Source organism: Barbatula barbatula (assembly GCF_947034865.1).
Source record: "Barbatula barbatula genome assembly, chromosome: 3".
Lineage (NCBI taxonomy): Eukaryota > Metazoa > Chordata > Actinopteri > Cypriniformes > Nemacheilidae > Barbatula > Barbatula barbatula.
Window position 1 is genome coordinate 10,711,146 of NC_136764.1, and position 121,515 is coordinate 10,832,660.

The following is a 121,515-nucleotide window of genomic DNA, read 5'->3' on the forward strand; positions in this document are numbered from 1 at the left end:
TTGGGAAGAGTTTCTACAACTCAACCCGTATCACAATTCACAAATTTATGGTTATCTTTTAGGTCTAAGTGACTGTTCTATTGACAGAATTAAAAGAGCGTTGGGGGGGGGAGTTGGGAGAAAGTTTTGAAGAGGACTGGTGGGCAGGCGCACTGGACAGAATACGTTCTAGTACAATTTGTGCACGTCTTGGCCTCATACAATTTAAAGTATTATACAGAATTCATTATTCTAAGGCCATGCTATATGAAATATTTCCTAATGTTAAGACAGATGTGACAGATGTCATGCACCTTTGTGCAATTTGAGTCATATGTTTTTTTTACTTTGGGTCAGTTATTTTACAACTATGTCTAAAGTGTTAAAAATTAGAATTGATGTTTGCCCCACCATAGCAACCTTTGGTGTAACAAAATCTGGTATCAGTTTAATTCCAAACAACTGGATGTTATATCCTTTACCTACTTGTTAGCTAGGCGCCGTATTTTGCTCCACTGGAAATCTAATAAGACTCCAACAACCTCCCAATGGTTAGTGGATACCATGTTTTTTCTTAGAAAAAGTTCTCAGAGAAGTTCTCTAGCTTACTTTAATTCTCTTAAAACCCTACCTCCTGGTTAATACATGATTTAATGTGTATATGTATACATATATATGTATATGTGTATATGTATGTGTACGTATGTATGTATGGCATACTATTTACCTGTATCACTAATCTTTTTTTAATTTGTATTTCCCATTTTTATTATTTTTTATCATTTTCTTTTTTTTCTCTCTTTTAGTTGTATTTTCTTGGTTTAATTTCACTGTAAAAAAGAAAAGTATCAATAATTTGCAATCTATTGTGTTGTAATATCATTTGGTTTAATAAAAAAAGTTAACATAAGATGTGTATTTGCTGATGTCCAGGCTGAGGCCGTGCTGAATGAGTTCTTGAATGAGAGAGCAGCTGAGGCAAACAGCATCCTTTACACTGATAAGAAACTCACTGAGAATGAAAGAGAGATCAAAGGTAAAGTTCTGCAGAATAAAGTCATAAAGGTTTGAGGGTGAGTAAATCACTTTTTCTGTCTCGGCTTAGAGTGGAAGGAGAATGAAGGTCTTCTGCAACAGAAGTGTAAAGAGGAAGAAGAGAAACGAATTGAGAGCGAGCGAATGATGGAGGTGGAGCAAGAGCGCCAGAAGGACACAATAAAGCAGATAAATGAGAAATTCAACAAGGAGATGGAGCAACGGCGAGAGGAGATGGACAGAGCTATGGAGAGCAAACTGAAGGAACAAGAAGAGCTGCTGAGCAAAGGGTTTAAACAGAAAGCTGATGAGCTCAATGAAGAGATCAAAAGTTTCAAAGAAAAAAAAGACGCCATAAGTGTTGGTGGCATTTTTAAAGATTATGTGATGCCGCTTCTTGGAACCGGTGCAGACCTGCTTTCTAACATTTTCATGCACAGATCATTATTGAAAGGCCTGAAAGCATTAAAATGAAATTAGCTTTGGATATGTGACATAGGAGAAAGAACACAGGTTTGGTCCCATCTCATTTATTCCCGCTCACTTTCCTGTGGACTTTTCTGTTGTTTATGATGTTTACTATTTTATATATCCTTATATAACAGTGGAATATGTGAATATTAATTCCCAATTGTTGTTGAAGTGCATGCCTCACTGGTCTCAGAGCAAATTTGTTTATCGTGTTAATCCTCTATTATGGCAAATCACAGGTTTCAGACTGGTTGTAGTGATCTTTGGCCGTATACTAACATAAATAAATAAGCTTGCCCTGAGATTTACAGCTGATGAACAAAATTATAAATTTGTATTTAAGTGGGGCGAATCATTTTTCAATTTTTTCCACTTACATTGAATAGAGATCTGGAATTTTCATCGTAGGTACACCTCAATTGTGAGACTCCAGAAAATCACATTGTATGACTTTTAAATTAATTTCCATTCTACTTACTAGTAACAACTGAATAAGAGCGCTCTCTAGTTTAATTCTAACTAGTCAGAATTATAATTACAGAGCTCCACAATTGAATTTTTACTAGTAAAAACTTGAATTAATTAGATACAAAACACTTTGCTATTTCCTGACCAAACCCTGCCTGTGCTGGAATATGATTCAAGACATGTCTTGTAGGGTCTAAGTTAGGTATTTGCGTGACAATTTACTAATACATTTATCATTATCATTTATTTGCATCCCGATTACTGAAATATTGAAATGAAGAATCCAATGTTATCGAAGTATTACATTTAATCATTAACAAGGTTTCTGTATACTCTTGAAAACAAACTAGCACTAGAGATATAAAATGTAAAACTGTCATGACACTGGGACGAGAAAGGAGACTTGGAGACTCAGATGCAGAGCAAAACAAGATATCTTTATTTGAACCTGGGCAGGATCCACAATATGAAAAAAACGCGTAAGCCCGGCGGAGAAGGATCTTGATCCGTCGGGACTACGGGAGAGCAGTCACACTTAGGCAGATCAGGAACGGAGGAATCCTCTACACCACGGGAGTCCGCGGGGAGGCGGGGAGACGGCTCGACGCGGGGAGAACCTCCACCGGACCGCAGTGTCCAACGAGAGAGGCAGACCACTAGGTGGAGAAGAGTCAGCAGAGTGCAGTGCACGAGGATCCAGATCGCCAGCGCAAAAACAAAAAACTTGTTCTTTGGGATATTGGGAGCCAGTGAAGTTGAATGAGGATCGGTGTAATCTGTTCTATTGATTTTGTGCGGGTAATAATTGTTGCAGCAGAGTTTTGAACATTTTGGAGTCGTTGGAGAAGCTTTTGGGGTAAACCGGAAAGAAGGGCATTACAATAGTCAAGGCGTGAGGTGACAAGGGCATGAACAAGAACTTGGGTTGAGTGCTGAGTGAGTGATGGACGGAGTCTAGAAATATTGCGTAAGTGGAAAAAAGCAATGCGGACTATATTGTTAATATGTGAAGAAAAAGAAAGAGTAGAGTCCAGTATTACACCTAAACTTTTGACCTGAGAGGAGATGGGTACCATACAGTCTTCAATGCATATACTGATCGATGGGGATTTGGAGAGTGCAGATTTGGAACCAATGAGAAGTACTTCTCTTTTATTACTTAAGTTTGTTATTTGTCATCCAAGATGTAATGGCCTGTAGACAGTCAGTAAGTGCAGTGGGGCATGATGAAATATTGGGTTTTGTGGAAATGTATAGTTGTGTCGTCAGCGTAGCAGTGAAAGAAGATACCAAAAAGTGCCGAAAAAGGCGGATGATGTAAATGATGACTAAAAGGGGACCGAAAACTGAGCCTTGGGGAACTCCATGGTGTAATGGGGATGAAAATGACTTTGTTTTTCATTTGTACAAATTGTTTTCTGTCAGTGAGATAAGAGTTGAACCATTTTAGAGCATTACCAGTGACCCCAGTGCCAGCCAAACGCTTGATTAAGACTGGATGTGAGATGGTATCAAAGGTGGCACTACGGTCAAGGAGAATATGAATGGAGAGAAGGCCAGAATCAGCTGCACGAAGAGATCATTGGTGATTTTCACTAGGGCTGTTTCAGTGCTATGTTTAGAATGAAAACCAGATTGGAACGGCTCAAACAGATTGTTATTTTGAAGATGATCCTGGAGCTGTGTTGTTACGATACGTTCAAGAATGGAACAAGTAGATGGGCGAGCTGACATGATGATGTTACTGTTTGGTTGATGGTAAAATGAAGTCAGAGAGTGTGGTAGGTGATGTTGCATGCAAGTTATTAGTCCAACTACAATCAAGGTGTGTTGAAAAAGATGTAGTCAGATGCTTATGGATTATCAATTTTGTTGTGTAAAAATTCCAGAAAATCTTGACATTGCGATTCAGTAGTGAAGTGGAAGATAGTTTCTGATGGCTTAGTGAGACCTTGGACAGTGGAGAAAAGTGCTCTGGTATTGAGCTCCTGATTATTAATTACATGTGTGCAATATTCAGATTTAGCAGAGTTAAGAGCATTTTTAAAGTTGGTAACATGGTCAGAATACATTTATTGATGGAAAGTAGTTCTAGTTTTAATAGAGAGACGTTCCAAGCGTCGGCATTCTTGTTTCAGTAAACGGAGGGCAGGAGTGAACAAGGGGGAAGATTTTGTAAAGGTGACAGTGCGGGTTTGAAGAAGTGCCAGGGTATCCAATACAGAGAGTAGAGTGGTGTTCTATTGATTAATCAGGTCAGCAGGGAAGGGGGGTAAACAATTTTTAAATATAGAATTCCATTGTAACAGCAAGTTACCTTTAGATTGCACAAATGAACGTAAGAAAATATTATTTCATTTCAAACTTGTAAAATCTATGCCCTGTAACAAGAAGTAAATTATTTTATTGTTTACAAACAATAATTATTACCTCCAAATTGTTTCAGAAATTCCTTGGGGATAGCATGTAAAACCAAAAAATATTGAATAGGATCAACAGAAAAAGTCATGAACATGAAAGAGTCCATAATACTTGTTTATGGAAGTTTGCTATTTTAATGGATATTTTACTAATATCATAATTACATTTGAACAAAAATTCTATACCACCTAATTTTTTAAATACCTGCAAACACTTAATTGCCTTTTCAACTTAGAAAAGGGTTGTATCATCAGCCAATTGTATGCACTTTATTTTAGTCAAGTCAAGTCAAGTCAGCTTTATTTATATAGCGCTTTTTACAATTTTCATTGTTACAAAGCAGCTGTACAAGAAAAAATGACTAAGTAAAACATAAAAGGTTATGGAATTCAAAACACAGGTCAAATATCAGACACACAATAAATTCCTATATGCAGTGTTAATTAAATAAGACTACCAAATTCTAGCAGCCCCCCCGGCTAGGCAAAACAGTGCAAAACAGTATGCAAACGGTGGCGAGGAACCCAAAACTCCATTTTAGTATCTTGTATTTTAATACCCCCCTAAAATTAAATAATTAATTATTATTTTTTAATATGAAATACCTCTGTAACCAGCTTAAAAAGCAATGGGCTAATAGGAGAGCCCTGTCGAATCCCTCTTTTGATCTCAAACCTATAGAAAGTTCCAGTTTCACAGAGCTATGACGTCATGTGCAAGCTGACTTCTGACTGCCAGTGTCCCCACACCACGACACTAAAACTGTATGGATACAGTGGTACGCGGCTAAACTTCATCCTTTTTCAGGAAATTTGGCACCATTTTCAGTTAGAAAATAGGTTGTTTACTGATAAAATTGCTATTGTATGATGTTCGTGTTCTCAACTGACCAGCATTGTGTGAGCATCTGCTAATGTAGGCTACTATAATTGCAGGTAGCAAGTGGCGGTATGTGATTCTGTCAATGGTTCGCTCCTGCTTAAGTGAAAAGATTGACCGTCTGCCCTCAATGAAATAGCTCTCACAACACATTGGATTCGTGGGTGACGAAAATCAAATAAATGTGGGCATCACAAGAGCACAGGATGGCCTGTGCATTCTGGGTAATTACAAAACAACTTTACATTGGCATTTTTTCTCAAAAGGTCTCAAAAGGTTAAAGGTTATTTGAGGAACCATTTGGGGTTCTTCACATTGAAACAATTTTCCCTTCAAATTTGTCCCTGTTGAAAACTTATTTTTGGATTATTCAACATATTCAAACACAATCTGTGTTAAATGTAGTTACTGGTCCTTTGTGGCATGAACGCATGTGAATTCCAAGCAAAATGCAATTACAGCCAATGGCCACAAGATGGTGCATGATGACTCAGTTTTTGTGTGGGTCGTGTTATTTACATTATGGGAATGTAAATGTCAAATGCAAAACCTAACATTTGATACTAGGACATTGCGCTATCTCCAACAATCTATACCTTAAAATGTAAAAATTACAACAGGTACGTTTTTCTAAATATAAGAGTCAGAAGTGTTACGTTTTCATTTCCATCCATCATGTTAATGTGCAATATGTTGCCGTCATCCATTCATTAAAGACTCGTTCAGGTATAACTTCTTCGTGTTATTTATTTGTTAACTTACATCTCAACGCACTGGTATAACATCAGCACACGAGGGAACATCAGCGCTCACATACGAGCAGCAGGAAACACACTTTGTAGAGAGCTTCGCTCCCACTTAACTCAAGTCAAAATAAAGGGCCCGTTTGTTCACACATGGGCACAATAGGATACATCAAAAAACAAAACACAACAAAAGTAAGTTACATAAATAATATGATTAATGAGAACATATAACTCAACAAGAAGCTTTATCATTTATTGGGAAAGAAATGGCTTTGTAATGACAGAAATACCTAAATTTGTCTAGACTATGTATTATACTGTAAAGATATATTACACTTGGTCAATTGGCTAAATTAGGATAAATTATTGGCCAAAAGGTATTTGTGCATTCATGTCAGTATGTGTTAACAGAACTGTCAGAACTGGAGACATGATGGCACGGGCGCCATGATTATTTTCTCCTTAGGGTATCATATCTGATTTTCATTATTGAAAAGATATTTCTGTTGTGATGTGACACACAAATGACATCTAAGCGATTGGTACACTGATAATGACCAAAATTAAAGTGTTTGTTTGCTGGCAGTCGATACGGTTTCCTCATCGGGTCTGATCAGCACAAACCACATAAACACAATAATAGCAACATTCATAAAGCCTGTTTCTCTGCTAATTGAATCCTAGCTGTGAAATCTGTTTAACGCCATACAACAAGAATAAGCAACTTTAAAGCCAATGCCAATATTATGCAACCTTGGAACAGGTGCTAGCTCCAGGGAACTCATTTTACTGTTTAACATTCTCAGCAGGAGATACACAATCGTACAACATAAAGGCACACCAAAATGTGACAGATCAACACCATTTTGTCCTGTATTATGGATCCTACAAACACCGGCGAATTATCTTAATCCAGTCTGTTGATGTGCCTGAGCCCTTGGTCTCCATTGATGCTAATCTCTTAGTCCCTCTTAACTCTCGCTCTCAGCCAAACAGCTCAGACGCAAAATATGTTTTCATTTTAAGTTGTTGCCTTTTTAAGGCTTACGCGAATTAAGTTTTCACTCAGGATTGTGAAAATACACGGAAGAATGAGAACAGTCCCACACACTTGATAAACAGACTCATTGTGCTGTTTACAGAAGAATTCTAACCTCATTATATCACAATCCACATGGTAACTAAAGCTGCTAACTGAATCCTGCAGTATGTAAACTGTGAGGTTTTTAAACTATAATTATGGGCTGGATAAAAAAAGCTTCAAAATGCTATTGAGGGAAACTGCGGCCTTTACATGCTTGTTAAGGGATCCTGCTTCCCGCTGTGAAGTTGTCATCATGAGCATGTAATGTTCAACTGCTTTGTGGTCAGACAGAAAAGGAAACAAAACGGAAAAATGGACATGACCAAAACACCAACTTTATAAATTAGTTTTTCTCCCTAATAAAAAATATTACATTTAGCTTATTTTAATGCTTCCGCCCACTTGGTTGAGAAACAAGAGATTGCAACGCAACTCAAGAGGAAGATACAAATATTATTGTGAACTACTGTAGTCACATGGACAATTTTAACGTCCTTACTACCTTTTGGGTCTTAAAAGTGGTAGCTGCTTTGCTCCCTGGGGCCAGAAAGCTCTGTGATTTAAAAAAAAAGATCATTTCAAAGATGAATGAAGGTCTTACAAGTGTGGAACGATATGAGAGCGAATATTTTTTTGGTGAACAAAACCTTTTAACTGCTGTTGCCACCAAATTACAAAAACTGTTCACTTCACAACAAGTCCTCTTACTGTGGTGAAAATCACTCACACAGCCTCTATTGACTTTATTTACCGTAAGTGTGTCTGACTTGTGGACACTCAAGTTTGAACTTAAAACCGCAAACTAAAATGAAAGGTACGTTGTTTTCAAATGTATTTACTATAACTAATGATTAACAAAACTCCACAACAGAACTTGAACCTCTAAGCTTCAGTATAGTGACTGCACACATACTCATAATCCTCTCTTATATAAAACACAGCTTCTTCTGACTTTTTCTAGGTTCAAACACAAAAATTTGTTTGATGTATATTTTTGGAGCTCTGGTCATCACAGCGACAGCCTTTAGCCAAGACATGACAACTTTAACAGCAAAAAACAATTCTGTTCAAGGTAAGCTTTATTTGTCCAAAAAACACACATTCTCTCTCTCATGCGCAGACTTTACACACACACACACACGCACACACACACACGCACACACACACACAAACACACACCCACACACACACACACACACACACAAACACACAGACAGACAGACTTGTTGGATCTGTTCAAGCCTGTCTCTTTTTCTTCTCACCTCGCTCAATAGATCTGTTTGTAGCAGTGGGTTCATCTGTTCAGATACCATGCATTGACGGAGAGCAAAAGGGGGTGGAGTGGAAATTTAACAACTCTGTGCTTTTCTCAAACCCTGTTCTTTCCAAAAGAACATCAGCCTGCAGGACCAAGGCATCTACACCTGCCACCAACCAAATGGGGACCCAATACAAAGAATCTTTCTACACCTGGGCTGTAGGTTCATGATGTTTTTGTCTTTATCTAGCGCCGTGTGTGTATGTACACAATCATATAGTGGAAATCGGGTGACTAGGACAAAAGCAATCTGCCTATGATGTGGAAAGCTTAAAGTGAAATTTCACACTGTGTAATGTTTGTTTTATTCAGATTCACCTCCTTCTCCAGATGTGCATTGTTGGTCTCCAAGTTACCCTAAATGGGCACTATGCTCCTGGACACTGAATCCAAATCCTATACTTCCAACACATTACATTGCTACATATAGGTATTGCATATAAGGCTGTATTAAAATGAATTTGTTGAAAATTGTAAATGGTATGACAACTAGCTATTCTGTTTTATTTCGTTTTTCGGTCTACTTAAAAGGCGGGGTGTCCGATTTCCGAATTACGCTTGTTTAGACGAAGTCAGGCCGAATACCAAAACAACCTTGCAGCCAATCAGCAGTAAGGTGCAAAGTGCACAGGACTGACATTAGTCGAGCCGAGCGCTGACGAAAGCGAAAGATGGGGGTAAGGGTGTGTTTGTTTTGGTGATTTGAACATCAATGGCTAAGAAAAATCGGACACATCGCCTTTAAGTTCTCATTTATTTGATTAACTGCTGTGTCTGATTATTGTACTTTATATATATATATATATATATATATATATACATACAGATTTTTATATATATATATATATATATATGTATATTTATCATTTATCATATATAATATGACAATAAAGAGAGAGACTTACAGTGTAATAGTTTAGAATATTTGTTAACTACAAAATATATTTAAATATAGGAGCTATTCGGACCCACTTTCCAGTGCCCATCAATGCCAAAAATGGGGAAAGGAAGAGAGGCAATGTGTGCTACAAGAACTGAAGATATTTGAAAGCGAAGAAACTCTTTTCAACATCACAGCTATTAATGCTTTGGGTAGCGCAACACGAATATGGCCATTTATTTTTGAGGAAATAGGTAATATTTTCATCACATTTAATACATATTGAAAAACATTTATGCATCTTCCATAAACTCATGCTGACTGTTACAATTCCTATACTGTAAATTCAGTGAGACCAGATTCTCCAGTAAACGTGACGTTGATGGTAATGCCAGGGAAGAAGCTTTCTGTGCAATGGGGTCCACCACCCAGCTGGCCGGATTCTGTCAACTTTCCCCTTAAATACACAGTGAAATTCCACTGGGGCAAACCTGACACAGGCAGAACTGTGAGTTTGCTCTATAATCTACAATCCTGAAAGTCACTTGAAAAAATGAGTTTGTAAATCAAAGTGAAATTCCTACCTAGTGAATTTTGAACAGATATCTTTAACATTCAATAAACGTCTTTGTGGAACCTGAGGCCGACTAAGGGTTTGACTGGAAGAGTTACAGCTTCCTCCACTGGGCATGCGCAATTCAATGCTGTCACTCAATGTCACATTGAAAACAGTTGATTTATATATTTTTCTTATTAATTTCTCACCTTTTTATTCTACGATTTCAGTCGTTTCTGGCATTCGTGCAGGCGATACTGTCATAAAATAAAACAAAAGATTTATGTTGTCAAATTATTTGTACGAATTATGGATATTAGTATGTTAATAAAAAATGATTCATCTTATTTCTTCAGTTAATCATTTGTTACAACAAAAAGCCACCCTCATTTTAGTCTCTTTTGTTTCCAGCTGGGCCCTTATGAGTCTAATAACATGATTCTCCGTGGACTAGTAGCTGGACGGACCTATCACATCCAAATATCTGAAAAGGACTTTCTGGACAATGGACAGAGCAGTGACTGGAGTTCACCTATAAGTGCCACTATACCTAGTATTTAAAATGCATAATGTTTGCTTTATGTCAAATACTGTATAGATATAGACATATTCAAGCTTGAATATACAGATTATCATCATAAACATAAGCGAGCATAGTTCCATCGCACATATAATCACAGTCGTGTAAGCATTTTGAAAATCTCATTGCTGTTTTAATTTGTTTTTGAATTTAAAAAAACAGTGCAAGATAATGTTTTCAGTCTTTTATATTGTCTGATATGAAATATAAGGAATATTTAAAATATTTACCACAAAATAGGTTACATCCCTTTCACAACATTTATGTGATAATGAAGACTGAGAAAATTTGATTAAATTCTTTAACTGTCCTTTTTTGCCAATTCGATACATTACTGTAAGGAATTTATAAAAGCGAGATACGGATGTACGATTAGTTCTGGAAAAACATGAGTTGCTAGAGGTGGGAGTATAGGGGAGAGTAGGATGTACATACAGCACAAGCAAGCAACACATCATCACATCATCCCTTTGTGTTTTGTAAATTATGCAAGTACACACCGCTGGCCAACAAAACACAGACGCATGACTTGATCAGTTTCAAACGATCTCCAAGTCAAGTGAACTTTATATATATATAGTGTTTTTTTAATTTTCATTGTTAGAAAACAGGTGTACATGAAATATATTAGCTATAAGCAAAACATTTAAATTTATACTAGTTAAAACAAAAAAGGTGAAGACACACCCACATACAAAACACGGACTCCACACATGCTCGCACAGTGGTTATCAGTGAAGCACACATTTAAGATAAAGGAGAGAGAAACACTCCTTTAGGTCAAATATTAAACAGACTATAAATTCCTATATGTAATATTAATTAAGTTAAGTAAAACTTTAAAGTTCTCATTTTAACTCCAAAGTTAACAAGTAGTCAAAGTATTGGTGCTTGGGCAGAAGAGAATGGCATAAAAGAGAGTTTAACCAAGATCAACACCAAACAATGTTTAACCAAGTTAAACAAGAATAAGATTGTGAAGGATTTTTCAAGAAAGGTGTCTTAAGTTGTCTGGTGATTCTTTTTTTAATGTAAATTGTTGTTGTGATGTTGACATTGTAACATACGAATCCTTACCTTTATAGAGTAACCCCTTTATAAAGATGTGTGATTTCAAGTGTAACCAGATGTCTCTTCCAGGCTAATTGCTCCTCATGCTGGTCAGTGTCAGTGCAGTTTGACCAACCTTGTGTTTGTGATGGAGGATAAAGGAGAGATGATGTATAAAATCGTGCCCTAGCTGGGACCTTGTACAAGATGAACTGTTTTGAAGGTTCAATCTCATATCTGCAGCTTCCACAATGTGAAATTCTCGCTGGTATGTTCATTACATTTAACAAATAGACCTCTGTATTGAAGCTGAAAAGCGATTGGTTTACATGTAAGTGATCTGAAACTAAAGCTCAAATCCTCACCTTTGTCTCACTTGTAAACATGTTTTGCATAGGAAAATAAAGACATTTGGCAGTGGCAAATCTCACTGGTGATAAATTAGAAATGTCGCAGCCGCTCAAAGTGACAGAAACTCATGTGATTATTGACATCACAAAGCTCTCCCTGTTTGGACTTCTAAAAAGGGGAATTTTTCTAGTTCTGTTCATGTCCCAAGTGTTCCTCTTTTTCAGACCAATAACTATCAAGCACGCAGAGAAAAATCTATCTGAGACAATTCTGGGTGTGACTGCCAGTGAACGTTCCAGTTTCAGTGGTACAGTGACTTTCTAAATTTCTTGTTAGTTAATAACAAATAAACATGTAACTATTATTATTTCTGATTAATTTTTGACTCATTATCATACGAGACATACTGGCTTTTTAATAAAATGTTTTGCACTGCAGTCAGCATTTGTAATGGCATTACACACACACACACACACACACACACACACACACACACACACACAATGAAAATATGTTTATTAAAACCACTTCCACGTGTAACCTGATTCGTTGGAATACATGTTGTTTAGTGTCATCCAGGTAAGCTGCACAGCAAAAACACGAGAAAAGCGTTTTAAAGCACGTGCAAAACAATAAGCATTTTATGTGAATAACATAAACAGTGTACATCTAAACGGGGTATATGACCATTCGGCTGTATTGCCATAACGACAAATATCATCCAAAAAGGAGTTGAAGAACAAATGACAACATTCCAAATCATTCTCTTTGTCCATAGTGCAAAAGGCCACGCCCACCACGGAATTAATTTTCACACTAACCCCGCCCACTGGAACAGTTTTCATCGGAAATGAATACCAAATAAAAATGAACTTTTGCATTTTGTGCAGTTGAAATCCGAGGTCACGTAGAGGCCAGCTCTTAGAGGTGAGTTGAACGTTAAATGTAATAAGTTATAAAAATGGTAGTTGCCGTTGTAGGCTAATCTGTTTCGGATGTCCGCCTTAGTTTTTCATTACTTCTTGTAAATGTCTGCATTGTAACACTTTTTTATCATTTTTATTTATTTATTTTAAACCCAATTATCATTATCGTATCGCATCATTATGTTGCAGTTTATCAGCTGAATTTATTTAAACAGACGACTGAAGGCAATAACTTTACTGATAACATTGCGTGTCATAATTCATAATTTAGTCGTTCTTATTGACAGTAGCCGGTTGTAAACATGTTTTTGTCTCTATGTATTTGATGTTTAAAAGCAGCGCAATAACTACTGCATGTTCGTACGTTTGTAATGTCAAATGCTTCATTTCAAAATATCTACTTTTCCGATAAATGCTGTTTAACTATTTACCTAAAATGTAATGGCTTTTCTTTTCATAAAACAAATACAATAAGGGCTGTTTACATTTCACTTTAAATTAATTATGTTACTGGTCTAGATAAAAACAGTCAGACAGTTGTAAGTTCCAACATCTGGTGATAATAATCGCGATCTGCATACATTTGTCATCATGTTTAGTTTTAGTGTCCTTTATTGGTGCATGCATAGATTGCATTGCATTGGCTCCAAGTGATTTCTCTCTGGTTTCTATGGTAATAGAAATTCTAGACTATGGTACATAGTCCGTTTGGTTTGTTTCTGAATCCAGCCGCCACTTCGAAAACGAAAGTCAAACTAGCCCACACGCAGTTTTTATTCGCGCATATACTGCGCATTACGGTAAACGCGTCTTTTTGGATTTCAGAACAAAAGCGACAAGCGCTCTGGGCATACTGTTTAACAGTCAGTAAATATTATATATGTTTAAATTTATTTACTTTTTTGTTGTTTTAAAGGCAGAAACTGAGGTTTTCCAGATGATTGCTAGGGCATTTTCCTATGGAATGATCACAGAAAAAAGGGATTAAAATTCTATAATTCTATAATTTCAGATGACTATTAAGAGAAAACTATCTGTTTGCACAGACTCATTCCACTTTTGAATGACAGTACATCACCTCAGTGTGTCACCTGTACAGTATCAATACTTTTCAATGTGGAATTATTAAAGTACAGTCATCCAAAGATGCCTATAAGTATTATTATTTCTATAATTTCAGATGACTTTTAAGAGAAAACTATCTGTTTGCACAGACTCATTCCACTTTTAAATGACAGTACATCACCTCAGTGTGTCACCTGTACAGTATCAAGACTTTTCAATGTGGAATTATTAAAGTAAAGCTCAGTGGTAAGAGCATTGCATTAACAACGCAAGGTTGTGGGTTGGATCCCAGGGGATTGCAGATACCTATCTAACATGTGTAGGATAATGCAATGTAAGTCGCTTTGGATAAAAGCGTCTGCCAAAAGCCTAAATGTAAATGGAATGTAATGTAAATGCCTGTGTCTTATACAGTGTGTGGCCGTGTCCTTCACCGTCACTGTCTTTACTGCTTTGGGATGCAAACATACCAGGTTGCGCCTGTTTCTGTCCGCGCTATGTACACCAGTCGCCTCTTCCCTGTGTTATTTATTCTATATCACTGGCTGCATGCCAGCGCTAAATATACAAATATACAAATTTCTACCTTGCTCTGCCCCGGCACTTGGCGTTTTTATAATTGTTATTCTGCTATGTGTATTGCTACCCTGCTCAGGGTAGTGGCAAAGCAGGGTTCTGAGTGTTTTGATTGGATCCCGTAGCATAATGCGGTATCCAATCGTCTTTGAGCCTAAGTATGGTGTGCCATGTCAGTGGGAGTATGTGGTTACATGGCACACAGCACTGCTTATTCATTGCTGTATTTAAAACTAAATCACAAATTTGCCTGCGCAAATAATCTAGTAGCTGCAAGGTTGGTTGGAGGGCAGGTGTAGAGGTTTGAATATACTGTTGGTTTATGGACTTTAATGAATGTAAATATCATCTGTACATAGTCTCTGTCATATACAGAAGTTGTCCAAATAACTTTTCTTTCCTCACTTCAGGGGTTAGTGAAGTGATGAACTGATGAGCTGCTGGTCAAGGATGTTTATGACAGACTGAATGTGAGTTTGCAGCAATGTCTACAATGCAGTCTAGAGATGCTAAGCTGCAGGAGTTCATGCAGGTGTATGAGCTGAGAGCTGCCTGCAATGAATGCACTCACAGGCGCTCTAGCATTTCCTACTCCTTCCTCTCAGTGCCTCACCAGTGCGTTCAAGACCTGATGCTGGTCAAAGCCAAGGTCAAAGGTCACAGGTGGAGCCCTTTATCCAATCGACCCTCATACCCACGACCTAGTCGATATGAGGTTTGCTGGTTTTTTAAGGAGGATGTGGGGTGTTATGTGCATCGTGAGCGCTGCACTTTTGCCAGGAGCGCAGAGGAGGCAGCGGTGTGGAACCTCCAAAAACAATTAAATCTTGACCGCAAAAGCTTGATTCTTTTGATAAATCAGACAGAGAAACTGCATGAACAAAGCAGGCAATGGGATGCTCATTCAAGCTCTCAGAGTCCCTCATCGTACAAGGAGAAACTGCTGGAGGAGTACAGAAAGAGCAGCAATGAAATTCTTACTGTGGGTATAATAACACAACAAAACACACACAATTTGAACCTTATCTCACCAAATCTGCAGGGTGGACATATCCCATGTCTTTTCCATAGAGGGTATGGACATGTCGTCACTCCGTAGCATGGCCCTTTGACTGGTAAAACACTGCTTACAATATTAGGAAACGCAATTCTAGTGCTGGGCGATATACCAGTTTATTTAGTTTTTTGTTATAATATGAATTTTTATATACCACATTACCTGTGTATGACGCTTAAACAACATGCGGAAATGTTTCATTGGGGTTCGTTTTCATTGTTGCACTATGACCGGAATGCTTCCCCACCCTAAAACTAACCACTTCTGAACCAAATAAAACGACATGTGAATAAAAGTAGTCACAGGTTTTTATTGCCTTAACTGACCATAAGCAGTGTAAAAGTTTTACAAACAAAAAAAACCCTGAACATTTAGTTAGATGTAGTCGATGGCGGGTGTTTTGCCCCCTAGGGCAGCGTGTCGCCACATTTTTGTTGACGTGGGAAAGTGACGTTAATGCATTCCCTCTATAGAAGCAACCAAAACATCATAATCTACGTACACTTACTGCAAATGTGTGTATATTTTGCAGCTTTCCCAGCAGGTAGATGATGTGTACGTTACACAGGATCAGAATCTGTGTTTGGACTGTTTAAAAACATGTGAAGAAATCACATGGAGATTCAAAATCACCACCGAGGTCAGCGATATACACTATTATTTGATTCGGCTGTATTATGCAACAGTTGTGCACATGTGCACTCACACGCATGTGCTTATTTATTTTTGTCTAGAGATCTTTGGAGCATGTGGCTCTGTTAAAAGTTGAGAGGGGTGCTGTATTCTCTTTGGGTGATAATGTGAGGAACACTTTCCCCCCGTTAACATACACCACTGGCCACCATCTCCGCTCCTCGCACTCCACCTACGAGCTAAGCGTGTGCTTTTTGTCGTTCCTCCCCGGTGTGTACGAGCAATGGCTGGTGTTAGACTTTGACATTCGACCGGTTCTGCTTAGAATACTTAGAGTTAGAGTGGGCAAGGAATTTCATGCCAAGCCGGATGAAGAAGAGAGCGAATGTGCTAAAACTTTTTGGAATGAACGCTGGGACAGAGGAAACAGGGTCATCGTGCCCTTCTTCAACAGGAAGAAGGAAGACGAGCTGGAGCTGCTGCTCAGTAAATACAAGCCACCTCAGATAAATCTGCAGTTCAGCTTCTACACAGATCACAGTTCCCCTCTTCACCAGGACAACTACAGAGAGAGAGCTCATGACTTCCTGTTCAGAGAGGAAATAGCAGAGGAGAAGCTCATTAGAAGGTACATTTTGTTTATTTGAATGTAAACCAAAACCATGCTGTCACCATGACAGAATTAAAAACAAATCTTGTTTTTAATAAAAACCTAAACTAATATAAAGGGTACAGGCGGGGAGGTGGAAGACCAGGTTAGGGGTGGGGTTATTGTTGAACAAGCGGATCCATTATGACTAATATTTTCGGATCCCAAAAGTCAAATGTATTTGTTATTTGACTACCCTTGTTCCATTTCAAACCTGTATGACGTTTTTTCTTCTGCAAAACACGAAGAATGATATTTTTGAGAACCCTAGTAACGAAACAACAAATTATCTTTTAAAAACAAAGTTTGGGAGGAGCACATGCAGATAACTAACCCGGTTTTCTTGCTATGACCAATCTCCCCAAGCCAAATACGCATACCATCTGTCCCTTATTATCGGTACTTATTTTCTGCGAGGCAAACTCATGAATTGAACATATAGACACAAAACCAGACTTTAGTGTTCCACAGACAGGTGTAACCACTCAACTGAGCAAAGTTTTTTCCAGTCAATTGTTGTCATGACTTAGTTAAACATGGGCAGGGGCGCTGTTGTTTAGCATAGCTCAGTTTATTTACTTGAGAGAAAAACACTTGAATGGAGAGGATGGCCTGAATATGTGGGATAGGTACAGTAAGAATGGTGTTGTTGACTCAATGCCAACACTTTATTGACAATCCAACCCTGATATTTATTAGAAGCTAGGAACCAACAATGGTGTTGTTACTGGAGTCTTTGACTGTTCAAATAACATGATTATTTAATGTCAATGCCACAACTCCTTACCTGAACATGGCAGTTTTGGTATAGCGCCAACTAATACTGTAAAAATATACATTTAAATTAAAAATACATTTAAATTAAAAATATTTTGTGCATATCGTTACTACCCTTTTTTTGTTGTTTGGAACATATGAAAGCTCAATGATAATCAACATTTGTTTTTAAAGTGGCCTTTAACTGCAGCTATATTTATATCCCTATTTCTTTAACTTCCAGATTAAATGTTTGTGGACTCGCGTCACTCTCTGAGCTGAACCCATCGCCATTTTTCGCTTCTCGGAGGCTGTGTGCTAGACTCAAGGTATCTTGTTCACTTACACCAGACACCCCTGAAGGGCTTATGCTGAAACGGGGGGTGAGGACAGCTTTGTTAAACATTAAAACAGCAAATACCGGTGAGTCTGTGAAGTACACAAACCGAGTGTATGAGGCGTTGGTGTTTAGGCAGGCTGCCGATGAGAATCACATTGTTCTTGAGCTATCATCAAATTCCGTGTCTGAGCTGCAGCTGAAGAAAGAAACAAGTTGTGAAATGGAAGTTCAGTTCCAGCTAGACAGACTGTGGTTTTGTCAGATGCACCAGGCTGTTGACCATCTAACTGACCTGCACACGGTTCTGCCTGAGCTCAGTCACTGTTGTGTCCCTGTAAACACGACCAAACAGTATGAAATGAACAACAAGCAGCAAATTGCCTTGAATTTTATCCTTGGAAAGTGTGAGGCCAGCGAAGTTGCAGCACCCTTGCTGATATACGGACCGTTTGGCACTGGGAAGACACACTGCCTCGCCTCAGCGGCTATACAGCTGGCACTTCAGCCCAAAACCAAAGTACTCATCTGCACACACACTAACAGGTAAACTTCTCTGACATACACAATGGATAATAATAGCAATACAGTTCCATGCAAAACTCTCTGCCTAATTCAATATGATCATGTGTAAGAAAACTGGAAAAGTATAGATTTTTTAAGATATCTTATTATCAATTACACTTCTTTTAGCTCTGCAGATCTATATGTGAGAGTGCACTTCCATCCGTATATTACAAATGGGCATCCAAACCTCAAAATACTCAGGATAAAGGCAAACAAAGGGGGAGCCTCTATCATGGCAACGGATGACATAACTCGTAAATATTGTCTCTTCTCTGCCGATGGTCAGTCTTTTATCTTCCCAACAAGCTCCCAACTAGAGTCACATCGGATCATCATAACCACCACATCTATGGCGCGTCGTTTCCGTGAGCTCAACCTTCCTTCAGGTTTTTTCAGCCACATCTTGATAGATGAAGCATCTCAGATGCTGGAGACTGAAGCCGTCATGGCTCTCGGGTTAGCAAACAAACAGACTCGAGTTGTTTTAGCAGGAGACCACATGCAGATGGCTCCGAAACTTTTCTCTATAACTAACGATAAACATTCAGATCACACGATGCTAAATCGCCTCTTCCGCTACTACCAAGATCACAGCAGCAACATTGCAAAGAAAAGTCGGATAATCTTCAATGAAAACTACCGTTCTACGTCAGAAATTGTGGACTTTGTATCCACTTACTTTTACGTAAGCGATGGCATCAAGGCCAAAGGTGATGTTCGTCGTCATCCCAAGCTATACCCTCTTATGTTCCACCATGTCAGAGGAGAGTGTCTTTTGAACCCCACTTCCTTGTCCTGGTACAACCATGCTGAGGTCACCTGCGTAATAAATGTGATCCAAGAGCTTGTGACCAACTGGCCGGTGGAATGGGGTGAAAGAGAACCAAAGCAGATCTGTGTGCTAAGTGAAGGCAAGCAGGTAGGGTTTATAGCATTCTTATCAATGACTAATGTATGAAGGCTAAAACTGATGCCATGATACTCTTGATGTTGTAAGTAGTCTAATAAACTTCAAATATACTAATTTCACCTATACACACTTTTTTATTATTCAGGTTGAGGTTATCAGAAACCATCTCCGGTCGAAAGAACTTCATAGGATACAGGTCCAGAATTTAGCAAACATTCAAGGTACAATTGAACAATATAAAAATTTATTGAATACAATATTTTATTTAGGCATCCTAAGTCATACATAACATTGTTAATCAAGTTAAAGTCTGATATAGTATTCGTTAAATATATAGGCCCCCAAATAGCATGTGAAATTTGGTGATCTCACCACATACTGGTCAGACAACATTTAATAAATATGCCTGGGTTTAGTCAAGTTTGGCTTGAAAGCAAAGTCTCTTGACCCAGTATAGTGATACCAGTTTGTCCTGGTGACCGGACATGTACATGTGACAACATGCCGGAAAGTTACCAAGGCAAAAATGGTTACATTGCAGCATATAAAACGTTTTAAAAAACTCAAATTTAACTACAACGCAGTGTATTGTGTACCTGTATTGTTTGCAGCTATATTTATAAAAAACATTAGCTTTACAGCTTCTTAAAAATGGCATGTGTTTTCTAGGGATGCAGTTCAGGGTCATCATCATAACAACTGTTCAGACAAGGAACACACTTTTTCAATCAGAGTCAAGTTGTCTGGAGTTTTTTAACGATGTTCATGCACTAAACACCGCCATAACCAGAGCCCAGTCACTGGTGGTTGTGGTTGGAGATGCTGGTGCTCTTTGCTGCTTTGGAAAGTGCTCAAGGATCTGGAAGTCCTACATAGGATATTGCATCACAAATGGCAGTGCTAAACCCGACTACTTGACCAGTGACTTCCTAGAACAGGAAGTGTCAGAAGTTTTGAAATTTAAGAAAACAGAAAAGGTAATAAAAATTGAGGATGATGTATCCCTCCAACCTGAAACTGATCTTATATTGAAAGAGATGATTGAGTACTACAACATGGACAGTGACTCGGATGATGAGAATGAAGTTAACCATGACCAAAAAATGTGTATTCCTGCTAGTGAAAAGGAGGACCTGTTGAAGCTAGTCAGGGAACGGCCAACTATCTACAGACAAGGTGAACTAGTAATGGAGACATATAATTCAGGTTATGTAGTACCTTATGACAACCTAACTGAACAAATTGCTATTAATGGGAGGAAAAACATAGGCCCGACTTTCCCCGGTGATGAAGTTGTATTGGAGACAGGATTACGTCATGATGATGGATATCTAACTGGCAAGGTTTTAGGAGTCACAAATAGGGACACAGCATCCTCTACATTTGTCTGCTTCTTAGAAAATAAAAAGGACAGAAAAACAACCCAGAAAACTGAAAGAAGCTTTCTCACCAAGATAATGATACCTATCTGCCGCAAAACCACAAAAATATGCATCTGTGTAAGCAAGAAGACACGCAATCTCCTTCCAATACGGAAATTTCACAAGGGCAACTGGGAAATGACAAGATATTTTCCTTTGGATGAACACACTAAAAAGAAATATGTTTTTGTTGTTCAAATTTTGACCTGGAAAGCCCACTGTTCAACTCCACTAGGAAACGTTACAGATGTTCTACCAATTGGGACGACATTAGAGGAGGGACTGGAGATTTTAAAATTAGAGTATCAACTGATGCCATCTCCTCTGATGCAAAAGGTTGCAGCGTCTACCACAAAACGTGATGTAACCGATTACAGCAAAAGAACAGATTTGACAAGTTTAAAAACATTCACTGTTGATCCAGAAGGAGCGAGAGCCTTGGATGATGCTATAAGTGCTGTGGATCTGGGAGACTGCTATGAAATAGGTGTTCATGTTGCAGATGTTGCTAGTTTTGTACCTAAGGACAGTCCTTTTGATAGCGATGCAAAAAAGAGAGGAGCAACTTATTACAGAAATGGAGGAAAACCTTTCGTTTCCATGTTTCCAAACCATCTTACTGACTTATGGAGTCTCAGCAAAGACAAAGCGCGCCCAGCCATTTCACTCATCCTCAAAGTGGAAAAAGAGTCAGGCATAATAAAAAATAAAGACTTTAAGCTCTCTGTGATACAGTCTAAAAAACAGCTGAGCTACAAAGAGGCTGAGAACATAACAAGTAGGTATAATGGTGAACTAAAGTTTGATACTTTGGAGGATTGTGTCAGAGTGGCTTATCATTTTGCAAGAACACAACGCAAAGTTAGGCTTAAAGACAGCTGGACCTATGCCCAACCTGATCAACATCGGAAACCAGGAGAGAGAGAATCACATCTTATGATTGAGGAGCTAAACATAATGTTTAACCATGAAATGTCAGTCTTTCTGACCAAGAATACAAACACTAAGTTCTGCACTCCTCTGAGGTGTCAGAATCCTCCTACAGCAGAGCAGTTAAAGGAGATCTATGATCAAAATGCAGAAGTTATACATCTATCCAATCACCTGATGTATCACCTCAACAAAAAACACGTAGATCTGCAAGACACTTCCACCAATTTCCTCATTCTGACATCGGTGTGGGAAAAGATAGAGTCAGCAGCTTTGACTTGCGACTTTTACAAAATGACTGACCTTATTTCCACAGATGATATTCATCCACAGCTACGTCCAGTCATTGTCCAGTTAAATGCCGGTCTCGACAAAGCTTTCTTGATTCGTTCATTCTCTTGCGAAAATGCCTCAGTTGGGCATTTTTCGTTACATCTGGACACATACACTCAAGCATCCTCACCCATACGGCGATACACAGACGTGGTTGTTCAGAGACTCATGCATTCAGTTCTCGACAATAATACTGTTGAGTACTCGAGCTCAGATATCGACCTATTGTGTAATAAGTGTCAAAGAGAAGAAGATAGGTCAAAACAGTTTGAAAGTAAAGCAGAGTCACTTTGCCTTGCTGTCAGTCTACGGACAGAAAGCACATACAAGCTGGCTGTTGTTACAGTTGTTCTGGCCGAACATGAAAGTTTCATATTATCTTTTCCGTTCGACCAAGGAACTTACCCAGACAGACTTCCTGTTATGTACAGAGACTTACAGCTAAAAGATCAACCAATATTTGATAAACAACAAAAACAAATGAAACTGACTTGGCAAAAACGGATGTACTCAATGAGCACAACCAACAGCATAGAAAGGAACATAAAATTTTGTTCAGAGATACAGCAGAGCACCTGGCATGCCATTATTGAGGCAGTGAGAGAAGAACGGTGGGAAGAAGCGAAGAGTCTCATATTGACGGCAGAAGTAATACAACATAGTGATGTGGCTACAACCGATAATACAACAGATGAAGTGGCTACTACAGATAAATCAAGAGATGATGTGATTGATAATTCCATATTGGATCCTGATCGCACATCTACGTCTAAAAATGATCATTATGTTAATTTCACACTCAGTTTGAAAGCTGGAGACACTTTGCAGGTCCAGCTGACCTCAGAGAAGGAAAGAGGCTACTGGGCACCAACTGTACAATTACTGAGTGTCAGATCAAACGTTGAGATTTGTGTGGAACACACTCACAGTCCTATTAAATGCTTTTCCAGATATGCAAACCACTCATCCAAACCTTCCTATGATAATGTAGATGATTACGTGAAGATATGGAAGCCACTGTGTGAAATGGAGTCAGCTACGACTGCCGTAGATGACAGCGATTGCGTTGTAATCGAGAAAGTGCACATAGACTGGAAGCAATCCTTGGTTGGCACCACCTCTGGAACCTTCTCTCTACCTGTACAAAATCTCAAGAAATGGTCGATTGAATTTGACCTGGCCAAGTGCTTTCTTTGTATCCGAAAAAGAGTTTCAAAGCCAAACTCAGCTCAGAGTCACCAGTCAGACGTTGATCCAGATTACTTCACTTGGGTGGCTCATGGAGTGACAACTCAATGTTCAGATATACCCTCAAAGAATAAGTCAAAAAGCATACACTTTTACATCAGAAAGTATGCATCCATGAATCTTCCAAAAGACAAAAGGGACACCACCTATACAGTTGAAGTGATCCCTAAGCTCCTTCCTGACATGTAAGCATTTAATAAACAGCCTCATTACATCACATTATTATTATTATTTAAACAAATGACACCATCAGTAAAAACAATGATGTGCTATAATTTGTGATCTTTCTGCTTTATTCATTCAGACGAAAGGAGAGTGCTGTGAATAATTTGCCAAACGCTAATGAACTTGTTAAAAACATTGCACTAGGACATCGGATTGGGAAAGCTGGTTTGTATGAACTTCTCAGGATGTTTTGAAAGTCTTATTTAAAGGCAGAGTAGGTCATTCTTTCCATAAATACATCCTGATAGAATGTACCGTATAAAGTGGTCTTAATATTTATATAATAAATGTGATGGAAGATGCAAGAACATGGGTTCAATCGTTGCATTTATTCCATATATCCTACTTGCCTGTTAAACTAAGTATTTGCATACATCTGCACAACCTACTTGCAAAGACAATCTTTAGTCATCAGCGTGTTCCTGTGTGCTGGAGGAGAGAAAATGCTTACCCATACAAAATAATATGATATACTACAGGTCATAAGCAAGCTGGAAAGATATATGTTTTGCATCCTTGCCACTCGTTCTCCCTCTCAAGTTATCATTACATCTGTTGGTCTGGAAACTAATATAGTTATAGTTATTGTCATTGTGTAAATGGCCCATTGGTGTCTTGTAAGGTCAAACGTTTTTATGTATATTTATTTATCTACATTATTCATGTAAAATATTACTACTACAGTAATGTAGATTATAAAAGTTATATTTACACAGAAATTAAAATCAGACAAATTGTATGGATTTATTTATCCACAGGTTCTGAACCAGCTGTCAAGATGAATGAGCTCAAGAAGGACCCTATACCAGCAGGCCTGCCTGAACTGAATGGCAGTCAGTTTGATGCTTTGGACAAAGCTCTGAATGGCAAATTCACCCTCATTCAAGGCCCTCCAGGTTACACATACAAATATAGACAATTAATTAATATGTAATTAATCATAAATGCAAGCAGTATATCATTAGTGTCCTTCTGAAACTTCATATGTCCAAATTGTTTGAGTATGGAAAGACAACATTGTATGCTTAAAATCAGAGTTTCTCAACAGGGGGGAATTTACTTCCAAGGGGGCCTTAGGCTGACAAATAATTTAAAATAATACAAAATGAGCACTGAAATACATTTTAAAACAACTGAAAACCAAAATATTTTTTATTTGTCAATTTTTATATTGAATAAGCACTTTTCCAGTTAATATCAAGCTCTGAAATATTTTATTGGATAGAAATAAATGCCTTTGAATATTGTTGAATACAGGGGGGGTTCTTGGAGTCAAAAAGGTTGAAGAAACCCTGCTTTAAATTATTAAATACTGTGTTGTCAAGCACTTTTTAATACCTTGTATTGGTCAAATATTTGCAAAACCCAGTGACAAACATATCGGGTGACTAAGTCATATAATAAGTCAGCTGTTTCTAAGCAGCAGCTAAATGTACTCAATGAAAAGACAGAAACATTAGGAAAATATTCAAAACCATGTGCTTTATAGGAACTGGAAAAACAGTGGTGGGCGCTTACATAGTGTACTGGTTCTCTCGGCTGAATTCTAAGAAACCTCAGACCCTAAAGGAATTCAAAGACAAAGAGAAGAAAGAGGTTATTCTGTACTGTGGACCCTCAAACAAGTCTGTGGATGTAGTTGCAGGTAAGCAGATTTTTAAGAATACAAAATGCTGAAAACATGTCTATATATTTATTATCTGTTTGTGTTTGTGTGTCTAGAATACCTGCTGAGGTTTGGGGACAAGCTGAAGCAATTACGTGTGTACAGCAGACAGATGGAAATGCTGGATTTTCCTTATCCTGGGAGCCACCTGCAGTTATCCCAAAAATCAGTGCGTCAGGAAACCTCTAACCCTAAGCTCAGGTACTGCAGATAACAACCAAATTCAAACAATAACATCATTCATCAGCAATCAAATACTGCATATAATATGTGAGATGTTTATCTCATCTCCAGGTTTTCTCTACAATACATTTACAATACTTGCAATAAAAAAAGAAACATAATTGTAACGTTTATTTCTGTACCCTGCTAAAGCTCTTTACAATCTTATGTTTAGAGAAATAACACTTCATCACAAGATTCGGAAGAGCCACAATCCTCATGCCCAAGCTATACTGGACTTTGATGAAAGAAATAAAATTGACCCAAAGTCCATCACAGATGAGGACATAGAGGAGTAAGTAGAAGTTTCTCTCATTTATGCTATCATAAATGTCAATGTTTGTAATGGAATAAAGTAATTGTCAATCGCAACCTAAAATACCAGTCTAATAGTTCTCTCCAATCATTAGTCTCAACTACACAATAAACAGTATTTTTATTGGTTTAAAAGGTGTTAACATCAGTGGTATAACCCTATATGACACCAGATAAATTTGTTCTTTTTCTGCTTTTATAAGACCCCCATAAATTCTGTGTATTACAGCATAAGTTCCTCGTCACGCATGGTGTCCTGCTTTAAACCACATCATGTGCCTATTGGTTTTTATCCCATCAATTCTATCTATCTCTAACCGTAACACTTGCAATAAAAACAGACATTATATTGTACAACAGGGGTGGGCAATCCTGGTCCTGAGTGGCCATTGTCCTGCAGAGTTATGCTACAACCCTTCAGGATTACAAGGAGCTATATTTTGCAAGACCCTCCAGGACCAGGATTGCCCACCCGTTACGCAAAAAAATTAATTTCTTCTTGGTGCATGTCTGTTAACATATTTGAGCATACATGCACATCGGCCTGAACATTGTGTGCATGTCACATCACTGTGTGTATCCTCAGATATAAGAAGCTGTTAAATTCTGCACGTCTGTATGAGTTGGAAAGGCATGATGTGATTCTGTGCACCTGCACGGCTGCCGCCTCCCCCAACCTTGTTAAGTCACTCAGTGCACGACAGATCCTCATCGATGAGTGTGCAATGGCAACAGAACCCCAGACACTCGTCCCATTGGTCAGCTTTAAACCAGAGAAGGTCATGATTTATCTACAGTAATCCAAACACAATTCGACATTTTGGGGCAGTTTCCCGCACAGGGATTAGTTTAAACCAGGACTAGGCCTTTGTTAAATTAGCATGCTTAAATCGTTTTAAAAGAACATACCTTATAAAAACCTTACTGGTGTGCATCTCAAGACAAAACAAACGCACTAAAATATTTTAAGATATGTGAGTGTGAGTTGTTTTCGATCAAGACACCTCTAACATTTGAGATAGTCTGGGACTAGTTTTAAGCCCTGTCCGGGAAACCGCCCCTGAATGTCTACTGTGAAAGGTTTAAGGCACAAATGACGCAGCTTTCTAAAAAGGGGTTTTATGTATCATTCCACAATGATTGCAACTGATCTTTTTCGTCCTGTAGGTTGTGCTGTTGGGTGATCACAAGCAATTGCGTCCAATTGTAAAGAATATGCATGTACGAAAACTTGGAATGACACGCACCCTGTTTGAACGCTATTTGAGTAGAGTTGGACACACAATGCTGGACACGCAGTACAGAATGGTACCACACTAACACTTAAATACGGGCTACAGAATAAACAGACAAAGTTTACTTTGGATTTTTTTCTGTAGCATGAAGACATCTGTAGATTCCCATCGGAGGCATACTACCAGAGTAAGCTGAAAACTCAAGTAGCTGAAAGTGCCAGTATGCTGCATGCTACGACTGAGAATACGAGACAAAGCAAGCGCATTCTGTTTGGAGATATAAGAGGTGACGAGATCAGTATGGTTGTTTCAACTGCACGGGGGAACGAGAAATCGAAAGGCAACTGCACAGAGGCTGATAAAGCTGTAAGTGATAAAATAACGTATAGCATACTACAACTGTTTACTACATACAATACTATGTAAACGCTTGTACCTAGAACAAATGCCTATATTTTAAACTGAAAATAAGAATGGGATAAACTGCAAAGCTCAATATTGGCCATACCATACTGTAAAATCATTTGTGTTGTTGAGCAGGTTGACATCTGTATTCAGCTGATATCAGTGGGTGGTGTGAGCCCAGAGGACATTGCCATTCTGTCACCTTATAATGCACAGGTGGCCCACATCAAAGATAAACTCAAAGAAAGACTGCAGATAGCTGGAAGCGAGAAAACCACTGTCACCACCATTACAAAGAGCCAAGGTGAAACTAAAATAAACTTATTTTCTACTTTTGGACATTAAGTTGCTGTGTTATGTGTGATATGCAAGCATTGATAATATAACACACATCAGCTATGATGTTCATATTCTTTTTTTACCTGCAACATAGCATGTGATGATTTAATTGCAGGTAGCGAATGGCGGTATGTGATTCTGTCAATGGTTCGCTCTTGCAACAGTGAAGAGATTGAACATTCTCCTTCAGGGAAATGGCTTTCCAAACACATTGGCTTTGTTGGTGATGAAAATCAGATCAATGTGGGCATCACAAGAGCACAGGAGGGGCTATGCATTCTGGGTAATCTTTCAAATATATTACTTTGGCAGTTGGTATTTAGAACATTTTCCTAATCGACAAAATCCTAATTGAAAACAGTTTTTAGAAAATTATGGTGATATAAACATACAATCTTATTTTTATTTTACTATTGTAACTATTTGACAAATATGCTTACAAGAGTAAATAAGAGTAATGATGTGTGCAGATTAACAGCATGTAACTTATTATTAATTGATGTTTAATTGGTCTGTTATTTAGGTAATCAGGAGTTATTGAACTGCAGCCTAGCATGGAGGAAACTGCTGAAACATTATTCAGGTCATAGCTGTGTGGTCTCTGCAGAACAGATAACTGTACACAAAGTCCATTAAACTATATTTTATGTTGTTTGGTTGATCTTGAAGATTTAAAAAAAAGTTTTTGGCTATGTTTTTTAAAGGCAACATAAATTGTTTAAAAAAAGTAAATCTTCATAGTATATATTCTCAAAACTTCAAATGTAAGGGAAGTTTATTTATTAAGAATTATATATTTGAAGCACTTCATTTTTTAGACCAGAAGCAGTCGCACAGATGCTGATATAGGAGTTCAAGAGGACAGAATATTTTTTTACCATTATGGTAACTTTCCATGTAATTTTATCTTCAAGCATGATTATGAACATTTTAACTTTACACATTTTCAACTGAAAGGAAATTTATATTACTCACTGGCAGAGATGGAAACTCGAGTCCGTGACTTGGACTCGAGTCGCACTTAAGTTGCAAAAACATTGACTTGGACTCGTGGAGAGCTGACTCGACACTTGACTTGGACTCGTGACGCATGAGACTCGTAAAAAATGCATTTAATAAAAAAAGTAATTTTGGTATAACATTTCATTCACATTCTTCCTTTACTATCCCACATGACAGTATCATACACCACATTTTCCTGTTAATTCCCAATCCATTGTGTTCTGCAGCAAATGTGACAATAATTCATCTTTAAACACACAAAGTCAGCATTATTATATACACCCACGACACATCTGGAGGACATGTGTTCATCATCAAAGAGAATAGTTATATAATCGAATAAAATGTAGTTTACATCAGTGTTTCGTTGATGAAAACTATGATGGAAATTATTCGTTAACGACATGTTTTCACTGACGAAAACAAGATGATAACTAAATAAAAATAAATGCATGATAACGATTTTATATGCCAATGTTAATTTATTAGCTAATGCCAAAGAAATGTAACCAGGTGGCACCCTTCGGCACCGAGGGGCATATCATGCAACTCATTACATTACATAATTTGGCCTAGAATACAGCAAAATGGTTCATATTAGTAGGCCTACATCATTACAGCTCAAATTTATTTAGCACTAGTTCGAAGCTTTACAATACCCAAGACATTCTGTACTTATGTTCTATTTCAAAACTGATTTAGCTTCATTCACTGAATTACAATAACTATTGCTAAAAATAGAACAGAGACCACTGTAAAGACTTAAGAGTTGACTTAGACCTCCGATACTTTTAAACATGTGTGCTCTCTGGTATACTTTTGAGGATTTCTGGATTGTTTATTCTATCACACTACAACCCATCACGCTCTCTAAGATCTCAAAACTCAGGACTTTTGATAATACCTAGAATAACTAAATCCACCAAAGGGGGCCGAGCTTTCTAATACGTAACACCTTAACTCTGGAATAGCCTTCCTGATATTATTCGAGGATCACACACACGCGCCCAATTTAAATCTAGATTAAAGACACATCTTTTCAGCCAAGCATTCACTTAATGCAAAATATGCTAAATAAACCACCGGGAGACTTCTGACATTAGATATTATTTACTAGGTGTTTATATAACAAGTTAAACTATTCATGTACTGTGTTTTACCTTTTTGTGTTTTTCTTATTTTCCCCTGTAAAGCTGCTTTGGAACAATGCAAATTGTGAAAAGCGCTATATAAATAAAATTTAATTTAATTAAATTTTTGTTAGTGGCAATAAACGTTTTAAACCGTGACACATGCTGCTTTTGTGATTTAATGACTGCTGTATTTGCCTGCTAAGAGATATTCAATGTCTGAAGTTAAAAAGTTGAACAGTATTAAAACAAGTTATGAAGTTTACGGGTCTGTTTTACAACTAACGGTTTTGTTTTATAGTTAAACAATAGACTTTCATTTGACCTTGTTGTCAATGTGAAGGTTTATTGTTTGTTTGTTCAAACTGAGGTACAAAGTACTGTATCTTAAGCCAAAATAATTTTCTGTGCCAATCAACAGCATGCCATGTTGTCAAAGCTGTGTTGTAACCCAAAATATTTCGTTCAAACGAAACAATTTTTGGGATTCATAGCAATGTGCTGCTCAAAAGCAAACCTAATGTTGACAAATTTCCGAAAGGAAAGCGTCATGTTCACTTTTGTTCTTACCCATATGTGCAGGATTTTTTAAAGATGAGATCTACTTCCAATCAGATGTTAAATTATTGTAAAATATTATTGCCACACACCAAGGACGTCGCAAGTAGGGTTAAAGGTGGTAACAATTCTGGGGGCCCCACTACTATAAAGTCACCTGTTTTGTTAATCATTTTGATACATGAATTGTATAAATGAGATGTTAATGAAATCCACAAAAGCATGCAATTTGGCGAAAAAGGTTTTCTAGATAATTGTGATTCCCCTTCCTCAAAAATGGTTAATGGTTTACCCGGAAAGTCCGACACCTAGCTCGTGAACAAAAACAAACAGTGTTGAGGGCGGCAGGCAGCTCATCTTAAATATGCTTTGATGAAGTTATAGAGCAGGAGAACGAGTTCCCCTTCAACTGTCAGTCTGCTGCCAGTTTCCTTCCAAAATCAAAGCAACAGCTGTTTTTACACATCCAATCCATTCGCAGTGAAAACCGCAAGCCACGCCCACTAATATTATATTTTCTTTTTTTATTTACAAATTTTCTCCTTTGAAATTCCTTTTCACTTGGAAATTTGTCAGAATACGGAAGTAAAAACGGTCGCGACTTGCTTTAAGAGGCTCTATAATTCCCCCGATGTGTGGAAGGGAGACTGTTTCGCGTTAATTGGGGTAAACATAACGCGGATGTGTAACGATGCTCATGGGGTTGTCAGTTTCTGTATTTAACTATCCGCCTTTTTTGACGTCTCCATGGAGGGCGCCATTACAGCGAGTGACTTCCTGTTTGATGCTCCGCACTTCCGTTTTGTATGTTACAATATGTTAGAGGACATTTAAAATGCTGTCACAACAGCCACAGTAAAGCCTTACAAACGAGTGTTACCACGTGTCAAAAGAAGAGCGTAAAGTGATGTCTGTGTTTTCTTGTCAATGTGTGGGCACGTGCTTTTGTTCCACAACGACCCCACACATTGCATGTTTTCGGAAATAAGCGTATACAGCTGTTTCTGTCTTTTATAAATGTGATCAAACTAAAAACTCTGCGGATATTTGAAGGGTGTGATACTATTCTGTAAGTAGGCCTACTCAAAATTAACATGAGATATACAGAAACTGTCTGAGTTATGGCCGCTTTAATGAATAAAGCTACTGAGAACACTTCCCAGCAAGCAATAGCCGTCATTTCAACGTCTCGGTTAACTACCCAGCAAGCAATTTTTGGTTTAAAAGACGTCTATTAGCCGTCTAAACATAGCCCAGACGTCTAGGCTAAAACAAGGCTAAATTTGGGCTGTCAGGGAAAATTTTATACGTCTAACCATAATCATCAAATAGACAGATTATGAATGCCTACATAATAGATAACCACACAATACCCTAAATATTTTTTGTTAACTAAATTTAACATGTTCTTCTCATAAATAGCAATTAATACAAACAAATTAAATATAAAGCTTTTATTAATAAAACCAACAATTGTAAAAAAGACAAAATGGAAAATTTAAGAAATAATATATTTGTTACAACAAAATCAAATGAATTAAGATTTGAACTTCTTTAGAATTTTTTTAAATAAAGGACAACCAATAATAATACAAATAACAAGAAAATCTAACAATAGTAAACTGATTCATTATTTTTTTCTATACCCCCCCCCCCCAACTCTCCCTGGTGCTTGCTTAAAATGGCATTCCTCAATTCAAATTCAGTTGCTGTTGGGAAGTTGGTCATCACGGCATCTGCAAAGAAAAAAAAAATAAGCATGATAAAAGGCTTTTTGGACATCATCGTGTTTTAGTTTATACATTAATTGTAACGGATTTGATAATAGGGCTCGGTAATATAGCGCTGACATATATACTGATTTGGAAAATGTTTATATCAACACAGACTGATGTCATAAAGAAAATACATTAAATCATTAAAATGATAGTATACATCACCTTTAAGCCAAACGACAGACATGCAAACACAAGCACATACCTGCAATGACCGAGAACAGAGTGGTCTTCTCAAAAGCTGCCTTCTGCAGCGTACCACCCACCTTCATATTAAAATTGGACATGAGGCTGTTTTGCAAAACCCTAAAACAAAAAAAGTGTTAACAATTGGTAACAAATACGAACATGACAAATTGTTTATTTTTTTTGGAAATACTTTTACAATATTACAATACTTTGTTGTGAAAACATGGAATAATTAGTGAGTATGGTCACCACAATGTTTGATTTATATTGCATGTTTTGAAGGCTTTACCTGTCCAGCATCCTTCTGGTACGTCTTTAACATTTCTGCCACCGACTTTGCACAGTTTTGACACCTGAGTAACAAATGTCAATGTCAGGCAGATAGAAATATATGCTTCAGTGTACAAGTGTGCACCGACCTTAAATGTTAATGACCATTGAGCTGCAAGTTTTCCATCATTAACCCTATAAAACTCTTTATTCAAGCTGATTGCTGGCCCACACTGAGAAATAGTTTTTCCCCCTGTAGGTCCCCTCACAATCGGTGTCTGCCTCAATACTGTCTGCCAAAATTTAACTCTGTGGTAGTAACTAAAAAGTAGTCAAGTAAACATTTAAACCTCAACTGTACATCAACAGCACTATTCTAATACACACAGATACTTTTTGTAATCGCTAATTTTATATTGACAATTTAAATTTGAATTTTTTTAACACTGTAATATGCAATTATTTTTGAAGTTTCAAACTCTGTTATGGTACTTCGTAACAAAAAGGTCTATTCTATTAGATCTATCTCTGTATGCAACAAGCCATTGCACTGTCACACATTCAATATTACAGATTAAATTATTTTTGGACTTTATGAAAGGTGAAAGCTTTAGTGAGGGCATTTTGTTGTTGTTTTACCATTGCTGTCCGGGTCTCCATACAATCCAGCTGCCTTTCCAAGCATTGGAAATCCTCCATAGTGGCCAATGCAGACAGTTGGACACCAGTGTCTGTTTCCACCCTTTGGCCAACTCTTTTTAATTCTTTTATTTCAACAAGAAGCGTTAGCACCTTTCTTTGAAACCCTAAATGCAACAAAGGCAGTGTTACTTTCAAATATTAAAAAAAAAGTACCACAACACTCAAATACTTCCATAACAAAAACTTAGCATGACAATATGAGCATGTATGTATTCATGCATGAATGAATGCATGTGTGTATATACATATATATATTTGTTATGCATATTTATTGCTGTGCTTTGTTCACTGGATAATTATCAATAAAACTTTTAGTGCATTTAAATCAAAGAACGTGGATCACATCACTCCAGTTCTGAGGTATTCATACTGAATTGACTTCCACAGTAGATATAAAATAATTTAGACCACGAATCTTGGTGATTGCCATCGGGATATGAAGCGATTTCCAACCAACATAACACAAAGTGCTTTTAAACCAAATCCCTTGCTTTGAGATAACCACTAAATGGCATACTCTAGCCCTGCTATCTGCTAAAATTTCACGGTCCCTACAAAATATGAAATGTAGAATGGAAACATGACAAAGAGATAACACAGTTACTTACAAGAAAATTGAACGTATTCCTTTTGCCCGTCTGTTGATCGCGTTGATTAGCTTCTACACCTGTGGCTTCTGCTCACGTGTTGGTTATTAAAAAAATGGCGTCGGCGGTATTGTTTATCGCGAGATCTGGCCGAATTCTCTACCAACTTCCAAGTCTCGCGTTGGCAGTGGCCATGTCTCAGTACTAGGGCAAATTGCCACCTACAGGTTGGGATATGTAATTGCATGTTTATTTAACAAAGTAAAAAATTCTAATCGGGAAATGTAATGTGTGACAGTACAAATAATGCAAATTAAAACTTGGCCAAAATTACTTGGTTGTTATGATGTCATGCATCCCACACGCTGTACATGTAAACAATTTTAGAATAGCTGGTTCAATATTGGGCTATAGCCAAGTCGTTGAAATTAGACCACAGATTGCCTTCGTTTAGCCCATACACAGCCTGTCCAATTCAGGGATAAATCGTGGCTACAGATGTCACGAAATAACACTTATTGTTTAGATATTATTGATAATGCTAACATGACGGGAAACATTTCGCCCAAGGGCTAAAAGCAGACTACACGTAGCCCGTCCAATTTAGTGCTAAAACGTGGCTACATATAGACCATGTCAAGAAACACTTGTATTTGTGTAGATGTTGAGACGGCGAACATGAAGGGATATGAACCATGCACTTCCTGGTAATCAGCTGCCTGGACAAAACCTATAGTGCCTCAGTTTGGACTATGTGTGGGCTACAAATAGCTGCTCTGACGACGAGCAAAATAGCGTATACGCTCAGGCTATTGAACATGTCAAAGAAATTAAACCAAATACCTTATAAACGCTGTTCATTTTGCTTACATGATGTAATATCATATATCTCACAAGTTATTTAGCCAAAAACGACTTTAAACAAAATTCTAGGTTCTTTGGGCTAGAAGTGGCCGGGTTACACATAACCGGACTACATCTGGTCTATAGTTAACCGAGACGTTGAAATGACGGCTATTGCTTGCTGGGAAGTTAAACAAGAATAAGATGGTGAAGGATTTTTCAAGAAAGGTGTCTTAAGTTGTCTGGTGATTCTTTTTTTAATGTAAATTGTTGTTGTGATGTTGACATTGAATCCTTACCTTTATAGAGTAACCCCTTTAGAAAGATGTGTGATTTCAAGTCTAACCAGATGTCTCTTCCAGGCTAATTGCTCCTCATGCTGGTCAGTGTCAGTGCAGTTTGACAAACCTTGTGTTTGTGATGGAGGATAAAGGAGAGATGATGTATAAAATCATGCCCTGGGCTCCACTAGCACAGACCTTGTACAAGATGAAATGAAAGGTTCAATCTCACATCTGCAGCTTCCATGTGATATTCTCGCTGGTATGTTCATTACATTTAACAAACAGACCGCTGTATTGAAGCTGAAAAGCGATTGGTTTACATGTAAGTGATCTGAAACTAAAGCTCAAATCATCACCTTTGTCTCACTTGTAAATATGTTTTGCATAGGAAAATAAAGACATTTGGCAGTGGCAAATTTCACTGGTGATAAATTAGAAATGTCGCAGCCGCTCAAAGTGACAGAAACTCATGTGATTATTGACATCACAAAGCTCTCCCTGTTTGGACTTCTAAAAAGGGGAAATATTCTAGTTCTGTTAATGTAGTATCCTGTAGTAACCACTAGGTGTCATTGTATTACAAGTGTTGTGAAGAAGATGTGCCATGCGTAAGACATGGAATGTTTATGTCTGTTGCTGTAACTGTTGCAAACAGAAAGTAAAGTCTTGAAGTTAACTATTAAATGTAGTAGCCTGATTTATATGGAAGATACTACATTTTTGGTGACGAGGATAAAGCGGGACGCCTGTGATGACAACGGATTGAGGATATCAAAAGGAGCAGAGTGCTGATAACTGGTTGAAGTGGAAACAGACGATTCTAAAGGAAAAAGTGAAGAGGATTAATCATGGCAACAGGAACTATTGGCTCACTGGCAGCATTTGATGCAAAAGCTCAAACATGGGAAGAGTATTCTGAAATACTGGAGCAATTTTTTGTGGCTAATGACATCGAAGAGGAGGGTAAGCAAAGAGCTATTCTCATAAGTGTTGTGGGACCACAAACTTACAGTGTGATGCGAAATCTTCTTAGCCCTACAAAACCAAGTGAAAAGACTTATCAGCAACTGGTAACGATGCTAAAAAATCATTTCAATCCTCAGCCAAGTGAGATTGTACAGATATTTAAATTTGATTCGAGAACGAAGAAGCCAACAGAGACTGTGACAGAATATGTAGCAGAGTTGCGTCGGTTAGCACAAGATTGTAATTATGGAGCAACTTTAGACCAGATGCTGAGGGATCGACTTGTGTGTGGCATTGATGATGATCGGATTCAGAGACGTTTGCTTTCAGAAACAAATCTGACGTTTGAAAATGCTCTTAAAATTGCAGTAGCCACTGAAGCGGCAAGCAAAAAACGTGCTCGATTTGCAAAATAAATCCAGCGTACAGGCATGTAACAGCGTCATGTTTAAAGCGAGGAAACCAGATCGCTGGAAAAAGGGAGAAACGATTGCACAAAAAAAAATCAGAGAATGCTACAGATGTAGTGGAAAAAACCACAACGCCGACGACTGCAGATTTAAGAAGGACAAATGTTATGTGTGTGGGAAAATAGGCCATATTGCGAGGGCCTGTCGCAACAAAAGCAAACAGAGTGGATACGCACAAAAGGGAAAAGGAGTGCGTCCGCATCGAGCATTTAATGTAAGTGAAAATAATGAGAGTGATGAATCTGAAGAAACGTTCACTTTGGCATGTGTAAAAACGGATGCATTGAAGAAAGTGAAACCCCTCACTGTTGAGTTAGATGTGGATGACAGACTGGTAACCTTTGAGATTGATACCGGGTGTAGTGTCAGCCTTATGAATGAGGGAATGTACAAGGACATCTGGAAAAACTCAGAAGCTCCCAAACTGAGACTCACAAAAATCAAGTTGAGAACGTATACAGGAGAGCCATTACAGATAGTGGGTGTGGCTGATGTGAAAGTAAAGTACCAGCAGCAGGAAAATAAAATGCCACTTGTTATAGTGAAGGGAACAGGACCATGCTTACTAGGCAGAGCCTGGCTGGAAGAAATTCAACTGCAATGGAGTGAAATAAAGCTGATACAGTCGGAGATGATGACATTGCAGCAGGTGCTATCCGAGCATGAGGAAGTGTTCAAAGAGGAGCTTGGTACATTAAGGGGCACTACTGCTACTATTCATGTGCCGATTGATGCCATACCAAGGTTTTTCAGACCTAGATCTGTGCCATACGCCCTGAAAACAAAGGTGGAGGAAGAGATTGATCGTCTGCTGCGGGACAAAATCATCTCACCTGTTAAGTATTCAGAGTGGGAGGCTCCTGTTGTTCCTATCTTGGAACCAGATGGCATTTTATGACTATGAGGTGACTACAAACTCACAGTCAACAGAGTGTCAACTTTGGAACAGTATCCAATTGTGGAATTCCAGGGTGGAAGATCTTTTTGCTCTGCTGGATGGAGGAAAGCAGTTCACAAAACTGGACATGAGTCACGCATACCTACAAATCATCATGGATGAAAGCTCCAAGAAATACTTGACAGTGAATACACAAAAAGGGTTATTCACATATAATCGTCTGCCCTTCGGAGTTGCTTCAGCTCCTGCTATCTTTCAGAGGACAATGGAGGGATTGCTGCAAGGTATTCCGGGAGTCGTTGTTTATCTGGATGATATATTGGTGACTGGAGTAAACCAAGAAAATCACTTGAAGACACTGGAGAAAGTGCTGTTGAGACTGAAAGAAGCTGGTTTGCGACTGAAACGGGGAAAATGCGTGTTCCTGGCAGATGAGGTGGAATATTTAGGACACAAAGTAGATGCACAGGGTCTACATCCTTTAGGAATTAAAGTGAAAGCCATTGAAGAAGCACCAGAACCAAGGAATGTCACAGAACTTAAAGCATACCTGGGGTTGCTGAACTATTATAATAAGTTCCTTCCAAACCTGGCGACACTACTAGCCCCCCACATCTGCTGCTGAGAAAAGATGTTCAGTGGATGTGGAAAAAGCCACGACAAGAAGCTTTTAAGGAATCTAAGGCTCTACTAAAATCAGCAGAGGTGCTAGTCCATTACTCATCAGATTCAGAACTGGTTCTGGCTTGTGATGCCTCACCATACGGGGTTGGTGCAGTGCTCTCGCAACGTAAAAAAGGAGAGAGTGTGGAGAAACCCCTTGGGTTCATGTCACGAACGCTAACGTCTGCAGAGAAGCGTTATTCACAGTTGGACAAAGAAGGCTTAGCTGTGTATTTTTGGCATCCAAAGATTTCATAAGTACTTGTATGGTTGTGCATTCACAATTTGCACTAATCATAAGCCCTTGATCCATTTGTTCAATGAAACGAAGGCAGTTCCTCAAATGGGATCACCTAGAGTGCAAAGGTGGGCCGTGATGTTACAAGCGTATCAGTACAACATTGTGTATAAACCAGGAAGGTACCACCAAAATGCTGACGCGCTGAGTAGACTCCCAGTGCCAGGTGATGGAGAACCGGATGACACTAATGATCAAGTGTTAATGATGGACTTAATGGATGATTCGCCTGTAAGTGCAGCACAAATTCGGAAGTGGACATCACACGACATAACACTCTCCACGGTACATAAGTACATATTACAGGGTTGGCCTGAGAAGGTGGAGCCACAAGTGTTACCGTACCATCACAGGAGAGATGCTCTGAGTGTCAAAGATGGATGTGTGACCTGGGGAGCGAGAATCATCATACCATCACAAGGTCGAGTGGCTGTATTGAAACAGTTACATCAGACTCATTCCGGCATGTCCAGAATGAAGGGATTGGCCCGATCTTACATGTGGTGGCCTGGTATGGATCAGGATGTAGAGAGAGTGGTTCAGAATTGTGAGGTGTGTCAAAGTTTCAGAAAAGCACCTGCTCAAGCTCCTTTGCACCCGTGGGAGTGGCCGGGCTCACCCTGGGAAAGACTTCATGTAGACTACGCAGGGCCCTTCTTAGGAAGAATGTTCCTAATTCTGGTAGATTCTCATTCTAAATGGATGGAAGTTTATCCTGTCACACATGCCACTTCCCAAATTACAATTGAGAAACTGAGAATGTGTTTCAGTACACATGGATTACCCAAAATGTTGGTCTCTGATAATGCAGCATGTTTTACCAGTACAGAGTTTGAAAATTTCATGAAGAGGAATGGCATTCAACATGTAACGTCAGCTCCTTATCATCCTTCTTCGAACGGCCTAGCTGAACGTGCTGTTCAAACTTTCAAGGAGGGGATGAAAAAGATGAAAGGTGACACTGTGGAGACAAGAGTAGCAAGATTCTTGTTTAATTATAGAATCACGCCTCATACAACAACTGGGTTGTCACCTGCTCAGATGTTAATGTCACAGAGGTTGAGATCTACATTTGACTTACTCACGCCTGATGTGAAGTCCAAAGTTCTAAAAAAACAGCAGAAACAAAAAGAAGGCCATGATAAAAGCTGTAAACTCAGAAGTTTTGAAGTGGGAGATTCAGTGTACGTGAGGAACTATGGTGGTGGACCCAAATGGATTCCTGCAGTAGTGGAATGTTGTACAGGACCTCTTTCATACAAGACTTCTCTAGGGCATGGACAAACTGTGAATAGACATGTGGACCAAATAAGAAATCGCAGAACAGACGAGATGCTTGAGACTGTAATACCCAGAGAAAATGAACAGGATGTTGACGCTTCGGCATTGCCTAGTGCAGATGTTTTCAATGCATCAGCAGGAAAGGAGATGTTTTCCCTTGAAACAGGACAATCGCTAGAAGTGACGGTTGTTGAAAAAGAGACTAATCAACCTACAAATCTGAGAAGGTCTGCAAGAGAGATACGTTCTCCAGTTCACTTGAAAGACTATGTTACATAAGTCAAGTCAGTCAAAGACAATCAATAATATAATTGAGTTAGTTGTTGAAGAGTTCTTGTTTTTTTCTAAAAGAAAATACTAACCATTAAAATATTGAGAATGTGATTGTTACAGTGTTATATTCTGTAAGTAAGGTTATGGGTATTTAGCTTAAGGAGGGGATGTAGTATCCTGGAGTAACCACTAGGTGTCATTGTATTACAAGTGTTGTGAAGAAGATGTGCCATGCGTGAGACATGGAATGTTTATGTCTGTTGCTGTAGCTGTTGCAAACAGAAAGTAAAGTCTTGAAGTTAACTATTAAATGTAGTAGCCTGATTTATATGGAAGATACTACAGTTAATGTCCCAAGTGTTGCTCTTTTTCAGACCAATAACTATCAAGCACGCAGAGAAAAATCTATCTGAGACAATTCTGGGTGTGACTGCCAGTGAATTTTCCAGTTTCAGAGGTATGTAAAATGTCATGTTAGTTGATAACAAATAAACATGTAATTATTGTTAATTCTGATTAATTTCTGACTCATAATCATACAGAGACATACTGGCTTTTTAATAAAATGTTTTGCACTGCAGTCAGTATTTGTAATGACATTACACACACACACAATGAAAATATGTTTATTAAAACCATTTCAACATGTAACCTGATTCCTTGGAATGTATGTCGTTTAGTTTCATCCACGTAACAACAAAAACACGAGAAAAGCGTTTTAAAGCACATGCAAAACAATAAGCATTTTAGTATAGGCCTATTATGTGAATAACATAAACAGTGTACATCTAAACGGGGTATATGACCATTCGGCTGTATTGCGAAAAACGAAAAAAATCATCCAAAAAGGAGTGGAAGAACAAATGACAACATTCCAAATCATTCTCTTTGTCCGTAGTGCAAAGGCCACGCCCACCACGGAATTAATTTTCACACTAACCCCGCCCACTGGAACAGTTTTCACAGGAACTGAATATTACCCCGGGAGTGATACCAAATAAAAATGAACTTTTGCATTTTGTGCAGTTAAAATCCGAGGTCACGTAGAGGCCAGCTCTTAGAGGTGAGTTGAACGTTAAATGTAATAAGTTATGAAAATGGTAGATATCGTTTCATTGTAGGCTGATCTCTCGGATGTCCGCTTTAGTTTTTCATTACTTCTTGTAAATGTCTGTATTGTAACATTTTTTTTATTTAAAATTGTATTTATTTTAAAGCCAATTATCATTATCGTATCGCATTTATTTAAACAGACGACTGTACTTTACTGATAACATTGCGTGTCATAATTCATCATTAAGTCGTTCTTATTGACAGTAGGCGGTTGTAAACATGTTTTTATCGCTATTTATTTGATGTTTAAAAGCAGCGCAATAGCTACTGTATGTTCGTACGTTTCTATAAATGTCAAATGTTTCATAATAGCTACATTTACGATAAATGCTGTTTAACTATTTAACTACAATGTAATGGCTTTTCTTTTCATAAAACAAATACAATAATGGCTGTTTACATTTCACTGTAAATTAATTATGTAACTGGTCTAGATAAAACAGTCAGACAGTTGTACAAAGTATTTCCTGGTTCCAACATTTAGTCTGGTGATAATCTAATCGCTGACGTCTGCATACATTTGTATATGTCATCATGTTTAGTTTTAGTGTCCTTTGGTGCATGCATAGATTGCATTGCATTGTTTCCAAGTGATTTGTCGTTGGTTTCTATGGTAATAGAAATTCTAGACTATAGTCTAGACTATAGGTGCTCTGTTTGGTTTAGTTTCTGACTGCGGTCAAGCCAGCCGCCACTTCGAAAACGAAAGTCCCACACGCAGTTTTGATTCGCGCATATACTGCGCATTACGGTAAACGCGTCTTTTTGGATTTCAGAACAAAAGCGACAAGCGCTCTGGGCATACTGTTTAACAGTCAGTAAATATTATATATGTTTAAATTTAATTACTTTTTTGTTGTTTTAAAGGCAGAAACTGAGGTTTTCCAGATGGTTGCTAGGGTATTTTCCTATGGAATGATCACAGAAAAAAGGGATTAAACAAGGACTAAGCATTCTATAATTTCAGATGACTATTAAGAGAGAACAATCGACTCATTCCACTTTTGAATGACAGTACATCACCTCAGTGTGTCACCTGTACAGTATCAAGACTTTTCAATGTGGAATTATTAAAGTAAAGCTCAGTGGTAAGAGCATTGCATTAACAACGCAAGGTTGTGGGTTGGATCCCAGGGGATTGCAGATACCTATGTAACATGTGTAGGATAATGCAATGTAATGCTATGTAAGTTGCTTTGGATAAAAGCGTCTGCCAAAAGCCTAAATGTAAATGTAATGTAATGTAAATGCCTGTGTCTTATACAGTGTGTGGCCGTGTCCTTCACCGTCACTGTCTTTACTGCTTTGGGATGCAAACATACCAGGTTGCGCCTGTTTCCGTCCTCGCTATGTACACCAGTCGCCTCTTCCCTGTGTTATTTATTCTATATCACTGGCTGCATGCCAGCGCTAAATATACAAATATACAAATTTCTACCTTGCTCTGCCCCGGCACTTGGCGTTTTTATAATTGTTATTCTGCTATGTGTATTGCTACCCTGCTCAGGGTAGTGGCAAAGCAGGGTTCTGAGTGTTTTGATTGGATCCCGTTGCAGAATGCGGTATCCAATCGTCTTTGAGCCTAAGTATGGTGTGCCATGTCAGTGGGAGTATGTGGTTACATGGCACACAGCACTGCTTATTCATTGCTGTATTTAAAACTTAATCACAAATTTGCCTGCGCAAATAATCTAGTAGCTGCAAGGTTGGTTGGAGGGCAGGTGTAGAGGTTTGAATATACTGTTGGTTTATGGACTTTAATGAATGTAAATATCATCTGTACATAGTCTCTGTCATATACAGAAGTTGTCCAAATAACTTTTCTTTCCTCACTTCAGGAGTTAGTGATGAACTGATGAGCTGCTGGTCAAGGATGTTTATGACAGACTGAATGTGAGTTTGCAGCAATGTCTACAATGCAGTCTAGAGATGCTAAGCTGCAGGAGTTCATGCAGGTGTATGAGCTGAGAGTTGCCTGCAATGAATGCACTCACAGGCGCTCTAGCATTTCCTACTCCTTCCTCTCAGTGCCTCACCAGTGCGTTCAAGACCTGATGCTGGTCAAAGCCAAGGTCAAAGGTCACAGATGGAGCCCTTTATCCAATCGACCCTCATACCCACGACCTAGTCGATATGAGGTTTGCTGGTTTTTTAAGGAAGATGTGGGGTGTTATGTGCATCGTGAGCGCTGCACTTTTGCCAGGAGCGCAGAGGAGGCAGCGGTGTGGAACCTGCAAAAACAATTAAATCTTGACCGCAAAAGCTTGATTCTTTTGATAAATCAGACAGAGAAACTGCATGAACAGAGCAGGCAAGGGGATGCTCTTTCAAGCTCTCAGGGTCCCTCATCGTACAAGGAGAAACTGCTGGAGGAGTACAGCAAGAGCAGCAATGAAATCCTTACTGTGGGTATAATAACACAACAAAACACACACAATTTGAACCTTATCTCACCAAATCTGCAAGGTGGGCATATCCCATGTCTTTTCCATAGAGGGTATGGACATGTCGTCATTCCGGAGCATGGCCATTTGACTGGTAAAACACTGCTCACAATATCAGGAAACGCAATTATTCTAGTGCTGGGCGATATACCAGTTTATTTAGTTTTTTGTTATAATATGAATTTTTATATGCTACATTAACTGTGTATGACGCTTAAACAACGTGCGGAAATGTTTCATTGGGATTCGTTTTCATTGTTGCACTATGACCGGAATGCTTCCCCACCCTAAAACTAACCACTTCTGAACCAAATAAAACGACATGTGAATAAAAGTAGTCACAGGTATTTATTGCCTTAACTGACCATAAGCTGTGTAAAAGTTTTACAAACAATCGTGTCGCAGACCTTTCTGCACCGAAGCCGTACGATAACTTTATATGAAGATGACGTGTCCGTGAATGCATGCAGGACAGCTCCCATTAAAGAAAAATGGAACAATTAGTTAGATGTAGTCGATGGCGGGTGTTTTGCCCCCTAGGGCAGCGTGTCGCCACATTTTTGTTGACGTGGGAAAGTGACGTTAATGCATACCCTCTATAGAAGAAACCAAAACATCATAATCTATGTACACTTACTGCAAATGTGTGTATATTTTGCAGCTTTCCCAGCAGGTAGATGATGTGTACGTTACACAGGATCAGAATCTGTGTTTGGACTGTTTAAAAACATGTGAAGAAATCACATGGAGATTCAAAATCACCACCGAGGTGAGCGATATACACTATTATTTGATTCGGCTGTATTATGCAACTGTTGTGCACTGGGCACTCACACGCATGTGCTTATTTATTTTTGTCTAGAGATCTTTGGAGCATGTGGCTTTGTTAAAAGTTGAGAGGGGTGCTGTATTCTCTTTGGGTGATAATGTGAGGAACACTTTCCCCCCGTTAACATACACCACTGGCCACCATCTCCGCTCCTCGCACTCCACCTACGAGCTAAGCGTGTGCTTTTTGTCGTTCCTCCCCGGTGTGTACGAGCAATGGCTGGTGTTAGACTTTGACATTCGACCGGTTCTGCTTAGAATACTTAGAGTTAGAGTGGGCAAGGAATTTCATGCCAAGCCGGATGAAGAAGAGAGCAAATGTGCTAAAACTTTTTGGAATGAACGCTGGGACAGAGGAAACAGGGTCATCGTGCCCTTCTTCAACAGGAAGAAGGAAGACGAGCTGGAGCTGCTGCTCAGTAAATACAAGCCACCTCAGATAAATCTGCAGTTCAGCTTCTACACAGATCACAGTTCCCCTCTTCACCAGGACAACTACAGAGAGAGAGCTCATGACTTCCTGTTCAGAGAGGAAATAGCAGAGGAGAAGCTCATTAGAAGGTACATTTTGTGTATTTGAATGTAAACCAAAACCATGCTGTCACCATGACAGAATTAAAAACAAATCTTGTTTTTAATAAAAACCTAAACTAATATAAAGGGTACAGGCGGGGAGGTGGAAGACCAGGTTAGGGGTGGGGTTATTGTTGAACAAGCGGATCCATTATTACTAATATTTTGGGATCCCAAAAGTCAAATGTATTTGTTATTTGACTACCCTTGTTCCATTTCAAACCTGTATGACGTTCTTTCTTCTGCAAAACACAAAGAATTATATTTTTGAGAACCCTAGTAACGAAACAACAAATTATATTTTAAAAACAAAGTTTGGGAGGAGCACATGCAGATAACTAACCCGGTTTTCTTGCTATGAACAATCTCCCCATGCCAAATACGCATACCATCTGTCCCTTATTATCGGTACTTATTTTCTGCGAGGCAAACTCATGAATTTAACATATAGACACAAACCAGACTCAAGTGTTCCACAGGTTTTAAATGACCTGAGGGTGATTTAATGATGTATTTTTATTTTTGGGTTAACTGTCCTTTTAATGGAGTAATTAATAAGAATACTAGTCCAAGAAACAATTATTGTTAATGTTTGCATTTTAATGCCATCAGTAAGTCTAATTCTAATTTATCTCATGACACACAGACAGTAAGTATCAGTCACACCTGCAGATGTTTATCATATTCTCAGTTTCTTTTGGATCACAGACTTTCTAAAAGCCAAGTGAGGTTCTTTTATTGGATGCATGAGATGAGAGTTCAAAGTTAATAAAAATAAGTTCAGAGAAGTGTTCTTGTGATGGCTACAGCCTTCTAAAGTCTAATTATATCATGACACCTAGACAATATCAGCCACACCAACAGAACAGGTGTGTTTTATCCACTGGGTTTCTTCTGAATCAGACACTTCATAAAGGCCAGCTGAGACTCTTGGACGTAAATTCCAATAATAGTGATTTTATTGTGCCCCACCTGGATAATGTACATGAAGAATCATTGAAATGTACTAGGGTTTGAAGTGGGTGACATTTACATTTAGTCATTTAGCAGACCCTTTTATCCAAAGCGACTTACAAAGAGTTTGTGGGTCAATAAGCGATATGTCATACAAGGGTTACTAGGGTTCTACTAGGGTGACAACCCATTAAAAAAGTGTTTTTAAGACAGAGTTGCTAATATACTAATAATCTGGTCTCTGATTCTAAAACACTCAGATAGGTGTAACCACTCAACTGAGCAAACTATGCTGCCCAAAAAGTCATTAAAAGCATTTTATTCCAGTCAATTGTTGTCATGACTTAGTAAAACATGGGCAAGGCCGCTGTTGTTTAGTATAGCTCAGTTTATTCACTTGAGAGAAAAACTCTTGAATGGAGAGGATGGCCTGAATATGTGGGATAGGTACAGTAGGAATGGTGGTGTTGACTCAATGCCAACACTTTATTGACAATCCAACCCTGATATTTATTAGAAGCTAGGAACCAACAATGGTGTTGTTACTGGAGTCTTTCACTGTTCAAAGAACATGATTATTTAATGTCAATGCCACAACTCCTTAGCTGAACATGGCAGTTTTGGTATAGCGCCAACTAATACTGTAAAAATATACATTTAACTTTAAAATACATTTAAATTACAAATATTTTGTGCATATCGTTACTACCCTTTTTTGTTGTTGGAACATATGAAAGCTCAATGATAATCAACATTTGTTTTTAAAGTGGCCTTTATCTGCAGCTATATTTATATCCCTATTTCTTTAACTTCCAGATTAAATGTTTGTGGACTCGCGTCACTCTCTGAGCTGAACGCATCGCCATTTTTCGCTTCTCGGAGGCTGTGTGCTAGTCTCAAGGTATCTTGTTCACTTACACCAGACACCCCTGAAGGGCTTATGCTGAAACGAGGGGTGAGGACAGCTTTGTTAAACATTAAAACAGCAAATACCGGTGAGTCTGTGAAGTACACAAACCGAGTGTATGAGGCGTTGGTGTTTAGGCAGGCTGCCGATGAGAATCACATTGTTCTTGAGCTATCCTCAAATTTCGTGTCTGAGCTGCAGCTGAAGAAAGAAACAAGTTGTGAAATGGAAGTTCAGTTCCAGCTAGACAGACTGTGGTTTTGTCAGATGCACCAGGCTGTTGACCATCTAACTGACCTGCACACGGTTCTGCCTGAGCTCAGTCACTGTTGTGTCCCTGTAAACAGGAACAAACAGTATGAAATGAACAACAAGCAGCAAATTGCCTTGAATTTTATCCTTGGGAAGTGTGAGGCCAGCGAAGTTGCAGCACCCTTGCTGATATACGGACCGTTTGGCACTGGGAAGACACACTGCCTCGCCTCAGCGGCTATACAGCTGGCACTTCAGCCCAAAACCAAAGTACTCATCTGCACACACACTAACAGGTAAACTTCTCTGACATACACAATGGATAATAATAGCAATACAGTTCCATGCAAAACTCTCTGCCTAATTCAATATGATCATGTGTAAGAAAACTGGAAAAGTATAGATTTTTTAAGATATTTTATTATCAATTACACTTCTTTTAGCTCTGCAGATCTATATGTGAGAGTGCACTTCCATCCGTATATTACAAATGGGCATCCAAACCTCAAAATACTCAGGATAAAGGCAAACAAAGGGGGAGCCTCTATCATGGCAACGGATGACATAACTCATAAATATTGTCTCTTCTCTGCCGATGGTCAGTCTTTTATCTTCCCAACAAGCTCCCAACTAGAGTCACATCGGATCATCATAACCACCACATCTATGGCGCGTCGTTTCCGTGAGCTCAACCTTCCTTCAGGTTTTTTCAGCCACATCTTGATAGATGAAGCATCTCAGATGCTGGAGACTGAAGCCGTCATGGCTCTCGGGTTAGCAAACAAACAGACTCGAGTTGTTTTAGCAGGAGACCACATGCAGATGGCTCCGAAACTTTTCTCTATAACTAACGATAAACATTCAGATCACACGATGCTAAATCGCCTCTTCCGCTACTACCAAGATCACAGCAGCAACATTGCAAAGAAAAGTCGGATAATCTTCAATGAAAACTACCGTTCCACGTCAGAAATTGTGGACTTTGTATCCATTCACTTTTACGTAAGCGATGGCATCAAGGCCAAAGGTGATGTTCGTCGTCATCCCAAGCTACACCCTCTGATGTTCCACCATGTCAGAGGAGAGTGTCTTTTGAACCCCACTTCCTTGTCCTGGTACAACCATGCTGAGGTCACCTCCGTGATAAATGTGATCCAAGAGCTTGTAACCAACTGGCCGGTAGAATGGGGTGAAAAAGAACCAAAGCAGATCTGTGTGCTAAGTGAAGGCAAGCAGGTAGGGTTTATAGCATTCTTATTAATGACTAATGTATGGCTAAAGGCTAAAACTGATACCATTATACTCTTGATGTTGTAATTACTCATAATTGATATGAATAAAGATCAAACAAACATACAAAAGTCTAATGAACTTCAAATATACAAATTTCACCTATACACACTTTTGTATTATTCAGGTTGAGGTTATCAGAAACCATCTCCGGTCGAAAGAACTTCATAGGATACAGGTCCAGAATTTAGCAAACATTCAAGGTACAATTGAACAATCAAAATTAATTTCATACAAGATTTTATTTAGGCATCCTAAGTCATACATAACATTGTTAATCAAGTTAAAGTCTGATATAGTATTCGTTGAATATATAGGCCCCAATATAGCATGTGAAATTTGGTGATCTCACCACATACTGGTCAGACAACATTTAATAAATATGCCTGGGTTTAGTCAAGTTTGCCTTGAAAGCAAAGTCTCTTGACCCAGTATAGTGATACCAGTTCGTCCTGGTGACCGGACATGTACATGTGCCAACATGCCAGAAAGGTAACAAGGCAAAAATGGTTACATTGCAGCAAATAATAAAATAACATTTTAAAAATTACATTTAACTACAACGCAGTGTATTGTGTACCTGCGTTATTTGCAGCTATATTTATAAAAAACATTAGCTTTACAGCTTCTTAAAAATGGCATGTGTTTTCTAGGGATGCAGTTCAGGGTCATCATCATAACAACCGTTCAGACAAGGAACACACTTCTTCAATCAGAGTCAAGTTGTCTGGAGTTTTTTAACGATGTTCATGCACTAAACACCGCCATAACCAGAGCCCAGTCACTGGTGGTTGTGGTTGGAGATGCTGGTGCTCTTTGCTGCTTTGGAAAGTGCTCAAGGATCTGGAAGTCCTACATAGGATATTGCATCACCAATGGCAGTGCTAAACCCGACTACTTGACCAGTGACGTCCTAGAACAGGAAGTGTCAGAAGTTTTGAAATTTAAGAAAACAGAAAAGGTAGTAAAAATTGAGGATGATGTATCCCTCCAACCTGAAACTGATCTTATATTGAAAGAGATGATTGAGGACTACAACATGGACAGTGACTCGGATGATGAGAATGAAGTTAACCATGACCAAAAAATGTGTATTCCTGCTAGTGAAAAGGAGGACCTGTTGAAGCTAGTCAGGGAACAGCCAACTATCTACAGACAAGGTGAACTAGTAATGGAGACATATAATTCAGGTTATGTAGTACCTTATGACAACCTAACTGAACGAATTGCTATTAGAGGGAGGGAAAACATAGGCCTGACTTTCCCCGGTGATGAAGTTGTATTGGAGACAGGATTACATCATGATGAAGGATATCTAACTGGCAAGGTTTTAGGAGTCACAAATAGGGACACAGCATCCTCTACATTTGTCTGCTTCTTAGAAAATAAAAAGGACAGAAAAACAACCCAGGAAACTGAAAGAAGCTTTCTCACCAAGATAATGATACCTATTTGCCGCAAAACCACAAAAATATGCATCTGTCTAAGCAAGAAGACACGCAATCTCCTTCCAATATGGAAATTTCACAAGGGCAACTGGGAAATTACAAGATATTTCCCTTTGGATGAACACACTATAAAGGATTTTGTTTTTGTTGTTCAAATTTTCACCTGGAAAGCCCACTGTTCAATTCCACTAGGAAACGTTACAGATTTTCTACCTATTGGGACGACATTAGAGGAGGGACTGGAGATTTTAAAATTAGAGTATCAACTGATGCCGTCTCCTCTGATGCAAAAGGTTGCAGCGTCTACCACAAAACGTGATGTAATCGATTACAGCAAAAGAACAGATTTGACAAGTTTAAAAACATTCACTGTTGATCCAAAAGGAGCGAGAGCCTTGGATGATGCTATAAGTGCTGTGGATCTGGGAGACTGCTATGAAATAGGTGTTCATGTTGCAGATGTTGCTAGTTTTGTACCTAAGGAAAGTCCTCTTGATAGCGATGCAAAAAAGAGAGGAGCAACTTATTACAGAAATGGAGGAAAACCTTTAGTTTCCATGTTTCCAAACCATCTTACTGACTTATGCAGTCTCATCAAAGACAAAGAGCGTCCAGCCATTTCACTCATCCTCAAAGTGGAAAAAGAGTCAGGCATAATAAAAAATAAAGACTTTAAGCTCTCTGTGATACAGTCTAAAAAACAGCTGAGCTACGAAGAGGCTGAGAACATAACAAGTAGGTATAATGGTGAACTAAAGTTTGATACTTTGGAGGATTGTGTCAGAGTGGCTTATCATTTTGCAAGAACACAACGCAAAGTTAGGCTTAAAGAAAGCTGGACCTATGCCCAACCTGATCAACATCGGAAACCAGGAGAGAGAGAATCACATCTTATGATTGAGGAGCTAAACATAATGTTTAACCATGAAATGTCAGACTTTCTGACCAAGAATGCAAACACTAAATTCTGCACTCCTCTGAGGTGTCAGAATCCTCCTACAGCAGAGCAGTTAAAGGAGATCTATGATCAAAATGCAGAAGTTATACATCTATCCAATCACCTTATGTATCACCTCAACAAAAACCCTGTAGATCTGCCAGACACTTCCACCAATTTCCTCATTCTGACATCGGTGTGGGAAAAGATAGAGTCAGCAGCTTTGACTTGCGACTTTTACAAAATGACTGACCTTATTTCCACAGATGATATTCATCCACAGCTATGTCCAGTCATTGTCGAGTTAAATGCCGGTCTCAACAAAGCTTTCTTGATTCGTTCATTCTCTTGCGAAAATGCCTCAGTTGGGCATTTTTCGTTACATCTGGACACATACACTCAAGCATCCTCACCCATACGGCGATACACAGACGTGGTTGTTCAGAGACTCATGCATTCAGTTCTCCAAAATAATACTGTTGAGTACTCGAGCTCAGATATCGACCTATTGTGTAATAAGTGTGAAAGAGAAGAAGATAGGTCAAAACAGTTTGAAAGTAAAGCAGAGTCACTTTGCCTTGCTGTCAGTCTACAGACACAAAGCACATACAAGCTGGCTGTTGTCACAGTTGTTCTGGCCGAAGGTGAAAGTTTCATATTATCTTTTCCGTTCGACCAAGGAACTTACCCAGACAGACTTCCTGTTATGTACAGAGACCTACAGCTAAAAGATCAACCAATATTTGATATACAACAAAAACAAATGAAACTGACTTGGAAAAAACGGATGTACTCAATGAGCACAACCAACAGCATAGAAAGGAACATCACATTTTGTTCAGAGATACAGCATAGCACCTGGCATGCCATTATTGAGGCAGTGAGAGAAGAACGGTGGGAAGAAGCGAAGAGTCTCATATTGACGGCAAAAGTAATACAACATAGTGATGTGGCTACAACCGATAATACAACAGATGAAGTGGGTACCACAGATAATACAACAGATGAAGTGGCTACTACAGATAATACAACAGATGAAGTGGGTACCACAGATAATACAACAGATGAAGTGGGTACCACAGATAATACAACAGATGAAGTGGGTACCACAGATAATACAACAGATGAAGTGGCTACTACAGATAATACAACAGATGAAGTGGCTACTCTAGATTATACAACAGATGAAGTGGCTACTACAGATAATACAACAGATGAAGTGGCTACTACAGATAATACAACAGATGAAGTGGCTACTACAGATAATACAACAGATGAAGTGGCTACTACAGATAATACAACAGATGAAGTGGCTACTACGGATAATACAAGAGATGATGTGACTGATAATTCCAAATTGGATCCTGATCGCACATCTACGTCTGAAAATTATCATTATGTTAATTTCACACTCAGTTTGAAAGCTGGAGACACTTTGCAGGTCCAGCTGACCTCAGAGAGGGAAAGAGGCTACTGGGCACCAACTGTACAATTACTGAGTGTCAGATCAAACATTGAGATTTGTTTGGAACACTCTCACAGTCCTATTAAATGCTTTTCCAGAGATGCAAACCACCCATCCAAACCTTCCTATGAGGATGTAGAAGATTACGTGAAGATATGGAAGCCACTGTGTGAAATGGAGTCAGCTACGACTGCCGTAGATGACAGCGATTGCGTTGTAATCGAGAAAGTGCACATATACTGGAAGCAATCCTTGGTTGGCAACACCTCAAGTCTTTCTGGAACCTTCTCTCTACCTGAACAAAATCTCAAGAAATGGGCGATTGAATTTGACCTGGCCAAGTGCTTTCTTTGTATCCGAAAAAGAGTTTCAAAGCCAAACTCAGCTCAGAGTCACCAGTCAGACGTTGATCCAGATTACTTCACTTGGGTGGCTCATGGAGTGACAACTCAATGTTCAGATATACCCTCAAAGAATAAGTCAAAAAGGATACACTTTTACATCAAGTATGCATCCATGAATCTTCCAAAAGACAAAAGGGACACCACCTATACAGTTGAAGTGATCCCTAAGCTCCTTCCTGACATGTAAGCATTTAATAAACAGCCTCATTACATCACATTATTATTATTATTTAAACAAATGACACAATCAGTAAAAACAACAGTGTGCTATAATTTGTGATCTTTCTCCTTTATTCATCCAGACGAAAGGAAAGTGCTGTAAATAATTTGCCAAAAGCTAATGAACTTGTTAAAAACATTGCACTAGGACATCGGATTGGGAAAGCTGGTTTGTATGAACTTCTCAGGATATTTTGAAAGTCTTATTTAAAGGCAGAGTAGGTCATACCATAAATTCATCCTGATAGAATGTACCCTGTAAAGTGGTCTAAATATTTATATAAATAAATGTGATGGAAGATGCAAGAACATGGCTTCAATCATTGCATTTATTCCATATATCCTACTTGCCTGTTAAACTAAGTATTTGCATACATCCGCACTCCCCACTTGCAAAGACAATCTTTAGTCATCAGCGTGTTCCTGTGTGCTGGAGGAGAGACCTATATAATGATTACCTATATAATATAATATGATATACTACAAGTCATGAGCAAGCTGGAAAGATATATGTTTTGCATCCTTGCCACTCGTGCTCCCTCTCAAGTTATCATTACATCTGTTGGTCTGGACGCTAATATAGTTATAGTTATCGCCATTGGTGTCTTGTAAGGTCTAACGTTTTATGTATATTTATTTATCTACATTATTCATGTAGAATATTATTACTACAGTAATGTAGATATAAAAGTTATATTTACACAGAAATTAAAATTAGACAATTTTTAATCGATTTATTTATTCACAGGTTCTGAACCAGCTGTCACGCTGGATGAGCTCAAGAAGGAGCCTATACCAGCAGGCCTGCCTGAACTGAATGACAGTCAGCTTATTGCTTTGGACCAAGCTCTAAATGGCAAATTCACCCTCATTCAAGGCCCTCCAGGTTACACAATGAAAATATAGACAATTTATTAATATGTAATTAATCAAAAATATAAATGCATGCAGTATATCAGCAGTGTCCTTCTGAAACTTCATGTGTCCAAATTGTTTGAGTATGGAAAGACAACATTTTACACTATAAATCAGAGTTTCTCAACAGGGGGGAATTGACTTCCAAGGGGGCCTCAGGATGACAAATAATTTTAAATGATACAAAATGAGCACTGAAATACATTTTAAAACAACTGAAAACCAAAATATTTTTATTTGTCAATTTTATATTGAATAAGCACTTTTCCAGTTAATATCAAGCTCTGAAATATTTTATTGGATAGAAATAAATGCCTTTGAATATTGTTGAATACAGGGGGGGTTCTTGGAGTGAAAAAGAAAAAAAAAACGTGCTTTAAATGATCAAATACTGTGTTGTCAAGCACATTTTAATACCTTGTATTGGTCAAATATTTGCAAAACCCAGTGACAAACATATCGGGTGACTAATAATTATTATTTATGGCAAAAAATAGGTTTCAGAAGGACAGCAGCAATATGTAATTTGAAAGTAGTATATAAATAATGTTATTTAATAAGTCAGCTGTTTCTAAGCAGCAGCTAAATGTACTCAATGAAAGACAGAAACATTAGGAAAATATATAAAACCATCTTTTCAAATGTGCTTTATAGGAACAGGAAAAACAGTGGTGGGAGCTTATATAGTGTACTGGTTCTCTCGGCTGAATTCTAAGAAACCTCAGATCCTAAAGGAAGTCAAAGACAAAGAGAAGAAAGAGGTTATTCTGTACTGTGGACCCTCAAACAAGTCTGTGGATGTAGTTGCAGGTAAGCAGATTTTTAAGAATACAAAATGCCGGAAACATGTCTATATATTTATCGGTGTTTGTTTGTGTGTCTAGAATACCTGCTGAGGTTTGGGTACAAGCTCAAGCTATTACGTGTGTATAGCAGACAGATGGAAATGCTGGAATTTCCTTATCCTGGGAGCAACGTGCAGTTATCCCAAAAATCAGTGCGTCAGGAAACCTCTAAACCTGAGCTCAGGTACTGCAGATAACAACCAAAGTCAAACAATAACATCATGCATCAGCATAAACATCAAATGCTGCATATAATATGTGAGATGTTTATCTCATCTCCAGGTTTTCTCTACGATACCTTTGCAATACTTGCAATTAAAAAAGAAACATAATTGTGAAGTTTTTTTCTGTACCCTGCTCAAGCTCTTTGCAATCTTATTTTTAGAGAAATAACACTTCATCACAAGATTCGGGAGAGACACAATCCTCATGCCCAAGCTATACTGGACTTTGATAAGAGAAATAAAATTGCCCCAAAGTCCATCACAGATGATGACATAGAGGAGTAAGTAGAAGTTTCCCTCATTAATGCTATCATAAATGTCACATATTGTCAATATTTGTAATGGAATTGAATAAGCTAATTGTCAATCGCAACCTAAAATACCGGTCTAATAGTTCTCTCCAATCATTAGTCTCAACTACACAATATACAGTATTTTTATTGGTTAAAAAGGTGTTAAGATCAGTGGTATAATGACACCAGATAAGTTTGTTCTTCTTCTGCTGTTATAAGACCCCCATAAATTCTGTATATTACAGCATAACTTGGTGTCCTGCTTTAAACCACATAATTTCCCTCTTGGTTTTTATCCCATCAATTCTATCTATCTCTAATCCTAACACTTGTTAAACAGACCTTATACTCTACAACAGGGGTTGGCAATCCTGGTCCTAAGTGGCCATTGTCCTACAGAGTTAAACTACAACCTTTTGGGATTACAAGGAGCTATATTCTACAAGACCCTTCAGGACCAGGATTGCCCACCCGTTACACAATAAACTTAATTCCTTGGTGCATGTCTGTCAACATATTTGAGCATGCATGCACATCGGCATGAACATTGTGTGCATGTCACATCACTGTGTGTATCCTCAGATATAAGAAGCTGTTAAATTCTGCACGTCTGTATGAGTTGGAAAGGCATGATGTGATTCTGTGCACCTGCACGGCTGCCGCCTCCCCCAACCTTGTTAAGTCACTCAGTGCACGACAGATCCTCATCGATGAGTGTGCAATGGCAACAGAACCCCAGACACTCGTCCCATTGGTCAGCTTTAAACCTGAGAAGGTCATGACTAATCTACAGTAATCCAAACACAATAAAACATTTTATGTCTAATGTGTGAGGTTTAAGGCACAAATGACGCAGATTTCTAAAGAGGGGTTTTATGTATCATTCCACAATGATTGCAACTAATCTTTATCGTCCTGTAGGTTGTGCTGTTGGGTGATCACAAGCAATTGCGTCCAATTGTAAAGAATACGCATGTACGAAAACTTGGAATGACACGCACCCTGTTTGAACGCTACACGAGTAGAGTTAGACACACAATGCTGGACACGCAGTACAGAATGGTACCACACTATCACTTAAATACGTGCTACAGAATAAACAGACGAAGTTTACTGTGAATTTTTTTCTGTAGCATGAAGACATCTGTAGATTCCCATCGGAGGCATACTACCAGAGTATGCTGAAAACTTGTGTAGTTGAAAGTGCCAGTATGCTGCATGCTACCACTGAGAATACGAGTGAAAGCATGCACATTCTGTTTGGAGATATAAGAGGTGAGGAGATCAGTCAGGTTGTTTCAACTGGAAGGGGGAACGAGAACTCGAAAGTCAACTGCAAAGAGGCTGATAAAGCTGTAAGTGATAAAATAACATAGAGCATATTACAACTGTTAACCACATACAATACTATGTAAACATTTGTAACTAGAACATATGCTGCTTCACAAGTTTGTAATAATAAGTCATAATGACCATACATTTTGCCTACATTTTAAATAGAAAATAAGAATGGGATAAACTGCAAAGCTCAATATTGGCCATACCATACTGTAAAATCATTTGTGTTGTTGAGCAGGTTGACATCTGTATTCAGCTGAATTCAGTGGGTGATGTGAGCCCGGAGGACATTGCCATTCTGTCACCTTATAATGCACAGGTGGCCCACATCAAAGATAAACTCAAAGAAAGACTGCAGATAGGTGGAAGCGTCACCACCATTACAAAGAGTCAAGGTGAAACAAAAATATACTTTTTTTCTACTTTTGGCCATTTAGTTGCTGTCTGATGTGCGATATGCAAGCATTTATAATATAATACACATCAGCTATGATGTTCATGTTCTTCTTTTAACCTGCAACATAGCATGTGATGATTTAATTGCAGGTAGCGAATGGCGGTATGTGATTCTGTCAATGGTTCGCTCTTGCCCCAGTGAAGAGATTGAACATTCTCCTTCAGGGGAATGGCTTTCCAAATACATTGGCTTTGTTGGTGATGAAAATCAGATCAATGTGGGCATCACAAGAGCAAAGGAGGGGCTATGCATTCTGGGTAATCTTTCAATTATATTACATTGGCAGTTGGTATTAATTGAAATACAGTTTTTAGAAAATGACTGTGATATAAACATACAATCTATTTTTTATTTTACCATTGTAACTATTTGACAAATTAGCTTACAACAGTAAATAAGAGTAATTATGTTTGCAGATTTAAAGCATGTAATGTATGATTAATTGATCTTTAATTGGTCTGTTGTTTAGGTAATCAGGAGTTATTGAACTGCAGCCTAGCATGGAGGAAACTGCTCAAATATTATTCAGATCATAGCTGTGTGGTCTCTGCAGAACAGATAACTGTACACAATGTCCATTAAACTATATTTTATGTTGTTTGGTTGATCTTGAAGATTTAAAAAAAATTGGCCATGTTTTCTTGTTTTAAGTAAATCGTCATGGTAGATATTCTCAAAGGTTCAAATGTAAAGGAAGTTTATTTAATAAGAATTATATATTTCAAGCACTTCATTTTCAGACCCATAGCAGTCGCACATATGCTGATATAGGAGTTCAAGAGTACATTTACAACAGAATCTTTTTTACCATTATGGTAACTTTCCATGTAATTTTATCTTCAAGCTTGATTATGAACATTTTAACTGTGCACAATTTAAACTGAAAGGAAAATTATATTACTCTCTGGCAGAGACGGAAACTCAAGTCCGCGACTTGGACTCGAGTTGCACTTAAGTTGCAAAAACATTGAGTTGGACTCGTGGACAGCTGACTCGAAACTTGACTTGGACTCGTGACTCATGAGACTAATTTTAGTGTAACATTTTATTCACATTTTTCCTTTAGTACCCCACATGACAGTATCATACACCACCTTTTTCTGTTAATTCCCAATCCATTATGTTCTGCAGCAAATGTGACAAGAATTCCTCTTTAAACACACAAAGTCAGCATTATTATATACACGCACGACACATCTATCAATATCATGCAATTCATTACATTACATAATTTGGCCTAGAATACAGCAAAATGGTTCATATTAGTATATCATTATTGCGCAAATTTATTTAGATTTTGTCAACACTAGTTCGAAACTATACAATACCCAAGACATTCTGTACTTATGTTCTATTTCAAAACTGATTTAGCTTCATACACTGTGAATTACAATAACTATTGTTAAAAATAGAACAGAGACCACTGTAAAGACTTGAGAGTTGACCTCCGATACTTGTTAACATGTGTGCTCTCTGGTATAATTTAAAGGATAATAAAAGGATTTTTTGGATTGTTTTTGTTACTGGGAATAAACTTTTTAAACCGTGACACCTGTGATTTAATGGCTGCTGTATTTGCCTGCTAAGAGATATTCAATGTCTGAAGTTAAAAAGTTGAACAGTATTAAAACAAGTTGTGAAGTTTACGGGTCTGTTTTACAACTAACTGTTTTGTTTTATAGTTAAACAATATATTTTTATTTAACCTTGTTGTCAATGTGGAAGTTTATTGTTTGTTTGTTCAAACTGAGGTACAAAGTACTGTATCTTAAGCCAAAATAATGTTCTGTGCCAATCAACGGCCTGCCATATTGGCAAAGCTGTGTTGTAACACAAATTATTTCGTTAAAACAAAAAAAACGTTGGGATTCATAGCAATGTGCTGCTCAACAAAGCAAACCTAATGTTGACAAATTTCCGAAAGGAAAGCGTCATGTTCACTTGTGTTCTTACCCATATGTGCAGGATTTTTAAAAGTTGAGATCTACTTCGAATCAGATACATGTAGTTCATATTTAAAAAATAGTAAATTATTGTAAAATATGATTGCCACACACCAAGGACGTCGCAAGTAGGGTTAAAGGTGGTAACAATTCTGGGGGCCCCACTACTATAAAGTCACCTGTTTTGTTAATAATTTTGATACATGAACTGTATGAGATTTTAATGAAATCCACATAAGCATGCAATTGGGCGAAAAAGGTTTTCTTAATAATTGTGATTCCTCTTCCTTTATGGTTTAGCCGGAAAGTCCGACACCTAGCTCGTGAACAAAAACAAACAGTGTTGAGGGTGGCAGGCAGCTCATCTTAAGTATGCTTTGATGAAGTTATAGAGCAGAAGAACGAGTGACTGAAAATCAGAAATGTCATTAAGAGGAGAAAGGAACTCATAAAATTGTTTTATCACAGTTAATCAAGACGTTTCTTGAAGTCAGTGAAATAAAAAAGGACTATATTAAACATTGCAGCGTTTATAGTAAATAGCTTATCAATGTGTGTCATTTTCTTTTTAAAATTAATGTACCCTAAATCTCATAAAATCAGAAAATGCACACTTTCTGCCCTAAAATGACTATCCATTGCAATGCAAATGACTAAAACTAGACGGCCTGGCCAGAGCATTCGTTAACTCCTCCCCTTCAACTGTCAGTCTGCTGCCAGTTTCCTTCCAAAATCAAAGCAACAGCTGTTTTTACACATCCAATCCATTCGCAGTGAAAACCGCAAGCCACGCCCACTAACATTATATTTTTTACAAATTTTCTCCTTTGAAATTCCTTTTCACTTGGAAATTTGTCAGAATACGGAAGTTAAAACGTTCGCGACTTGCTTTAAGAGGCTCTATAATTCCCCCGATGTATGGAAGGGAGACTGGTTCGCGTTAATTGGGGTAAACATAACGCGGATGTGTAACGACATGTGATGCTCATGGAGTTGTCAGTTTCTGTTTTTAACTATCCGCCTTGAGGGAATCTGGAGGTTGTATTGACAATGATAATGGTTGTTGTAAATGTTTTTTTATGTTCTACAAGCATTTAATAAAAAATAAAAACAACTAAAAAAACTATCCGCCTTTTTTGACGTCTCTATCATGTAGGGCGCCATTACAGCGAGTGACTTCCTGTTTGATGCTCCGCACTTCCGTTTTGTATGTGTTACAATATGTTACAGGACATTTCTGCTAATGGTTAAAATTTAAGTTTCTCGACAAAAAAATGCGGTAAACTGCTGTCACAAAAGCCACAGAAAGCCTTACAAACGAGTGTTACCACGTGTCACAAGAAGAGCGTAAAGTAAATGACGGCTCGGTCTTAGCTCTGACTTATGCACCTCCCAAAAACACCACAACACATTGTTTACTTCGTTATTGTTATTGCAAAGAACATCACTATTAAGCATACATCCAGTCCTAAGTAAGGTGGCCATACGTACGGCTTTTGGCCGGACAGTCCGGATTTTAAGACCCTGTCCGACGCAGCCTCAAGCCGGACACTCATTTGTCCTCCTTTTCGGAGTTGCGCTGAATCGGCCTTAAAAACGCGCTCTTAAACCTTTATTGGGACGCAGCAGCGTCTGACGCCGTAAGATCTCCGGTCAAACAAAGGATTGGCTGAAAGAGGTGTCAAATATATACCTGATATATCATTGGTTAAAAACGCAAACAAGCGTCCACGTACTGGCTGGCTGCGTCACATCATAACGTTAACATGCCGAAACGTCGGACATCATTTAATCCGGAATGGACAAAAGACCATGAATTCATATAAAAAAGCATTAGAGATGCTTACCATGGATTTTGCACACTATGTCGCTGTGAAGTGGACGTTAGTATTAAAGGGAAAGCCGCCATTGACCGACATGCTAGCACTGAAAAACATAAAGTTAACCGACGAGCTGCTGGTACATCTTCCCTTAGGTCGTAATTTCGAGAGGCAACATCACCTCAGGATGACAAAATCTACGCTGCAGAGCTTTGTAAAGTCTATCATGCAGTCAAGCATCACCAGTCATACAGGAGTGTCTTGAATAAATACAAATACTCTGAACAAACACTTTTTTGCCTCAGCTGTTACACATAGGTCTACATCAAGACATGTTGTTGATCAAATTGTCTGGCAATGAGAGTAGGCCATTTCAGAATCACTGTATCATGATACCATAGATATGATAGACACAATAGTATTGTATTTGCGAGTACACCAGATGCAGATATTCTTGCCTCACTAAATGCCGCAAAGTGTCCTCCTTTATGGTGTTATGGAAATGGCCACCCTAGTGCTAAGTGACATATAACATACCAGAACCAGTCACACTAAAGCATCCAGATGTCTCCAATACTGCGTTACTTTATAAAAGCGATGTGATCGATGGGTATCAAAACCTTCCCGTTAGATTATGACTACCCTGTTAAGAACACTGGATTAAGCAACCTCCAGTTTAGAAATGTGAACTGTTGATGGTTTTGGCAAAGAATTCGTCCAAGGTTAAGTGTTTTTTATCTATTTAAAGCTCTTGGCCGTCTACATACATTAGCCGATATATCAAATGTGCCTGCTGGCTGGAGTTTAATGTCATCATCCCAGTAGATGTCACTGTCCCATTTCTTGTGGTTAAAACGTATCCCCATGCGGGTCCTGTGAAATAATTTAGACACTGCTGTAGACAATATGCTGTTCTAAATGACATCAACGTATTACAACGTCCGTTTAAAAGCTTTTAAGCTAACTAATGTGATCAAGCGGTGAACCGGAAGTCTGAAGCATCAGCCCTACCCCAATACGCAAGGCGTTAATGGGTAATTTCGCACATTGCGAAAAAGGTGGATTTGAAGACGTAAACACATGAATATACGATATCTCGTATATTACCAAACCACAGGTTACCTGTGAGTACAAAACACCTTTTACCTGTCAGTGTTACTGATTGGACATATGGACATCAACATTTTAGCCTATATTTACGTCTGACAACATAAACATTAAATATATCAATAAAACGTCTAAAATGAAAGTCTAGCGCAACCTCTGTTCAGCTGTCGGTAACAGAGACGTTTCAAAGCATCAACCATACTGGAAGGAGAGTAAGAAGCATAAAGAAAATATCAGATAAAATGGAATAGTCCTACATTTGCTTTGATCCTCAGCTGCTATATATTGTGGAAGACGAAGGGTTTATGCGACTCATGTCACAGGATACTTATGCTTTATGAAAATATGTTACTTGCCATTATTCAATTGTCAATTCATGAGACTTTCTCTTCTCTTAATTTGAATACTTGATCTACATTGTTGTTAAATATAATTTAAAGGGTTGGTGCAATGGTGTGTAATGCATTTTGACATTTTTTTACAATGTTAAACGTGCTTCTCATGCTTTAGATGGTTGATTTGTCAAAAAACGAGTTGGACGTATTACGTAGTATTTCTGTGCTGGGTACACTCCCCCAGTGTTCGTACAAGTTTTTTCGAACATAAAAAATCGTTACGTAACAACTTTTCTTAGTTTATTCGGTGCCTTTGGCCGATGAATGTTATAAACGGTGGATATAATGCTGGACTTGGAGATAGTTTGAAACTGATAGACTGAGCGGCGGTCCCAGCGCTAAAAGATGCCGGACATGAACTGCAAGCGGTAAGGGAAAGTGATGTCTGTGTTTTCTTGTCAATGTGTGCGCACGTGCTTTAGTTCCACCCCGACCCCACAAGTTGCATGTTTACGGAAATAAGCGTACAGCTGTTTCTGTCTTTTATAAATGTGATCAAACTAAAAACTCTGCGGATATTTGAAGGGTGTGATACTATTCTGTATGTACACAAAATTAACATGAGATATACAGAAACTGTTTGAGTTATGGCCGCTTTAATAAATAAAGCTACTAAGAACACTTCAAATAGCTCCTGTAATACAGCTCTCAGTGATCGGCCCCAAACATCCTGATCGTAGCACCGCTAATTTTCATCAAACATTAAGACTTTAGAAACATTTAAGTGGTCTATTTATTTATTAACATGACTGCATTATTTTCAATTGTTTAATTTTAACTTCAGTTATTTGATAATAACAGACTTTTTGAAAAGACTATAATACAGTACTGTTGGTGATTTTTACATCAGTCTTATTTATTATTATTTTATAATGTATTGTCTTTTATTATTCTTTTATTAGTTTGTAAAAAGTCTTCATGCCTTTATTTAAGACAATGTTTCATAAGTTCATTTAACAATTATAAACATTTAACTTTTAAAAAAGGGTTTACATTACCATCTTTAACGTTTCTGAAACTACGGGCACTTTAGATTTTTGACTTGAATACATATAATACAAATAAAACGGTCAACAGAATTGCATGAAGTCACTAAGATTTTTATATTTGTAATTTAATATACAGTAAACATTGAAAATGGGCTGCGTAAATAAAATTTTTGCTAATATAGCTGGCAGCTAGCTATCATTATTACTACATTATTTTTTACTCTTAACATCTAAAAGTTGCAGAATCACCCTATTGCACGAATAGACTATGTCAAAGTAACACGATATAAAACTAATAAACTAAAATGTCCCCCTATTGGTTGGACCTGATGTTCGCATCAATATTTGTTCAGGGGGCCCAGAATTCTCTAGCTACGGCCCTGCCATACACACACATCTTATGTGAAACCTTATGTCTGGTCTCATCCTTTTATTGTGCTGTTTTCACAAAGATGCAATGACAGCCAATTACCACAAGATGGTGCACGATGACTAGTAAATTTGACATACAAAAACGTATGTCAAATTAATTTATGGAGATAATAAGTATATTAACATTAATTCAAAATATACATTTGGTACATTTTGAGGACATTCTGAAAATATCAATACCTAAGCAAACAATTATATCTTAACAAGTTTACAGGTTAAAGGAACATATCACGCAAAATTTCATAATCTTACTATAAGCAATAGTGTGAATGAAAAGTTGTTGTGACAGAAATACCAACACAGATATCTGGTAATTATCTGTATGTATTATACTGTAAATATGTATTTCACTTGGTAAAGTGACTAAATTATGATTATTACGGCCAAAAAGTCTTTGTGCATCAATGTTACTGTCAGAACTAGAGACATGATGGTACGGGCTCCAAGATTCTTTTTCCTTAGGGTCTGATGGACCAAGATCGTGTAATGTGTCTGTCATTCATTATTGAGAAAATGTATCTGTTGTGACATCTTATTGATTGGTACACTGATAATGACCAAAAATGTTTATGCTTGCTGGCAGTTGATAATGTTTCCTCATCGGGTCTGATCAGCACAAACCACCAACACAGAAGACAATAAGACAAACATAGAGACTTTTTTCTCTGCTCATTTAATCTATGAAATCTGCTTAACGCCACAGAACAATAACAAGCTAATTTAAAGCAATGCCACTATTAAGCACTAAAAAGTTAAGCACTGTCTAACATTCTCTGCATGGTATAGACCAAGGGTAGGCAAGTAAGTTTGGCATCAGGCCAAAAAACAAATTCACCGCTAGATGGCGGGCCAGAACATATTCAAAGGATAAGTAAAAAAATGAATTGATGAAAAATCCAGCTAGAATAGCCCACTTTAAAAAGTACAGTTTTTAAATAATTACATAATAGTTATATAATGATTCATTATTTTACGTAGACTATTTTTACACTCCTCACGTAGCCTACTTAAGTGCATTTTTTTGGCCTGGGGTGTGGGCAGAGTAGCCAAAATCTTTACTCAAGTAAAAGTACAAGTAACAAGGGAAATTGTTACTCAAGTAAAAGGAAAAGTCAATGTTTAAAAAATTACTTGAGTAAAAGTAAAAAAAGTAGGCCTATGCAATGAAAAAACTACTCAAGTAGCTAGTTACTTAGTTACTTAGTATCTGCTGTAGGCGTATATGCCTACTATTTATTTACATTTACATTTATTCATTTGGCAGACGGGTGTGGGTGCACATGCGGCTGAACGGTCCAAACGAACAAACAAATGTGTAAATGAAACAATAGACTCAATTTGTCCAATGTTAATGTACATTTTATTCGTAAAATGTATATTAACGCCAACATTTTAAAATTAGATTTTAATCAATATTTTAATTATTATCATTAGCAGATATCTTTGCAATATACACACAGAGACTAAATAATAGAAAAACGCGGAAGAGCATTTCTGTCAATTCAATCTAGTGAATTTACAACTACTGATTTAGAATAATAGACCATCTCCAACTAAAGAGAGTTTTGCGTTTACAATCCAACTAAACTCGGAGCATTTCCTAAGATGATCTAACGCAGTGCTCTCTTGAAATAGCCTACAAACTGATCTTAGACTAAATTAATGTTTTCACACGTTGTGTCACATGTGTGTGTTTTGAAAACTTCTTCCTTCTAAACATACAGTAAACCTCGTACCACAAACCCATCAACAAGTTTTCTTCCTTCTGTTCTTTAAATGTTTATTTCTGCAAGCCCACGTCTCTGTGTCTAAAAGGGTCGCGCGCATGTTGCTGTGTCTGACGAACAGGTCGTGCAGGTGCGCCCATGACAGGCGTTTATCATTGCTGGCAAACAATATGACACATTTGCAGTTTTGATTTGATAGATATAGACTCATATCCACTTCATATCCACTCTTTGTGTTCTGAATGTTCTTAAATTTCACGTTACGAGGAGTCATCCCTCGCTTCAGATGAATCTGATCGTGCTGCGAACTGAACAAATCATTTGAGCGGATTCGTGGGCCTATTCAGACGGTTTTGCCCATTGTTCAGTTAATGCTTTCAAACGAATCGACTCAAAAGAATCAATCACTCGGGAACCCATGTGAAACAACACAACAATCACCCAGGCCCAGGTCACGCCCCACTTAAGACCCACACTAACCCTCTCTCTTTCTCTCAACAGATAGTGGTCTGGCTTTTGTTGTAACTAATAACTTTGTATTAGCACCTATTGTATTATTGCTCCTGTATGACGTGTCGCTTATTGCTCCCTGATCTCTTTGTAAGTCGCTTTGGATAAAAGCGTCTGCTAAATGACTAAATGTAAATGTAAAATGAATGCCCGTAAAAAGAGACTACAACCTTGAAATAAACAACGCATTTTATAATGCATATTTAAAAATGAAGGAATGAAGGAACATCACGCAATGTAACCAAGTAACAGTACAGCTCTTTTACTTTAAAAGTACATACTTTCCAATATGTTACTCAAGTAAATGTAGCACGTTACAACCCACCTCTGGGGTACACTTTTACGGTGTGTGCAGGATGATGTTAACATTTAACATAGCTAGATGGTGAGAGAAAATGGCACTAAAGTCTAAAAGAGGAAAGTTGACAATAAAAATAGGGCATATAAAGAGGTATGGAAAGCCGGTGTGTCTAATGTGCTACAAAGTTGTCGCTGTTTGCAAAGTATATAGTATTAGACGGCACCACGACACGAAGTATAGCACCTTAAACAAAAGCTGAATTTGCTTTGTTATTGTTCACGTGTTGGTGCTGAGGCCCCGCGTTATAAGCAAACATTTCAATGCTTCACTGTTATTTTTTCATACTTCATGACGGCTATTTTAGAAGTGAGTCTAGCGATCGAAAGACTCCTTTGAATATCTTTTAGAACTTTTTATAGAATTAAAAGCTCTCAATTAATATCAAAATAAAACATAGCTGCAAAAACGTTCTCGTACTTTTATTTTGATGGCAAATTCACTTAAGACGTTATTGTGACAGATCTATTTGAGAACCATCTGAGGACAAAACAATACCACTTTTGGTTGGCCTGTGGGCTGCCTGTTGCAGTCCCCTGGTATACACTACAACAAAAAGACAGATCAAAACATGACTGATCAACACCATTTTGTCCTGTATTATGGATCCTACAAACACCGGCGAATGATCTTTATCCAGTCTGTCGATGTGCCTGAGCCCTTGGTCTCCATTGATGCTAATCTCTTAGTCCCTCTTAACTCTCGCTCTCAGCCAAACAGCTCAGACGCAAAATATGTTTTCATTTTAAATTGTTGCATTTTTAAGGCTTACGCGAATTAAGTTTTCACTCAGGATTGTGAAAATACACGGAAGAATGAGAACAGTTCCACACACTTGATAAACAGACTCATTGTGCTGTTTACAGAAGGATTCTGACATCATTATATCACAATCCACATGGTAGCTAAGGCTGCTAACTGAATCCTGCAGTATGTAAACTGTGAGATTTTTAAACTATAATTGTGGGCTGGATAAAAAAAGCTTCAAGATGCTATTGAGGGAAACTGCGGCCTTTACATGCTTGTTAGGGGATCCTGCTTCCCGCTGTGAAGTTGTCATCATGAGCATGTAATGTTCAACTGCTTTGTGGTCAGACAGAAAAAGGAAACAAAACAGGAAATCAACTTTTTTTCTTCCGTGTAAAAATAGTTGCAAACGGTTGCAAACATAAATGGTCATGACCAAATCACCAACAATATACATGAGTTTTTTTCCCTTAAACAAATAACCAAACCGTAAAAATTATTAGATTAAATTTATTTTAATGCTTCAGCCCTACTGGTTGAGAAACAAGAGACTGAATAGCAACACAAGTGGAAGTCACATGGACAATTCGCGTTTGTTTTACAAGTGTGGAACGATATGAAAGCAAATATTTTTTTGGTGAACTAACCCTTTACAACTGCTGTTGCCACCAAATTACAAAAACTGTTCACTTCACAACAAGTCCTCTTACTGTGGTGAAAATCACTCACACAGCCTCTATTGACTTTATTAACCGTAAGTTTGTCTGATTTGTGGACATTCAAGTTTGAAGTTAAAACCGCAAACTAAAATGATAGGTACGTTGTTTTCAAATGTATTTACTATAACTAATGATTAACAAAACTCCACAACAGAACTTGAACCTCTAAGCTTCAGTATAGTGACTGCACACATACTCATAATCCTCTCTTATATAAAACACAGCTTCTTCTGACTTTTTCTAGGTTCAAACACAAAAATGTGTTTGATGTATATTTTCGGTGCACTGGTCATCACAGCGACAGCCTTTAGCCAAGACATGACAACTTTAACAGCAAAAAACAATTCTGTTCAAGGTAAGCTTTATTTGTCCAAAAACACACATTCTCTCTCTCATGCGCAGACTTTGCACACACACAGACAGACAGACTTGTTGGATCTGTTCAAGCCTGTCTCTTTTTCTTCTCACCTCGCTCAATAGATCTGTTTGTAGCAGTGGGTTCATCTGTTCAGATACCATGCATTGACGGAGAGCAAAAGGGGGTGGAGTGGAAATTTAACAACTCTGTGCTTTTCTCAAACCCTGTTCTTTCCATAAAGAACATCAGCCTGCAGGACCAAGGCATCTACACCTGCCACCAACCAAATGGGGACCCAATACAAAGAATCTTTCTACACCTGGGCTGTAGGTTCATGATTTTTTTGTCTTTATCTAGCGCCGTGTGTCTATGTACACAATCATATAGAGGAAAACGGGCGATTAGGACAAAAGCAATCTGCCTATGATGTGGAAAGCTTAAAGTGAACTTTCACACTGTGTAATGTTTGTTTTATTCAGATTCACCTCCTTCTCCAGATGTGCATTGTTGGTCTCCAAGTTACCCTAAATGGGCACTATGCTCCTGGACACTGAATCCAAATCCTATACTTCCAACACATTACATTGCTACATATAGGTATTGCATATAAGGCTGTATTAAAATGAATTTGTTGAAAATTGTAAATGGTATGACAACTAGCTATTCTGTTTTATTTCGTTTTTCGGTCTACTTAAAAGGCGGGGTGTCCGATTTCCGAATTACGCTTGTTTAGACGAAGTCAGGCCGAGTACCAAAACAACCTTGCAGCCAATCAGCAGTAAGGTGCAAAGTGCACAGGACTGACATTTGTCGAGCCGAGCGCTGACAAAAGCGAAAGATGGGGGTAAGGGTGTGTTTGTTTTGGTGATTTGAACATCAATGGCTAAGAAAAATCGGACACATCGCCTTTAAGTTCTCATTTATTTGATTAACTGCTGTGTCAATAAAGAGAGAGACTTACAGTCTAATAGTTTAGAATATTTGTTAACCACAAAATATATTTAAATCCAGGAGCTATTCGGACCCACTTTCCAGTGCCCATCAATGCCAAAAATGGGGAAAGGAAGAGAGGCAATGTGTGCTACAAGAACTGAAGATATTTGAAAGCGAACAAACTCTTTTCAACATCACAGCTATTAATGCTTTGGGTAGCGCAACACGAATATGGCCATTTATTTTTGAGGAAATAGGTAACATTTTCTTCACATTTAATACATATTGAAAAACATTTATGCATCTTCCATAAACTCATACTGACTGTTACAATTCCTATACTGTAAATTCAGTGAGACCAGATTCTCCAGTAAACGTGACGTTGATGGTAATGCCAGGGAAGAAGCTTTCTGTGCAATGGGGTCCACCACCCAGCTGGCCGGATCCTGTCAACTTTCCCCTTAAATACACAGTGAAATTCCACTGGGGCAAACCTGACACAGGCAGAACTGTGAGTTTCCTCTATAATCTACAATCCTAAATCACTTGACGAAAACAACCCACTGTTACACGTTAGGCAATTTAGCCAATCGGCTGATTTGTAAATCAAATCCGTCATTTGCAGACGGTTGTGATTCCTAGTGAATTTTGAACAGATATCTTTAACATTCAATAAACGTCTTTGTGGAACATAAGGCCGAAAACGGGTTTGACTAGAAGAGTTACAGCTTCCTCCACTGGGCATGCGCAATTCAATGCCGCATAATTTATGTCACGGTGAAAACAGTTGATTTATATATTTGTATTATTGTAAGGTTAGGTTAAGGGTAGGTGCAGGCGTTAGCTAATGTAATTTATTTTAATTATATGGCGAGATTCCGCTCCACTTATGGGCGTAGATGTATCCCTTCTAGCAACAACAGCCGAAAAACGTCAAGTACAATCTGACCTGATTTATCAATGAGCTAATGGAATAAACCAATCGAACCAAAGTGCCCCATTTCAACTAACATGTACAATTACTCACCTTTGTTTGGAATAACTCATCCGTGAAAAATGCTTATGACGTTTCTTTTGATTTAAGCTTTAATAAATATGTTGACTTAATTTCATTAAACTTCTCCTCACCTGCTGCCAAGCACTTGATAAGACGCTCATGTGATACTGAAAGCTTATTGGTTCGTGTCACTTGTCTATTCCGATTGATCAGTTTGTTGTCAATATTATATTCTACGGTTTCAGTCACCTGGCCTTCGTGCAGGCGATACTGTTTTAAAACAAAATAAAAATGCATGTTGTCAAATTATTTGCACGAATTATGGATATTAGTATGTTAATAAAAAACAACAATAAATCTTATTTCTTCAGTTAATCATTTGTTACAACAAAAAGCCACCCTCATTTTAGTCTCCTTTGTTTCCAGCTGGGCCCTTATGAGTCTAATAACATGATTCTCCGTGGACTAGTAGCTGGAAGGACCTATCACATCCAAATATCTGCAAAGGACTTTCTGGACAATGGACAGAGCAGTGACTGGAGTTCACCCATAAGTGCCACTATACCTAGTATTTAAAATGCATAACGTTAGCTTTATGTCAAATACTGTATGGATATAGACATATTCAAGCTTGAATATACAGATTATCATAAACAAATAATCAAGCGTAGTTTTATCATTTGAAATTCACATATCCGTTCTGTTGAAAACAAGACTCTCAAAGTAATCAATCTTTTTTTTAAGGATTTTAGTTAATCTGCTATTATAATCAGAAACAGAAAAATACTGGATGTGAATAAAAAACAAATAAAGAAAAATATATATGATCAAATGAATAATCAGAGTAGGCCTTAGTCTGATGTGAAATATAAGGAATGTCATAAAAACTTACCAGAAAATAGGCTACATCCCTTTCACAACATCATTTATTTGATAATGAAGACTGTGACTTTTTAACCCTTTTTATTTAAAATCATTTATTGACACGTAGACACCCAAATCCTGCTTTTTTCAGTAGGACTGTCCACAAAACACTGTATTAGATTCTTCAGTAAGATACATCAACAATCAGTGGGGTTACAAACTCAGAGTGACGAATACCTAAAGAGAAAGATGGTGCACGACGGTGGTGTGTCATCCCCTTCTCTGGGCTGTGTGTTCCTGGGCCGGGCTTCTGTGTGGCATCGGTGGGAATAGTCGGACGGCTTTGAATGGAGAAAGATGGCTGTCTGTTCAGATAAACACTAGGATCTGTGCTGTTGTACCGGCCAGGCCCTGGAGTCATAGATAGGTCCTCTGATGGACCACCTGCTTTCCTACGAGCTGATATTGAGAAGCTGGCGCTGGAGGGTTTGTGAGGGACATGGGAGCCAGTGAGGTTGGGTAAAGTGTAGCGGTTGGGGGCGGGTACAGGATCCACAGTGCGGTAGCGTGTACGAAAAGCCATGGTGTAAGATGGAGGTTTGTAGTGCAAGTTTAAAGGTGGTGCTTTCTCAGGACTGTAGGCTCCTGGTCCAGGAGTCTGAAATGTCTCAGCTGAGGAAAATAAAAAAATCTAATATTTTGAACTTGGAAAGCCCCTTTTAAAAGGAATAGTTCACGCCCAAATAACCATTATAAATCATCATTTATTTTTAAAGATATTTTGAGAAATGTCGCTGTGGGATTGTGTCAATGCGAGTGAAGTCAAAGGGGGAAAATGTTGTTTGATAACAAACGTTCTTCAAAATCTTATTTTGTGAGTAAATGATAAGACATCTCTTTAAAATGTACATGCTGGTCTTATTGTAATCTTAATCTTTATGATGATTTAATGGAGAGAAAACCCACCTGTCTTCTTATTTCTACCAAGCATGGAGTATGACGGGGTGCCATCTCTTCCAAAGCGTGTCATTTTGGCGTCTACGTGATACTGAGGACCCGGACTGGAGTCCAAAGCCACCACTAGTCATGTACAACATAATGAGAAAACAAAGCATAGTGTATCAAATTAAATTCTGACATACGGTTTTGATTAGCTTAATATGCCCTTATAATCATTATATTCCATGCCATTGTTTGCGAGACAAAGTCCAGATGTGTTCTTGAATGTTTTTGAATTAATACTTTGATCAAACTGGGTGTCCCAATTCACTGTGTTGTGACCCTTGCAGAAGAAAGCATGCATTACACGTCAGTAATTAGGCGTGCAAGCGTTTGAATGTGTACACGTGTACGTGTGCGCCTGTAATTTAGTTTATAGATCCAAGCGCTTTACTGTCATGTTGATATATCTTAATTTTCTGTGTGAACCACAAGCGCGCCTGAGGGTATTGTCACAAGAATAAAGAAACCCAGCAATAGTTTTAATGTGAGAGGTGATTGATTTCTTGTTCTGTCACTCATCGTGATGTCACTCACTGTTGCTGCTAATGCGGCTGTGGAAGGAATAGGCCGGGCTGCTGGGTTTGGTGTAGTCATGGTTCATGTAACCGATAGTGGTGGGAAGAGCATAGCGCCCAGGCCCAGGCCCTGTGTGGGCATAAACAAACACAGTGAGTGAGACAATTTTATCTGTTTCGTGAGACTAAAATTATTCATAAATACAAAAGTGAACATAATGAAAAATGTACAACATAGTATGGCCTTTTTTTTAAAGCTCAATGTAATATTTGATATGTATAATAATAAATAATTACAAAAAGAAACAAATATCTCCTCAGGCTGATTAAAGTATGTGACAGTCAATATAAAGTATACAGCTGCTGGCTATCATGGATTGTGTTATTATTATTATTAAATTGAAAATATAATTGTGGAATGTTATTCATTTGATACATGAAAGGTCACACATGTTGCGCACATTTCTGAAGTCCTGTAGAACCTTGACCGTAAACTTTCATTCGAGACTTCATTCACAGTTAAACGTCACATAACCTTTTTAAAGCCTAGGCAAAGAAAGGAAAAAAAGAAGTCCTATTCTCAGAACGATACAGACAGGTGTTGCAATAAAAGATCTAGCTGACAGTTTCTTTCATCAAACTGCCAATCCGCTTTCAAGAGCCAAATAGGAGCATGCGTTGCATGTTTCAACTCCTTGCAGAGTCCTGTGCTAAAATAAATTGTCAGACTTCCTTGCTTTGCAGATTAATTCTTTCAACACAACAATTTAGCCAAATGAATCTATTGAAATGAGTTATTACAAACTCACCCCTTTCTCTGCCAGCAATGATGGGGCGCCGTCTCGCAACCTCCCCCATGCCGCTTGTATTTTCCGGCAGGCTCTAATAGCTTACAGCAAAATCGGGAGGACTCAGGGAGGTCCAGCAAAGGTTGAGGTTTCAGTTTATACTCACCGAAGAAACAACTGCACCCTGAATTATAAATGAAGCTTACAAGCACCAGAAACCTTACCCTTGTCCACAAGAATGTCCATCTCGATATCTTTCCGCATAACAGATTCCCCAACATCAATCAGCACCTACAGTTACAGTTTGGCAACCTTTATGTGAAGCACTACTTATGATTACACATATGGAAGTAGACAAGCATCTAGACTAGTTTGAAATGACTATGTTTATATTGTAGATGCACTTCATTCTTATAAGATAACAACAATACAATAATTTCAATAGCATTCAGTGAACTGATCTGGGTTTAAAACAAATAAAATAGATTTCACAACAGAATGTGTCAATTTGGCTCTTCCCACCTTCAACCAGTACTGAAATCCAAACTTGATGTCCTTTCTGTGGCATAGCTTTACAGTTCCTAGAACATCTTAGATCAGGTTACTTAATTATAACACATTGTGTTATTTACCTGTGCGAGGATATTTTACAAACAGTAAGTAAAGAAGTGCATTAAAATCACAGTCTCTTTCTTGAGAAGCTATATGCTACAGGAAATATTTAATGCTGAGAATATTTTAAGGATACCGTGTCTTATCTGGTGGCTGTAAGCTGAGACATTCTTACTGACCGCTGATCGGACATTAAACATTAATCTACGTATCTCTGGACTCCATGAGTCATGTAGAAGTAGGTGACACTACAGCTGACCTCTGGCATGTACCCAGCGAAGACTAAGGTAGCGTAGGTTGTGTTACCCCAGAGCCAAGAAAAATAAACTAAATCTAAACAGCCCTGGTTTTTATAGAAATGGCACATTTGGTTATAACGTCCGGTTCTAGTTCGATGTCTAATGAGGTCAACTTTAACTAGAAAGAATGGAAATGTATTTCTGGAACATGATATTGAGCACATTATTGATCTCTGTACCATGAAAGTGGTAGGAGATTCCAATGAGCATTGAAGGGATTACAGTTACATTTTGAAAGATTGCTAAACTTGTTTAAGGCAATTAAATACCAAATTTTAACTAAATATGGATTTAAACTTCAGTTTAAAGCTTTTAAAATCTATTAGAGCAACAAAAAAAAATTTTGTGTTCAACAGAACAACGAAATTGATACAGCAGTTTCCCTACCATGGTAGCCAAGAACTTTTTGGTTACAAGCATTCTTTCTCAGTGTTCATCAAAGCAAAGACATTTAAACAGATTTGGAACACCGTGAGGGTGAGTACATTAAGACCACTTTCATGTTGGGTTGAACTATTCCTTTAAGTTTTGTTTTTAATACATAGACCGCTTATTGATTTCTTTTAATAAATAAGCCCTTTAACCTGTATAACAAAAATGTTTACATAAACAAGCATTTTGAGCTGCGTTACTCCAGGGTCATTCAAGGCAGAAGTACTTTTAAACCCAGTTATATTCTTCAACATTTCACCCCAACACAAAATACACATATAACCTGTGACTTCTTTAAAACGTTAAAGGAAAATAGAAAATATTCAGTATATTACTGTGAGGGTTGACATTTTTTTACTATTTTACTTGGCAGATTGGAGTCACACAAGACACTGCTGAAATCACAAGACTAAAATGTGGAGGTCTTTAAGCCCAATGGCCTTAAGCATTTTTATTTTCTTCGTGGGTGTCACTCAGGGAAAAGTGTGAAATACTGACCGTGGAAGAGGCCAGAACAAGAACGCTAATTTAACCAGACAACTGTTCATACACACATTAATCATCTTCTCTGTAGAGAATCATACTTTTGCTCTATCTGGCAAAACACTTTTGTTTTGTGCAATTGCGATCTTTGGACATTTCCGTTTTCTTTTTTCATATTATACTCCGAAAGTGGTTTTCTGGTTTAAGAGACTTTCTGCTTATGAAGGACCATCTTCATAAGCTTTCTTTAAAGAAGGTTTTATGGAACAATATTACAGTTTAACAATTCAGTCAATAATAATATAATCTACCTACACATAACTTAAGAGTCAAAAACATAACTTTACATTTAAATATGTGGATACAATTCAGTACAAAAATAAAAGCAGTAAAATGTCTCAATATATATTTTTTCCCCAAACAGTTCAATGCTACAAACACAGTTACAGTGTTACATTTCAACTGTAACAAATATAATCACAATAGAGAGCATTTGTTGGCCATAACTTTCCATTCCATTACGACCATTCACTGAGGCGGTTTCAATGTGTCAACTTTGTGGATCCGAAACGTATTGTTAAAATATTTGTTTAAAACGCAGCAGAACTGTCAAAAATGAAACAAGTCCCCCTTGTAGTTCCACGTATCGATTTGTTTGGTATTGCTTCCTTAAGCATGCGTTTTAACGACTGATATGGTATGTACAGATTACTGCAATATACATAGACTGAAATTTGGCAATATATGTTCTTGTGAGGTATGCCTGTAGGATTTGTATGTAAACTGCTGACCTTTGATCAAGCTTTGTGGTAAAGAACCTTCCTATTTTTCCAGTTGTCTTGCCGAGTGAAATTCTGATATTTTTCATTTGTCCAAAGGGAACCTTTCTTGAACATACAGGTCGGCTAAAGTTAGCAGTTGAGAGAAATAAAAAAAATGGCACGGGCCCACATATAGAGCACGCATCACGTTGGCTAAGCATGGCTTGTGCATCATCATCCTCAGTGTAAATGTGCAAATTATAACCTGTAATTATTCGCTCCCCACCACGATCAAAAACGCGTCTTTCCTCAGCTGTGAAGATACAATCCACGTGGCCTGTGGTGATTATCAAAAACGTTGGACCGTTTCTTTTTCCTGTATTGTTAGGCATTTTAGAAAATTGCACATTTTAAACTGTGTCCCAAGTCCCAAATGCCTGTTACTCTTTGCTGTTTGAACGTTCCATTTTGAGTCCATCTGTACTTGAACTTTCTTGCACAGAGCCAAGCAGCAGTCTGGAAATGTGAAATCTTCCACAGTGTACTGTTGTTGTTAAATGTTCGGCCTGCCAGGAGCGACGTGCTATGATTTATCTCCTTGAAGAACCTGAAAGCAGACAATATGACAGTGATCAGATGAATGCATATGGAATATGAAACTCTTCATATAGCCTTTCAAAAACAACCAGAGACCATGGATTCGTCATGGATTACGGCGAAAGAAAATTATAGTTTAAGTCTTCGCATATTTGTGGTGTAAATGTTTATGGATTTGTATTTTGTTATTAGAATTGTTATTGTGAACTGTGTTTTTGGTAACGTCGTGGGGTGCGAGATCTTCCCGATGATGCTGTAAGATCTTCTCAAACTCAGTGATGCTGACAAGCGTTTAAGACATGTTTTATAGAACAGACAGACAACAACACGCTGATGGCTACATTTACAGTGCCTTATATTTTGTGACGGCGAAGGACCTTTCCTGTCATGTCCAAAACAGGATTATTCTGGAACTGACAATACAAACTTGATACATATGTAGATGATCTCTGTGTGTGTTAACAAACTGTAGGTATTCATTCTGCAAGTTTATTTAAGTGGTCTGGTTTTCTACAAGAGTTTATGAAAAACTACCTGACTGCGCCTTGTGTTATTTACTTGTGTGGTTACCAAGCAAAACACAGGAAACTTGGTGCAATAACACCAGAAAAACTTTAATTAAATTAACCCGGCAACTTCAATAAGTCATTCCACCCTTGGATTCCTTCTCACAATGTTATGAGAGCAAATATTCCTAGCATAACAAATTCTCAGAAACTAAAGTTGAGGCAAACCAGACGCTCAAACATTTTGATGAATTGGATTTGGGTTAAAGAGGGGTACGCATACTTAAAAGCTCCTTACCTACCTGGTTGCGAGTTTTATGAGATTTTTGCATCCAGACCCGCCACTGGTCGTAAAGTTTGATACTCATACCGCTGCAGCCGTAAGTGTGTTTGCGCACCCAGCCGAAGAACTGCTTCAGGTCCCGCCGCAGAGTCGAGTTCTGCTGCCCCGCCTTCGAGTCACATGACCCCGTCATCAGACGTTCTGCGAATCAAAAGCCCAAAATCAAACAACTCACATCTATCATGCAACATGCTTATCGCACAGATGCGACTCGCAGTTTACGCGGCGAGCCAAACACACATTGGGATAAAAATAAATCCTTTTCCATTTTAAATAAACAGCAAGTTTCTGATCTCCAGATGTGGGCCGCTTCATGAGAGTTAATGTGCCGAAAAGTTAATCTGTTAATCTTCAGAAACAATCCTCTGAAAAAATATATCAAACCTTCCCCTGTGAATCTTTGGCAAGCCGCAAAATGGGGAGATGTATGAGTGAAGTAATGCGTTGCATGTGCTAGCTGGTGTCTGCTGGAACCAGAATTGTCTCGGAAATATGTATCTGATTATGGAACGGACTGCACAACACATTCAAAATGTGAAAATATGACGAAGGCAACATCTCAATCCGGCTCTCATTGCCACTATTTAACCAGGCACAACGTGCGATGCCTTAAATCTGGTTTTATTTATTTATGTGTAATGTTACTATCGGGCCCTTTGCCATTTTTATAACAGACACACAAAAGGAGAGAAAATGATGGAGAGATGGTTTGTTAGGTGATCCAATCCAGATCTGAATGCATGTTTCCTGCATGAGAGCCACTGTGCTGAGCGGCAGGGGTATGCGTGTTAACCATTTGGCCACGGGTGCAATAGGGGGTCAAAGTTTGGCTGGTCGGCATGATCCCATTAGCCCCTGCTGGCAGATGTGGAAACTACAACATCTGGACGTGGAAAGTATCTTTTTTTCAATTGACGGCTATTCAAAAGCAGCTGTGTTTTCTGATGAAATGCATTTTCTACCCAGCAACACAAATTCAAAACTCAATTATGTTTGCAAATATTTCATTATATTACTGTAGATTTTTTGGTCAATGTTACAGTTTTTATTCACATAACATTATAGAACTGAACACCATCACAACATTTTGGGGTTTGTGCTATACTACCCCAATATTCACATTATTAATATGCAATAGGGTAGCAGACGAATAAAGCATAAATGTGCTTGTTTTCTAAATTTGTGCTATGTCACACCATAGGACACATGTATGTAATATTTAATAACTACCCAATATACTGTCGGTTACTGCTCTTATTTAAATATTTTTATTTTTATATTTTGTACTTCGCTTTTTGTACATTACATGTGCACTTAAGAAAATAGGTAAAATAGTTTATTTTTCTTTTCTATTCCATTCCATCCTAGTCTGCCTTTGAAATTAATAATATTGATATATTTTTATAAGCAACATATTTCAAAACGACAAAACATTTTCATCAGTTGGCCTTGCAGATAATAAGTGCGGATATTAAGGGACGGATAGTATTCGTATTGTGTGTGCTGTCCCGGGGAGAGGGCCCTGGCCCAGTATGTGCCCGGACTCGGGTCTTTCCCCCCTGTTAAGCTGCATTAAAAACAAGCTGATGGTGAGAAGTTGGGGTGGAGGAGGGATGCTGCGAAAATGTGTTTTCTCACATTTCTCATAAAAGGATAATTGGTGAGATTGGATATAGGAAACCAGCTGGGTTAGTTATCTGATTTGTGAGATTGGTCATGGAAAGCCAGCCGGGTTAGTTATTTGCACATGCTCCTTCTGAACTTTATTAATAAAACATAATTTGTCTCACCACTGTGTGGTGTTGAGGCAGCCGTTGGGTGACTCCATTCGCTCCAAATGCCAGCTTTCCTGGATCCCAGGATCCCGACGGGATTACAGCGTACCTGCACGAAGTACACTGTGCCTGGCCTCAACCCCGCCAGCCTGCAGGAGGTCTGATTCCCGACGTCATCCACCACCTGTGCAGAAAGACACCCCAAACAATCCGTTACTTCAAACGGATCACCCAGGAACCACACACACGATCTCCCAACGGCCTTGTTTAATGTTCTCTATATGAAGAAAAAAAGCCATTCACGTTCAAAACTTTAAGCAAGTTCCCACATGTTCACCTACAAAGAAAAAGAACAAAAAAAAATCCCCCCTCTATGTGCTCCTGGGGGGGATATACCAACATATGACAAAGAGAAACACACACATACCAGAGCAAATAGGTAAATGACAGACACACACAGACACATAAATAACCAGACTTATTTTGGCTCGGCTCGGCTCGACACAGGAAGTGCCTACACTACCCCGAGAGAATATCTGTTATCTATTACTCTATTACAGATTGAGTAATTGGACAGGTGAAGACAACATAGACAGCATGTAGACAGGGCCACGCCAACAAGGTTACCTCCTTCACCTCTGATATTTCCTCTAAACGGTGCATGTTGAAGCAGAGGTAGGCTCGAGATTCACATGAAGGAATGTCGGAACGGTTCAGAGAGAGAAAATGGGACCTGGGCCCCCTGTAATTATTTACAATCCCAGAACCCCTGAATCAGTCCCTTTTCGTGGCTGGACTAAGCAGACTCACGTTTCAAAAGCTACAAACATGGTTAATATGCATGGCTCCGTAATCCGAGGACCATTACCATCGGAACGTGATGAGCGGCAGAATGTTAACATCATCAGGTCGCTGTGTAACAGGCATGCTGGGTAATTATTTCCCTTTGCACACACTATGTAAGCAATCTGTGAGTCTACGAGGCCGGAACAGGCCGGGCGATAATGCGACTCGCTAAGCTCAATTAAAAACAACGGCTCATCTGCCATTGATGTGCTTTGCATGGTCAGTGTCATATTTGCACTTTGTCAAACTCTGTAACTGACAGCACAAAGATTGGTAAGAGAAAAAAGTTATGTAACCAAACTCTGCCCGGCTTCAGAAGGAAACCTGCCAACTGATTGGATCCATATGACCGAAATGGGGACAGCAAAAACTCACGTTTATTCGAAATCCTTTTTTTTAGTTTAGCCGGACTCTTCCGTGTCTAGAGAACTGGAAACCATGTGCTGCTCAGCTACAGCTGGGACTGACATCTCAGGCAAGTAATACGAACACCCTAAATTCTACCGAAACATGGCTGTTGTCTTTGAAGCGCTCTAATTTATCATCTCACCATTAGCTATTTTGGAAACGCTTCAAAATGGAGAAACTGATATTAGAGCACATGCACAGTTTACATTACAAGTACAAGTGGGTGTGGTGGTATAGAGAATACGGTCATAATAATAATGAATGGGTGGGCATGTTACAGAAAGGGCATGGTCACAAGATAACTGGCACAGGAGTACTGTACCTTCCAGTCGCTGCTTTCCTCCAGTCTGTATCTGATCTGGTATTTGGCTTGAAACAGGAAGTCTTTTAATGCAGGAGGAGTCCCCCAGCGCACGGTAAGCTGGTCCTCCAAATCACCCACTCTGCTCAGAGTCACGTCTGTCGGTGGGTCTGTTGTTACTAGAAGGGGAAACATAACATTCAGATTTGATATTTGTAAGATTATTCACAAGTATTTTAAAGGGACTGTTCACCCCCTAAAAAAATCCTGTCATCATTTACTCACCGTCAAGTTGTTGCAAATCTGTATGATTTTCTTTGTTCTGATGTAGACAAGAGAAAGATATTTGCTTCTTACCGAACAGTTCTTGGCCACCATTGACTATTGTAGTGGGAAATATTACGATGGTAGTCAAAAATGCCCCAGAACTGTTTGCTTTAATACATTCTATCAAAATATCTCCTTTTTGTTCATCAAAACAAAGAAAGCTATGCCTTAGATTTGGAACAACTTCATGAAGACCTTTTGGATCAACTGTTCCTTTAACTTTAAAATATTTCAAATAAATATATAAATAACCCATAGAAAAATGGCGAGAGCGTGCATTATCGTAAAATACACAAAAATATGATTTGTTGGATTCAATGAGGTCTTTAAAGGGATAGTTCACACAAAGATTTACAGTTTTTCATCATTTACTCACCCTCATGTCATGCCAAAACTGTATGACTTTCTTTTGCTGACCACAAAAGATGATATTATTAAGAACAATGCAAACCAAACAACAGTGCCCCCATTGACTTCCACTGTGGACACAAAACCACCAAGACAGTTCTCAAAATATCTTCTTTTGTCTTATAAGAAATAGTCAAATACAGAATTTGAATGACACGAGGGTGAATAAATGGAGATATTTTGTATTTTTGGTTGAACCATTTAATAGGTTTTAAACTATTACCAACTATATTGGAAAGCGGTTCATTCTGCTTGATCTTCAAGCTGCTTGTTACCTGACCAGTTGCATTTGTTTCTTTCCAAAGCACAAAAAAGCAAAACGCCTAATACAGAATGAATATTTTGCATATAATAAGGGAGAGGGTCATTCCAGGATTTATCCCCCATGTCTTACCCAAATATAATGGTTGCCACACTCTTTTGTTTTTGGATTGCTTTTGAAGCACCGATAATGCTCAATTGTGGTTCGCTTGGCTTTCAAAACTGTTGTTTAATTAACTGGTAACATAGATGAGCATAGTCTCTGTTGCTAAGGAGGGGTAGGCACTAGGTGTGGTGGCTGTCTCATAACTATGGCATGTTTTGAACACTTTCCATTCAGTTACCCTGCCACCCACTTCAGATGCAGTAACACTGATTTATACACACAGGATGCAAAAAGTTCATTATCTTTCCTAAATTCATTTAGGAAGGACAGGGGCTTTAGTGTGCGTTGAGGCTTTTTAAATTAAATTAAGGAAAACTTTCTAAAGTCTCGCCAACACAGAATGCCCCCCGACTGAAAATATAACAATTCTAATTTCATTTTTATTTCTGTAACACGATCATAGTATAAACTTCCCTGTGATGAGATTATGTGGAAGTTTGGCCTGCGCTCAAAGATAAGATCTTGAGGATTCAAAAACAGACTTCACCCTTTCAAATGCATTACTAACAGTAGCCCCGGGCCGGTCACGGTAAAAGGATTAGCGAAACCATAAAAAGTAAAATTCCACAAAAAACCGGGGGCTGGAAGGTTTTCTCAGGTATTCGAGAGTAGGTGGGCAGAAACGTGGCTCTAAGATATTGATGACGCAGTGACGGGCGGATGCTATTTGTCACGCTTCCACCCAGATTTACAAGGAGTGCCGCTCTCGGGTTGCACGTGGACCTCTCGTGTTGCACGACGGTCACGAGGAGAGCACCTGGCGCCACAAAAGGGGTCAAAGGTCACACACTCACCCACGTCTAAGATATCCAGGTATATGACGTCAGAGGTGGCGCTTCCGAGTTGGTTGGACGCCTCCACCCATATCTCGTAAGGTGTGAACAGGGCGAGGTCGCGGGGGATGTAGCACGTGTATGGATCACCAATGGTGTATTCCTCGCACTCTTTTTCTCGCCCGTACCACCTGGATGTGCAAACACAAAGGTACATTTTTCAATGTTTACCAATAATGTTATAAATGGTATTTATACCTGGTCAGCTACAGTATTGAAATTTATAGCTTTCTATAGTTTTTAGATTTTTTTCTATACTAATAGCATTTAAGAATAACGGTGGGATCTTAAAATAGGAATGCCAAACGTTTAACCTCAGTTGTGGGAACTATTCCCCAATTATTGGCTTATTCCTTCAGGTATGGGAATGAGGATATGAAAAAAGCTGTCTACGTTCCATCTACTCAATGGGCATGAAAGCCAAGGATGAATTAAAAACTGCATTGTCTGTAAATATAATCAATAAATTGCACTGTAACACTGTAAAGACTACAGTAGTTTGGCTACTGTTGAAGCTACCGATTTAAATCCTTCATAGGACTTTCCTCCTGACAACAAATGTGTTTGCCGTCTGCCCATCAGGAGGGATCAGTACAGATTTGGTTTGAGACATCCACGAACACTGTCCTCCAGTGAACGGGCATGTACGAACTCGAAACATACAAACATGACAAGGCGTGAATCCGGGAACAGGCAATACCATTAAAGAGAATGACCCGTGCCACTGACCTGAGCTTATATTTGAGCGTGTATTTGGTTTTGATGAAAGTTTCCCCCTGGCCCCCGGGGGCCCATTTACAGGTGAGGTCTTTGGTGTTCCTGGACCAGCAGGTAAGGTTCACAGGTTTCTCAGGAGGCACTAAATGAAGAAAAAAAGACAACGATGATGAGCTCTCGTTTAGCTGTCAAACTGAGTTAGTGGAAAATAACTCATGCCAATATCATTACACCAATCGTGAAGTGTGCTAAGCGCACTTGCCGAACACCAAGTATGTTAAGTAACGTGCAGAAAATGAGCCAAAAACCTAAACCTTCATGTCTGAAATTAATGGCTCGACTTTTTGATTTTCAATAACGGATGAGTGGCTTCAGCTGTCATCCTCATTTAAGATCAGGAACGCGGCCAAGATTCCATTCGGCTGAGAACAAAAGCCACTGCGTCTAAGTGTAAGAGTGTGATTATATGAACCAAACCTTCGAGAGGACACCTTTGAGACCCAGAGTGTCCCGCTTGAGTCAACACAGTGCTTTACGTACACGTTTTTTCACACACACTTCGAAACTATGTCTCTGGCTTTCAATCCTTTTCCAAATGACCAGACACCCACTTTCTTCACTCTGTCTCATTCTTTGGCTTTTTTGCCTTTGCGTGGGTCTGTGTTTGTAATTTTCCATACTGTCATCGTCGCAAGTAACGTGCCTTACAAGTCAGACAAGGAACGCATGTATGGAGGACCACACAGGTGCTAAATGCAGTGTAAAGGCAGATCATTTAAGGCGTTTTATGCAACTGGTGAACGGGCAGATGTGGCCCAATGACAGGGGTTAAATCATAAAGGCTGTCTAATACTGGTGAGTCTGACCCATAACTGTAAGCTTCAGGCTTACAGACTTACCAAGAAAATCCATTTCATTTTATTTAAATTGGACTGTACCAATTGTGGTTTTACAAGACCTTGAGAGGAACAGTGTCTTTCGGGACCTCCCTTGCCAACTGTAATGCACAAATTACATAACACAAGGGAAATAAGCCAGCAATGTACCAGTAATAATTATAGTATACAGGGGTGAGAAGTACTTTATCTGTACTTTCTGGAAAGATTTTACTTCACTACATTGAAAAGCATATATTTTAAATTTTGCTCCATTACATTTCATAAATACATTTGTATACGTTGTTTTTTTTACCTTTAATACTTAATACATTTTACTCAAATTAAAAAATTAAAAAGTTAAATTTTAATAAAAAGTTAAATAAAACGTTTAATGTATCGAAGTAATACATCTAACATATAAATATTAATATATAAAATGCTGTGGAGTAGAATGTATTATATATGCTTCATAACGTAATGAAGTTAAATATTTCCTATGAAAAAGCACAAATACAGATATTTGAAAACATACTTGAGATTAGAAGTATTTCCCACATCTTGTATACATTCAAAATAGGGGTGTCAAAACATACCACAATTAATAATCATATTAATAACTATGATTATTTGATACAGTGTACCTTAAATACAATAACAGTTTAAATAATTCAGTGCCAATATTTTGTTGACACATACAGTAGAAGGTGCTGGTTACAGATAAATTTATGAATTTGCCCTAAAAGCCAGAATGGTTTCTTTCACTGCCTCCCCTTAATCATGTTTTGAATTATTGAATTATGAATTAGACTGATAGCATTATATATTACATTTTAGAGATAAAAGTCTGCAATAATATTATTTGCATGAAAAAATTGTGTTCTGAAATACAGTGCTCCCATAATGCACAGAACAAGAAAGGGGCCAAGAACAGATAACATTTCTCATTTCTTCATTTATTTTACTTTTTGCCAATAATCACAGGTACAAACCCAAGCACTATCTCTATAAAATCTAAATCTGTAGTGGTGTTGTTCTTGCTTTATCTCAGCTGGAGGCCGCTGTCAGCCGGAGGCCCCACAGCACTGGCCCCATCCGCTCTTGCCAATTAAACACGCTCGGTAGTTTTAGAAGCTCTCCAAGTAAATACGAACAATATGTAGAAACACTCACTGCCAACGTAGATACAGGAGCCGGCCAGCACATGACCCCCGCTGTTATGGCACATGAGGTTGTCTCCCGAGCGCTGGCGAGACCCGGAGAGCCGTGGCAGCGTTACGCTGAGCATGGTGGGGCTCAAAATGCTGTAGGCGCTGCTTGGAAGACGTTTCCCGTTCAGAGTCCAGTAGAGTGAGCCCGCATGCAGGCCGTGATCTGGATTCACAGAGCATGTTGCCGTCAGGCTAGAACCAATGGGAAGAGCAGGGTCCTGAGGGTAGATAGTGGCCATCTCTGAAGGAGGGTGAGATACAGCATGTTAGAGCTGGAGAGAGACTGCTTTTTAAATATGGGAACTGGTTAAAGTCTCTTTATGTGACATTTACAAACAAACTATGCCCATGTCTGACAGGCTAGCGTCATGACTAACACATAAAAAAAGTGAATATTGACAGCATAAATAAGAGCAACATGCACATGCCCCTTCTAATTTTGGAGTGGATTTTGAATGTAACTTGGGTAAAAAAATACATTGTTTTATTACTGTATACATGGCAGAAATGCTTCATTCACATGTTTAACTTTGTTGTCAGTAATCATCAAACGGCCCAATCAGAATCCACTGCAAATATATTACAGGACACATTTGTGGATGTACGCAAGGCGATCTCAAAAATAGAAGACACTTAAAGTTTGGCACAATTTATATTAGTATTTATGGGCAACAAAAGCATATCGATTACCCAAAGCATACTTTTTTCACAAACAAACAAATTCAAACACTAAAAATTCTAATTGTTCATTTTAAACACCGTTGGGGTTCTTTATAGTCAGGAAATGTGTCAATCCAGTAAAGTTAGGTAATTGGGTAAGGAAGTAGGAACGGCTGTGTGATTGTGCCAAATTACATCAAGATGTTCAGATTGACTAACATTAAAAGAGAGATTATCCAGTCAGACTGATCAGAAAAATCCCTCCGCATCAGAGAGGACAGATACACTTAAATCCGCTCTTTTATCTCAGAAAACTAATGAAACGAGATCACGCTGGGCCTTGTGTTACTTTAGAACAATCATCCCAAAACTACTTCACTGGAGTGGATGGAGGAAAAAATCGGATGTGAAACATTTTACTTCAAGGAGTTTAATGACAGTAGCAATTATAAGTATTTATAGCAGGTGTCTGAATAGGAAATGAGCTTTAAAGGATTTGTTTTCAAAAGGTCTCATGAGGTAAGCTCAGAGTCCTGTAATCACGGACGCAACCGGAGAAAACTGAGCACTTCTCAATGCATCCTGGGTGCAAGATTACGGCTGTCAAAGCGAACTTCCTTTTACATTTGCACGTATACATAGACGCTTTAATTAAAAAGCAATATAGGTTTTTCATCAATATGAACGTTAACTGGGCGTCGAACCCACAACCTTTGTGCCACTAATGCAGTTCTCTACCAGCTGAGCTCCAGGAACACTTTGGACATTCCTGCCCATGTTGTCATACCACAATGATGTTTTAAAAGGTTACTTCTGTCTACACGTTTTTTCCTTTTAACTCTGTTTATACTTCGCCGAGGCCCAGAAAAAGTCAGCCTGATGCTTTTGTGTTTAATGTTAACTGTATAACAAAGTCAGGGTGAAGTGTTAGTCGAGATCATCAGCGACTGTAAAGAATTTCACTCTCATAATCATCTGCCTGGTATTGGGATTATGATGTTTTATGTATTATAAATTCATGTTTACTGTTCTTTTACTGTTAAATATAATGATATGAGTATGTCCATGCTGTGCTGGGTTCTTTGTCTTGAAAGCTAGCTGGCAGAAGTGTGTAACATGAGCTCTGAGGAATGCAGAAGCAGGGTCTCAGATAACAAGTGTGTGAGTGTATGTGTGTGTGCGTCAATCGCATCTCTCGGCAGGACCGGCTATTTTCAAAATGTTTTGCAGGAGCCAATGGTTGGGGGAGAATGGAGTCAGATTTACATGTCCCGAGGTGATTGGTTCCGGAGGATTCAACGCCCGCCCGATGAAGGGGAGGAGCCCGAAGATAGAATCGACGTCACATACTTTATAAATACTTGTAACCCAGAAGTGTGGGTTCTGTTGGTTTTGTCTCATATGTATGTTGAGAGAACAGCCCCAGCTGGAAGAAGCTTTTACATCTGATAATAAATTATACTTAAACTTATTGGGAAAACGATCTCTTTGACTTTTCTTCAAATTTTGAACACGCAGGACTCGAGTTTCAAAAGTCCGATAGTTGGTGACCCCGACGACGTGATTTGAAGGACAAAGAGAAGTTTTGGCGCCACATTTCGGCGGACCCCGTGGGGGAGGAAAAAAAGATATCGAGACGATTCAGATTTAACACAAAAGGCCGGCTAAAATACAAAGGTAAGCAGAAAACCTGTTATTTCGAATTCTGCTATTGGATATACTAAATTTCTGTGTTAAATTTGATGAACATCTCGATGAATAGACGAGTAAAATTGAAATAAGGAAAATCAGATTTAAAAGATTCTTTTAAAACAAGTTAGAGTCTTGTTTTAAAACAGATTAAACTGTTTACGGGTTAGAGTCCCTTGGCTAAGGAAGCCATAAATTAAATACAGATTAAAGTTCTGTATAATTGTTGGGAAAGAAATCCCGTGATCGGCGTATCACAAATTCATTTAGGTTAAAGTCCTTCGGACAAGAGATCCGTAAATTATTTACTTTGTATGAATGGTATTGGGGATGAAAGTATTTAGACGTGGTGTTTAGTTGAATGCATAAGTGAACGGAAAATTCAGCACGTGGTGTGTGTAGGCCTTGTGTATGTGTATAATCTAAGTTGGTGTAAGGAGACGATCGTAAAGGAACTAGTAGGAAAGTTATATTGAATACATATATATATAAGTAAATAAATAAATAGAATGGCAGAGTTTCAAAAGGAGTGTGATGAATACGAATGTCCGACCGTATTAGCGCAATGGCAGAGTATCGCTGAGATGATGATAGCACAGGCTGAACCAAGAGAGAAAAAAGGGAGACAAAGAGAAGCTCAGGAATGTTGGTTAGAATTGTGTGATAATTATGCATGGACGAAAGAGGCAGAGACATTCAAAGTGCCCCTGGCCCCGAAAATAAGAAATATGGAGAAAAAGGCTCATTGTAGGTTAGTCAGACATAAAGGTGATGAAAAAACGATTAAATGGTATAATGCAAGTAGATATAAAAGTAAAGGGTGTGACTTAGAAAAACATTTAAGAAAATGGGGTCGTCTTGCCCTCGTGGCGACAGCTATATCACCTATTGGACATAGGAAAGAAGGGAAAGCTACAGACGATGATGTTAGACTGAAAGTGAAGGATGGAAACAGAGAGACCCAGTCACTAGCACCGCCCCCTGAACAGTACCGCCCATTGTATCCGCCTCTTGCCCCGCCTATTGCTCAGCCCCCCCCCTACATCTCACCAAATACGACTCACAGCAAACAACAGGTCGTGCTTGAGGTACGAGAGGGAGTTTTAGACTGTAATTTAAAAGAATTAGAAGAACTTCGACAGGAAGTACAACATCTGGGCAAGGTAGTGACAGAACAGGTACATGCGGCACGAGCTCAGGTGAATGAGACAATGCGCCACATGGCTGAGAATATGGAACTTCCAGAGGGAAGTGATGGTAGTGAGAACGGAGTAGGAAGTGAAGATGAAAGGGGAAGTTGTAGAGCAGCTGGCCCTATAGAAACAACAGGTCAGGCCCAGGGCACGATGCATACAGTATGTATTAAGGGAACGATGGTGATGGATCAGGAGCCAATAGCAAAACGTACTAGGGGAAGGGAAAAAGAGCAGCAGCTGTCTAATTTTTCAATTGATCATTGCCCCCCTAACGTACCAGAGCAGAGAGAGCAGGCAATGAGTCATCATAGTAATCAATTATATCCAGGCGTACAAGCCCCATTGTTAGCAAAGAGCACTGGGGTGCAGTACCAGCCCTGGTCACACAGTGACATGACTGCTATTTCCAGTAAACTTCCTCCAATTACATCAGGGGGCTCTAAGTGGTTAAGTAAATTAACGGCCTTGAGTCATGGTACCGTTTTGGCTTTGGGTGACATAAGGTGTCTGTTGGGTCAGATTTTGACAGCCTCTCAGATGGGGAGTTTTGAACTCGAAGCCCAAACATTACAATATCCAAATGATCTTGATTTTTCAAAAGTAATCACAATGGTGGGCAGGGCACTCGGTCGATTGTACCCATTGCCACCCACCGTATACCAAAACATAAAGTTTCGCATAAAACCAGGTGAGACAGGTGCAGCATATTATTTCAGGTGCGCTGCTGAGTGGGAACAGATGGTGGAAGAAAATAGTTTAACCAACCCAATTACACGAGACATATTCAGAGCAGCGGTTATGGCAGGTGCCCCTAGTGGTGTTAAGCAAATAATGGAAAATAACCCTGACATTCCAATTGCTAGTAACGAAATATGGGAAAGGCATTTAGTCCACCACACAGATAGGGCTGTAGAGAAAACAGGAAAAGAGGAAGAACAATTAGAAAAGATAAAAATAGAGTTGCTAAAACTACAGTTAGAACAAGCAAAAAATGAGGGAGGGACAAAAAAGAGTAAGCAAATGCCACAACAACCCTATCAGCCACCCCCTTACCAATATAACGGCCCACCCTATGGTACAGACGCCCATGCAGCAGGTGGGAGGGGAAATAGACAAAGGAGCAATTGGAGGGGTAGTAATAGAGGGAGGGGGTCTTATGGAGGGAGGCAGCAGGGCGAGGGAAATTGTTACGTGTGTGGTGAGGCAGGCCACTGGATGAGAGAGTGTCCAAAGCTTTCAGGTCAGTTTAACGGACCACCTGCGGAGGGATGGGGTCCTCGAAGAGGTGGTGCCGGTGGTCGCGGCAGGGAACCACAAGCCCCATACAACCCGGGGCAATACCCTCCACCACCCTCCAACCTACAGGTGCCGATGTTCCCGCCATCGGGCCCGGAGGATGGCGCGAGCAGTTATTGAAGGGGCCCCCAGAGAACCGAAATGAGGGCTAGGGCCGAACCTCTCATTTCGTTAATGGTAAACAACAAACCATTAAAAGCTCTGGTGGACACCGGAGCCACCTATTCGACTGTCACAGGCGGCATAAAACAATCTGATCTGAGTGACAAAATTGTGACAGTCACCGGGTTCTCTGGGGGAAGTGAAAGCTTAAAAATGACACAACCATTTAAAGTAGAAGTGGCAAATCAATGCTTATCACACTCGTTCCTTTTCTCCAGCAATGCTCCCATTCCTCTGTTGGGTAGAGACTTATTAATAAAATTAGGGGCTAGCATTCTGTGCTCAGCAGAAGGGGTAATAGTTACATTTCCAGATGGTACAACCATTAACTGTTCCCTATCAGGTAATACAACAGACAGCCAGTGGATGCTGACCTCGTGTGGTGAGGAGGAGGCAGCTGATCTTTACTGGGTAAAATTAGATGATGACACACAGTGGGGCACAGCAATGGAACTGTATAATAAATACCGTTCATGGATTTCAAATTTAGATATCTATTTACCCCCCATAGACCCATTGCATTGTACATTGTTTTATGACAGAAATGACATAACCATTTATGAAGACATGTTTCAGGAAGTGGAGGGAGACAGATGGGTGTTGGAGGGAGCTGGAATTTTTGTGAGTAAAGAAGGAGTGATGGCTCCAGTGAAGCTGACAGAAGAGCAGTTGAAGTGGTATGAGATGGCAGACACAGCAGCACCTCACATATCGTTAGCCTTACACCCAAGCCATGAAGCCAGGGAGCTAGGTAAGATTACAAAAACACTGTTAGCCACCCAGGATTGGGAGCCCACGGAAAAATCAGATGTTAAATATTCACCTAAACACAAAGCCTATTGGATAGAAGGTGCCACACGAGACACTGGAGCTCTAGAGCATGTGCAGGTTTCTAGATTCCATGGCAGGGAGCTGTCAGATAGTGTGGGAGCACCAGACATCATAAAAAATTTACCTGAGGATCTTTGGTCTCAGGGCCCAACAGATGTAGGTTTTTGTAACATGTCTCCAGTTTACTTTCAGTTAAGCACACCTGACCCAATCTGGATTCCACAATACCGCAACAAACCTGAGGCGGACGAGGGTGTGGCCGCAACAGTAAAAGGTCTCCTAGAGAGGGGTGTTATTACACCATACAAATCTAGGTGGAACACACCTATTTTTCCGGTGCCAAAACCAGGCACGAATAAGTACAGGTTGGTACATGATTTGAGAGCAATCAATGCTGTTGTGGCTACACCATCGTTAACAGTGCCTAATCCGTATACTGCACTCTCTGTGATAACACCTGAGCACAATTGGTTTACATGTATTGATCTGGCTAACGCATTTTTCTGTATCCCTTTAGCAGAGGAATGCAAGGCGTGTGTGGCTTTTACATACAAAGGTTGTCAATATTCTTACAACAGATTACCCCAGGGGTTTGTTTTATCACCAGGAATTTTTAACCATGCATTAAAACAACAATTACAGGACTGTAGTTTGCCTGGAGACTGTGTGTTGATCATGTATGTTGATGACCTCCTTTTGGCAGCCAAAACAGAGCAAGGATGCCTGGAGGGGAGCGAAGCTGTGTTAAGACAATTACACAAAAGTGGCTTCAAGGTAAGCAAGGAAAAGCTGCAATTTTGCAGACCTTGTGTTACATTTCTAGGTCGCATGATCACCCCAGAGGGCTCCACGCTAACTGTAGCCCATAGACGAGGAATTTTGAGTCATCCAAAACCAACCACGGTTAAAGAGATGTTGTCATTTCTAGGCCTAACAGGGTATAGTAGACATTATATTCCAATGTATGTTTCATTAACAGCCCCTTTGAGAGATCTTGTAAAACAACAGGGTATGAAGAATTTGAGAGCAGACATTGAGTGGACACAGGAAGCTGAACGGACGTTCATTAACCTGAAACAACAGATGGCACATGCAGCTAATCTCAGTAGTGCCGATTACAGATCACCATTTCACTTAGACGTCTCTGAGACAGGGTCAAGTGCACATGGGGTACTTTATCAAAAAGACCAGGGGGGCAGAAAAGTGTTGATGTATGTTAGCATGTTGTTGGACAGTGTAGAACAAAGACAGCCACCATGCAGCAGGTTTGTCGCAGGCCTGGCAAAGATAGTGAAGAAAACGTCTCACATTGTTATGGGCCACCACCTAATTGTTTTAACCACGCATTCAATCGCATCTTTTGTTAATTCTGAATCATTCACATTTTCCCCTTTACGACAGCGACGCATTGCAGCAATTTTGCTCGCCGACCATATCATATACACGCATGAGGGCATTAACATGGCAGATTTGGTGGAGGAGGGAGAACCACACGACTGTGCACCGATCACAGAGAGGGCATCAGTGGTCAGACCAGGTTTGTTTGCAAAACCATTGACTGGCCCTGAGCCAGTCATGATTTTGTTCACTGACGGGTGCTGTTTCAGGGCGGAGGACGGAAGTTTGAAAGCGGCTTATGCAGTGGTAGAGCAGGTAGGACATGAGATGATTACGAGGGATGCAGCAAGGTTAGAGGGGAAGCAGTCAGCACAGAGGGCAGAAATGATAGCAGTGATCAAAGCCTTGCGACATACTGGTGGACACCGTGTAAACATCTATACTGACTCTGCTTATGTTGTTACAGCTGTACACGTAGAAATGCCGTTGTGGAAACGTTGTGGCTTTATCACTTCGTCAGGTCGACCAATAACACATGCATGTGAAGCCAGAGACCTTTTAGAGGCTCTGATGATCCCCTCAGAGGTGGCAGTGATTAAATGCGCTGGTCACTCTAAGGTGGATAGCTCTTTGAGCAGAGGCAATGACGCTGCAGACTTGGCGGCAAAAGCTGCTGCTGGTTATGTGTCCTCGCAGATGATGTGCACATCAGAAAGAACATCTAACGATTTATTGCCGAGATTCACAAGGGAATACCTTTGTAAAGAGCATCAGCGCTGTACCCCTGAAGAAGTCTCTGTGTGGGCACAACATGGAGCTGTTCGTGCCTCTGACGGACTGTGGCAAGCTCCGGATGGACGTCCGGCGCTCCCAGCGAGTCTGTGTCATTCCATCATGGTAGAGGTTCATGGAGTGAGCCATGTCGGGGACAAACAGATGATGAGAGCGCTTGAATATTGGTGGCATCCTTTTTTAAAAGCTATGGTCTCAGCACATGTGAGCACGTGTGAAGTTTGTCAGGGATATAACGTTAAACCCACGATTAAACCAACAAGGGGTTCGTTTCCTTTGACCGGTGGTCCGGGGGACGAAATCGTGATTGATTTCACAGATATGATCACGAGGATACAGGGTAAGCGTTATCTTCTGGTAATCGTAGACTATTTCACTGGATGGCCTGAAGCTTATCCTGTAGGCAGAGAAGACAGTACGGCGGTGATAAAATGTTTAATTAACCATTATATTCCGCGCTATGGTTTCGCCCGGCGTTTACGATCAGATAATGGCAGTCATTTCAAGAATGAACATTTGCGAGTCGTTGAAAAGGCCCTAGGCCTCAAACATGCATTTGGTGCAGTCTGGCATCCTGCCAGCCAAGGTAAGGTTGAACGAATGAATCTCACACTAAAACTCAAATTGGCTAAAATCTGTGCACAGACAAAACTAAATTGGTTGTCAGCTTTGCCATTGGCCTTAATGTCAGTAAGATCATCTGTTAACCGAATCACAGGATTCACCCCTTTTGAATTGTTTACAGGTCGGCAGTTTCCAGGGCCACGGAATGCACTGTCGGATGCCATTGTGACACCATTATCTCACGCTGTCTATTTTGATAAACTGACTGCTCTCATTAAGACTTTTTCATGCCAGGTCAATCCATCTCCAGCAGCAGACCCCCCTCCAACGACGGTACAGTGGGTGAGGCTGAGGACGTTCAGGAGAAAGTGGAATGAGCCGAGGTGGTCGAAACCCTATAGGGTGACAGCGAGGACATCACATTGTGTTCGATTGCAGGGCAAGGGTGATACTTGGTTTCATTTAACCTCATGTGTAGCTTGTGACCCCCCCTCAAGGGATCTTGCAGAGACACGGGTGGACCTGCGTAGACAGGTCCAAGAGAGGGAAGGAGAACCAGAGGCTGAAGAAGCCACAGGTGAAATCACAACACCACCAGTACAATAACAATTGCAAATCGTTCACAAGACAGGTGTCCCGGGTGAATGAGCTGCGACCAAAGAGAAGGACAGTAGAATCATTTTCCAGTGCAATAAATTTTGAGTGAATACTCAAGGGGAAATACGTATTACCATATATTCTTTATAACCATATTATATATTGTTCTTATTGTGATTTTCATATTTATTATTTTCATACCTATTGTTTTCCATATTTTTTAATATTTACTATTTTTTATACCTTTATATTACTATTGTGATTTTTATATTGTCATTCCTTACCATTTTATTTTGTGTGATTTTAACCATATATATTTTTCCTTAATTGCATATTCCCATTAAGTATATTGTGTGTTTAACCATTTTAATTTCCAAGAGTGTGTTTATTATTCCTTTAAAGTCCAAGAGAGGGCAACAAGATGAAGCTGTGGGAAAACTGTAAGCTGTCGGGGATCCTATTAATAATTTCAGGAGTTATAGTAGGAATAATTTTTAGCCTAACTAAGGGTCAGGAAAGCAACAACACCATATCAAAATCGAGACACAAAAAAGCCATAGCCGATACGAGGTTACCGTGTGAACAACTCGTAATTAATTATGTTTGGGGTAAGACTACATCATTTACTTTCGACCTATGCGCTGTCATAAATTGTGGGGGAAAAAATAGCTCATGGAGGGGGTACAATATATATATATGCATGGATGGGAATATGGATAGTGTTTGTAAGGTGTCCCAGTCTAGGCAAACCTATAGGGGTGAATGGTGTCCATCATGGAATAAGGTAATCGCATATACAGGTGCTTGGACTCCGGAACAACCTAGCCTTTGGACCCGTACCTCGGCAAAATTTGATTTAAAAATGCAGAGAGATTACAGTGCAAGTCAAAATCCACTCACCCTTTCAATATCCACCAGAACGGGATCAGCCAATTATACAGGGGAGTTTTTCCTTATAATGGGGGTGCACAGCCCAGGAACAGATAAAAAAGCAGTAATAAAATTTGTTATAGACAGTTCACCTGAGGAGGAAAGAAATGAGACAATAGCTGAGCCATTATCGGTAGGACAAAAGAATGTAGTGGTGGAAATAGATTACACCATGTTAAAACCAGAAGATATGATAGAGAGAGCTACAGGATATGGGGAAAATAATTTGTGGCTGGAATGGATAATTACCACAGCCAGAGAACAGAGGTTAGATGATTGTGTTGGATGTGCTAATGCAAGACCTCATTTATATATTGAACCAGCCCCGTTGTACCAAAATGATACGTGGGGCTATGAGTGTATGCTGGCATTGACACGGATGGCCAGTCCAAAAAATTGTACCACATTGGCAGCAATATTCCCACCAATAACTAACCTTTCACGGGCAGGTCCATTTACACCAAAGAAAGCAAATTATACCTGTTTTGATATTAAACGTCTATCACCAACCAGCAACCTGGGGGAGATAAATAAGGAGTGGTGTGATCGGATCATAGTAGATAATGGGACTGAAATAGGTACGTGGGCTAGAGCAGGTTTATATTATTATTGTGGAGATCGAAGATTGTTTACTAGGATACCTGAGAAGGCAAAGGGAGTGTGTGCTTTGGTAAGACTGGGAGCCCCAATAACTATGATAGGTGACAGAGCAGTCAGAACGGAAACTATAAATTCAGCAACATTGACAAGAAAACGTAGGAGACACATCATAAAACGGAGAGCAATAGGTTCAAGTGTAGATTTATCATTAAATAGCCCGACATACATTGATGCGATAGGCATTCCACGAGGTGTGCCGGATGAGTATAAACTAGCAAACCAAGTGGCAGCAGGTTTTGAGAATATACCCATAATAGCTGCCCTTTTTCCAGTCACCCCAAACAAGAATGTAGATAGGATTAATTATGTGCATTATAATGTGATGAGGTTAGCGAATATGACAAGGGATGCCGTAGATGGTTTAGCGGAGCAGCTAGCACCAACTTCACTGATGGCTATACAGAACCGTATGGCTCTGGACATGCTGTTGGCAGAGAAGGGAGGAGTATGTGTAATGTTTGGTGATCTTTGTTGTACGTACATTCCCAATAATACTGCCCCAGATGGATCAGTGACGAGGGCATTGGAAGGTTTGAAAACTTTGTCTATAGAGATGAAGGAACATTCAGGAGTAAATAATCCTATTGGAGATTGGCTAGACAAAACATTGGGAAGATGGCAAGCAATAGTAATGTCTGTTGTGATGTCCATAGGGGTATTTGTAGCGATTTTGATTACGTGTGGTTGTTGTTGCATTCCTTGCCTTAGATCACTGTGTAATCGTTTAATAGTTTCAGCTATTGAGAGACCGGAAAGCCCCAAACCATTTAATATGCCATTGTTATCCAGCTATACTGACGACACGGAGGACCAAGAATTTTGACCTCTGTCGAGGTCAAGAGAGGGATTATTGGGATTATGATGTTTTATGTATTATAAATTCATGTTTACTGTTCTTTTACTGTTAAATATAATGATATGAGTATGTCCATGCTGTGCTGGGTTCTTTGTCTTGAAAGCTAGCTGGCAGAAGTGTGTAACATGAGCTCTGAGGAATGCAGAAGCAGGGTCTCAGATAACAAGTGTGTGAGTGTATGTGTGTGTGCGTCAATCGCATCTCTCGGCAGGACCGGCTATTTTCAAAATGTTTTGCAGGAGCCAATGGTTGGGGGAGAATGGAGTCAGATTTACATGTCCCGAGGTGATTGGTTCCGGAGGATTCAACGCCCGCCCGATGAAGGGGAGGAGCCCGAAGATAGAATCGACGTCACATACTTTATAAATACTTGTAACCCAGAAGTGTGGGTTCTGTTGGTTTTGTCTCATATGTATGTTGAGAGAACAGCCCCAGCTGGAAGAAGCTTTTACATCTGATAATAAATTATACTTAAACTTATTGGGAAAACGATCTCTTTGACTTTTCTTCAAATTTTGAACACGCAGGACTCGAGTTTCAAAAGTCCGATACTGGCACTCGGGGTGTGAATGAGGCAATATTTAATTAGATGTAATTAGTCTCCCACTAACACCTGCGAATGTCACGTAAGGGTAATGTGATAAATACTGGCACTGTAAATCTCCTTTACAATAGCTATTAATAATTTTGCCTCTCGTTATTTGCATCACCATTGTGCTCTTTGATCTTGTTACAATGTCTTCTGCAGTTCATTAAAAACGAATTAAACCTCACCACCACCTATATTTCACCAAGCCCAAAACATCATCTCATATCAACACTCCTACCAATCTGAGATGAACACATGTGCATTATAAAAACAAGCCTCAGAAACATGATGTAGCCTAAGAGGGGTTTTTTGCGGTCCATGAGGTTGAACCCTCCATGTGTTAAATAAATTATGTCCTGACCTGTTGAAATTTTAACTCCTTACAGACTTTTTCAACAGTGCAACGTATAATTGTTTTGCAGTTTACAATAAAAATGAAAACAAAAACAAGCGCTGTTACCTGTATAAAGTCACGCATACACCCTAAAATAATCTGTTTTTCGTGGAAAATATATGATTACTTAACATTTTCTCGCCACAAAAGCGACTATTTATAAACTCAAATGTTATATTTACCCCTGTAAACAAATGTTGAGCGCGTCCCATGCGATAAATACGAGACGTGGGAACACATGTATCTTACACATATACAGTAGGATTTATATACTCACGGGTGGCAGACGACAACACGCCGGCAGCACAGAGAAGCAAAAACAACAACCAGATCATCTTACAAGAAATGATCGTCTTCTTTCGTTAAGCACACGTGTGTCTTATTGGTCTATGCAGGGAATATTTTATCCACGCATGCAAGTTGAAGGCAAACACACCGAGTCCAGCTTTAAAGCTCCCGATCTGTTGATCCCACAGCCCGTACGTTTTACGCTGGTGTCTCGCAGATGTTACAGAGCGCTCAACATAAAAGAAAATCCGCCAAATGTTCTGTTAATGCAATGGTGCATTTGTCCTCTTCGTTTGCTTTTGGCATCGTTTTCGGTCGGCGAGGTTTCCCACTGCTAGGAAACATCCAAGTTTATACTTTGCAAGCTCCGCCCATGTCTTCCCACACAGTTCCAAGTCATTCTTTTTCGACTCTTTCGTTTTATTCCTCCCTTCCCTCTGTGCCCTCCTCTTGTCTCGAGCGGTCCCATATTCATCATGAATTTCCGCCAAAACTAAACCTACCTGTCGAACTACCTAACTCGAAATGTTTCCTATTCGACTTAAGACCTTAAGGCTTAGGGATAGTGCAATCGTAATACCAATAATCCTTTGAAGTTATGTCTATCCAACATTACATTATGACATCTACAATTCAGTATTTAGAACTATACAATGTAAACTCACCTTGCGCGCAACGTTGTACTTGGTGTTTAATAAATAAAATAATAAATACAAGACTGACACGAGAGGAGAAAGATTTTATTAACAACCTGTCTGATGTCATTATATAATTGAGATAGAATTATAAGTAACATTGAATACATATTTCTACAATTATAACAAAATCATTACTTGAAAGAAAACATGCAATTCTTTTACACCACGAGTCGTTGCAAAATGTAAAATAAACATAACATAAATAGAATTCTATAAATTGGTTTGGTTTGATATGATGCGTGCAATTCAAATATATAATTTGAATAACATATAATATAGAATTTTAACCAAACAAAATAAACAATTCTTTTAAAATGTCAACAATAGTTTTGATTAAAAAATTTGATTTCAAAATACAGTAAATAGACTGTATTGTTAGCTTTTTGGGGATGGATAACTTGACTTTTCATTTTCTTGTTTTTCTTGTATGGAAAATTGATGTTCATTCAATAACAATGCATAAATGTTATAATGACTAACGTTTGACAAATGAAGTTTATGAGCTGTTGGAGATATCGTCCTGGTCACTGAGTCACTCATTCATCGAGGGGGTATATTTTGAAACAATAACCATGACGGACAGTTCGGCCGTGGGTCAGCCACAATGCAGTGCTTTATCTACTGTAGAAGAAATGCTTGTTAAGGCACAGTTTACCGTTAGTTTCACGCTGGTTGTGTCTCGTAAATGAGTGAGTAGGCTTCCTTTCCAGTTATCACCATTATCAATGCTATAATAAGAAGGGTGTCATCCAAAGTCAGTGAATAGAGACAAAGAGCATTCATCAGATCGAGTCAAAGCTATCAGAAGAGGATTCTTACTACATTTGTTCATCTGCTACTTATTATATTACCTAATGCATGTGTTCTAGACATGTTCTGCACTTCTAAACACCTTGTCTGAGCTTCTAAACAGTTTACTGCCACATATACCGTGTGTGAGTCAATAGCTGCTGAAGAATGTTGTCACATAAATACATCACCCCTGGGGAAACTTACATTACAAATCAAGATGTTGTAATCACAACAACCTCAGCTGGCTTAAGAAAAATGAAACCTTTACACTCGAACACATCAACAACGTATAATTATCTCTGAGCGAAGTATACAGAACAAGCAAAACTGGTGTGGTCACGTACAAAAGATAAACTCCAGGAATCTGAAGAATTCAGCTTTTTATCATCATTTTCTTTAGAAATGAATATACTTAACAAGATTACTTTGGTTGTAAATTGAGTGGGATTAAACGTTTCACCAGACCCTAAAAATGAGACAGTAATTCAAAACACAGGACATGCAGATCGGCGAGAACTTCTGCTTGCAATAGATAACTTGAGTGATGTGTTAAAGTGTTCTGCTTTGGAGACAGAACAACAAGGATAGTTAGAAACAGAAAATCAAACAAGCACTTCCTCCCTTTAGATGAATTACACCGTAAATCTCTCGGCCCATTCAAGACTCATACCCAGCTAGGTGAAGTTTATTCAGAACGACTGAAACAGCCCGTATCTAGGACATCTATCGTCCAGAAGCCGGCTCTGAGACAGCACAACGCCACATAATGAGACAGAGAAGCATTGATTGCCGGGACCTTGTGATTTAGTGGGTGAGCTCTGGCATGTGGAACAAATTATCCCACCATAAAGATTTCAGGGAGGAATTCTCTTTGGGACAGAGGCTTGGACTCACGGCATTCAAGTGGAGTGTGAAAGTATTGCTTTCTTTGTTTTGAGACACTCTGAGGAGCTCAAATTGGACATGCAATAATATAATGATGATTACCCAAGGGGGGTCAAACCGCAGTCCCGCACACCTCAGCGTTTTATATTCAATCTACTTGGCAGACGTGGAAAACCTCTTAAAAGGTCTGGAGACCTGGGAGAGACTCCAGCTCTGCGAAACACGTGCTGACATCACTGTAAATCAAGCAATATCCTCATAATACACAGAGACAGTCACTGACCCCAGAGGTACAATCCTCACTGATTGGGAAAAAATGTTTGTTTGAAGTAGGGTCAAAACCTCTCCAGACTTGGTTAAGCTGTGTTTATACGCTGTAATGTATGTTACAATGTTTTATTTCCTAGATTATCTTCGAGAATGGATAAATGTAAATTAAAGGAGTAATTCACTATAAAATTTAATTTCATTCACTCACCCACATGTCATACAAGCCGTCCGTGTGTTCATTTCTTCTGTCTACGGTGAGGCTTTCGAGGAACGGTTTTCAAGGTTTCTATCCATATAGTAGATTTAAACATTGGCTGTTGATTAAGGTCCAAATTTCATCGCAGCTTCAAAAGACTCAGTTGATGAATAAGGGTGTTGCCTAGCAAAATGATCGGCCATTTTCCAAGAAAACAAAAAACGATGTACTTTTTAAACATTATCATGAAATTTTTATTTTATAGTGAACTACTCCTTCAAATGGAATGAGCAGCCAAAAAATAGTTGTGATATCATCATTTTCTGAGTTTATTAATCCAGCAAAGCACCTTTGGCAGTCAGCCCAATAATGCATGGCAGATGTATATCACCCATACACACAGTGATGGCAAGATCGAGCAAATGTATAGCCAAAAGTCCCACTGGACCCTGAATTGTTGACTTGCTTTTTTCCCCTTCTCATTACATCTGGATCCAATGTGTTGGGTGAAATGCATTGGCAATCCCACAAGAAATGGGTAGGGAGTGTATTTTTCACCTTTCAGACTCTTCTCTTGACTAATTCTTTATTCATTCCCCCAAATACAGAACTTCCTCTATTCTCTTTGCTTTTAAACAGTTTATGCAAATCCGGCAGCATTTCCTGCACTGCATTTCAAACACATCGGCATATATTTGTGCTACTGTGTCTCTCAGTAATAACTAAAATATCTGGGGTATTCATTGGTATGGTATTCATATCAGTGTCTCAAAACCCAAGAATATGAAGACACACACAAAGTCTGATAAACTTAGCAAAATAGTAAAACAAAAGTAAAACTCAAGTGAGATTAAATGAATATAATATTAAACCTTGGTACAAATGATACATAAATGGGAGTTTTTTTATTTTCTTGTCGTACCAACAGACTTCTCATCGGTGTGATATTATGCTTCTGTAACGGTCAGTTGTTTGGAGGAATATTCACAACAGGTACAAACTGCATACCTCATATTGCATAACAAATCTCTGGAAACTGTGTGCTGCATTCACATGCTACCATTAGAGGGTGCACAAATACAATGTATATAACTCAATTTGACAGCCATGTGTCCCAAATGAAGAATTATAGGCACAGGGATTAAGCTGCACATCAAAACGCATCAATATGTTGTTTAATAAGCCAAATGTCTTTTATTTGATTCTTTGATGATTGATTTAGCTTTAATCAAGTCATCCTGCAAATTGCTTTAGAAAACCATAGCAACGAATATGTGAAACAGTCATGTTTTGTTTTGGGAAAATATTTACATTTAATACAACATTATATAATTAACAATAATGTAAAAGAAGGGCCATATGCTTGAATTCAGTGAATTCAGCTGACTGCAAGAGCCATGCTTGCAGGGTTTTCCATCAATCAAAGTTGTTCTAAACTGCTGTGTCATATTGCTGTTTATCTTCTGCACAGGGTCTATCAGCAAATGAGCACACAGGAGGCATGACACGAACCTGCAAGAAGCACTTTACACAACGTGAATAGAACAAAGTGCAATATCATATGTGATGTTATTGTCCCGAATGACTAATATATTTTTTTTGAATGACAAGTCTTATTTACTGTATGTAAAGTGTTACCTGTGGATTATTATGCTAAAAAAATTATTGATCGATGGCTTAAATTCTCTTTAACAAATATAGAAATATTTTACTATAGCAACAGTGAAATGATTTGAATATGTCACAGGTTACTGACCATGACTTTAGCTTTGTTGAAACAACGTTTCTATTTGCTTTTCATTTATATAACAATTTCAAGCTCTCTGACTTCCTTAAGACCATGACAAGACAAGAATCAGTAAAACAAACATCAAAGACTCAACAACGGTCAAAGGCCTGGGTGTAACCTAATAAGCAATATAATCTTCTGAAAGCTTTACTTGCTTACTGTAAAGGAATCTTCTATAAAGAGATATCCATAAAATTTGATACAATAGAAAAATACTTGTGACTGCAATTTCCTGACATTCTATAAGTTCCATAAGTCTCAACACAGGGTTTGGAAACACTTCATCTTTATATTTTTTTACACCATTTAGCAAACTCGTCAACACTATGGAAACGTTATTCTAACTGTGAAAATGATGTTGATAATAAACATTATGTGATATTTTATCATCTTAAAGTAGCCACCCTTTGACTAGAAAAGGCAAAGCCAATCTCTTGGCATTTAATAAGACAGCATCTCGAGCATGAACGGAGTTCCCAATTTATTCAAGGCTCTTATTTGCTGTCTTTTCTTCATTGTTTGGTTTTAGTCATGCATTAGCAAATTTTTATTTGAAATAAAACTTTTGTTTTCTATTGAAAGAAACCGATGGCACACTTTTTTGGGGGAGCACATGTTTGTCTGCAGAAGTAATTTATGTTCGTGCACAAAACTACAGAATGAATGATCAGAGATGTATATTTAAGGTCCATTGACTGTACACGATATCTTTGCTTTCGCTTCGTCGGATTAGGTTTTATTGTTTTTCTTCTGAATAGAGGAGTTGCACAGTCATGCTGATGTCAGAGGAACTGTGCTATTGGTACACTGCCAGCGGGCGAGGGAGCGAGCGAGCGTGCACGCGCCTCTGTACAGTCATACTGTTGTCAATCGCTCCGCGTGCGTTCGGCCAGAAGCCAACCAGCCCGCGCTCGTTCACTCGCGCCCGTTTCCTTCTTCAGAGTCATGACAGCTGGAAGGCGAAGCTTCGCGACGCCATAAAGAAACTTTCGATTTTTGTGTTTTGCTTTGACGTTTTCCACGCTAAACTCGGGAACTATCTGTCCGCAAATGCGTTTGTTACTTTGTTTAACACTGCGAATAATAGCTTGCACATTGACTCGAGTGGAAAACTGTAGCCGGTTCCTGATATGAGGTGAGTGTTTTCAGTGGGTGTTCTGTAGATAGTGGATGGATTGCGTTACATTTGTGTGAATGGAGACTAGCGCGAAGCAGAAAACGCGCCATTGACTTTAGCTTCAACCGTGTCGTTTCTTTCGACTTGTCAGCACAATTTTACGAGGCAGATATGATAATGTTAGATACGACGTATTATAAGGGTTGTTGTTGTTGATTTCAAACGAAAGTGTTGCCTTATTAGGGTATTGCGGTTCTTTAAAATGTCTCTGAATGTTGTCATTAGATGTATTATTTATATGCTGCTTACTAGACAGGTGAAAGTTATGCGTTGCTTTATACCGACATTGATTATTGTGGTCATCCGTGCACATCTTTAAGCATCACAGAGTTTACAATGTTTACACTGTGCTCAACTAAATTAAAACTTTATACGAACTAAAATCGACTTTTAAATAAAACGGGCATGAAGTTGATCTAGCATTTAAAAAGTATTTCTTATTAAAAGTCACAGTAAATAATGATACTTTTTACCATTGTTTTTAATAATTATTTATTTATGAATAAATTATAATACTTTATATATATATGTGTATATATATATGTTGCTGCTGTCCTTCTGAACCATTGTATATCCAGATTTTGCAAATATCTAACCAATAAAAAGTATTAAAAGTGCTTGTCAACTTTGACGACACAGTGCTGAATCATTTTAAAAGTACAGCGTATATCTAAACAAACGGGACTTGCAGGTTTATATATGTAGACCACCTAGGACAGCACTTGGTCCTAAAGAACTTCCTGTTACAGTTTTTTAATGACGCAAAAACGTTTGAACAAAATAATAGAACATTTACAAACTAATCAAAATGTTAAACAACATCTTCAATTATATATGCAACGTTTCAAAACTAAGATTACATTCATTTAAATGGGAAATGCTTCTGGACCAGTGTTTACTTCTTGCAAAGTGGTCTATATTTATTTGATTAATTTAAAAGCTGTAAACTGCAAGTCATTCAATGACATTGACAGACTTGCTGGAAAAAAGGCATACGATGTTTCCATGTCATTATTGAAACTCTCATAGGCCCTGGGCCATTGTACTATCCTTCTTGTCGAATCGTGAATCATATATTTTAGTGAAACTGCAATGCATCATACATTTTTTGTGCATGTCTGATTCTTTCCTTTATAAAAGACAGATCAAATGATCCTGCGATATTTAAACAGACCAGTGCGTGTTCTTGGAAACGTAATTTGCACAAAGCATTTCTCATCCACCCAGTAATCACCACCCTGCTATTCCACCCAGAGTTGTCTTTATGATTCATAGCTTTGCTCGCGGTCATGAACACCCTTCAGACTGCTCAGAGTCTGACTTGCTTCTTATCAGGGCAATAGAAATGTCATGCTGCAGCTGTCAATTGAATGTTTTGTCCTTTTGCTGACCTCAGCTGTGTAACTGTGGCACAGGAATCTCTCTCTCTCTCTCTCTCTCTCTCTCTCTCTCTCTCTCTATTCTCTCTCTATTCTCTCTCTTTCTTCTCTCTCTTTCTTCTCTCTCTTTCTTCTCTCTTCTCTCTCTCCTCTCTCTCTCTCTCTCTCTCTCTCTCTCTCTCTCTCTCTCTCTCTCTCTCTCTCTCTCTCTCTCTCTCTCTCTCTCTCTCTCTCTCTCTGGAATACAGTAAAAACAAAAGCATCTGTAGAGTTTGTGGGGAGTTTAACTTTTCTTGCAATTGCATCATCATGCAGGTGGCACAGCTTGGCTTAACTGGGACGAAAGTTCACTTGGCAGCACCTACCACAAGTGTTCCACTGCTGTGACTTTTCACTTTTCATTCTGTGAAATAGACCCACACTTAGAAAGTTAATATTTAATCCCCCCCAGAACCACAGAGCTGGTGCTAATGTGCACCGTGCAGCATATTAACATTTTTCTGGTCAGGCATGGCACGTGGGAGCACAACACAATGGGCGTTTGACGAGAGATATAGGTCACAGTTAAAGTCCAAAACAAGCTGAATTTTTCAGAAACATCTTGTGATAAGCTGTGGCAATTTTTTGAGGAAAATATGTTTGGCTTTAACGGTCTCATTTGCGCAATACCAGAGATAGCTAGTCTCTTAACCAAGATGACCCGCAAGACAGAGCTGTTACATAACTCGTGAAAGAAAAACTGGTTTCTGATAACCAACATCATCCAGATTGATCAACAACAAAGTCTTAACCGAGAAGTATGTTAGTGTCAACAAAGGTTTCAGGCATTTTGTACATAACCATTCCAGTTGTTCCGCAAGTATTGGCTGCATTATGCGGGAAATCACGTGACCGTCTGTGGAAAAGGGTGTGGCTTAGCTGGTATTTTTTCCGTGGACTACTTGACATCCGTCAGGCAATAGGGAAGTGAAACGTGACTCAGCCAAGTGTGCAGCTCTAGGCTGTAATGTAAAGACAGTTTCTAGTAGGAGTTGTGTAACGCTATCTTTGTGTTCCTTGTATATCATCTGTTGCATGCATCGTCTGATTAGTATAATATTGAAGAAAACCTCCTCATCTCGGCTGTACAAGCTTTTCCAAGTAGTTTATAAACAAAAACGGCACTGATGCGAGGTTAACTAAACATGTCCTTATTTGAAGCTGAATCTTTGTTTTTTCACAGGGTTTAAAAGAGCACATTCCAGATCTTCAAGGGAAACTGTTGTATGACCCTGTTTTATCAAGCCTGACCCCAGTGGACGAAACTCTCTTGATGCATGTGGGTTAAATTATTTTAAATGAATTCCTTACATACATCCTTGAGAAGATAGAACAGTCTCTGTCTATAAAAGAAGTATTTATCTAATTTAAAGAAGCGGGCGAAGCAATACATTTTTTATATTGTACATCGTTGGATATTTCAACAATGCCGTCCTGGCTGGAGAGCAATCCTCGGTATGGTGGACTTCTAACCAGACAGAAGAAACACGGTTCTCTATCGCTAAGTGATCACCAGTTGTGTCTGTTTTTCTTCATGACATGTTGATGGATCTAGATAATCTTAAACTGCAGTCGCCATCCATTTCCTACATATATCAGTGACATTCCTGCTTTGGAGAATGATATGTCCAAAAAAGAAGAGGCCCATCAAAGATGAGGATTTTTCCGCCATTGTTGTGCCCTCCATGAGGGGTCATGGGTACTTGGATTATACAGTTGAAAGTCATCCCTCTAGGACCATGAAGGTCATGGATGAGTTTCGACATCATGAGATGCTGTGTGATCTCGTTCTTCATGTGACGTACAAAGACAAGACAGAGGATTTTAAGGTAAGAGTTATGGGTGTTGACTATTGGATACTAATACTGAAAACTATTGGCTTAAAGGGATAGTTCACCCAGAAATTCTGTCATAATTTCTCACCCTCAAATTGTATAAACGCTCTGCCATTTATTTTGCACTTCATTGTCTTATTATATCACAAGTATTTACGTATATATCTCTTGTGTTTTGTGTTAGAGATGCTTTAAGAATTTCATTGTTTGCTTTGGCTTGCAATGACGATAATAGCTATTCTTCTTCTATCCCTTAAAGAACTATAGCTATTCAGATAATGTAAATCGTTCTTGATGAAAGCACTCTTACCACACCATACATATAATGAAAACGAAACAGAGGACATATCTTTGGGATCACTTTAAGAGCAATTTTTGATTTTGATCAAATTGACAGCTTATCAAATCCATTATCATGTAAATGGTTTGCACTTTTTAAATGTTATTGGTCACAGGTGTTATTGGATTATTGGTTTTTATTCAAAACATTCAAAAACAGACTTTCCCTGGCGTGTGAAACATAAATTAAGTGTAAACAAACACTTTTTTTGAGACATCATCAGAATGCAGACCAACATAGATGGGTTATTTTCTTAAAGCATCCTAATAATATTTGAGCTAGAAATTAAAAAAGTTAATCTGTTACTGTGGTTATTTTTAATATGAAATTTTCCTGCCACTGTAAATAACGGATCACAAAGGTAAATTGTGCTCATTACAAGTGCAGAATTATGTTTGCACATGTTAAAGCATTTGGTGGGAATTGTGAGGACATGACAGGTACAGTCACATTTTCTTTCAGGTGTGTCCTACTTGCAAAAACAAATCAATTCAAAGGGAAAACAAGTTTACTTTTCAGTCCCCATTGATTTTCTCTGACAAAACTTAATATTTAATGTCAACTTGAAGACAAACATCATATTTTTGTGTGTTCCAATTAATATCAATCCAATGGCAGTTGGGTTGTTTTGATTAAGTAATAACAGCTGAAATACAGTTTCCTTACACAATAAAAACATGATCACATAATAAAAAAACATGATTTTTGAAACAAATATAATTTGCTTTTACAGAGTAAATGTGTCTCGTTTAAAGTATGTTTAGATATTAATACTGTTCTAGTAACATACAATTGTCTTCATGCTCCAGGTACATAAACTGGTACTGGCCGCCTGCAGTCCATACTTCAAAGCCATGTTCACCAGTAATTTCAGGGAATGCCACGCCTCTGAGGTCACCTTACAAGACGTGTGCCCCCAGGTCATCAGCCGCCTCATTGACTTCGCCTACACCTCCCGCATCACGGTGGGTGAGAAATGCGTCCTTTACCTTCTCCTGACCGCCATGCGTTATCAGATAGAAGAGGTGGCCAAAGCGTGCTGCGATTTCCTCACAAAGAACCTGGAGCCGTCGAACGTCATAGGCATCTCGAGATTTGCAGAGGAGATCGCCTGCACCGACCTGCACCTTCGTACAAGAGAATACATCAACACTCACTTCAATGAGGTACGTGCCCTATGGACTCTGTTCCCGAAGTGTCAGTTAGCAGCGATCGATAGTTGCCACCTGCAGTGCTCTCCTGAGGAAGTATACTGAGCCATTGACCTGTAACAGTTGTGTGTGAATGAAAGAGCTGTACAGCTAATTGAGTTGTCAATTGGGCGTTGGTCTGCCTTGCAAATTATCCATCCATCAAATAATAAGAAGTGCAGTACGTAAATAGTTTAGCTAAGAATGAGAATGTTGTCATGATTTGTTTGAGAAACTATAATGATAACAGAACAGAGGACTGATGTTTATGTGATCAATTTCAATGCAATTTCTTTGTTGTTCAAGAAATGTCAGACAGACTGTCTAAGCTGCTTTAATGCTAGACACATTAGAAAACGAATTGCATTTTTATATTTAAAATTTTGGTCCTCACGAGTTGGTGCGTGTATACAGGTTTAGTTCTCCACCGGGATATAAAATCAAGGCCACACATACACACACATTAAAGCCAAATGAGATTTGTGAGTTCCATGATAATGACATCATTTTCATTTGTGAGTAAATAATGGGAACATTTTTGGATGATATTTAGCATTTGTGATTTTATACACACACCCGTGTAAAACATTAGGAGACCTCTCCAAATTTAAATTTAATCTGCATTTCTAGAGGTATTGTGGCCTGTCCATTGTCTGTTTAATTTCAACAAAATCAAACATCAGGAGTGAAAAAGTTATCCAACAGCAACGTGAAAGACTGACGGCATGACACATGAAAACTGATCAAGGTTATCACATTAAAAACCTCATAAGCACATCTTTGCAGTATTCGAGGTCTGAAAAAATACAGAGGATCTTTTCTGTTATTTTTGACCTGTTTCTCCAGTTTCATTTTCTGCATATAAATGCAAATAGCAACAATCTTTTAATTTGAAATTTGGGAGAAATATTGTTAGTAGTTAACAAAATGAAACAAAAATGATAATTTTACCAAAACTCATACCTATAAATAGCAAATAAAAAATAATAATAATTTTTTAATGGTTTCCTATTTTATTATTATTATTATTCTATGATGTGCAGCTTCACAATCATTTATAGACACACTACCTTTCAAATGTTTATGATATTTACTTTGTAGTAAACTCATCAAAACTATAGAACACCACAAATGTATCTATGTGTCTAAAAAATAAAATTATTTATACATTTTTTTTGGCAAATAATTAGTATTCTTCACATTCTGACCAGGTCTCACCCTGGGATGCTTTTGCAGTATTGAAGAAGTTCTCATTTATTCTGGGCTCTTATTAGGCTATTTTCCCTAATTCTTTGGTCAAAGTGATCCAAAAACATGTTTTCTAATCAAAGAAAATGTTGTAATGACAAGAAATTGTTGGCACAATTATATATTGCACGGGATGCATGATAAATGATCGGCCATATCGGTATCAGATGATAATAATAGCCGATCTATCATAAATCATTTCCTCTGGTTTAACTTCTTCAGCTGCATGCTGCTCACAGTTATAATAAAATACAATACTGTCTTTCTGTCGTGATCATTCACTTAGTGCTATTTATTAAATAAGAAATATTCCAGGAAAGTTTGAAGGTTAAAGAATCATTAACTAGTGTACAGTAGGCTTGATACATAATTTTCAGGGTGAAAAAAACGTATGTTTACCTTGTTTTCTGTAGTGAATGTTTTTAAATAAAACCAGTTGTCCACTTTTTGCCTTTTGTTTCTGTCTTAAGTAATTTTATATTTATATTTAGATACTCTATATCGGCAATTAATCGGGTATCGGCATCCAATGTGAAAAGAATAGTTGGTTATCGTTATTGGCCAAAATCAGTCCATACCTTCTTTAAATGGTGGTGTATTTATATATATATATAAAAGTATATACAGTTTTTACCCTCTTTGAATCTGTAGACTGTATCTGATCTAAATGACCCCCTTGCATGTGACACAGGTAACCAAAGAGGAGGAATTCTTCAGTTTGTCCCACTGTCAGCTCCTTGAGTTGATCAGTCAAGACAGTATAAAGGTGCTATGCGAGACCGAGGTCTACAAAGCCTGCATCGACTGGGTCCGCTGGGATGCTGAGAACCGTGCTCAGTACTTCCATGCCCTCCTGAATGCGGTCCACATCTACGCCCTGCCATCCACGTTCCTCAAAAGACAACTGCAGTCGTGCCCGATTCTCAGCAAAGCCAACTCCTGCAAGGACTTCCTGTCCAAGATCTTTCAGGAGATGGCTCTCAGAAAACCGTTGCCTCCCCCTCCTCATCGCGGGACCCAGCTAATATACATAGCGGGGGGTTACAGGCAACACTCCCTGGACTCTTTGGAGGCCTACGATCCGAAGAAGAACGTCTGGCTAAAGCTAGCTGGGATGGGATCTCCCTGTAGCGGTTTAGGGGCCTGCGTGTTGTTTGGCCTTCTTTATACAGTTGGAGGACGGAACCTCTCTTTGCAGAACAACACCGAGTCTGGATCTTTGTCCTGCTACAACCCCATGACTAACCAGTGGACCCAGCTGGCTCCGCTCAACACGCCCAGAAACAGAGTGGGTGTCGGGGTCATTGATGGGAGCATTTATGCCGTAGGGGGTTCACATGCCTCTACACATCACAACAGCGTTGAGAGGTGAGGCCAAGAACAGGAAGAATAGTACTCAAAAAGGTTTTGTGTGGCGGTTTGCTTTACACTGTGGGGGTTTTCCTCTTTATATTATATTTCCTTTCTATTATAAGGATGCTAGCTGAATTAAAACATTCGCACAGGGCATATTGACAGATGAAAACGACAGAGCTTGTATTATAGTAACAGTAGACCGCCACCACACCTGGCTGCGAGAGGCGAACAATGTTCTGTACAAAATACGAGCAGAAAGGTTACGCTACACGCTAGACTTGCGATACGTCTCTCATCGGCTACAGAATGTTTGAAGTAAAAACTGTTTTCATCGGGGTGTAGTGACGATTTTAGTCTGTTCTCTTTGCAGACGTTTCTCTTGACTAACAAGCTTCAGGCGAATGTTTCATAACAGACATTCCACAGTGTAGAGTTAGGTTTCAAGAGAAACATGTTTGCAGAATAAGTGTATTGATGGTAATATTTTATATTCACATCCAATAAGCATAAGGGCAATTCAAGTAAGACCTTGTACGAACTGGTTGTGAAAACAAATGCTCTTAAACTTGACGTATCCGGGTTGCTTCATTGTGTTGTGACAACTAAGGCAGTTGCTACTGTATATTTACTTTGGAAAGGCTAAACACATTTGTTTAAGGAAGTCTGTTGTGCAAAAGTAATTACGTTGATGCTCTTACTAACAATTACAGCATGAAAACCTTCATTAACCTTCATTAGTTTGAGGTCAATTTAAAACATCATTGCTACAAATGACACTAAAATGTGAGTAAGATTATAATTTTCACAAAATTACTGTGTGGAGAATCAATGCTGAATTGCATTAATAGCTCAATTAAGGAAGATAGAAATGTAGGTAAACATGTTGCTCGTACGATGTTGCTCCTTACATAATAATCATTACCTTAGAATGAGCTCTTTCTATATAAATACACTGCGGGTCCCCTTACATGGAATTCGCCATGTTGTTTCTACAGTAACCCTAAACGGACAGACTGTTCTATAAACGCTTTGTAAATTCATTATTTCCTACGAAAACGTGACTTCATCTTATTTCTGTTTCAGTCTCCGTAGTGATTCGGAAGGGAGGGGTGGAGTGAGCCGTTGGTTAGAATTCGCTAAATTTAAACAAAACAAGATATTGAGACTTTCTGACTTTATAAGACATATTTACAGTTGATCTATAGATGAAGCAGTCATTGTAGCACTTGATCTTTTTGCGGTAAAATTATTGAAAAGCTTTTGTTTAGGTTCATATCACAGGCATGAAACTTATCGAGTATCATTTATGAGAGTGAGCAGCTCAAGTGAGAAGTTAATCTTTCCAGGCATGTAGGAGAGAGATTGTGCGTGTATTCAATTTAGGAATGAGAGCCTGATACAAGTTTAAACAATGAATGTAAATAGATCCTCTGAAATTTGAAAGATGTGGGAAATTCAACACTTGGTATGTGTCTCTGTTTTGCTTGGATGTAAAAACTCTCGGGTCAGTAACAGTAGCCGTCTCCACAAGCTTTTGAGTGGAAATGCTGCATGTTTGGCAGGATATATTTAACTTATTTCGTTGAAGGTTTTCTATAAATTGACATTTCTGTTGATCTTATTACAAAACTTAGATACCGAGTGCAATAAAGATTCAAAAAAAAATTTATGTCCCAGTCTTGATTATTGAACTCTAACTGTTCTATACAACATTTACATTTATTCATTTGGCAGACGCTTTTATCCAAAGCGACTTACAAGTAGTTTTATACAGTGGCACATTACTGCAGAGCAATCAGGGGTAAGGTGTCTTGCTCAAGGGCACTTCAGTCATGACCTGCTGGCACTGAGATTAGAACCGGCAACCGACAATATTTCCTGCTTATTGTTTCACAGGTATGATCCAGAGACAAACCGCTGGACATCTGTGGCTCCTATGTCAGTAGCACGACTGGGGGCTGGTGTTGCCTCGTGCGGGGGGCATCTGTATGTGGTCGGTGGGTTTGATGGAGATCATCGATGGAACACAGTGGAATGCTATCAACCAGACACTAATACCTGGCAGCAGATGGCACCCATGAACACAGTTCGGAGCGGTCTCGGTAAATACAGTGCAAAATTTAAGCAACTAATGGATTGGAACAGACTGTTTAACATGAAACATTAATCCATGGATCACAAGTAAATCATGCAATTGTATAAATGTGACTAAAGGGGACTGTAAAAATAAAAGAACAAATGGCCACACTAATTTTAATTAAGTGGCGATAAAACTCAGAAAAAAGCACGGATAATAAACGAAACACTGTGGATTTAATCTTTGCAAAAAAACTAAAACAAAAAAGGTAAAGGAGTTCTAGGAAGACCCATTGCACAAAGAATTCTAGAAACTGAATGACTGAAACAAATCTTTTCGATTATGTTTTATTTCATAGATATTAACATTTTTCTTAGTGGACTTCAAATATGTCTTATCAAAAGGAAAAATATTTGTTTGTGGTTTGACATAGTAATTTATTTATAATACTAATAATGATAACTGTTATTATTATTATAGACCATTTTGCGACACTTAAACTTTGTTTATCACTTTTTTGTTTACTGTTTTATTTCACATGTTAGTTTTGAAGATATTTTTTTAACATTTCAATTAAGTTTAAATTGTTCTGTTGAATGTTGTGTATCATATGTGTTCATATGTATTTTTTTCAACCATCTAAGTCTTTTCTATATAAAACATAGCTTGAAACAGTTGTTGACTAAACCCTCTGATTTCTGTTGGTAGGCTTGGTGTGTCTGGACACCAACCTCTATGCAATTGGTGGCTATGATGGTCAAACTCAGCTCAAATCAATGGAGAGATTTAACATAACACGTGATGTTTGGGAACCCTTGGCCTGTATGAACCAGTGCCGCAGTGCACACGGAGTGACAGTCTTCCAAAGCAATATATATGTGTTAGGTAGGATGGATGGATGTGTACATAGATTGGTTTAAATAATCTACCAGATGATTTTACATCTGTAATTTTATTTCCCTTTAGGTGGATTTAATCAAGGCGGTTTCTTATCCTGCGTGGAGTGCTACTGTCCAGGCAGTAATGTATGGACGCATTTAACAGACATGCCTATTGGCCGCAGTGGAATGGGCGTTGCTGTAACCATGGAACCGTGCCCTGGAATTTTGCCAGAAGAGGAGGAGGAAGAGGAGGAGGTGTGATGGTTTGACTTAACATGTGCCATTTGAAGACAACTCAAAGTTGTTGCATTTCCCCTGAATCCCTTTAAGCATGAGATGCCAATGAGGACATATGTTGTTAAATATTTAGTTCAATTTGTCTATTTGATAAATGGCTGTCCACCACAAAGTGATTTATAAAGAGAAAGTCGCTAATCTGGACTAATGAACCTCTGATCACATGATCAGGTACGAATGTGAATCTCTGATGACGTGATCAGGTCTGAATGAATGGTGATGTACTCAATTGTATTGTCTAACTGCTGAACACTTGTTCTATAATACTATTCATGTCCAGATAAGCTCTGTTTAATGTGCAGATGATAAAGTACTGAGTGTTTATGAAGGTTCGGCTTGGGTTTGGATTTTGTTTTGTTGTTGTTGTTTTTGACAGAAAACTTCAGGATCGACCCCTTTTGTCCACGTACAGGAGTTTGCAGTAACACTTTCCATGAAGCCTGTCTATACTGTATGGATTAGAATGATAAAACTTCAGTGTTTGCAGTAATTACTTAACTGAATAAATGTAAACCACAGTTATACAACATGCTATAATTTTCCAAATTCTGTAATTATATATTTAAAGAGATAACGTGTTAAAACAAAAAATCAACTAGAAATGTAATTGCCGAAATATGTTCTTTACCTTGAATAATGTTATAATATCAAACTGTATTATAACTGTGGATGCAATTAAGTATGAAAATTATATTTTTAATATGCACTAGAAACTAATGCAATCTTTTATAAACATTCTTTATAATGTATTTAATATACAGGCTTCATAGATGATGTTACTGTGTGTTTTCTTATTACCACTAGGTGGAGGAATTCTCCTTCCAGTTGCAATGGGAGCATTTTTAGTACTGGACTACTGATATTGGGGGTACTTAGGAAATTAACATGATTTTTGTTCGCTTCCTATTATCATTTTTAATTGTTAATTTATTCAAGTTGTATACATTGTAAATTTGAACTATTTAAAACTCATTTACATTGATTAAATACTCTTCCAGAGATAAATTTACAACAATTTTACTTGTCCTTTTCTCTTTGGATAGCATTATAATCGTATTAGATTGTTATAACATGACTTCAGTGTTCTTAAACCGTACTGCCATATGTCTCAGCCTGCAGTGCTTTCGAGAATCTGTCATGGATGACAGATGCTGTTTTGCTTTGTTTTAAATGAAGACACTATTACTCTTGTGATGTCACAATATTAGTCATTCGCCATGCGTCAGAAGATTGTTTAAAGAAACTGAGAGGGCCCATCGTCTTTCTCTCATCCACAGGTTTCAGTACATTTCTGCCGGATGGATTCCAGGAAACCCGACATTTATGAGACCCCCGAAAAGAAGCAATGTGAAAAAAAGGAAATTGGTAAACTGGACAGTGCTTCACTCACAAGACCAATAATGTGGTGATTGTTGGTGTATGGTTACGTCTCGATGTAGATTGCATGTTAAACAATGGGTCAGGAATGTTTCCTTGCTAATACTCAGCAGAAAAGCAAGTCCACTCACTGTCTCCACATGTTATGGTTTACAGAAAGTGGCTCATTTCCAGGTTTGTCTCAGTGGTTTGTTTACCCAGTGATCGCTGTTAAATCCAGACACACGGAGGCCCTGTAAATTTACGACTTTATCATGAGACATCTTGTCAACAATGGCATACAGAGCAAACAGATTCAAGTCCTTTGGCTATTCTCTGTGTGGCAGGATGTGAGGTGTGTGTGATCAGCAGGCACTGGATCCCTCACACACCAACACATGCTCATAGACACACAGACGAGGCCTTGTTTTGGCTCATCTTGAAATCTGATTGGACGGGAGCAGAGGCCGTCTCTTCCCAGAGCCTGACAATATATTTGATGACTCACATGGCAAAGTCATGACGCATTCTCCAGCACACACACAAACATCCAACAACAAATCTCAGGCGCTGCATTCTTGATGCGGCGTGACGTATAGCCACCTTCCATAATGCGAGATGTACTCAGAAGGACTTGCAATGCTCAGCACGTCAATACTGACTGGTCAAACAACAAAGCTTGTGACGCCAATGAACGCTTTAGCAGACATTACGAATGCAGAGGTGTGGGCTGCAAAGATGTTTAATGTGCCTCCCGTTCTGGAAATGACTCACTAAAGCACATAGAGATATTACAACCCCAGCTGACTCATTTATTTTCCATTTATTGTAAAAAACTGAGAAACGATTTAACCATTATAATATTAGTAATCTAATTTCAAATGATATGATTCATTTTACTTGAATAGTACACCTACAATATGATAACTATGTCATCATTTACTTGTCATTTTAAACCTGTGATTTTCTTTCTGCTGCAAAACACAAAAGATATTTTGAAAAACGTTGGTAACCAAAAATCGTTGGTCCCCATTGACTTCTATTGTATGGACACAAAACAATGCAAGTCAATGGGGACCGGCGGTGTCGACATTTTTCTAAATATCTTCTTTTGTGTTCTGCAGATGAAAGTCATACAGGTTTGAAATGACAAGAGGGTGAGTAAATAATATAGAATTGTCATTTGGACATTGACCTATACTTTTAATCTACATCTCTGCACATAGTTGGCGCTTATATGCTGTAACCATATAAAGTTCTTTAAAAAAATGAACCGGGACAGACATCAACGACAGAAAAGACTGTGGTATCCCACTGCTGGTCTCGTAGTGTCCTGATCTGGCTAAAGCAGCTATTAATGTCAGTCCTCAGTTTACTAAAGAGGGGACATGCAACAGTTTAGCAATGCCATATGACCACTGCCCAATGCTTCAATTGTAGTGTAATGAAACCGCATACTATATTTAAGTTCTAAACTTATAATATTAAGCCTTATCAGCTATGTGCAGTTGTGGACAACAAATCCATGTGACCTTGACAGATGTCAATCACACATATAAACTGTAAACCTTCTGCGGTGACAAAATCAAATGATCTTTCAGAGCCTGTAAATAAGGTTTAACCCCGTTTCATGTCTAGCCTGTCTACCGCTGGTAGATAGATTGGACTTAAAATCACATGAACGATTTATTAAGTGAGACAATTATTTGACCTCGCTGCATCTTGTGACCACGGAAGGTGTCAAATCTACACTTGCTTGTTAAGAATATTAGTTTGTATGCATTATTCATAACCGTGGACGTGAAGATGTGACGTTTCACGTAAAACTAAAGTATCGCAGAACCGTCGTCATTCATTGGTGTGAAATTTCACTTGACCCTTATTGACTTTGCGGGAATTCTGAGCGTATGGCAGAACGCATATCACGTGCGAGCCTTACATGACCGTATCACCAATCACAATTCTGCAAAATACGAGCTTTGTAAATACAGAGGAAGATGATTTTCTCACTACCAGCAAGAGATACGAGACCCAAGAGCAGAGTTCAATTATAATAGACGGTAAGTCGTTTAATCGTGCGCGCGCAAACACATATTTCTTAACGATGTTAGTTTATAATGTAAAACAGCGTGAACTGGATTGCCGTTAAACCGTGCAGTTCGTTCGCAACCTTCGCTCGCAAACCACACCGTACAACTTCCAAATCCAAAATGTGTTCAACACTTATTTTCCCAAACTAAGCCGAGAAGCATGAGTGTGCGGTTTCAAGCTCCCCACTCTATGAATTGATTCTACTATGGGTCCGCCTGAAAGAGGGCTCACAGAAGCGGGGGGAACTCGAGACGTGCTTTCTGTTTACACGTTACGATAGCGAGAAATCGTTCGTTTAAATACTCGAGTTGATCACTAAATGTACGTTTAGTCGGGTTTGATTTGCAATCGCTTAATTTGAGGAACTTAACGCGGTTTTTAATGGTATGTAGGACCGGAGGTGTTCCCGGCTGCAAAAGTGGAACATTCCACAATTTATTCCGGGGAAAGACTGACAGTTTTTTGGGTCATGAAGCAGCTGTTCGAGTCAGCGTCTTGCCCTCCCTCCGCGGGAATAAGAAATTAGTACATTTGAAATTAGATGACCAAGATTTAAATTTATAAAACATGTAAACACAAGCCCGATTTCAGAATATAACATACGAAGCAATAATAATCATATCGTGGGTTATTTCTTATGTGTTTATTAAAATTATAAAATGAATATTGCAAACTAATGAATGTTGAAACCTATCGTGCCGAATTAACTGTTTGGCTAATATTTTTATTAATATTTTATTATTACTAATCATTACTTGTTTTATGTAGCCATATTTAGTATTTTTCCTTTTTGGAAAACATAAGCTTATGTCATTATTAAAGCAGTGTTGCTATTGAAAATATGTTGACTGCTACTGAACATCTCAGTTTAAAGTGACCGTGGGCACTTGCCGCCTCATGCCAATCATCTGTGATCAATTATTCAGATGGAAATGACGACTTCCAAGATTATGGTTTGTATGCCTCTGGGATTTGCAGTGAGTCAGTCGCAAAAAAAACCAACCACAGGAGATGCGTGTTTTATTGTATATTGTCATATACAGTTACTGCAGCACGTGTGCGTGACATTGTAAGGCATTGTTGCATATTGATGCTGAGTTGTTGCATATCCATCAGAATAAACGGCTAAGTGCATGTGCTGTAAATTGAAATGGACGAGGGTTAAAGGTTTGAATTAGTGGGAGAATAACTTTGATTCAATAATATGAAAATCAAAGATGGTTATTTGATACATGCATATGGTTGCATCTTCTTGTGTATCAGTAAAATAAAATCTATGAGTTCTATGCACTAAAATGCTAATGTGATTACATGAAGACATTGGTCAGTTAATATTTTCTTCCATTGTTATTGATTTATGTAATTGCAAGTGTCAGAACAGTGGAAACATGCTTTGATGATAACTACCAACTTTGCTGTGATATTGTCTAATGCCTCATTTCCAATAGATATGACTGCCAAAGAAGAGACCTAATGTTTTGACCTGAGCCTCGTCCATTTTTCAATCAGTTTCCCTCTTGTGTGCTACACCGGGTTAAAGGTCCCCGTTTTTTATGACGTCACGATATCCATCTAAATGGGCAAATTCCTCAGATCCAATGGATGCTCCATTGGCATCGTCAGCAATACTGATGAAATTACATTTGATTTATTTCTTTGTTTTTTTGTAGCAGGTAGCTTCCCTTTTGCATCCCTTGAGCTCATTTTGTTAAAACTGAGGTATGTCATGCATATCTGTGGGTAGTGGCAAAATATAGACATGTGAAAAGTCATGTGAAGGCAGCGATGATTAAACCGTCAATGTGATATGCCCACCTATGTTAAAAAATCTGTCATCATTTTCTCACCCACATGTCCTTTTAAATGTGTCTGACTTTGTTTCTTCTGCAGAACACAAAAGAAGATATTTTGAAAAATGTTGGTAGTTGGTGAACAACGGCAGTACCCATTAACTCGCATTGGTTTTATTGTCAATTGTAACAGTGGTTAGCTCAAAAAACGAAATTAATAGATATAATAGATAATATTAATGTATATTAATATAGACTTACTAAACTAAAATGAAATGTATTGCATCTTGACCCAAATGTAGTTCCAGATGGCACCGGAAAACAGAAACACAGGAGTGTGCATTCTTACAGTAGAAGTCCATCAGAAGCCACTGATGTACAGCAAACACTTATGTTCTCTGGATTCAATCATATTGCTAGTTCATCCCAAATTTCCTTGACCAATTTAAACCCACCTCTGTCATTTTACAGACAGACGTGTGTCTGAACACAGTTGTCAGGATGGTATCTGTTAACACTTACACACCCTCTCACAGTCTTCACAAACCCACTGTGTTCGACAGCGAGGGGTGCGGGGTCCCGCAAGACCTTAATAGGGATCATATGTGGAGTCAGCATGTAGACAGAATCCAAGACCTCTGGCCGCGCAGAAAAACCATGTCAGCAGCGGATCCCGGCCAGCCAAACGGCTAAAAGGCTGAGATTTGATTCGATGACTTTGCACCTCTACATTCTCTTTGCACTTAATCGTTTTTTCTCCTCTGTTGTCTAACCTGTGGTGCCGAGGTGGTCGAAACTGGGTTGTCTGCTGCAGGGTCCTAATCTAATATTATTATGGCTTCTCACCAAATCATCCCAGCGGATTCGTCCGCAGTCTTCGGTTTCTCTATGCTTCAGACAGCCAGAGACACTAATGCTGAGTGCTCGGACTTAGAGGCTGGTGAGAAGACCAGAATTGGTTTTGAATATCCACATTATGAGTCAGAGCTCTATAGATACAGACCCAAACTAAGACAACAAGCCTGAGGTGCGACATGCAATGTTGTTTTAAAGCTGCTTTTCTCATCACCGTTCTCATTCTCAGCATGGTGTTGTAACTTAATAGATGTTTTAATGCCCATTACTGAGATCGCTCATACGTTAATCAATATGTGAAGACGTGTAATGTTGTGTTCAGTAAGCATCGTTTATTTTTCCTACTATGGTAGTCAATAGTGACCCAGAACTTTTTGGTTACAATAGAAGTCAATGGGTACCGCTGTTGTTTGCCTACCAACATTCTTCAAAATATCTTCTTTTGTGTTCTGCCATTTGGTCCCCCTAGCAAGCATTAGGTTTGAGTTAATGAAGTTGTTAATCAAATCTTCCCAATAAGATGGCATTGATGTAAAGGTCTGCACCAGCGCAGTGTGTTTACAGACAGGATAAACAGTAGCTGAGGGTGTAATCTAGTGTTGAAAGAGTAGGACATGTGTGGATTACTGCTTCTTCTTTTTTACTCTCTCTAGCCCTCTCTCTCGCCACCTCAAGACATTTCTAATTGAGTTAAATCTCATTATTCACGGCCGGCTTTCGGGCTGACACCGCACACTCCCGTATGTCTCAAAACACATCACCCTGTCTTGCCACTGCGGTTAACACTCTGCCTGACGGTTGAAAGAAGAGAGGGATTGGTTACTCCACAGAGGAAGTCCACTATACATCTGTACTTCTACTAGACATCCCTCGCTTCAACATTCCATTGAGAAAGTATCCTAAAGTGTGTGGGAACACACACTAGAAACACACCGTATACGTGAATGCTTCCCAGAGAAGTCTGTGAATGAAATGCTCAGTAAAACGAGAGCCGTTGGGATGGACAGATGTTGGATTTGTTTGCATGGGTTTGTGTTAT

General features: G+C 38.7%; 8 protein-coding genes and 1 long non-coding RNA gene across 12 annotated transcripts in view; 6 read left to right on the plus strand and 3 right to left on the minus strand.

Moving 5' to 3' along the window:
• Positions 1 to 2,192, plus strand: part of LOC306891841 (guanylate-binding protein 3-like) — a 7,682-nt gene extending 5,490 nt beyond the window's left edge. Inside the window, exons 11-12 of the mRNA XM_079452410.1 lie at positions 913 to 1,015; positions 1,085 to 2,192. Of these exons, the coding sequence (XP_079308536.1) occupies positions 913 to 1,015; positions 1,085 to 1,488 (507 nt within the window). The 3' untranslated portion in view covers positions 1,489 to 2,192. The remainder of the gene's footprint in view (positions 1 to 912; positions 1,016 to 1,084) is intronic.
• Positions 2,193 to 8,017: 5,825 nt separating this feature from the next.
• On the plus strand, positions 8,018 to 12,254 carry LOC306892275 (interleukin-27 subunit beta-like). Its single transcript, XM_079453260.1, is given in 7 exon segments — positions 8,018 to 8,155; positions 8,358 to 8,467; positions 8,473 to 8,560; positions 8,714 to 8,831; positions 9,357 to 9,535; positions 9,632 to 9,789; positions 10,249 to 12,254. Coding segments are annotated over 7 exon segments (891 nt in total). The 5' UTR covers positions 8,018 to 8,067; the 3' UTR covers positions 10,399 to 12,254.
• Positions 12,255 to 12,624: 370 nt separating this feature from the next.
• On the plus strand, positions 12,625 to 29,923 carry LOC306892274 (3'-5' exoribonuclease HELZ2-like). The gene is made up of 19 exons (XM_079453259.1): positions 12,625 to 12,745; positions 14,796 to 15,367; positions 15,975 to 16,082; positions 16,177 to 16,703; positions 17,725 to 18,363; positions 18,511 to 19,303; positions 19,440 to 19,515; positions 19,964 to 23,411; positions 23,531 to 23,616; positions 24,210 to 24,347; positions 24,941 to 25,096; positions 25,174 to 25,318; positions 25,515 to 25,634; positions 26,241 to 26,433; positions 26,822 to 26,962; positions 27,034 to 27,255; positions 27,430 to 27,598; positions 27,749 to 27,916; positions 28,157 to 29,923. Exons 2-19 carry the CDS (start codon positions 14,870 to 14,872, stop codon positions 28,267 to 28,269), a joined length of 7,740 nt encoding a protein of 2,579 aa, XP_079309385.1. The 5' UTR covers positions 12,625 to 12,745; positions 14,796 to 14,869; the 3' UTR covers positions 28,270 to 29,923.
• Positions 29,924 to 31,764: 1,841 nt separating this feature from the next.
• On the minus strand, positions 31,765 to 33,967 carry LOC306892276. 2 transcript variants are annotated; one of them, XR_013786450.1, is made up of 5 exons: positions 33,868 to 33,967; positions 33,197 to 33,363; positions 32,577 to 32,640; positions 32,304 to 32,404; positions 31,765 to 32,059 (listed from the first exon to the last, which is right to left on the minus strand). It is a non-coding gene; the product is annotated as an uncharacterized lncRNA (long non-coding RNA). The 2 variants fall into 2 exon arrangements; XR_013786451.1 differs by lacking the exon at positions 31,765 to 32,059 and having other exon boundaries at positions 32,267 to 32,404.
• Positions 33,968 to 40,777: 6,810 nt separating this feature from the next.
• On the plus strand, positions 40,778 to 58,431 carry LOC306892273 (3'-5' exoribonuclease HELZ2-like). Of its 2 annotated transcripts, XM_079453257.1 has the most exons (19): positions 40,778 to 40,885; positions 42,774 to 43,340; positions 44,041 to 44,148; positions 44,242 to 44,768; positions 46,551 to 47,189; positions 47,337 to 48,129; positions 48,311 to 48,386; positions 48,837 to 52,620; positions 52,740 to 52,825; positions 53,405 to 53,542; positions 54,226 to 54,381; positions 54,456 to 54,600; positions 54,802 to 54,921; positions 55,516 to 55,708; positions 55,855 to 55,995; positions 56,067 to 56,288; positions 56,510 to 56,666; positions 56,818 to 56,985; positions 57,198 to 58,431. In XM_079453257.1, the coding sequence occupies exons 2-19, from the start codon at positions 42,843 to 42,845 to the stop codon at positions 57,308 to 57,310; spliced, it is 8,064 nt and encodes a 2,687-aa protein (XP_079309383.1). In that variant the 5' UTR covers positions 40,778 to 40,885; positions 42,774 to 42,842; the 3' UTR covers positions 57,311 to 58,431. The 2 variants fall into 2 exon arrangements, with proteins under 2 accessions (XP_079309383.1, XP_079309384.1); XM_079453258.1 differs by lacking the exons at positions 54,226 to 54,381; positions 54,456 to 54,600; positions 54,802 to 54,921; ... (4 more) ...; positions 56,818 to 56,985; positions 57,198 to 58,431 and having other exon boundaries at positions 52,740 to 52,829; positions 53,405 to 53,533.
• A 9,191-nt stretch (positions 58,432 to 67,622) lies between these two features.
• LOC306891554 (interleukin-27 subunit beta-like) lies at positions 67,623 to 72,441 on the plus strand. The gene is made up of 6 exons (XM_079451916.1): positions 67,623 to 67,830; positions 67,956 to 68,159; positions 68,313 to 68,430; positions 68,845 to 69,023; positions 69,120 to 69,277; positions 70,190 to 72,441. The coding sequence occupies exons 1-6, from the start codon at positions 67,734 to 67,736 to the stop codon at positions 70,337 to 70,339; spliced, it is 906 nt and encodes a 301-aa protein (XP_079308042.1). The 5' UTR covers positions 67,623 to 67,733; the 3' UTR covers positions 70,340 to 72,441.
• On the minus strand, positions 70,812 to 73,196 carry odf3l2a (outer dense fiber of sperm tails 3-like 2a; the record flags this gene model as incomplete). Its single annotated transcript, XM_079453662.1, has 4 exons — positions 70,812 to 71,299; positions 71,594 to 71,707; positions 72,164 to 72,274; positions 73,157 to 73,196. The coding sequence occupies 4 exons, from the start codon at positions 73,194 to 73,196 to the stop codon at positions 70,812 to 70,814; spliced, it is 753 nt and encodes a 250-aa protein (XP_079309788.1).
• A 110-nt stretch (positions 73,197 to 73,306) lies between these two features.
• crlf1a (cytokine receptor-like factor 1a) lies at positions 73,307 to 98,461 on the minus strand. Its single transcript, XM_079453871.1, has 8 exons — positions 97,925 to 98,461; positions 85,056 to 85,334; positions 83,020 to 83,149; positions 82,252 to 82,421; positions 80,317 to 80,474; positions 78,756 to 78,924; positions 76,925 to 77,106; positions 73,307 to 76,126 (listed from the first exon to the last, which is right to left on the minus strand). Exons 1-8 carry the CDS (start codon positions 97,980 to 97,982, stop codon positions 76,103 to 76,105), a joined length of 1,170 nt encoding a protein of 389 aa, XP_079309997.1. The 5' UTR covers positions 97,983 to 98,461; the 3' UTR covers positions 73,307 to 76,102.
• Positions 98,462 to 103,352: 4,891 nt separating this feature from the next.
• keap1a (kelch-like ECH-associated protein 1a) lies at positions 103,353 to 115,394 on the plus strand. Of its 2 annotated transcripts, XM_079453561.1 has the most exons (8): positions 103,452 to 103,700; positions 106,344 to 106,439; positions 106,716 to 106,989; positions 108,145 to 108,501; positions 110,465 to 111,141; positions 113,026 to 113,231; positions 113,915 to 114,091; positions 114,173 to 115,394. In XM_079453561.1, exons 3-8 carry the CDS (start codon positions 106,780 to 106,782, stop codon positions 114,346 to 114,348), a joined length of 1,803 nt encoding a protein of 600 aa, XP_079309687.1. In that variant the 5' UTR covers positions 103,452 to 103,700; positions 106,344 to 106,439; positions 106,716 to 106,779; the 3' UTR covers positions 114,349 to 115,394. The 2 variants fall into 2 exon arrangements, with proteins under 2 accessions (XP_079309688.1, XP_079309687.1); XM_079453562.1 differs by having other exon boundaries at positions 103,353 to 103,700; positions 106,344 to 106,989.
• Positions 115,395 to 121,515: the final 6,121 nt, after the last annotated feature.

Excerpts from the sequence above, each read along its gene's own strand:
- LOC306892274 (XM_079453259.1), top strand. The coding sequence starts at position 14,870 with ATGTCTACAATGCAGTCTAGAGATGCTAAGCTGCAGGAGTTCATGCAG. Across the intron at positions 19,516-19,963 it reads GAATTTAGCAAACATTCAAG|GGATGCAGTTCAGGGTCATC; the intron begins GTACAATTGAAC and ends TGTGTTTTCTAG. Across the intron at positions 23,617-24,209 it reads ACATCGGATTGGGAAAGCTG|GTTCTGAACCAGCTGTCAAG; the intron begins GTTTGTATGAAC and ends ATTTATCCACAG.
- LOC306892273 (XM_079453257.1), top strand. The coding sequence starts at position 42,843 with ATGTCTACAATGCAGTCTAGAGATGCTAAGCTGCAGGAGTTCATGCAG. Across the intron at positions 55,709-55,854 it reads TCAGCTTTAAACCTGAGAAG|GTTGTGCTGTTGGGTGATCA; the intron begins GTCATGACTAAT and ends ATCGTCCTGTAG. Across the intron at positions 56,667-56,817 it reads CACCATTACAAAGAGTCAAG|GTAGCGAATGGCGGTATGTG; the intron begins GTGAAACAAAAA and ends ATTTAATTGCAG.
- LOC306891554 (XM_079451916.1), top strand. The coding sequence starts at position 67,734 with ATGTGTTTGATGTATATTTTCGGTGCACTGGTCATCACAGCGACAGCC. Across the intron at positions 68,431-68,844 it reads CATTACATTGCTACATATAG|GAGCTATTCGGACCCACTTT; the intron begins GTATTGCATATA and ends ATTTAAATCCAG. Across the intron at positions 69,024-69,119 it reads ATTTATTTTTGAGGAAATAG|TGAGACCAGATTCTCCAGTA; the intron begins GTAACATTTTCT and ends CTGTAAATTCAG.
- crlf1a (XM_079453871.1), bottom strand. The coding sequence starts at position 97,982 with ATGATCTGGTTGTTGTTTTTGCTTCTCTGTGCTGCCGGCGTGTTGTCG. Across the intron at positions 82,422-83,019 it reads ACGCTCAAATATAAGCTCAG|GTGGTACGGGCGAGAAAAAG; the intron begins GTCAGTGGCACG and ends TTGCACATCCAG. Across the intron at positions 78,925-80,316 it reads AGGAAAGCAGCGACTGGAAG|GTGGTGGATGACGTCGGGAA; the intron begins GTACAGTACTCC and ends CTTTCTGCACAG.
- keap1a (XM_079453562.1), top strand. The coding sequence starts at position 106,780 with ATGATATGTCCAAAAAAGAAGAGGCCCATCAAAGATGAGGATTTTTCC. Across the intron at positions 108,502-110,464 it reads TCAACACTCACTTCAATGAG|GTAACCAAAGAGGAGGAATT; the intron begins GTACGTGCCCTA and ends CATGTGACACAG. Across the intron at positions 111,142-113,025 it reads CATCACAACAGCGTTGAGAG|GTATGATCCAGAGACAAACC; the intron begins GTGAGGCCAAGA and ends ATTGTTTCACAG.